The sequence below is a fragment of the Astatotilapia calliptera genome, chromosome 23 (genome assembly GCF_964374335.1).
Source record: "Astatotilapia calliptera chromosome 23, fAstCal68.1, whole genome shotgun sequence".
Lineage (NCBI taxonomy): Eukaryota > Metazoa > Chordata > Actinopteri > Cichliformes > Cichlidae > Astatotilapia > Astatotilapia calliptera.
The window spans coordinates 8,448,887-8,566,016 of NC_137443.1; the positions used below are offsets into that span (position 1 = coordinate 8,448,887).

Below are 117,130 nucleotides of genomic sequence, written 5' to 3' on the forward strand. Positions count from 1 at the left end.
GAAATAAATCAGGATGGGTGCAAGAAACAGATTTCCTCATCTTTCTGAAGCACTTTGCAAACCACACCAAGGTAAGCCATGATAAAAAGTAATGGAATTGCGATGCTGGTGAACAAATACATTTTTCCAGCTTCATTGTTATGTTCAAAATTGGTGCAAGAGTTGTAGGTTATAATGCCCACTGAGCCAATGAGGCCAAACTCAAGGAAGACCAACCAAAATTAATGAAATATTCAGTTGCAGAAAATTCCATAACTTGTCTTTTTTGGGGGGTTGGAATATGTTCAAAAGCTAGATTTCTGCATTCTGTCACACACACACACAGCTACATAAATGGCTCTAAGTGCATTCATGTGTTGAATAAACAAAGATTACATGTTAATGTTTTGTTAGTACCCTTATTTCATTGTGTTACATTTCACCCCAGGATATGTTACAACTAACCCAGACTATGGGGTTAATTGTAACATTTCACTCTTTGTGTTTGAGACCATACCATGCAATGGGTAATTGTGCTGTTTTTCAACGTTGGATACCCTTCCCATCGCACCACGGATGACGTCAGTGCGCACACTGTGTCTGAGGAGGATGTGCGGAGGTGCTTCAGGAAGGTGAACGCACGCAAAGCTACTGGTCCGGACGGGATTCCCGGCCGCGTCCTCAAGTCATGCGCGGCTCAGCTGGCTGGAGTGTTCACGCACATCTTCAACCTTTCCCTCTCTCTGTCTGTAGTCCCAGCCTGCTTCAAAATGGCCACCATCGTCCCTGTACCCAAATCCTCCACCATCTCCTCATTGAACGACTGGCGACCTGTAGCCCTGACTCCCATCGTAAGCAAATGCTTCGAGAAGCTGGTCAGGGACTTCATCTGCTCTGCACTACCCGACTCACTGGACCCTCTACAGTTCACATACCGCCACAACAGGTCCACTGATGATGCCATAGCCCTGACACTACACACTGCCCTGTCACACCTGGAGAAGAGAGACACGTATGTGAGAATGCTGTTTGTAGATTACAGCTCAGCATTCAATACCATCGTTCCCTCGAAGCTGGACAGGAAACTGCAGGATCTAGGACTGAGCAGCTCCCTCTGCAGCTGGATCCTTAGCTTCCTGTCTGACAGACGCCAAGTGGTCAGACTGGGCAGCATCACCTCATCCCCCGTCACACTGAACACTGGTGCTCCACAGGGGTGTGTACTGAGCCCTCTCCTGTACTCACTCTACACCTACGACTGCACAGCCACTAACAACTCCAACATCATTGTGAAGTTTGCGGACGACACTACAGTGGTGGGTCTTATCACCAACAGTGATGAGACGGCTTACAGGGAGGAGGTCAGCGCCCTGACCCACTGGTGTCAAGACAACCATCTCACCCTCAACGTCGCAAAGACAAAGGAGTTGATAGTGGACTTCCGGAGGTGCAGAGAAGTACACACCCCCATCACCATCAGCGGCGCTGCTGTGGAGAGAGTGAGCAGCTTCCGGTTCCTTGGCGTACACCTGGCTGAGGATCTTACGTGGTCAGTACACACAAACAAAACAGTGAAGAAGGCGCAGCAGCGCCTCTTCTTTCTCAGGAGACTGAAAAGATTCGGCATGAGCCCCCGCATCCTCAGGACCTTCTATCACTGTGCCATTGAGAGCATCCTCACTGGATGCATCACCACCTGGTATGGCAACAGCACCGCCTACAACTGCAAAGCTCTCCAGCGAGTAGTGCGGTGCTCTGAACGGATAATTGGAGGTGAGCTTCCCTCCCTCCAAGACATCTACAGGAAACGGTGCCTGAGGAAAGCGGGGAGGATCATCAAGGACTCCAGTCACCCCAGCCATCAACTGTTCAGACTACTTCCATCAGGAAGGAGGTTCTGCAGCATCCGGTCCCGTACCAGCAGACTGAGAGACAGCTTTTTCCATCAGGCCATCAGACTGCTGAACACTTCATAGACACCTCAGCTTCACTACTGGAACTTTAACATTATGCACTCCATACTGTACAGTAATGCCACTGTTTTGCACATGTCTCACTCTGTATATTTTATTTTATTTATTTTATATATTCTATTCATTGTTTACTCTATTTAATTTGTAAAATATGTGTACACACACACACACACACACACACACACACACACACACACACACACACACGTAGAAAAATATTTAGTATACACATCCAGAAATGCATATACTATTATATATTGTACATATATTTATTAGTTTCAGATGTACACTGCAAAAACTCAAAATCTTACCAAGTATATTTGTCTTATTTCTAGTCAAAATTATCTCATTACACTTAAAATAAGACACAATCAGCTACAGGGCAACATTTCAGTAAGCTAAAGGAACTTGTTTCAAGACAGTGAATCTTGAAACTAGAGAAAAACTAGAGATTTTTCACTTGTTCCATTGGCAGATTTTTTCACTTAATACAAGATATTTTAGCTTAAAATAAGTGAAAAAATCTGCCAATGGAACAAGTGAAAAATCTCTAGTTTTTCTCTAGTTTCAAGATTCACTGTCTTGAAACAAGTTCCTTTAGCTTACTGAAATGTTGCCCTGTAGCTGATTGTGTCTTATTTTAAGTGTAATGAGATAATTTTGACTAGAAATAAGACAAATATACTTGGTAAGATTTTGAGTTTTTGCAGTGTAGCCATTCTTGTATTTTGCTTGTTTACATTATTGTATTTTGCACAACTCTGTTGCTTGTGAAGCTCGCACACAAGAATTTCACTCACATGTGCTGTACCAATGTACCTGCACATGTGATGTGACAATAAAAGTGATTTGATTTGATTTGATTTAATAGAATCCCCAGGAGTCTTCTAAGGTGAATGTGTAAACCACTACACTATGAAGCCATGGATAATTTAGAAATACTGATGAAATGTTAAGATTCCAGTAAGTAAGGTAGCTACTGAGTCAAACGTCCTGATTTCATTTCTTTGAAATAATTATTGCACAATAAAGACTGTAATCTGTGTTTTGGCTTCAAGTAATGTGTGAATCATAGACAATAACCTTCTCTAAATACCTTTGGGTTTTAACTCCCAAAAAATATTTTACCCCAACATACGCAAATGCCAGTCAGCTTCATGACAACACAGAACTCGTTAAAGGTCGTGACATTTCAAGACTTCTCCAGAATGCTGGACCAAGGGGAGCTTTCATAAGCTCAGCAGGTGTTTCTGAAGTAACTTTAGCATCCATTTCACTTCAAAAGACCGTGAAAACTTGTGTTTATCTAACAAATATCAAAAAGCAAAGAACAATATAGCTTGTCATCCTGCTGTTATGCTTGCACCGTGACCTGCCCTGTTTGGTCTCCATTCACAATAAGGAAAAGTGGGAGATAAAGCATGGTTAGCGAGATTAGTGTAGGAGGATGACAAGGGTGGAGATGAGTGTGATGACTCCTTGAATTGCTCCATTATCAGCACACTCCATTTGTTTCTACTTGTGCCAGTAAGCAAACTCGCATCAGATTTCGAAGACAAAGCTGTGAGCAGATTACAGCCCTCTGTCGAGTGCATCTCTTGTTTCCGCAGCAAAAGTGACTTAAAAATGACCTTTAATCTTTTTACAGTGAATCAATATATATACATTTTATCTGGTGGCAGGTAATGAAAGTGGTAAATGAAAGCAGTATTTTAATTTCTCAAGTAGCTTTATATGTACATGTAAGTGGCAAAGGTGCTTTTCAAATCTTGAGACAATGAATCACATATTGCTGTGTGCACAAAGTCCTTATGGAGTATCTACATGACTCCAATAAATCTTCAGAATCTTTGTTGCAGCATCTGTTTCTCATTTGTGGTTCGTGTCATGCCTTCTTAGTCAATCAATCCAAGCCCCTGCTTGTAACAGTGAAGCCAATTACAGCCAAAATATACCCACCTTGCTTTGTAGTATCTCATTAATTCATCTTATATTCATATTGGGTTGAGATGAAGAAAACAGAACAGTGGCGATCATTATTTCCTTTTGTTACACTGTCTGGATCAAAATGAAATGTAGCGTTGCCAAGTGTGTCTGCTTTTACACACGCTGCTTCACACAAGGGCCAACAATTACCTGGTATTAGAAGAGATAATTCAGTAATGATCTGTAATGACTCATCCTAATAATGATGTACATTTAACTATACACGACTGCGTGAATGCATGAAAAGTTTAACAAAAGTTTGAAAAAAAAGAAGACATAATTCACTATACTATACATCATGCTCCATGCTTACAGTGAGGGAAATAATTATTTGATCCCTTGCTGAATTTGTAAGTTTGCTCACTTACAAAGAAACGAACAGTCTCCAAATTTTATAGTTGTTTCATTTTAATGGAGAGAGACCGAATATTAACCAAAAACCCAGAAAAAAACACATTAGATGAAATGTATAAATTTATTTGTATGTCATTGAAGGAAATACAGTGGGGCAAAAAAGTATTTAGTCAGCCACCGATTGTGCAAGTTCCCCCACCTAAAATGATGACAGAGGTCAGTAATTTGCACCAGAGGTACACTTCAACTGTGAGAGACAGAATGTGAAAAAAAAATCCATGAATTCACATGGTAGGATTTGTAAAGAATTTATTCGTAAATTAGGGTAGAAAATAAGTATTTGGTCACCTCAAACAAGGAAAATCTCTGGCTCTCACAGACCTGTAACGTCTTCTGTAAGAAGCTTTTCTGTCCCCCACTCGTTACCTGTATGAATGGCACCTGTTTGAACTCATCATCTGTATAAAAGACACCTGTCCACAGCCTCAAACAGTCAGACTCCAAACCCCGCCATGGCCAAGACCAAAGAGCTTTTGAAGGACACCAGGAAAAGTATTGTAGACCTGCACCAGACTGGGAAGAGTGAATCTACAATAGGCAAGCAGCTTGGTGTGAAAAAATCAACTGTGGGAGCAATCATCAGAAAATGGAAGACATACAAGACCACTGATAATCTCCCTCGATCTGGGGCTCCACGCAAGATCTCATCCTGTGGGGTCAAAATGATCATGAGAATGGTGAGCAAAGATCCCAGAACCACACGGGGGGACCTGGTGAATGACCTGCAGAGAGCTGGGACCAAAGTAACAAAGGTCACCATCAGTAACACACTACAACGGCAGGGAATCAAATCCCGCAGTGCCAGACGTGTTCCGCTGCTGAAGCCAGTGCATGTCCAGGAGTGGCTCCGTAAGAAGCATTTGAAAGTCCTGGAGTGGCCTAGCCAGTCTCCAGACCTCAACCCCATAGAAAATCTGTGGCGGGAGTTGAAAGTCCGTGTTGCTCGGCGACAGCCCCAAAACATCACTGCTCTCGAGAAGATCTGCATGGAGGAATGGGCCAAAATACCAGCTACTGTGTGTGCAAACCTGGTAAAGACCTATAGTAAACGTTTGACCTCTGTTATTGCCAACAAAGGTTATGTTACAAAGTATTGAGTTGTATTTTTGTTATTGACCAAATACTTATTTTCCACTCTGATTTAGGAATAAATTCTTTACAAATCCTACCATGTGGATTCATGGATTTTTTTTTTTTTTTTTTCACATTCTGTCTCTCACAGTTGAAGTGTACCTCTGGTGCAAATTACTGACCTCTGTCATCATTTTAGGTGGGGGAACTTGCACAATCGGTGGCTGACTAAATACTTTTTTGCCCCACTGTAAGTGTTTAAGCTACACGTAAAACATTACTAAGTACTTGGTGGAGAAACCCTTGTTGGCAAGGGGGATTTTGCCTCTCTCCTCTTTACAGAAACTCTATAATTCTTTTAGGTTTCTTGGCATCGCAAAGCTTCGGTTCCCTCCACAGGTTTTCTATATGATTGAGGTCTGGAAACTACCTACACTACTCCATGACCTTAATGTGTTTCTTCCTTAGCCAGTCCTTTGCTTCCTTATCGGTATGTTTTAGGTCATTGTCATGCTGGAAGACCCATCCATGACCCATCCTCAGTGTTCTAGCTGAGGGAAGGAGGTTCTTATCCAACTTGTTCCAGTACATGCCTCCATCTAAAGTACAGTCTCAAAGCATGATGTTTCCATCTCGGTTTTAAGGGTCGCAATGGTGCTCTTTGGGTTATACTCAGGATTTCTCTTCTTGCAAACATGGTGGATTGAGTTGATGCCAAAGAGCTGCACTTTGGTTTCTTCTGACCACAGCACTTTCCCCCCCAAGGCTTTACTGAATCATTTAGCTGTTCACTGGCAAACAGTTCTGTACATGTGCAGTCTTGAGCAGGGAGACGTTGCAGATGTTGTAAGATTAGTGCTTAGTGTTTTACCAGCGGTGTTCTTCTTGACTATGGTCCCAACTGCTTTCAGATCATTAACAAGCTCCTGTAATGTCGTTTTGGGCTGATCCACTATCTTCCTCATGATCATCCTCATCCCATGAGTCAAGATCTTGCATGGAGCTCAAGACTGATCTATAATTGATTGATTAAGTAACCGGTTGTAATATAATTTGTTTTTTCTGGATTTTTGCATATATTCTGTCTCTTTTCATTAAAATTAATAGCCATTGTTATTTTAGTTATCATTGGGCACAACAGTGTGTTGGATAACTAGCACCAGCACTAAATAATCCATGCTACAATATCATATTGCATTAGTGTTTACCACTGATTATTAGAGCGGGTCTCAAGCGTGAAATAACATTTTCCATCTCACAGGTGAGGTGATGTTTTGCTGATGACCACATAAAATGAAACCAGAACCAATTTCAAGCTTTAGGAACAAGGTGAAAAGTCATAAACAGTAACTGGGATATAGCTCTGCTTATGTCTTCCCAGCAAAGCTATGGTCTACACCAACTCTCAGTCCTTTCAACTTTTTGTTTTGATTATCCTGAGTGTGTGTGTGTGTGTGTTTTTTTTTACCCCTTTAAAACCTCTCTTATATCACTTACCATCTTTCTTGTTTTTTACTGGCACCTGTGTTCAAACACACGATGAAAGTGTGACTTAGCATAAAAATATGATTAAAAATAACTACAATCATGTGAAAAACCAAGTTTTCATAGGACTTAATGGTGCATAGCCCATGTTTTGGTAGTTTATAGAACAATCTTTAACAGCAATAATTTGAAGTTAAAATTTTCAGTATGACCTTATTGGTCTCTCACATCACTGTAAGGGAATTTTTGCTTAAAACATTGCTTCAGTCCATTGACCTCTCTAATGCACCTACCACAGGATTTCGTTTAGGTTGAGATCTGGACACTGAGCCATGACACGCATATTCTTGTATTTTTCAACCATTCTGTTGCAGATTTGCTCTCGTGCTTAGGATCATTGTCCTGTTGCATGACCCAATTTTAGTGAAGTATTGGCCATCTGGTGTTAGCTGTTTAACAATAGTTAGTTTAGAGGTTATAAACTGTGAGCTGAGTGTACAGGTCTGTGTCAAAATGTTTTTTTAGGATTTTCCTTTAAGAACATTTTACTTGTGGAAGAAATACAAACAAGTGCTTTGATGCACATTAATACATGCACAGTGGATATACAGATAACTAAAACAAAAACATGTTTGCTGTTAATATGAAGATCTTTTGTTTACTGGGTTTGACCTTATTGGGTTTGATTTATTTTGATTTCTTTGTGTTTTCTACTTCCTTCTGTCTCCCCTGGCTCCTTCATGGTGTTATGTTTAACTAATACTTTATTTTTCATAACATAGCCTTTGCCATAACGGGATGGGCACCTTACTAGTAATGTAACTACACAATGTGGCGGCATAGACGTCAGCAACCTTGATAAGTCTGTTTGGTGGCAATATGTAGTGTAAACATCATATATTGAATAGCACAAGGACACTACCTCAGTGAAACAAAATGTAAAAGATTGCAGTTAACATGCTCATTATGCTAATAAAATAGATTGTGTTTTGCCAGTGTGGACATGTGCAGTTTTTGTTGCTTGCGTAACTCTGCTCTGAAGTCAAATGATGACCTTGCCCACCATGGATTCAATACAGTACTATAAATCGCCCTTTAGTCTTTATGTGTAAATGTTAATGTTGTGTGTTTCTTGTGCTTTAGGTATATTGTTTCATTTATTTATTTATTTATTTTTGCCAAGGAAGGCTCAAATCTGTTGTTTACTTTAGCTGAACCTGAATCTTGTGACCTCTCTCCAAGACCACACCTGAAAAAGTTTGCATAGCATAAGTGATTTTAAAATAATACAATAACAACAAGCGTGCAAATTGATTATTATTAATGTAAAGACCGAATACTAACTTATTTTGGGAAAAATAAGTTATTAATGATATTAATAACAAAAAATAAATAAATAAAATCCACAGCTAGTGGAGAAAATTTCTCATGATTGTTATGATATAAATACTTTGTATACTTTACAATAATTCATGTGGGAATTTTTACAATTCTAAAAGAAGATAGGCACCGATCTGAAACTAGATATCAATTCAAAGACATGAGTAATACTGTAGCCTACTTTATCATATTCGTATTTTTCAAGTTCGAAACGAAAAAAAAAACATGTTTATCTTATTTATTGATTTATTTTCTGATGGACGTGATACAACTTTACTCACTTCCTGCTTTACATCCATCCTTCATCAGCCTGCCCGAAGCACCTCGTTCCGCCAACCTGTTGCGGCAATCAAACAACTTTTACGCGCGCCGAGCTCCAGTGACGCAGTCAAGTGTCAGCACGAGAGGCGGGTGTTTGACACGAGCCTTCATATTTCTCTGACGTGAGATACAAGCTGTCAGAAGAGCAAGAAGTCAAAAGACAAAAGACACCAAAGGCCAGCCAAAGAGAGAGATGAGAACCTTTCAGAGCCAAAGTCAGCGCGGAGCCTTCAGTACCCTGCACAGCCTCAGCAGCAGCGCCATGAGTCCACTCCGCACGGCCAGCATCACCTTCGCAGCCCTCCTCATCCTCACCATACCAGTCTGCCAAAGTAAGTCAGTCAGCTTATTTCCTTATAAGCAGGTTTATTCCTAATTAAAAAAGTTAAAGAATAACGTCTAAATCTATCTATCTATCTATCTATCTATCTATCTATCTATCTATCTATCTATCTATCTATCTATCTATCTATCTATCTATCTATCTATCTATCTATCTATCTATCTATCTATCTATCTATCTATCTATCTATCTATCTATCTATCTATCTATCCAAGTAAGCTAAGAAAGAACAAAATAAAAATGATTTGTGATAAAGAAATTTAAATCTTAACTTTAACATGAACTTCTTGTCTATCTTCTGTATCAATATTACCTGGATTTAGTTTCTGATATGATATCAAACTGTACAAGACAGTTTGGTGAAAGGAAAAAAAATCTTAAACCCCTGACTTTTTGCGTTTACTAGCTCACAGAAAGTAACAAATGACTGAGATGTACTTAGATGTAGATTGACAGTCAGTTCTCCAGCTGTCGGAGTAATCTGTGAGTTTGCGTGTAATCTTTTGGAGTCAGTGTCAGTGCTGGAAAATGTTGACTTATTGTCTTCTGCAAAAGTCATTCTCCAAGGTGAAGGAGTTTACAAAAGATTTTATTTTGTAGATCAAAAATAGACTTACATTTATATGTGTTGTGAGGAGTTGGGTTTGTTTTACCTTTATTGTAAGGGCAACATAAGAGGTAAAAAATAAATACAGAAATAATAAGCAAGCACTTACACAGTAAAATAATGCTGAGATAGTAATGAGCATAAAATTTGTCAAGTGAGGAAAAGTCAAATTGATTTTCATCATAAAAACATATTCAATTAATTTATAATTTCTTCAGAATATAGAAAAGTGTTCTCAGCTATTTGCCTAATGTGGTAAAACATTTTAAATGTCTTTTTTTTTTTAATTAAAATTTTATTTGATGGGGATAATACAGTTTAACATACTTCAGACACTGACTTGCTGTACAGAGAGTTTTTTATTACTCCTAGTTGAACATTTATATACATGTATTTGAATACATTTAAAGATTTTAGTCTCATAAATACAGTCTAAAGGTCTAACACATACATAATACATATCATTATTACTATTGTTAATAATAATAATAATAATAATAATAATAATAATAATAATAATATTAATAATAATAATAATAATAATAACAGTTCCTGTTCTTCCTTGGTTTTAGCTGACCCCTGAATCATAGAAATGACAAATTGGGCAAGGGAGAAAAACTGTAAATCGGTTGCGTCAGTTTCTGTATTAACTGTATATTGTATGTGTTTCTGTATGAAACAAAAAGGTGCTCCAGCAGATCTTCAGCAGGCAACAGCAGATCAGGGGCAGCTACTCAGAGAGGTAAAGCACACTGATTTATTCTTTTTAATCATTTCTGTTGCTGCACTCCTCCACCATTCTCTGTGTCGCTTTGCAGATTGATGCCATGTGCTCATCCTACCTCTCTGAAGACCTGAGGTTTTTGGTGAGTTATATATATCTATATCTATATCTATATATCTATATATCTATATGTGTGTGTGTGTGTGTGTGTGTGTGTGTGTGTGTGTGTGTGTGTGTGTGTGTGTGTGTGTGTGTGTGTGTGTGTGTATTTTAATAACTTGAAACATTTAAACAACTCTCTGGTCTCTTTCCAGGCATCTGATGTCTTAGGAGAACTCTGTGTGTTGATGCTGGTTCAGAAATCAAAGGTACCTCAGAGTTGTTTACTTGAAAAGTAACATGAAGCACTTTTGTTTTGCAGAATTTGGTACACAACATTAAAACATTAATTATGGCATTATGACAGAATTCACAAAGAACGACCAAACCATAACTCAGAGAATTCACAGTATGAAGACTTTGGACTAAGATACCCTGCTTTCCCTATCCAATACAAAACACTATGAAAACTATACGTGGAACTATAAAGACACAAATACTGTGCAACAGTCATAATTTTAAAAGGATCTATTTTGCTCTTTCTCCAGTCTGATGTCTTTAATCTTGGACTCTACAAGAGCAGCTTTGCATAATTCATAATTTAAAAGGATCTTATACTTGGATTTGGTGCCGGCTCACAAGCAGTTTCATATTCCACCGCCTTCCTGTTTATCGAGATCTTTCTGATTGGCTGCTCCTCGTAAGCAACATGTGAACAGCATGTGGGTGGAGCTTCAGTGCTCACAGCTACAAACGCATGAGATGACCCTCCCACTAACATCATACAATGTCAACAGTAAAAAAAAAAGACATGCAAAAGACCAAAGACTAATTTAGTTGTCAATATTTCATTGTGTGTTCAGGAGCTGAATGTGAGAGAAAATAGCAAAAGGGTAAGTAAATGTTTTCTCACACTTTAATGCTTTGCCTTATATGGCTATCATTATAGATTAAACATTGCATGTGTTGTGCTGGTTTTTGAGTGGGTTTGGTTGTTATTTTTGTTATTTTTATATATATATATATATTCCTGCCCTCTATGTGCAGTTTTTGTTTCATTACTCTAGACCACAAGGTTCTGTCTTGTCAAAGGGAGGGGTAAGTTAAAAGATTGAACTGGATTGCTGCAGAATGCTGCTTGACCTAAAAAACCCACCTCTTTTGTTTTACAACTGAATCTGCACTTCTTGTTGTGACGCCTCTTAATCGGCTGAATTTAGGCCTATCAGAGCTATTAACACCAGCAATTAAAAGTAACTGCACGTCATGCCCCTAACCACAAATGCATGCCAGACCAACACTTGGAAATGTAAACATGCACGGTCCTAATATATCTAAATATGTACATATGTATGATAAAATTTTGCTCTGTGTTTGCTCTGCATGTGAAATACCTATAGATCATAGATTAGTAGGAGGCTGTGCTTCATGATCGCACGAGAACCTGGATGTATTAGGGTTAGCGATCCTTCCTGTCTGCCCTTCATACCTGACACCTCACACAAATGTTGTGTCAAAAGCAAAGGGGATTGTGTCTGAAGTTGCAGATGATATTTTAGCGCACAATTTTATACTTAACTATAAGGAAAATATGTCATTATTTATTTGTTTGTTTTTGATGAAGATGAATCCTTGTTCATGTTGTTTCTGTATGCAAAAGACTTTCTGGCTGTTTACCACATAACAGAACTCAAGCTAGATGATGCAGGGAGCCTTTTTCTACAGCTAATATAAAATAGAATGATACGTTTACATCGTCAAATATTATACGCAGTGTGAAAAACAGATGTCATATTTACAAACATCATATTTTTTTCCTCGGTGTGGATTTATGGTTATTGAAGCCAGCACAGACAGGAAACATCCTTTAATGCACATGCAGCAACTTTTACTGAAATAACACAGCATTTTGCTTCGGTGACATATGATGCTGTTCGCTTTCTCACTCCACCATCTCTGTGATACAGAATGAGACACAGAATGTGATCTATTTATACAGGCAACACACTTTGCTGCAGTGAGGAAGCATTTGTACGTTTGTATTTCTGTGTAGCATGCGTTTATCTGTTGAGAGAAAAAAACTTGTTTTTCTCTTTGCCCTTGTACATTCCATAGTCTGTACTTTCTTTTTTGCTGTTATTCATGTGTGTGTATCTGCCTGTATCTATCTATGTGTCTGTATATGTGTATGTTTGTCAGTCCCCTCAGTTGCACCCTCTTCTGCGTCTAGTTTCCCAACTAAATACTAGAAGACAGAGAGGACTCACAATGCACGTATGTACCACTCACATCTGTTCTCCACAGCCACTGACTGATAAAACAAAGAGAAATACTTTGTTTTTTGAATGCAAAATGCAATCAGTGGCTCAAACTGTCATTAAATCCTGTGTTGTTTAATATCCCCCTACACTGTGGGACAGCTATTATGCAAAGTTACTTCTTAAACGTATATATTTGGATATCTCAAGAGCAACAGGATGGTATAGAAAGAGGTGATGAATAGATGATGATAATTGCAGCAGGCACGATGAAAGCAGCTCCACTTTTGTGCGCTTGCTGCAAATGTTTATAGTGAAATGTGTGTGCTCCATTCTGTAATTGTTTTCAGTGTGTTTATCCACATCCTGAGCGTCCACATCAATCATGCTGTTGCATATCTGAGAGCTCTCCTCACTCTGTGCAAACTCACTCTACATTAGTTGTTCTTTCCCAAGCTGAGAGTTATTATGGTCTATAATTGGTGTGGCAAGCCAGGTGAATTCCTCCCCCACTTACTATCAAAGCACTGACAAACACAAAGCGGACGCCGATAAAACGTGAGCAAGAAACGTGGAGAGTGTGTGTTTTCAAATCCAGATGTGAGTCTTTGAGTGGGTACATGTTGGTGGTGAAGAGGTGCTGTAGACAACACTAAGAGCAATTTTGCAGGTGGCTAAATTGTGTGTTTTTTAAATGTTTTTACAGGCCGACCTCCAGGGACCTGGAGGAATCCAGAGCAGAGGCTACTTTCTCTATCGGGTATGTTTACATTTGTGCCACTAAAAAGGAATTAAAAAGCCTACAAAATAGGCAGAATTTGAAATTAAATTAAAAATTGTGTTTACACTTACAGCCACGGAATGGGAGAAGATCCTTAGAGTATGAATGAACTAAAGGTAAAAATTTGGTTATAGTTTTTTTCCTGCCTTCATGTTATGTTTGAAAGATTAAGTAATTGTACATGAAATTTAGAGTAGAAGAAAAAGCTCTAGGAGTTTATTAATGATTATGTGACTGTGCTAAAATAAGCTAAAATATCAAAAACCCAAAGGCACTTTCATGCACAGTGCGTTTTGGCATATACGTCTTCAACAATTAAAAAACTATATCTATTCCATAAAGGCATTTTAATTTTACATGAAAAGAGAGTGCTTTGGAGTTTTTGTGATATTTATCCTCTTGACTTTTGTACTAGACTCGTAGGACCGCGTTTATATGCCGTTTATATGTCAAATGCATGTATCTGTATCTTCTACTCATACACATCCTGCATGTGTTTTAGAGTCTCCACCTCTGAAGCTTAGTGTACAGAGACAAAACAGACCCTGAGACCCAGGCTGCTGTACCGCCACTGAGTGATCCAGACATCAAACACATCCCTCTGCCTCTGCTTTATAGTGATGTTTGAATGTACACAATGGATATTAATTAAAACACTATTAATTTATCCATATTTTGTTTTGTGTTATTAAAACTGCTATCTGTGGCTGGGTGTAGTTGTGTAATTTTGTTTCAGTGTGATTAGTTCTATTTCAGTACATTTGAAAACAGTGTAAAATAGAGTGAAGGAGTGAAGGGGTGAATTAAGTTTTTACATAAAATAGTAAGAGTAATTTAAACATGAAAATGGCTTTGTTTGATGTACAGTTGTATAATGTGTAATTTTAATAATAATAAAGTTACAGATGGTAAAGTAAGTTCCTCCTACTGCAGAAGCCTCAGGTGTTGAGGCTCTGATACTAAACTAGCACTATATCTGCTTGGTTTTCTGGGGGGTTTGGCTGGGATATTTTCTTTGTTGTTCTCCACCTTTTGTGGTGACTTTTCATGTGTGTGACATCAGACAATTTATTAAGTACATCTGGAACTCCACCACCAGCCTGAACCACTGATAACAACGCAGGTTGGAACCATGCTTTCATGTTATTTACACCAAATTCTGACTCTACTCTCTGCATGTTCAGCAGAAATCAAGACTCATCAGACCAGACAATGGCTTTCCAATTTTTATTGTCCAGTTTTTGGCCACCTGTGTGATTGTAGATGACAGCAGTGACACCTGGTGTGGTCTTCTGTCGATATCACATGCTTCAATATTCAACATGTGAATTGAGAGATCTTCTTCTGCATTCCTTGGTTGGAATGAGTAGCCATTTGACTTAGTATTCATCGGGAAGGCGGTCTGGTCATTCTCCTCTAATCTCTGAAATCAATAAGGCATTTCAACCCAGAGAGTTGCTGATCATTGGATATTTTCTCTTTTACAGATAATCCTTGGTTTACAGAGGAAGTTGTGGTTAAAATCCCAGTGGATCAGCTGTTTATGAAATACTCAGTCCAGCCCATTTGGAAATAATAACCGTGCCACATTTAAAGTAACCTGAATTCCCCTTTATTCCCATTCTGATGCGCAACATAAACAAATAACACGACCATGTCTACGTTCCTAAATACATTGAGTTGCAATTGACTGATTAGATATTTGGTTATAAGGTATTAGATAATTACTGGCAGGATTTTATTTTATTACTTATTTGGTCAATTAAAAGTGCAAATTACCAACCACGGAACACGAATGTGTAATTACTACTATCAACAGTAGATGTCGCTATCATCAGCCAGTTAAAGCCTCTTTCTTTGTATTCTGTTTTCGATGCTGGTGTGTCGCTTTAAAGAGGAAGGAAATGTATATAATGATGTTTACGCGCTGTATAGATCTATAAATAAGTACATTCCGATTATTTCACAGAGAGTTACTCACCTTTACCGGTGAGATAAGTGAATGAATTTAAAAGTGTTCAAATTCCTTTAGTTCATCGTGAAATATTATTGTTATGGCCTATCTTTATCCAGGCAAGTCTCACTGAGATGAAAAAAAAACAACAACTCTTTTTCAAGAGTGACCTCACTATAATGATCGAGGGCAAACACTGTAATCAGTCTTTTGGGTATAAACAGTGACAGCACGATAAACAAGAATGTGTTTATCTTTAAGGCGTAATTAGTGTGCGAACCTAAAAAACAGAAAGAGCAGTTGTGTAAAATACCACAGGAGCTCTTGCCAAGTCAATAAAATAAAATCCAACTGCAGCATTTCACACAGGACACCAATCAATAACCTCCAGAAAGGCTATTTCTTCTGTGTACTCAGTGGGTTCCAGCCAGACTGAAGACTATCATCACATAACTGGAAAAACGAAAAACGTTTTTTGACCAAATTGCCCGTCTGCCATCCTTCCTTAGAGATGAGCACATGTGAGCAAGAAATCATATTATAGCCCTTTTAATTGTTTTTGTAGCTTTGAAATTGTAAATAAAGCTCTGTGGTGATTTTTCTTATTGCTGCCTCTGTATGTTTGCTTAAATTTAAGACGCTTGCAGGGGAGGCTTGAAGAAGACGCAGACTGTGATAAGGTGATAATGCTGTAATTTATAGGGTTTATAAATTACAGTATTGTTCTTTGTCCCTGGCTTTTCATAATTAATCTTAAAACCGTTTTAAAGATAATTTACTGTGTAAAATCTGTTTGTTTTATCCCGAATAGTTAAATTTCTAAACCATTAATACTTGTGGTCCAGGCCAAACTGAATGCTCTGTTATAGACTGAGTTTTAAATGTTATAATTTGTTTGGGGTTTGCAGTAGCCTAGGTATGACAAACTTAGGCGAAGTGTAAACTCTTTCTAATAAGTTTTGCAATTATTATTTTTTTCCTATTTAATTTAGAATCGTTTGGTGTACTACTCCATGTTTATTGCGTACAATTTCGGAAAGATTGGTTGTTTCTAATTCCTAAAGATCAGAAAAAACTGTAATATCTCCCTCAAAGTATCGGAAAAGCGCCACACATCCTTAACGTGGCCAAAGGTGGCATTGCAGGGTTTGCTACTTCCTGTTGTCATGGAGATGAGTAGGCTACCCCGGAGTTGGCCGATAAACATAAAGACACACGTCCAAAGGGCAGACAGAGATAATTTATCGACAAATAATCCTGTCTTCAAACAAACTTGACACAAAGAACAACAACGATAAATAAGATATAAAACAATGACATATAAAATTACAACAATAGCTTTTATTTTGTCCCCTGGCTGTGAATTACCGCAAAAGTAACACGTGAGTCTGCTTGAGAAAACTTAGAAAGCGTAGGCCAAATGCAAGCGGAATTTATATTCTTTAAACAAACAAACAAAAAACACTCCTATGCATGCAGATCTTCTTTGGACATCAAACTGAAGAAGGAAAATTATTCAAATGACTAGTTTTGAAGTATGCACAATCTGAGTTATTACTTTTATTAGTTTAGTCACAGTTTTTTTCCCCAAGTGTGGTCGTTTTAGTTTAGGTTTCATTGTTCCATAATGTGCTTTTTTAAGTTTCAGTTTCAATTTTAGTTTATAGTCTTAGTTGCAGCCAGCCAATGAGGGGTATGTGTCAAGTGCAAGATGTAAAACATTTAGTACTAACATTTTAAGGCCTTTGACTCATAGTAATAACACACACACACACACACACACACACACACACACACACACACACACACACACACACACACACACACACACACACACACACACACACACATATGTATATATATATATATATATAACACAATTCATTTTACTACCTATTTAAACTGATTATGTTTGATTAACTTGAACTGATTTGCATATTAAGTAAGCTTCACTTAAAAGTGTAGTTTCCCAGTTCTCATTTTTATTGTTTCAGGTTGAGTGTGAGGCCAACATTGTGATGTGAGTGATGGGAATGCATCAGTGTGAGAAAGGCTGCTAGTTGTTAGCTGAATACTGTGCATTTCTTTCTGTTTCTGTTAAACTGTGTCCACAGGTTTTGTTTTATTACCATCAGTCACGTCATGAATGTTGGCTGGTTGGTGCAGAGAGGAGTGACAAGGTATTGCATGCTTTATGTAAAAATAAAGCCGGATAGACGTCAAGCTCTTGACATTCAAATTTTGCAAAGCAAAAGTAATGCAGAGACCTGGTTTTGATTTTGTATAGGGTCACTCCATCTCAGCTCATCAAAAAAAAAAAAAAAAAGGGGGGGGGGGGGGGGGGACAGAAAATTCCCTACAAGTTTCCCTGAAAAATGACAAAAAGAATCCAGGGGAGAGGTTTTAGGGTTAGAGGAGGTGTTTATAGATGTCTTTCTAGCTCTGTGTAATATGGGCTTAGGCTATGTGTAATGAAGGCATATGAAAAATTCACAATGGGAAAATGAGAGTGATCATCAAATGGCAATTAACAGAAATTTGCTCTTCTTTCTAAAAAAGATGATTTGGAAGTGACAGGGTGTCGTACCTGGGGAATAACACTGAAGATAGATGAATTTCTTCTGCAAATCAAATAACAATTGTCTACACGCAGAATTACGATTGTCACAGACTTTCAAGTCTGCTGTCAGAGGCTGGACATCTTAAGGACTAATTAGCTTGAGCTAGAGAGTTGAGTCATCATAGTAACATTAAATCATGGTAACATATATTTACCCTAAAGCAATGGACCTATAACTTCATGTTTATTAGATAATGGAATTAAAGTGGCCCTGCTGTAAAAACAAACAAACTAAAAACAAAAATAGGAAGGACCGGAAACCTTGCAGTATTCCAAAGAAGTGTCGCTTACTCCTGGAATTTTTTCCCCGGTAAGTCTTAAAAGTTCAAGGTGGGAGGAATTTGATGGACTGAGAGGGAATAATTGCATAATGATCTAATTTCTTTAATCACATTCCTGCATATAAGCTCACTCCCTTCCAGTTTATGGTAGACTTAGTTTATTTTCATGTTTAATTAATTACTTACTTATTAGATGTCAAAAAAATCCACTAAAACATTTTTTTTCTTCTTAAAGGTTTAACAAATTCAGTATTTTACCTATTTTATGGCCAGTCTATTAAATATGCCATAATCAAGTAGACTTCAAAGTTAAAGACGCATTAAAATACTATTGTCAACTCATTATTTACACGTTATTTAAGTTTAAAGCTAGGAGAATGGCGACGGGAAAATAAATCAACGGAAAACATTTGACTTGTCCTTAAAGGCATTTTGAATACACAGTAATCAAAATACAGAGACGTTAATCAAAAATATTTGAAGCATGAAAAAAATTAATCTGCTGAGCTGGAGGATATAGTTACTTTCATTTTTGGGACTTCTCTATTAACTTTTTACGGGTAATGTAATGTAGGTAAATCTGGATTTGGATCAGGCCTCTCCAGCCAGGTGTAATTTATGTGTAAACAGTGGATCTGTAGGGAGGTAGGCTCTCTTGGCACCGTTTCCAGCTCCAGTGAGTCTGCCTGAGCGCTGCGCAGTCAACCGTCTGCAGCGCCACTGGCTGCAGGGATATCCCGATGAAAGAGGAGACTGCTCGGGGTAAGTGTCAACTCGCAACCGTTTGGTTCCGCTCCGTATTTGTGTCGCTTTTATCCGCAGCTTCTGTGTATACTATCGACAGACGTAAATGTGTAAACGGAACAGTTTTGCTTCGGCTTCTTTGGTGACAGAGACTGGCCAAAGGCCCGGTGACCCACATTCTTATCTAATGCTGCACGTTAGCTAGCTAGCTTCAGCTGAAAGTGGGTTGACACACATACAGTACATTGTTGCCGACGAGTCAAACGCGCTACCTTCTATTATAAAGTCGCGAGCCAGCGACGTACGATACAGACAGGTATGTTGTTTTATCTTCTTCTTCTTCTTTTTAAATCGGGTGTACATATATTCCCAGTGTGTGTCACACGTCTCGGGAAGTGTGTTAAAGTATATAGCTATTGGTTTGTTGCTGTAATTGGCGTTAGCGAAGCAAGCTAGGTGGCGTTAGCCTCCAGGCAATCAGTACCCGGTGTACCGGCCGGCATCACAGGCAGGAGGAGACGGAAGGAAACATGAGCTGTGCCTGTGTTTGTCGCGTCAAGGTTCAAGCTCAGTTGATTTTTACAAACGCTACCACCGTGAATACCTCATCGGCACATATTTCTATATTTACGCGTCTTTTTAAAATTTTTTTAATTTAGACGTATGTCTTTTATTCCCCCCTCTGTGTTAATCTTTGTGACTCTTGTCATTTCTCTCAGATTTCGAGCCCTATATCCGCCCCGGGTGCTCCTTATTCACCTGTCCTAAAATCGATCGCGTCTCATCTTCTGTCAGTCTGGTCCAGAAGTGTCTGGACACAGCTGGATCATAGCTTGTAGATGCTAATGAGAAACTGTATAGTCTCATACGGGTGTCAGCAAAGCTTTACTTGCTGCGTTGCTGACACTGCTGCCTGCAAACTGAACACAGTGGAGAGCTGTGGCAGCCCTATGATATAAAAAATAAAGCAAGATTTGTTTTTCTGTAATTAGAAATTGATTTTTACAGTAATTTATTCTGAGCAAGACACCAGTAACCACGCTGTATTTCTGAAATGGTCACTTCAAAGCTAAGGTTCTCTCTCAGACTTTTTGTTTTTCTTCCTTTTTTGTTGTCCCAGAATAAAGAGTATTTCTCCTTTTGACACTAATTGGATACACAGAAGACTTTCACTAATCAAAGTTATTTGATTCTGTTTAGTTAAGTTCAGATTTAATAAAACATGACATATCTGTTTTTATACAGTACATAAACTGGTGACTAACATGCCAACCTGGCGTCTTTATACAAACGGTATTGAAATGGTTTATACGCTTCACTTTGTGCACTCTGTTCATTTCGAGAACCACAACTGCAAATCAGTATTTATTATTTGTCACTGTCATAGCTTTTTAATTGTGGGCAAATGGCATAGACTTTAACTTAAGCCTGGAAGCTGAAAAATACCTTTAATTACAATGCTGTCTGTTGTGATTAAGAACAACTAGAACCACTCTTAAGGTTGTGTGTTTTTTTTTTTTCTTCCATGCTTACCCTTTATTTTTTTGCCTGTGGTGATGGGCAGTAAACGCAATAGTGAGGATTTGATTTCATTGTTAATCATTAAACTAATTAAACTATCAAGTTGGTATCTTCCTTTTTATCATCTTTCTATAGATATATACAAGTAACAGATATATCTATTTGGCATGATATTCATTGACTGATGAGTAACCGTGACTGTAGAGAAGTACTAACCTGAAGTAATTTGGGAGCAGTTTCCCTCTTCCTTTGTTTCTCTTACAACGGAAAATGTTCTAATAATGGTCGGAAAAAAGATGGATCAAAGGCATCTTAGTGTGTGCCTTTGATTACTTTAAATGTGTCTAAATGACTTGTTGTTTTCAGAATTTTTAAGTTAAAAAAAAGGGTCCAGTGTTGGTCAAGCTGTATTAACTGATAAATCTTTGGCAGCTGTGTTTACAGACGGTACAGTCTCTGTACTCCATTTTTACCCATAAATAGATGTTGAAGCTGTTAGCAGAGCATGGAAAAATACTTTGACACCTTTTTAGTTGCTGGCACTACATTGTGCTGCAGGTAAAAGGAGGAAGCAGAAATTTTCTCTTTCTCCACTTTCTCTCTGCTTTGGTAGATTAGATTTTACTTGTGTTATCTGTTTCTACTTGGCATCTTAATTTAAGCGTCACGTTTTTTCTACTTTATTCTAAAACCTCAACTGCACATTTACATTTACAGGGAATAAGTGTTTTGTGCGTTAGATGCTGTGGCTATTTGGAATAAAAAGCAGCAGTAGAGCATGGCAGATTTTCTTTAAACGGAGGAGGAGGGACTGGCAACACCGTGAGCTATGACGGAGGTAGAGGAACACATACAGATTATATTATTACCTGCTATGCCTAATAATGTAATTACTGAACGCCTGTCATATCAAGTTTTCCTGATAGAGAGGAGCCTGTGTTGATTCAGTGCAATGTTCTCTGGCAGCTTTCAGCTATTCAGAGGACAGATAAAAGGTAATGGCACTACTCGGGCTTTATATCTATAGTTGATACTGTTAGTCAGCAGATTGGAGTGCTGTGCTGAATTTTGGAAGTTGCATTAGTCAGTTCACATTACAGAGTTTGTGTTTTGCTCGAGTAATCATTGATGCCATGAACTTGGTGCATTTGTTTTGAATGTGAACTGCACACTGTGTCAAGGATGACTACTAGAGCATCGTGTCCTCAGGGTCATTTTCCTCTCAAAATCTGTGCTACAGCATCCATCTATAGAATTCAAGCACCAGATTTCCATTCAGAAGTCTTTCATCCAACCCTGTCTTAGTAATATTATGTTTCTTAAGTTCTTAACCATGTCTTTGCTGCATTTTGTCAGACAAACTAATTGCTTTGTTTTCAATCTCTGCCAGAGGATGACTTCTAAAGCCTTTTTCAGATGAATCTCTTGCTTGTTGCTTTTTTTTTTTTTTCTTTCAATTACTACAAATAATTATTGTATGAGAGTTTTGGCTGTTGATGGGTTTTACATCTGAAGTTGTTACTGAAAACAGGAGTTGATAAGTCAGCATTTAACTTGACCTAAAAACCTGAAAAAATTTGACAGGTATTTCCTCTTTTGATGTGAAATGCAATTTCACAATGACTCAGAGGTTTCAATTCTTTTGTAATGAGATAGATCAACTTATCATTACAGCCATTTATTATGCTGATTTCACTTGTGTCATTTGGATTGCATTGCCTGTTGAAGTTGTGTAAGATTTTGTTTCTGCTGAAATACAATATCCATCCATTAAGCTATCTATCCATGGATCCATTTTTCTGCAGTTTATCTGCAGAGGTTTCCCTCTTCCCAGCCAACTCCTTCAGCTAATCTGGGGAAACACAAAGTGTTCCCAGGCCAGCCGAGAGATGTAATCTCTCCAACTTGTCCCGGGTCTACCCTTGGCCCTCCTTGCAGTACGACATGCCCGGAACACCTCACCCAGGCAGCAAAGTCAGATGCCCAAACCACCTAAACTGGTTTCTTTCTCTGTGAAGGAATAGCAGCTCTACACTGATTCCCTCTTGTAAGAACTCCTTACCCTATCTCCAAGCCACCTTTCAAAGAAGACTCATTTCTTCCACTTGTATCTGCAGTCTCATTCCTTTAGTGACTACCCAAAGCTTATAGGGACATAGATAGACCACTAAATCGATAGCTTCAGTTTTACGCTTAGCTCTCGCTTCACCACGACAAACTGGTGCAATGCCACAGTCAGTCTTTTAATCTCCCGCTTCCCTCACTTTGAATAAGACTCCAGGATATTTGAATTTCTCCACTTGGGGCAACAACTTGTCCATAATCCACAGTAGGTTCCTGCCGAGAATGTTTTGGCCCCTAAGGCCTGGCCACTAGATGCTCTCTCTTGAGCTACCTCTCTTGGCTCCAAGGTTGGGCCCCAGTAACCACAGTAATTTCTTTTCACAGGGTACTCGGAATCGCTCTTCATTTGTCTCCCCACCCAGGGCCAGTTTGCCTTAGGAGACCCAACCAGGGCTAAAGCCCTTGACAGTATAGCCCCTGGGATCACAGGGACACAGAAACCCCTTCCACTAACATAAGAGCGATTTATCTTGGGGTGAAATAAAGTGGTATTTGTTTAAAAACAAACAAACATTTTAACTGCTAACATTTGATGTTTACACTTGATGAAGCCAGTTATTCAAAAGCTCACTAAGAAATCAGCTACTAGATTGTTTATGTTGACTGTAATGAAGTGATATGTCATGCTGTTCTAAAGCAGGCTACACTTTATTTTGTTTTTGATGGTAGTTAAAAAAGACTGGAGGTCAGTGGAATAATAACAGTCCACCTTTAATAAGAAGACCACATTATAAGATCTAAATAAATTTATCACTGTTTTTTGTAATAATGTATTATAATAAATATGATGTAAATATTCTCAAAATAATTTTCAGACATCAAGATGGTACACTGTTAAACAGTATTTTTTTCTTTTGAAGTTTTGTTGAAACCAACATATTAATTACCAAATTAATGAATTATGTGTTGGCTCATAATTAGTTTTTCACACAGAGCAGTGGCAAGTGAAATATTAACAAGCTCGTGAAGATTTCTCTTTGCTGTCCCCAAGCCTTTAGAGGACAATGATCTCTGACAGCAGCATTAGTTGCAGAGAAATCCTTTCACCACACAGGGTTGTTTGTGTCACACTGACCTTTCACTGAGAGCTGAGAGGATTTTTCCTCTTCATTCACAGACTTTGTCAGCAGTTGTTTCTTTGTGTGACCTAAACACTAGTTCCATTTCTTAGTAAACAATTTATCTCTTTGGCTCAGTATGCGCAGTGATATCGGAGTTATGGGAGCTGACGAGGTGCAGGCGGAGGCTTGTTTGATGTTGAACTTTTGAACTTGTAAAAATGTGTAAGGACTGAACTATATACTTATGTTTTTATTATACTCATTGTTTGTGCTTTACCAGAATGGATATTTAGTGAGTAGTAAAAATACAGTGCAGTCTTGCTTATGTTTCACCTTCTTTTTGCTGCTAGTAATCTGTTGGTTTAATTATGATATTATTGTAAGTTAAACATCATAAATTAAATTTAAATGCAGTAAAATCTTTAAATATACAATACAGAGCAAAGGTAACTTTTTTTGACAGCAAGTAATTCTTGTAAAAATAAAGAAGCTGATCTACATGGAGATTAGGTGGAATTGAAAACTGTCTTAGAATGATGCTACTATGATGAAGAAAAAAATAGGTCAAGTCTACTGGGGTTTCCCTTAAAAGTGACGTTAGTATACCAGCAACTTCACTAATGATTTTGTATTTCTGAAAATGACTCGTTATTTTTTTAGTAAAAGACAAAAGCACAGAGAAATGTGACAAAAACCAAATAGATGATTTGTAAAAAGTTTTTTTTTGTGTTGGAAAATGTGGAAGTTGATCAGTTGCGTCTTGTGCCAATGTTGCCTAAGCTGAACCCAAGTTTTTACATTGATGCTTCCAAGTCTGTACTTACACATATTTGTATGCTACTGTTTGTTTGAGGTTATGACTGTTTGCACCCTGTAGGCTGTAAAAGCATCATGATTCTATTTAATGATAAGAAGTCAGTTAAATATAGACGGTAACTAGAACATCCATCCATTATTGCTGAAACAATATTATTACCTGTGGAGTTTTTCCACGTATAAAGTAAATTAACATTTGTAATTACCAGCATTAAGTTGGGCGCCAAGCGAGATATTAAACAACTTTTGGCTGCAGCTTCACATTTTCTAGAATATTCTGTTTTGCTCAGTTTCTTTCTGTTTAATTAATGCATTTAAGATTTTTAATAGTTTTTTTTTTTTTTTTTTTTTACCAAGATATTGATTTAATTTCAGGCAAATGTGACATTTTTGTTGACGCTATTTTCTTTTTTTCTTAACTAATGAATTGGCAACTGAAAAATAAAAATAGTTAGTGGATACTTTTCTGTGGACGAGTCCGCACAGTTACAAGAAAATAGACATTCAGGCATAATATGTGACAATAATTATTGTAAGTAAGTAAAGTAAGTAAGTAAAATGTATTTATATAGTGCTTTTCACAGATAAAAATCACAAAGTGCTTTACAACACAAGAAATGGAAATATAAAACAATGTAACAGTAAATAAAACAACAATGTAAAACAATAAAAACAACATAAGAGGAAATTAATAAAATGCTTTTGTATTTAAAAGAATCAATGGAGTCCGTGCAGCGTAGAGACAGTGGAAGAGAATTCCACAGCCGTGGTGCCACTGCCTGAAAGTGCGCGGTACCACCAGCAGTCTCTGATATAATGACCTTAAAGCTTGAGAAGACGAATGTGGTTTCAGCAGGTCGATAAATATTGGGGAGCTTGACCATGTAGGGCCCCAAAGGTTAGAACTAAAATTTTAAAATGAAACCTAAAACTTACAGGCAACCAGTGAAGGGAGGCTAAAACTAGAGTAATATGAGATCTTCTCTTGATGCCTGTTAAGAGAGGTGCTGCAGTATTCTGCACAGTCTGAAGACGATTTAAGGCTGATTTGTTAAAACAAGTAAAAAGACCATTACAGTAGTCTAAACGGGAGGAAATCAAATCATAAGGGTCTAGGAAGCTGATATGCTGTCTAATTTCTGAGACCATGTGGCCTGGAGCAATAATTAGAGTTTCAGTTTTATCACAGTTTAGTTGGAACCGTGGTTAAATTGTCATTTAACCATGGCTGATTTCTGTCAGGCAATTACTTAAATTAAACAATTTCTAAAACTCAGAAATCCTGAAGGAACAGTATAGTTGAATGTCATCAGCATAGAGATGATAGGAGATATTTTTATAGCGCTTAATAATTTGGCCTAGGGGGAATATATAAAGTAGAAAGAAAACTGGACCCAGGACAGATCCTTGAGGTACCCCACATGGCAAAATTGTTGATTCTGACGTCACATAATTCATGCAAACAGTAAAAGATCTCTAAGACAAATATGACATAAACCATTTTTAAAACAGTAATCCCAAACAAGTTCTTGAGTCTGTTTATCATGCTACTGTGATCTACAGTATCAAAAGCAGAGCTGAGATCCAACAGAACCAGAACTGTGTACTCTCCAGAGAGTATCTATATAACTAGATACTCTAAGTAAGGCCGTTTCAGTGGAATACAATTTACGAGTGTGGTGCTGAAACACACACGCACACTCGCACACTCCTTCAGCATCACTTTTTCTTACGATTGCACAAACTAACATTCAGGTTAACATATTTTTTTATTTATGTTATCTGTAAAGAGACTATTTCAAAGCTGGTGAATGAAGTGTGTGTCATCTTATTTCTGCAGTGCTGTGGGAGGCTCGTGATGACCTAGATGTTTTAGCTCTGAGTCAGTGATGACTCTTTTCTCAAAGCCACCAATTTGTAATTTTAGCTTTTTTTGTTTCTGTTCAACAGGTGAATTCGGACAAGTTTTAACTACAAGTTTTAACTATATTGAGGTGGAGGAGTTGGCGAATTAAGCACCACTCAAAGACAAAAGGTAAGACTTTCTTGGAAATTAACCACTGAATTTAGCTCCGGGTTGCAGCAGTGGACTGTTTAGAGCTTGTGCATATTCGCCTGGGTTAATTAGGCTGTTTAAAGTCTAATTCATCAGAAGCTGTTACAGAGCTATTATTCGTCCATGTTTCAGTAGTGCTCTATTTTTGATTTGCAGTCTGTCATGAAAATGATGAATATGGAAATGAGAATGGTGCTGGCTGAGTCACCAGAGAATTTCAAATGAATTTGTCATGCGAAGATGCAAAGTAGTTCAGTTCTTTGACTACATCTTGCTATAACCTTGATTAACTTCAGACAAAAGCTCTATCACTACTGTTGTTATACACATGTTGTGTCTCGTTAAGCTCTCTAAAGGTATATTACAAGAGGCCTAGTCTGGATAAATGTAAATGTATAATCTATTGTATGTATTTATCTTTTCCTGCTTAATAGTTAAAACTAAACTGAATCTCTCTTTTTCATATTTTTAATCTGGATTCCCTGTGTTACTCTGTTAAATATTAATTAGATTAGGCTTAAAGTATAGGTTTAAGGTGGCCTTAACCCATAATAATTAGCTTTTGTTAAAGACGGCTATGTCCGTGGCTATAGACATAGCTGATTAGATGCCATACTGTTGGGTAAATCAGACCCAAGATGGGTTGTTTAAATAAAAATATCAAATATCCTTCTAGAAAAATCTAGAAGTCTAGGCATCTTGGAAATGCCTCCAGGCAGTTATTTGAAGCTCTTTTGTGAATCAGTAGGCGAGAGCCTGAGTATAATAATTTTAAAGGTCACTTTGACTTAAAAACTAAAAGTACAGAAACATCACTCAAATGAGATTGAGATTTTTATATTAAAAAACAACAAAAAATTGTTTTGGCCCAAATTAAGGTGCAAGTTATTCTTCTACAAGACGTGTCCATAGTTTTTGACAACATCATGGTTTTATTAACAACTTGATTCAGAGCTCAGTGTCTGTGGATCATCAGACTAGACTGTTATAGAATTGACTAATATATTTTTATTTTTTTGGATTTTGTATTCACCATATCACTTTATGACTCTGGTTATGCCAACGGTGACTGATATAACTTCAAGTACAAATGGGCTAGTAGCCTCTTTCTTTTCTAACTCGCTGTTCTTTTTAGTGTTTGCTGTAATTGTTTCATACATTATACACATTGAAAAAGACTTAATGTGGTGCAGTACATGAGGGAAAAATGTTTTATTTGCACACATCATTGACATTATTTGACTTTGTCCAGTAACGGCAAGTAAAAAATAATGTTTTATAATTATTTATTCAGTGCAGAAAGGCGTTGGATTTGGGGGTCTTTATAACAAGTGTTATTATTAGGGCTGAAATTCATAGAAATATCTAACACTATATGTGCTATCACAAGCCACGGTCATGGGATTATTAACTATTATTGCAATTTCCTCTTTAGTTTGTGTGGAGCGAAATTCTTTTATTTTTAAACTTTAAGTCACAACTGATTCTGCAATTATATGGGGAGACTTAAAATACAACTGCACACAGCTTAATAAAAATATGTATAATCGGTGCAATTCCCATTTCACGTAATGGCGTTAATGGCATATAAGCATTTCCCTTTATTATGGAAGTTTTGCTCAAACAAAAGTGGACAGTAGATGTTTTATAGTTTAGAAGCTGAGGGGTTGTTTAGTTTTAATCAAAATGACAATTTCTTGTTGTTCAAACATTACCTTTTTATGCTAACACTGTTTAATGAAAAATGGTAAAACGTGTAACATCTTCAGAATGATTATTTTCTGCCTGTAGTCAAAAGATAATATGGTTTAAAACTAAGACTGGATTTTTGTACATGCATTGCAGAAATGTCCTGTTACATTCAAAGGCTGAGCTAAAAGCAGATATGGCTATCTTTGGCTATCTCTGAAAAGTTCAGTCAATCAATAAATGTAGTCCAGCGTAGTTAATGCCAAAGAACACTGTAGATAGACATACCCACTGCATCCGGTTTACTTTATTTCTAATGATTAAACAATAGCTCAACTGACGTGTAAGGATGTTTGCTACATTGCATATCTACACAGGTCTTGTTAGACTTTTAGATCCCATGTCACTTGTTTGTGAGTTCTGCATGATGAATGATGTTTAATTTAAGCTTGTGTAGTGGCAGACAACGGAAGAGTGCACTCTTTATCTGAGATTAACTCCAGTCAATAAAGAGAGATTTTGGCCAGAGCAAAGTTGTTTGGGTGTGCCCTGATATATTAATCTGTGGAAAATAATGTTGCTAAGTCATCTGGAAAAGGACAAGCGCATAATCTCAGACAGAGCAGTCAAGTAATATCATTACTTGTGCAGGTTTTCTACTTGTTCAGTTTGCTCAGAGGGCTACTGCTTGTACGGTGGGAATGCAGTGTTGATTCTTATTTAAGTGGTTGTCTTCTTGTGGTCAAATGTTGGTCATATAGGGCTGCAAGTCCACGTTTAATTTTGATTGCTTTCCCCATGCTGCCAGTCGTCCTCCTGAACTCCAGTGACCCACTTGGCGTCAGGATTAGGCCCCTGGCTCAGGTCCTGCTCTTCTGGGAGAGGAGGGCAGCAGTAGTCAAGGGGCCCCTGCCAACTACTGCGGCTTGTGTCTCAAAGATTCCTGTCTGTGGATTAAAAATGCAAAACAAAGACTCCTTTTGTGCCGCTGGGCCTGAGGATGTGTGTGCAGTGAGTGGAAACACAGCTGGCTGCCCTGTGTTTAGTTTGGTTGGTATAACTGTGCAGCAGACTGGTGGGCAATGTTGACAAGCTTGTGCTGTGGATTTTATTGCTTACAGGCCAAATGAGTATGACATTATTAAAACCATCGAATCTTCCACTAGCCACAGGAAAGACTGCTCTGCCTGTAAACTGAGAGAATCGCATCATTAATTGCTGTGTGAATGCCACTAGGATGTGCAGACCTTGAAGCTGCCTCTCACAGGATGTGTGACTGAGTAATTTATTCACCAAAGTGTTGTTGTTGATTTGTGTGACCTGCTTGGCAGTGAGGCTGTTGCTGTTGCTGCTTGTTAAAACGGCATAATATTATCCTAGATATTTGCTATCACTTACAGCAGAATGAACACCCTCTCTTCCTTATGGCTTTCTAAACCCTGCATTGTGTCTGTTTTGCTGAAAATTGTGTGAGAATAAAGGGTGAGGCTTATAAGCACCACAGGTTTTTAAGTGGTTGACAGACTTTCAAGAAATCTTGTTAAAGCTGTGGTCTGTGCTCCCACACTTGGGATCAATGAGAGTTCACCCATCCCCTGTTCTCAGGTATCGGGGTTTTGACAGATGATGGGGAAAACACAAAGGTTGCTATGAAACCAGAGTTCATCTACTCATGTGATATAAGACCTGCTGGACAGTGTTATCTGTAGTTTGGGTTCAAAGTTTCACAAAATGTCCCTTTTTAAACTGTTTTGCCTTAACATTATTTAGGGCATTGCGTCATATTTTAGACTTGAGAAAAGCATCTAGAGCATAGGTGTCAAACTCTGGCCATACCAAATTACTATTAGAGCAGGCCTACTGGTATTATACAGCTAATGTATATATTGTTTAGTATTAAGCTTTGCTGTTCCATATTCAGTTTTTCAGCTAAACTTGTTTGAGTCCATAAGAAAAGATTTATTCTTATATCTAGAGGAAGATTTTTTTTTTCAATAAATATTAATGTTAGCCCGTGACTTTGTTCCATTTTGAATTTTGGCCTACTGTGTATTTGAGTTTGACACCCCTGATCTAGAGAGCCATTAAATTAGGTTTCTAACAGGCTGGAAGAATGTTCAAATGAATTGGACTTAAAGTATGAGGATTGTTTGCAAGACTGTCTGGTTTGGTGCACAGACAACTTCCTGAGTTAAATATTTAGTTATAAACTGACTGGTATGCAGAATCTTTTGAGATGAGATTTTTTGATACCGGGTTTTTTTCTGGTTTAAATTGATTTGATTTTAATTTTAGTCATAATTAAGGCATCTGTTTTTTTTTAGTCTAGTTTTAGTCAACTAAATATTGTAAGATTATAGCTGAGTTAAATATATAATGTGTAAATTTTGATAATAAAAGTGATTGATAATCAATCTAATAAAACCAGGAAGTCTTGGCCCAAATATTTGGTGTTAAAAGCGTCATATTCACAGGATAAGTCACTGAAAATAAGTGATGGGTTTTCTGATTGTCTTGTCTAGATTACTGATATATTTGTTTTTTATGAATGTAAAAGGCAAAAACTTTTCATTCGCATCTGCAAGCTGCGCATAACTGCAGTCTTCTTGACTTCTTTGAATGCTTCGAAGACAGAATACTGATGAATAACACCATAACAAAACGTCTTGTTTTAATAACATTGTGAGGGAGAAAACATTTTCATCCTGACATTTTCATTTTAAATAACCATGACAGGTGGAGCTGTCTGGGGCTTTATTGTGCATCTGTATTAGTAGCTGCTGCTCCAGCCTGCATATGAACAAATGGTTCCTGCTCTCATTAGAGTGGAATATAATCATTATACAGTTATTTAATACTGTCCAGTGTAAACTAGGGATATTCCCTGTGACTAATTTACCAGTTGTTTATTGCTATAGTCACATTAGGCATTCGGAAATTGCGGCATAACCAAAATTATTGCAAACAACCACAGAGACATGTCGCAGGCAATTTGTGCTCACCAGTGCAGACTGACTAAGATTGAGTGCAGCATTTTGGCAATGAATTGGATGAGAATTAATAATAAAACTTTCACCAGTCTGTCTGATAGTAATTCTAGTCATTCCATGTCACACTGCAATTGTTGTGATTGAGACAGGTTTCCCTCCACTTAGCGACCTTTGTAGTAGTTTTGTGATTGAAAGCGGTGCCGAGAGGTTGCTGCACGCTCAGAATCTCTGTGTAGTTGGTGGAAAATATTCAAAGCAATCACCACTGATGATGTTTATTTTATTTATTTAATTTTCTCTCTTGTAGGAGGTTGGTGGACTATTTTTACTCTAGTTTGGTTGAGCCATAAATGAGAGAGAATTATAGAATTTTGGGCTAAAAGCCAAAAAACAAACAAAACAAAATATCCAAACCCGAGGACAGTCTAATTTTTTTAAATCAAACAACATCTGTACAAATCATCAGTGTATTTAAGGACCTTAAGTAACATTCTTCAGTTATAAAAATGTGTGCTTTCCTCACTGTTAACATCAACAGACCAGTGCAGAAAGTTAATACAACCACATTACATGCACATAGGAAGAGGCTGTCAGTGATGTGGGGACCAGTGACTGCAGAATGTTAGTGAAATTCAAAGACTTTCAGCGACAGCAGGAACAGTAACTTTTAATGACTAGAAGCAGCAAGTTAAAATTTTCTCTGCTCTGAGGGGAAGTGATTGATTTGTTATCTTTCGTGACATGACCACGAAAGGTAACAAAGGATACCACTGACTAATGCATAGGTAACCTTGTAAATACATTACTGGGTTACCGACACAGCTGAAGGCATTAATGCATACTTGTGACCTACGGTTAGCATTGTGTTTATTGCTCTATATGTGGACAGGGCTTTAGAATAATTTAACTGAGTATTTCTGGTCAGACAAATTGTAGTAATCTAGCGTTTTGTTAATTTTTTTTTTGTTAATTTCCGAGCTTACTGAGTCATATGTGAAAGCTGCTTTTGCTGTATTCTATCTTCTATCCATTTTTGGATCTTTGGCTCTTTTTCTCTGCTTTCCACGACCCCCTTAACTGAGAAGTAAAAGTGCTCTGCCTCACAAGTAGAATCTGCTTTATTATAAGTTAGGGACAAAAAGTACTGTTTGAATTGGTGCGTAGCCATGTTCACTGCATGAAGACAACAGTGCAGTAATGTTTACAGAACACATGTGTTACTGCACTGCTGCACAGGTGGAACCTGCAGAGTGTTTCACATCCACAGACTCCAGTTCATGACAAAAGGAGTCGCTCGCGGTAGTCTAATAATTCTTAGTGTATGATGGAGAGAGTATCAGCTGCGGAGGAATTCGGCTGAGCTATTTTTACACTGCACGGTGAGGCCGGTTGCTATGGTGTTGCCCATTGGCACAGTTGCTGTGTTGGCATCTCAGCGCCGGGGTGTGGCGGAGTGCGTGACGAGCGGCGCCATAGATCCACTTCAGAGTGACTCATATCCTCAGAGCTCTGGTGCCCTACATCTGAATGCACACACCCACATACAGGCATTCAACAATGTTGTGTGAGCCACATAAAAATTATGATAAATGACTGTCGTCAGTCAGTGCTTTTTGAGATGTTTCGGTGTGAAAAATGCATATGTGAGTGAGGCTGTTTGGTTGATGTTGTTAAAGCCCGATGAAAATGCAGCACATCTTCATTGCTTTCTTCCTTGACGTTGGTCCCCGCTGAGGCTTAGGAAACACCAGGAAGCCTTTTCAAATCATGTGATTAAATGAGGAAACGTGAGATGCAGGCAGTTTGACTCCCTCTTCACACCTTTTGTGAAGTATACACGCTGTGGAATACTAAGGATTTGTGTTGACAGAGTGTAGTGTTATTAGTGAGAAGAGGAAGGTGTTGCTTGTGGAGCTGTGATTAAGTTAGATCGGAGGAGGAGGAAAGTAGGTCACTGGGCCAGCAGGTCAGTGAAGCACAGATGACATCACAGTTATACAACGCCTGTTCTCCCAGTTACACAACGTTCGCTCTGTGCCGAAAGCTACTGCTTCAACTACAATGTTTTCTTTCTGTCTTTCATTGTGCTCTAATATAGCCAATTTATTTATGAAATTGTCTTACATTCGATGGCCTCTGTTGCCTTTTCTTTTTTTCTTTTTTCCTTTTTTCCCCCCCAGTCTTAATTTGCAATCCAGTTTAGCTTGCCTGCTTTTAAGATGATGTACAGCCAAAAAGGAAAAGCTCTTTGTGTCTGTTGGTACAAAATCTTTAGACAATGCTCTTTACTACAACTCACCGCTCCCTTTTACAGTGCTGTGCCAATGTGTAGTTGGCCACTTGTGTTGACAAAGGTTTAATCTCAGTTAAGACATCCACTCTCTAATGTATTTGTGTGAAAAGCGTCACATGTAGGGTGCAGTAAAATAACACTGCATAGCTGAAAGTCAGTGGGCCATGACAGAACCTACTCCTCCCTCTTACCTTCATTTTTTCCACTGTCCCAACACTAAGGTGTAAACACTTCCAGTGCCAACTTCCTTCCTTATTTTGATTGACTTGACAGCAAGTTTATTCCAACCAATAGAAATCCTTTTTTTAAACCAGTATTGTCATTGCTGACTGAAGTTTCCATTACACACGTACTATACCTGCTAGTTCATATCTCAGTTATTTGTGTACTTTAATCAGTTTTAAGTAGACAGTGTTTGCATCTGTTTAAAAATGTTTCAGGCTTCTGAAGTTCTGGCATCACCATATATGATGGTGAAAATTGTTTTTATGTCATTATTTTTAGTCCCCCCCTTTTGACAAAAACCAAAAATCCTGTACATATAAATAAATAAGATCCATCCGCTTCTTCTTTTCAGTGTGGCGGGGGGGCGGGCTATCCCAGCTGTCATAGGGCGAGAGGCGGGGTACACCCTGGACAGGTCGCCAGTCTGTCGCAGGGCTAACACACAGAGCCAGACAATCATTCGCACTGACACTCACTCCCGCATTCACACCTATAGGCAATTTAGACTAATCAATTAACCTATCCCCACAAACTACATGTCTTTGGACTGTGGGAGGAAGCCGGAGTACCCGGAGGGAACCCACGCAAACACGGGGAGAACATGCAAACTCCACACAGAAAGACCCTGATGGTGGAATTGATCTCAGGACCTTCTTGCTGTGCGGCAACAGTGCTAACCACTGTGCTGCTAAACAAGATATAAACTTTAAATGAATGGAAAGAACAAATTACTGAATGAAAATGTGCACATTGAAGCTCTAGCTCATGATACTCTTTTTACAATGCATTTTCTGAATTGCAACATTTTGATGACTAGATTTCAATGGAATATGAAAAGTAAATAAGACAGAAATATTTTAAATCACATTAAAAAGAACTATATTTTAATTATGTGAGGTGGCTGATGTATATTTTTTGAAACGTACCATAAATATGCATATTGGATCCAGAGTTATGTTTATTATTATTGTTGTTTTTTAGCTTTAATTTTCAATACACTTTAGTTTTAGTTGATTTCAAGGGTGGGTTGATTGCTTGATTCAGTTTAAATATGTAATGCTACCTCTGTGGTGACTCCTTGTGAATAAGGCAACTGCTGAAAGTAGCTTTATTTTTATTGGTTTTTTCATTCATTTTCATTTTTTTATTTCAATTAACTGAAGAGCTTTGTTTACTCTAATAATACACCTACACTCACTCATTCTATCGGTGAGTGTAGGTGTAATTCTTCTTTTTGGCTTTACCAAATGTTAACAGGCCTAATTTAAACTCTTTAAATTATGTCTACCAAGATTCATGGGGAAAAACACTGAAGGGATTTTCTCACCAACACAAATAGGCCGTTATGTTGAGAAAGCCTCCCACATAGGTTGTGACGGTAACTGGTTCATGAAGTAAATGGGTCAAATATTTAGGCTAGAGACCCAGCGGGCTTTCTCATTTTAATTTGAAATCTAGTGTACCTGGGCAAAGAGAATAGATAGTAGAGATGGGTGGTAGAAAGAGTATTTCAGTTACTGATGGTTGCATTTGTGGCTTGTTTAAATCAAGACAGATTCTGGTATATCTGACACAGCAGCACACAAGCAGGCAAATATTTGGTAGTAAGTACCCTAATTTATTTTTTTTATTTTTTTATCGCTTTTAAAATTACTTCTGTCACCATTTTAATTTTTTTTTGGGATGTTGCACTCGAGCCAAACCCTACTAGCCAAGGTTTTTACAATGGCCTAAAAAAGTATGTTTGTAGTTAAACCATAATGTATTTGATTACAGTTATGACTATGACGATCAAACGTCAATTTAAGTAATTAATTCAAAAATTGTAATCCACAGGATTTTTTTTTTCTTTTTTTGTGCAACTGCACATCTATTAATATTTTTTTATTTTACTTTTTGTTTTTGTTGTTTGAGTTTGTTAGTATTTAGAGTCCACTTTTGCCACACTTACTTTAGATTGCTTGGGTGATTTGCAGTTAGCAATGGAGCATATAATCCAGTGTAATTTTATGTAATTGATAACAGCCTCACTGTTTACTGTTCACTCTCTGTGACAGAGCTGTTTGAGGTTACAGCTATTGCAAACCCAACACATTCTGCTGCTGTTTCATTGGCAAAACACACAAAGAATTGCCAAAGAAACTACGCAATGACTATTTGATGTAGTACAAAACTCCACTTGGTTTTATTAAAGTAAAGGGATGTATTACCACATTATACTATACAAAAAGAACAGTCTCATTGATGCTGACCCACTGCAAACACAAAAAAATAAATTGATGAGAACATCAGCACTCATAATTGTTTACTATATGTAATGGTTTTAATATTACATGGCAGCAGAAAGAAACTGACTCATTTCAGCCTTTGGCTTTCCTCGGCGTCTCTGTTGCACATGTAGGATGTGACCCCTATTAAAGCACCACCTTAATATAAGCTGTGGTGGATGCAGGTGATTATAGTCATACATTCAACAGCAACAGCAAAATTCACTGTGCTGATGTGAGTGCTGATATTGTGCTGCCACATTAAGAGTGAATAACAATTGCAGGTCGACAGTTCTATTCTTGAATTCAGGTAAAGCAGTTTTGCAGGATTCACAGTTCAAACTTAACCTTATCTTATACTGGACCTTGGTGTTGCCCATTAGTTCATCTGGTTCTGAAATAAGCTGTTTTAGCTCCCTTCCCATTTGAAACTGAGCTTTATCCTCTGTCACTGACATCATACAGAGCCAATAGTAATACAGTAGTATTAAAATAAACTGTAACCAATAACTCTTAACCTATATCTCACTTCCACACCTAGTGTTAAGAGTCAACTCTTAGAACCAGTGTTCTCACACAAACACGCAGTGCTATTAGCTGCCTAACTGCTAGCTCTTTATAGAGTGGAGAGGAGGCAAGGAGGTTAAGGGGTGGCTGTCCAGTCTGTACACAGCAGTTTCTTCAAACCAGCCAATCAGCAGTCTCGCCTGGTCTCAGCAGCAAACACACTCACCTACCTGCCTTGCAGAGAGGAGAGAGAGCTCCACACAGCTGCATATCTAAACAAACATGGGACATGATCGTTGATCATATTAGCATCCACCATTGTTATAATGTATTTATATTTATGAAAGAATAAGGAGTAATTTCAACCCTCAGGCATAAATGTAGGCAGAATTCTTATAAATGCTTGTTTTTTTTATTTTTACTTTTTTAAAATATAAATCAATCTCATATATCATGGTTCTCTAATCTTTCAATAACGGCCTCGGTTGTTGTGTCTTTTTGTCTCATAGACTCAGATGTTGCTGCCATGTGCCAGACTTACACCCTAAGCAGACGAAAGACACAGCACCCCGAGGAACTTTTAGCTATTTTCTGCAGCCTGGTAAGAGAGACTTTGAGAGAATATCCTCCAAGACTCATAAAAGCACACCCCTATCACAGAGTGTCCACCTGTACTCTACCTTCACCCAGCAGCACCTTCCTCATCCTCTCACAGAACTGGCTGTACTGTCAGTAAGGTGAAATGTCTTTACCATCTTTGCTCGTGTCTGAAGTTTTTTGATTCTTTGACACTCTGCCATTTTATGGGTGTTTTTTCTTCAAAGGTTTATTCACAAATGTCTACCTCACGATTAAAAGACCCCTCACCGACACTGCGACCCTGAACAGGATACAAAATGACCTCGAGCATTGACCAGTGAGTCAAACATTTGGCTAGTTTTTTTTTTTTATTGTTGATTTAAAAAAATAGTGGGACATGAAGAAAATCCAAAACACATTCAGCCCACAGTTCTCATGCATCTAATTAACAGTGATTTCATTTTTTCCTTTTTTTGAAGATTAAGATCAAAGTAATTTAGGGATTTACAGTGCCTGAGTTTGATGTCTTCATGTTTTCTAGGAGAGATTTTCTTATCAAAGAGCTCACTGTAAATGTTAAAGGATCTGATATAACTGTTGGTTTGTCCAATCTGCAGGGATGACAGTAGTATTTTTGATGGGTTAATGGAAGAAGATGAAAAGGACAAAGCAAAACGGTAAGATCTTGGGTTTGTTTTCATATCAAATGCATTCAGTGAAGTTACATCCTCCATAAAACTGCTATTGTAGTTGTTACAAGACTTGATTTTAGATATCGTTTTGAATTATTACAGCTACAGTGAACAAGATTTTGATAAGTGTTCCTAGTTAAGATGTCATCTAACTTTTACTAATATTTGTTCTTCTAAATAACCAGCGTGTCCCGTAACAAGTCTGAGAAGAAGCGCAGAGACCAGTTCAATGTCCTCATCAAGGAGTTGGGTACAATGCTGCCGGGCAACACCCGGAAGATGGACAAGTCCACTATTTTGCAGAAAAGTATCGACTTTCTGCACAAACACAAAGGTGAAAAACTCTAATAACCACTAGAATTAATTATAATGGTAGTGGGTTTATCCCTCAGTTCATCCTTAGTTTAAAATGAAATGTTTTAGCTCTTTCTCTTCAAGCCAACTTGCTTCTGTTTGACTGCCTCTTGCAAACAAATTCTGTGTGGACTCATATTAGGGCCACCATACACAGCCAAAAGTAGAACAAAAATGAGCTGAAACTGATTGCTTTGTGCATTCTGAAACATGAACATTTGGCTTACTGGGATTACATATACTGACCACTTTAATGGTCCATAAGGTAAAGCATAATGGGTGCCTTTTTAAATTCGCAGAGTTATAAGTTACATGCGTTATGTCTACTTTATCAGAAATCGCAGCTCAGTCAGAGTCAACTGAGATCAGACAAGACTGGAAACCTCCTTTTCTTAGTAATGAAGAGTTCACTCAGCTGATGTTGGAGGTAAGGCAGTTTCTTGCACTTATTTTTCTTGTGTTTCTATGCAAAAATATAGATGAAATATTATCTAACCTTTGTTTCTATTAGGCGTTAGATGGATTTTTCCTTGCAATTATGGCTGATGGGAATATAATCTATGTCTCTGAGAGTGTGACTTCCCTACTAGAACATTTACCAGTGAGTATAAGCTTTAAATAATAGATAAAGTCAGTAGTTCACTGATGAAACATTTGGTAATAAACATATTCATTGGTTTTGTTTTTCCCCAGTCTGATCTTGTTGATCAGAACTTGTTAAATTTCTTGCCTGTGGGGGAGCATTCAGAGGTGTACAAGGCTCTGTCCTCTCATGTCATGGAAGGAGAAACATTGACACCTGAGTATCTTAAAAGTAGGTTGGATATGTTATCTGTCTTCAGCTGCTGTTTTTGTTCTTCAATTCTTATGTTTAAGCTATTATTATTATTATTATTATTATTGTTGTTATAGCAAAAAATCAGCTAGAGTTCTGTTGCCACATGCTCCGAGGGACAATCGACCCCAAAGAGCCCCCCGTGTATGAATATGTAAAGTTTATTGGAAACTTCAAGTCCCTGAATAATGGTAAGTTACAGTACACGGAGTCAGAATGTAGAGCAGAGATGTTGTGTGAAAGGATTAACTTTGCTTTGTTCCCATTCTTTTTTACCAGTGCCTAACTGTACCCGAAATGGTTTCGATGGAGTGATCCAGCGATCACTTCACTCTGCCTTTGAAGACAGAGTGTGTCTCATAGCCACTGTGAGGCTAGCCAAGCCACAGTTTATCAAGGTGAGAATCTTTAACTGCTTCTCCTTTTATCTGGTTGACACACATTCGGTTTCTTGCTTTAGGGCTCTTAAGGTAGCTTTAATTAGGACAGGGCTCAGCAGTAATGGTCACCTGAGGAAAAATGATTTGGGCCCTTGTCATTTATCATGTGTAGTTCCCTCATGCCTCTGCTGGGAATAACTTTTTTACCTCATTTAAAAAATGGGGGAGGGGTTATGTTGACATATCGCTGTCGTAGAAACCTGGGCTGTTTTACTGGAGATGGCAGAACCTAAATGGATAAAATAAGTTGAAAATAAACCAGAACTTGTATTGCTGAACAAACAGGGATGATTGATCATGTAATTTGTCATACTGCACAAGTTTAAAAGGCTCTTTTTAAGACGATATACTGTGTGTAGTTTAGAGTTGTGTATGTGTATTTTTATGTCTTCTAAGTTCTGTTTTCTCCCCTTGCACCAATAGGAGATGTGCACAGTAGAAGAGCCTAATGAGGAATTTACATCCAGACATAGTTTAGAGTGGAAATTTCTCTTCCTGGACCACAGGTAATTCTTTTCCAATTTATCAGTGTAAATGCATAACTTAATTTTCAGTTTGTGCTACAATGGATCAGTATTTAGTGTTTATTCAAACCTAACCTACTTGATTTGGTGTGAAAGTTGCTGACCTATATTTATAAAGAATGACCTTTTTTTTTGGCTTTTTTGTTAAATCAGAATTGTTGATTTTTGTGAGAGACCAAATCGAAAAAACTCGTGTTTTGTAACACTTCTGTCATTATTTATTACACAGCAGGCTTGCTTTTATGAAGGCTTGTGGTCAGGAAACATAATTATTATTATAAAAGAAGAGTGAGGTCAACCTGGCCCGCTATCGGTCACCAGCATTTTTGCTTTATTTCCCACGGGGCTTCGACGTGGTGCTGATGACTCGGGGTGATATCACTAACACTATCCAAAACCTGTCAGTCACTCTAACTTCAGGATTGATATTTGTTTTTGTTGACTATGTACACAACTACATATTGTACAACATATTGTTTGTAAGCTCATGGATCTGGAATATTTATGTATATATTTTCTTACACAAATAGATGTTTGGGGGGGATAAGAGGATTTGAAAGTAAGCAAGCATTCACTTTTGTATGCCTCTGAAACCATGCACGTTTCAGTTGATATCCTAGGTTATGTTTCAGTGTAGCTAATTCTTTACCTTTATAAAAATAAAATGGAGTAACTTAATAATTTTATTATTTCAAAGATGTTTTTCATAATTAGTGCAGACATTCCTGAGTTTTGGCTGAAATCTCGTTTTGGTAGATCAGAGTGACCTTTGTCCAAAAAAAATGAGTACATTTTAATGAGTTCATCCTTAATTCAAAGTTAATATTTATCCCAGGTGGGACGACATTCCCTCCAGGCATTCCTGATATATTACGTGAATGGGATAGACAACCCAAAAGATCCGTTCTGGCCACAGCTGTCTCCAGCATGGAAGAATAATAATAAAAATCCTAATCAGTGTCGAAATAATGCCTGCATAATGATGCAATAAACAGTGTGACGTGCAAATGTCATTCAGTTAAGGTTGAATGATAGAAGTCCAAGGTTAAGGTGTGTAAGATAAGAATAGTAGGTAGTTCAGAAGTCAGATAGCCTGAGGGCTGAAGCTCCTCCTTCAAGCTTACACCACTTAATATGTTTAAAAAAAAAAAAAGTGTGAACATGAACTCAGAACAACGGCGTCGCGTGTGTTTTCCTTGGGACAGGCCAAATGAAATGAACTACAGGTATAACTGTAACCAGTAGCTAATTTAGACACAGATGTAGTTGGCTCTCATAGTTACAAAAGCTCAATGATCTTATTCAGGGATTAAAAAAAAAAAAAAAAAAGAAGCTTTATCAGCTTTATCAGTCTCATTAAACATTACAACAACAGCTCTTCTGGGCTGGTAGAAAGGTAAACTGTACACCTGAATACAGACATTTCATCCTGGTGAGTGGTGAGAGCTGGGAGTAGCAAATTATCCCAACTCTCATTACTGAAAATGTTTAGGCATGCTACCCTGAACCATTTAGAAAGACACTTGTTTTCCTTATGCTGTGAAAGCATCAGGTGAAGCTACATGCATACATACTCCTTTATTGCTTTATGTTGTCATTTAGGGGTAAATATGGCTGGATGTATGACTTAACGTAAGAACAAGACATTTCCTGATTGACTTCCAGTTAATCATTTCAATAACGTTTACTGTGTTTGTCCAGAGCTCCGCCCATCATAGGTTACCTCCCATTTGAGGTCCTGGGTACATCAGGATATGACTACTATCATGTAGATGACCTTGAGACACTAGCCAAGTGTCACGAACACTGTGAGTACACTTCTGTCAGCGATCACTGAAGCATGGTCAACTCCAGTTATCAACTTCCTCTCGAGCTTCCAAAGCAGAGCATTGAAATCTTCTCTTTGCTTCTGTGTAGTAATGCAATATGGGAAAGGAAAGTCCTGCTACTACAGATTCCTCACCAAAGGGCAGCAATGGATTTGGCTTCAGACCCATTACTACATTACTTATCACCAGTGGAACTCCAGGCCAGAGTTCATTGTCTGCACACACACGGTCGTAAGGTGCATGAAGATTTCCCTCTTGACCCTTTGATATGACATTGCTCACGAGCTAAAACATACAGTCCTCTGTAAAACCCTAGAGGTAGTATAATGACATGCTTTGCTTCCAGTGATGTGGTGTTTTTATTACTATGGAGTAGACAAAAGCTACTGGAAATATTTTTACATATTGAAATGTATAAGAGGCAGCCAAATGCAGCAATATATATATTATTATTAGTAGTAGTAGTATTACAATTGTATTAAACTTTATATTAAAAAAAAGTCATGATTTGTTAATTTTCCATATACTTCTGTTCAAACTTTGAAATCAGAAAGTCTGAACTTGAATTGTTTTAATTCAGGTGTATTCTGGTGATTTCCAGAGCCATAATTATGAAAGTTGTGTCCAACCCTAACTGTGTGTGTCATTAATTGTCTTTGCGCTGCAGTTATGCTGAAGTAAGAGCAGAACAGCGCAGAGAGCTGGGAATTGAAGAATCACCACCTCAAATCACCGCTGAGAAGGTCAGACCAACATGAGGTATGATTTGTAAAAATTAAAGAGTGGACAGCATAGTGACCTTGTGACAATGCATTGTTTGCAGCAATCCCAGGATTCAGGCTCTGAGTCCCAGCTCAACACTTTCAGCTTGAAAGAGGCCTTAGAGCGATTTGACCACAGTCGGACCCCATCGGCCTCGTCTCGCAGCTCACGTAAATCTTCCCACACGGCTGTGTCTGACCCAGCCTGTAAGTACAAGCATCTGTTCACTACTGAGCAAAGCTTGATGTATATTAACTATTTCTTTTTTTATTATTATTATCTGAGCATCATGTTTATATTTGCCCTTCAGCATCACAAATGAAGCTTCAGGGAGATAGGAGTACACCAGGTCGCCAGTCGGTCTCTGCTGTGGAGATGACATCACAACGGAGATCATCTATCAGCAGTCAGGTCAGTGGATGGACAAGCGCACACGCTCTGGTCTTAAATTTCACGATACCTGTATTCTGGGTCATGAGGGATTTCATTAGGACTTAGGACTTTTGTTTGGTGTCTTTAATTCCATCAGCAGTCGATGAGTTCCCAAAATACAGGACAGAACGTGGCGTCATCCATGGTTTCACAACAACAGCCGCAGCAGCCACAACAGCAGCAACAGCAACAACAACAGCAGCAACAGCAACAAGTTCCGACCAACAACCAAGTAAGATATTCACGTCATTTTTTTTTATTGTCTAATATTGCTGATTCTTAAGTATAACTAGCAGACAATGACTGCAGTGGACAGCGTTTTTTTGTTTGTTTGTTTTTTTTAATGCTCAGTTTCACTTCACTATAAAGAACTTCTTTATCCATCATGTCTTATGTCTTCTGTGTGGCACTTGATAAACTGAAGGTCCAACAGCACAATTATGAACAAGAGTAGCCTATGTGTCTGTTTGACACTGCCTTATGACATGGGACAGCCAATGAACATGGATCTGCAAAGCTCTGTATAGCTCCCACGCACTGACATGATGGGGCTGTTAACCCAGGAATGCCTATATTTATATATAAAACGTAGACGTAGTCCCTATGATGCCACCTATTGGTTTGTGGACTACTGTAGCCTGTAGTCTGACCGTCAGCATGTTGGATTTTTAAGTCTTTAAAAAATGTAGGTGAGTTAAATAAAAATATAGCCCCTGCACACAGTTGTCATGAACCGTCAGTTGGCTGTAGAGAACAAAGGAAAGTTTGCAGGCTGTAAATATGTTTATTTTTGCTTTAAAGCTGAGAATTTTATGGGTGTTCACAAATTCACTTGCTTTTATTGCCAACGTTAAGCAGATATTCTTGGAGCTGCAGTTTGAATTGGTTACATTTTTAAGCCAGTGGTCACTGTTGGTTAAAATGTGTTCTGTGGTCAGCATGCAAGAAGTTGTTTGTACTCAGAGAATGTGACCTGAGCCTTAACAATTTGTAAAATATACGTATGGAACATTTAAAATAAACTGCCATACTGTTATGTCTTTATTCTTTAACAGTCAATGGTCCAGTTCTCCAGCCAGTTAGAAGCCATGCAGCACCTGAAAGAGCAGCTGGAGCAGAGGACCAGAATGATCGAGGTCAACATTCAGCGGCAGCAGGATGAGCTGCGGCAGATCCAGGACGAGCTACAGAGGGTGCAGGGACAGAGTCTGCAGGTAGGACTGAAGAGCTGCGCACAAGTGTTGCAAATGAATGATTACATAGCCTAGTAAATATATGAAAGGTTTTCTTTTTAATTGTTTTATATTCAGCTTACATGATGGATGTGTTGCTGTTATAATTAGAGCTGGAGTTCGAATGTGTGATGTGTATCTCAGATGTTCCTGCAGAAAGGGCCTGGAGGACTAAATGTGAGCTCTGTACAGATGGCCCAGGGGAATGGTGGGCAGCAGGGGGGTACACTCAGCATGCAGGGCCAGGTGGTTTCTGCAGGATCTCTGCAAAACAGCATACAGCAACAACATGCTGTGCAGCCCCCATCCCAGCAGCAAACACTCCTACGGGAACAGAACACAGCACTCTCGCAGGTCAGACAGGCTAAACGGTTCTCATTTTGCCTCTCACTGACCCGCTGAATTCATAGCTTAGCTGTGTTTGTTATAGATTTTTCCATCCAGCATGCTCGTGTCATAGACTCCGGTTCTGTTTATTTCAGCCTCAGAGGTCGTCGCACACAGTGCAGCCTCAACAGAATCCACTGCCTGCATCTCTCTACAACACGATGATGATCCCTCAGCAAAGTCCTGCTAACGTGGTTCAGATTGCCACAAGCCTGGCGCAGAATACTGGACCCAACACTCCTGCTGTGGCAACATTTGCACAGGACCGTTCGGCTCAGATTAGGTGTGAATCTTCACATAAATCTATTTGTTATATTTCTTCATAATGAAAATGTTATTAAGTAGTGCTCGAGTTCATTGATGGCACCCTCTGTGGTGCATAATACTTCAATTTAATGTAGTACTAATTTAGGTACAGTGCACTTTTATAGTGAAAAAAGGTCATATATATTGACCTTATGTCAATTTGGGTTAATTAGACTTATCAGACCTGACTAACTTCCTGAACCTTACAGGTTTCCTGCAGGCCCCCAGCTGCTCACCAAGCTAGTGACAGGGCAGATGACATGTGGGGCAGTTATGGTCCCCACAACCATGTTTATGGGTCAAGTGGTGACGGCCTTTGCACCGCAGCAGGGCCAGACGCAGACAATTAGCATTTCCCAACAGGCTCCGCAGCAGCAACAGCAACAGGAGCAACAGATTCAACCGCAGTCTCAGGTCACAGCCATGCAGCAAGGGCAAGCTCCACTGACCCAGCAGCAAACACAGTTCCTACAGGTAACACTGACACAGTAACCACTTATCAGGTGAAGTTTTACTGTATGAAGTTGGCTCGCATACAGGCAGCTTGCTGTTTACGTGATTTAAAATATCCTAATGAATTTTATTTTATATAAATTGAAAATTCTTTGTATGCTCAAAGAACTTGACACAGGAGATGGAGTTGAATGTGAATATTTTTTTTCAGATCTGTTGACAGACGAGGACATTTTCAAAATGTGATTTTGATTAAAATACAATGTTGAAAGATGCAGCTTAGTTTAGATGAATTCCTGTTGACAACAACGATGTTTCAGTTCCATATCACTACTCACTGTTCAATCGGACTCTAACCACAACAAGAGGATGGTGGATGACAAATTAGATCTAGAAATTAAAGTTTAACTTAATGCCACAAGTTACTATTTTTTTAATATAATTAATATACGAGGAGGAACTGATATGCTTTGACTGATGGCCTCCAAAAGCCTGTTTTTTTTTGGTCGCACTACAATCATAAGGCTAAGTATGGTGAGACATAGCGGTCCAGATCTTTTGCTTGTTGTAGTCTATTACATTTCAATAATCTGTAATCTCTAAATAATGGTCTGCTTCAGATACTTTTAAATGGTTAGAAATCCTCTGGTTTAGCCAAGGGACCACCCTGAATAGAGCATGAAGAACGCAGCATGCGCACTCATGTCTCAGTGTCTGTGTATTGTTCAGCCATTACACAGACACTGATTTGCCTGCCTTTCTTGCTTTACAGTGAATCAGCAGAGTCCTAGTTACTGCAGCTTTAAGTTACATCTTGGCTCGTTAGGCTGTGCCGACTAAGCTAATGTAACTTTTTCACTTAAGGCTCCTCGACTCCTTCATGGAAACCAGTCCACCCAGCTGATCCTGCAGGCAGCGTTCCCTTTGCAGCAGCAGGGTACCTTCACTGCAGCAGCCCAACAGCAGCAGCAACAGCATCAAACACAGCAGAAGCAGTTACAACAAAAGCAGCAACAGCAGCTGGCTCCTCACAGAGCAGATAGTTTGTCTGACCGCTCAGCGACACAGCCGCAGTAACTAGCCCAAGCCTATCAGAAGTGCAGTTAACCAAACTCCGGTGTGGTTGATGGGAGTGTAAAGTGCAGTTCTGCTGAAAGTGCACCACTGAAACCTCAGAGGATGAGAAGTGGACACTCTGTTGCTCTGCTTCTCTCACGCGAATCTTGTGCTGTTTGCACTTCACTCCTGAGCCCAGAGTACACCAGAGAACCCGGGATGGGGCTTGCTGTGGCAGCAGGTTTGGCTGTGGAATGAAGCCTTCCCTCCAAGAAAACAGGGCCATACAAGGCCTGCAAAAGACTCCCCCCTACGCCTCCCCTTGTGTCGTGTGTGTCTGTGTTTGGGTGTGTGTGTGTGTGTGCAGGCGCGCATGTGTGCTCTAGTCACCCTCACAGGATTATTTCACAGTTCTCCCGTCAGTGCGGTGGAGAGCTTCACTTCGAGGACGTCCTACAAAACAACCAATTGTTTGTTTTGTATGTTTTTCTTGTAAAACTAATTATGGGTCAGAAAATATTTTTAAGAATGTGGTGTAGATTGAACTTTGACTGTACAGAATATCATGTGTAATATATACTGTAAATATACTGAAGAATAACTAATATTTTATATGATGCATGAAATGAAATGCATAGTCTGTTATTTGCAGCTTTGAATATGCTTTTTTTCTAATACTCAGAAAAAAAGACCTGAAAATGCTTAGTGGCTGATATTTTCACAGACTTCCTTTCTCCTAGGGGATGTTTGTTTGTGTGTCTGCATCAGACAGTGCCGATGCTGTTTGTTGTGTCACAGTTTGTTTAATCCTTGACGCCTATTTTCACACAACTTCACAAAATTATCGACAGAATGATAGAAAAATACTTTAGTTTTTTTAAAGATGTGCTCAAGCACTTAAGACTTGAAATCAATGTGTGAGATTTGTGAATAGAATGGAGGCAACATTAAGCTAAACATATGCAACAGTAAGATCTGCTAACATTATCCTTCATATCATCATTTCTTAATTTTTAGAACTTGAGATCCCTCCATTTCACAGCCATCCATATCGCCTGTGTTGGCACCCAAGGATGCTTTATTTCACCTGTAAACATTTATACTTTTAGATGTATGTAAATATAAAATACTAACCCATTAAATACTTTAGTAAGAGACATGATCTAGTTTTAAGGCATCTAACTGTTTTAGCTGGGCACGCAGAACAAAAAGCATCCACTCTCTCTAGGACTTTCTGGGAGACACCAGTCATCCTGTCAACCCGATACAAAGATCCCATCCTATTCCATTATACCCTTCTCTGAGCTCTGTGGATTATCGGGAGAAGCCAGTTGCTCTGCTTTTTGTAGCTGTGCTGAGTGGTCTGAGATTGTCTTGTGAGAACTGCAGTAACGTTATTTGGCCCCTTGATGGCAGTGACATGGATATATTATGGCTTTTTACATTTAGAAAACAAACGTATGAGTTACATTTGGGATTTCATTTGCAACCTCTCTTCCGCAGACGAGGTGCTGAGCCAGTTCTACCATTGTGCCTTTTGAGAACCAGCACACATTTTGGCAGAGAATCTAATATCATGAAGTGTTCCCAGTAGAAGTAGGTGTTGTTTCTGTGGGAGGAAAATTGAGGCTGTATCTGACAGTGTCTTGGTGTAGACACTTATGTCACTTTGGGTCCCAATTTAAGGGGGCCTTTTTTTTTTTTTTTTTTTGTAAAATGGTGGAAAAACATGTGAACCCAGCTCTACATCATGCACTGGTACCACCAAACCGTTGCTTTTCAGCTCCTTAACACTTGATGGTATTCAGCAGCTGGATGCTAACATCGTCTGCTGATTGATGCTTTGCAGGTAATATTTATTTTTCTAAACTGCAGTTATGGATCGTAAAACATTCAGAGTGAGGACAATGCAAAGCCAGTAATACTCTTTAGGTTCAGAACTGCAAGCACTTAAATATAAGCAGTCATGTGAGCAACTGTCATTGTAATAACACTGATTAAAGCTGCCTTAAGTTTAAAAAAAAAAGATTTTTCAGGACACACTTATATAATATTAGGCCAAATCCAGCAGTACCGGGAAGACGTTTTAATTACCCATTAAATATTTGACAAAAGCTAAAAAGAACCTTGGAGTTCTACAGTCACAATGGAAAGTTGGGGTAAGCCAGACTTTTAGTACACTCACCATAATTTGTATCACTGAGCTAAAGATGGCATTGAGGGGATCAGTGTTACTGTAGACGGAGACCATCACCAGGATCCCCAGCAGACTCAGCCCTACGTGTTCTGGCTTAGTAGGCTTGCTTTGCAGCCTCCTCACCATCTGATCTAATGCACTGCCAGATGGTATGAAGCTGACAGTCCAACCTCCTCTTCATCTGTGTGAAATGATGGGCTGAGCTCAACACATGGCCACAAAGTCAGTCTTTGACATCTGCTACAAGATATCTTGTAAAACCGTGCACTCTTATATCATCTTCCCAGTATTAGAGTGTAGTGTTCACAAAGGGGAAACCCTACCCGATAGCATACGTTTATTTAGAAAGTCAGTTTTGTTCTAGGCCACCTTGAATCCAGCCATTTTCAGAAGACGGAGTCAGTTGTACAGAGTGCTTCAAAGCACTGAAAAGTGAACATTTTATTCCACTGTTCCCAGTTTGTGCAGTACAGCATAGAAAACCCAAGCAAGCATCGAGTGTCAATAGAAAGCGCCTCTACTCTTATTTACTGTTTATTGCTCGAGGATAGAGGAGCCTATCATGATTTGGCACAAGCAGCAGCTTTTCTTAAAGGTTGATGCTGCTCAGGTTGGATTAGGCTGGGAGGAAAATCAACTGTCACATCAACAGCTACAGTTTCTACCACGATAATACCTCTGGGCACTTATGATTCTTCAGTCTAACTAGGCTGTTAATGTCTGAAAGTTCATTATTCAAAACTTCAAATACATTTGGCCTTTTTTCTTTGAATTATTTCTGTGACTTATCATTTATCATTGGCCACATGTAACTACCATTTTCATTAACCTTCATACTGCAGATGGGACCAGATGAAGAATATAGATTTGTATATTTGTCTTGACTTGGAGAAACAATGCTTCAAAGTATCTTCCTTATCTCACAAATCACCTTTTTTTTTTAAACTTAAAATGATAACGGAACAATAATTTTACAAGATTTATCTGTATCTGATTTAGTAAGTTCCCTAAATTACTGTCAAGTACAGAAAAGAGTGAAAGCGAACGTACAGAATGCACCTTTATGATCCCAGATCCCACAAATGATGACAGAACCATTCTGAGTTAATTATTCAATCTCTTTCTTCAGGACAACTCTAAATAAATAATAAAATCCAAATCCGGGACATTAAACTATTAGACATTCTCGCTTGCTAATCTCACCAGCCTCCTGTCAGTGCAAAAGAAAAAAACAAAGCAAAAAGCGCTTGTATAAACTGCCTCCTTGTTTTTAAAACCCACAAATTACATTTTCATTGAATCTCCAATACCTGCTTGCTCCACTGTGATGATTCTGTGCTGCATAAATTGGATTATAATTGGACCTCGTAGTCCTAATTTTCCACATGGCATTTCTCTCCCTCCTCCTTTAAAATCAGTGATCATACTACAACAGATCAGTGTTTGAGTAAGACAACCGCTATCTCCTGTTACGAATTTCTGTAGAGTGGACCTCGTCCTGTGCTGCATGCAAGCAGCACATGCCTACAAGAATGTATTCAGTGTCATTAACGTGGGGACTTCATTTTTCATGAGGAGGCGTATGCCTGTGGGAGGCTTTGCACATTGTAAGATAGGAAATACAGTAAATAAGAGAACTTAATTATTTTTCTATGTGTGGTATAAACTTTATGGAACTATATATATATATACATATATATATATATATATATATAATGAGAAATCAAATAATCTAACTTTTAATGTGCAAAAAAGACAATAATAGAGGTTTGATAAACATTTGAAGGATTTAAACTAACTGTGACATAGACACAAAGACCCCAGAAAGTGCTGGTTAACACTTGGAATCAAATTAAAAGTGTGTGTATATATATATCCATATATATACACATACTTTTATGTATATTTCTTTTCAGTCTTTATTCAGTGTTTATACTGAGTCTTTCCCTGCCAATTAAGCAATAGTGATTTTTAAAAAAAAAAAAAAAAAAAACCCCACAATGACCAATTTATATATATATATATGTATAAGGGCAACTTGGGCTTTTAAAGTTATCTGTGGGTCACTGGCAAGTCTCAAAAACAAGTGGGGGAAATGTTGTCCAGGGAAACCTCAGGACACAAACCCTAAATCAAAGAACACAGTGAATTATGTTCAGTGTTGTGTAGTTCTGATGAAACTCGGTGTTCTCTCTCTCTCTCTCTGCTTTCAGTTCATATTTTTGTGGCTTTTTTTTGGTGGTTTGGCTCAAGTAATTAACTGCTGCAATGCGCTCAATAGCAAAAAACAACATTAAATCTTTCATGACTACATCCCACACAATGTGGTCACACCCTGATTGATGACGGGAGCAGGACTTTTGAACTCCTGTAATGACGTCAGTAGTTCAGGTTTGACCAGAAGATCCAACTTCTGATTTAACTTTGGTAACACATTGAAATCTTTGGTTACATTTGAGATAAAAAAATACACCCTTTGTAAAGAGTTTTAAGTCATGTCTTTTTGAGTTGTTAATTAACCTCTCTCACTACATTATAGGCAAGTCTGATCACGTGGTTCTAGAAAAATGTGCAGATATGAATTAATATATTTAATCGTTATGTGAAGCTGAAAAACACATATGCATGGATTGTTTACTTCAAGCAGAATATTTGAGTTACAAATTGGCAAAACTAATATCTAACTCTAAAACAATCAACTCAATTCAGAGCAGTTAATCTCTTAATCATCAATAAATGCATCTATTACAACTTTATAACCACATAATAGAACCTATTCCAGTTTTCTTTCTAAAAAGCTTTAAGAGTTTGTAGTGAATGCTAAGGCTTCCAGTTTGTTCTTCTATGAAGCACAACTGGGAAATGTTGCACTAAGCATCCACTACTGACACCTGCTGTTTGTTATTAGGTTAAACACCTCAGCTCAACTTTAATTACTGATTATATCCAACATTTAGAAATTGTACACATTAGCATTTTATTGCACTCCAGTGTTATAAAGACACTTAAAGATGACCTATTGTGCTGATTTCCAGCTTCATTGTTTTTTGGTAAATTCTTTAACATTACCGTAGCTTTGCATGACTCAAAGTTCAAAATAATCCGTTTACATTTCATACTGGATGTTGGTGCAACCCCTCAGTACATCCACTGTCTGAAACCACTCATTGTAGCGCTCATCCCTCTGCTTTTCTGATTTGCTGCCCTTAGCAAACAAAGTTTGAACAGTGTGAGATGTGACGTGTTAAGAATGATTAATACTTATTCTCACTGACGACATAAAGGCATGAAAAAAAAATTTTTTTTTGCCATCCATAAATCATTAAGTTGGTATATGTATGTTTATTTCAAAGGGACAATGCATATTAATTAACATGAGCACTAAAATTAATCTTGTAAATAGCCAGATGGATTAATTTTCATCTGTAGTCCCTGCCAGGTTGATGGCATATTAAATGAATCAACAAAACCAAACCCCAAAGTTTGACTTATGGATGTCATTTTTCCACCCATGCAGTGTCTGAAATAAACTTCCATATACAGAGCAAAGTGGAAAAAATACTCTAAAATGAGCTTTAGTCACTGTATCAGTAAATAGATGACAGTAATATGATGAAAAGTATAATGGGTATCCTTTAAGGTGACTTGCATTAATTTCTTGAGCCAAATTATTCATGGACCTCAACATAACCCTTATGAGGCAAATATGTCAATCTTTTGCTCCCCTTGGATTCAAAAATAAATCTGTGTGAATCATCTTTGGTGCTGTTCCTATAATTGACTCTGTATTCCTCCTCACCACTCAACTCAAACACGGCACTAAATGTTAGTTTAGAAATCAGACAACACATGAAACTTTTATTGATCTTTTTTTTTTTTTTTTAAAGACTTATAGGCATTTCAAAGAACCTGTATTACAAACAGAAGTAGTTCACAGCCTGTCAAATATTGACAACACAGCTTTAGCCTATTCACTTAAAAAAATATTTCCATTGCTTGTACAGTAATATCATCCACCCTTTGTCAATACATATGCCTAGAAAGGAAAAAGAAAAGGAAGCTAAATAAATACGTACCATTTAAAAATGAAGGGTGAAATTTAGGTCTAAATTAAGTTAGGTCGAGCTGTCACCGCAGATCCAACACACCTAAGAGAAGTGGCTTCTACTGCAAGTCTTGTGTAGGATAAATAATTTTTGTACCTGATGTAGTCCTCTTTACAATCTGTCTCAGTAACTGAGGTTCATGCTGGAAATGGCTTTAATCGCAGAGGAAGACTGAACCTGTCAGGGTGACTCCTGGCCCTTTCTTCAACCTAATCCCACGCCTTGTTCACCGTTACCGTCTGATACCATTATGAGTAAATACGATTATCATTTCTGAAGAGGTTCACGTGAACTGTAGATAAACCCAGGATGCTGACATTCAAATACAGGTAAGTAGAGGTATTCTAGTGGTTCAGGTCTCTGTAAAGGACTGCTCTTATGTGAAACTAGAGGGAAAAAAAAATCTTGTATTTACAAAAGAAAAATAAAAAAAAAAATCTTAGTGTAAGTCAGATCACAGAAACTGTTGCTATAAATGTGCAGCTGGTTCTGGTTTTGGTGTTTTTCCCTCTGAAGTAAACAAGCTCTGTGACAATCCGCAGAACACCAGACGGGGATATGCTCTACAGCTGTCCCACATCTGACATGTAGCAGCAGTAAATAGTACTCGAGACATGCTCACACCGTTGGAAGTAATCTGTGTGGTAACCACAGGGGAGCTATCTGGATAGTGTGATGTTAGCTGTGCCATTTGCACACTGGTCCAATCTGACAGAGAATCTGAATGCACTGTCACATGCACCTCTGTAAGGTGTGCGTTTAAAAAAAACGAAGAAGCTAATAACAGATAGTGGAAACAACAGTAACACCAGCCTCAACTGCTGTACTTGGGAGGAAACTGGCGGCTCATATTCTGCCAAAAGTCACCTGACAGCAAAGGGGCTCATTCTTAACATTTAAAATAGACATTAAAAACGGAAAAGATTTTTTAAATGGACTAAGTTCCTTTGCTGAGATATTACTATGAGGAAAGTTGGCTTCAGTTTCTGAGCCACCTGTAGAACGTTATAGGGCAGCAATCTGCAACAATCTAGTTTTCTCTCACACACCGTGTGAAAAGAATACAAGTTTTAAAGAGTGTGACAAAGTCCTCCCTCCTTTCTAAGCTCGCACCTGTTAATCAGGCCTCTGTGATTCAGTCTTTCCTTCACTAGACGAGATGAAGATGAAACACACCTTGTAAGCAGTCAACAAACACATTTCCCATGAGGTTTGGATGCCACCTACAGGTTGTTAATTAACCTCTGAGAAATCCAACTGATTCACAGATCACAAAGGAACAGAGACGTTCAAGGAAAGGAAGACAGGACTCCGACTCTTTGTTGAGTCCTTTAGACTAAGAGGGTCGAAACTAAAATGCATCTACAGCAACTTGATCAAATGTTACGAGTATTTACAGAGTGAACCTGAAAGTCTTTTCTCCAATTTAAGGTCCAGTTTCTGGTGTGATGAACAGGGCAGACAAGGCAAATGCCAGAAAAACAATTCCTCCAATGATTGTAACTACAGAAACAAAACAAGAAAACAAATGTCAGTTAAGCAAAGATTTTCAGTTTAAACAAGGCAGATTTATTTGACGCTAAACTGGTTTCTTTATTTTTTTGATCTTTTAAATCTGATATAGCTATATGAACAAACTACTGAATCTTTCTGTGAAGCCCCATCATGGGTCATCTTGAGGTTTTTGTAGCAAATGTGAATTTACCAGTAATTTTCATGATGGTAAAACCAAATGATTACAGCATTGCATCACTAGGAAGGACTCCCAGGAGTCTCAGCATTCCTGCGAGGGAAGTTAGGGGAGGGCAAATGGTCCAATATCGTCACAGACCATGTCAAGAAAATTTTAAATGAATCATATTAGGTGGAGGCAGCAGACTGAAGTCTTAGAAATAGGAGTGTCAATGGTGCAGAATCCAAACTAAAAGTGACTTTGAAATAGGTCTGCAAATAAGGATTCATTTAGTAATTAAGTATTCTATTGATTATTCCATCGATTAACTGAGCAATCAGATAAGAACTTATTAATGAGCAATAATAAATATTCAAAAGAGGGGGAAACCCCCCCGCAACAGTTCTTTCAAAATATACTGCTCGTGGGTTTCCATTTTATATAATGGCATCTGTCAAAAAACACCTAAACCCTTTAATTAGTAATATTTTATCTTCTGGATGAGGTAGGTTTCATGTGTATGTGTTTGTCTGCATCTGTGTGTCTGCATGTTTGAGTGTGTTAGTGAATGAATGGGGTTGTATCTGTAAGCCTTTAAAGGACCATGCATTGGCTGAAGTTTGTCCTATGCTATTATGAAAAATTTTCGTGCTGCTGAAAACAAGACGTTATGATGGTGCAGATGTTAATAATGACATGTTAATAATAAGTCAGTGTCTGACTTAACAGCCACAGGTCAGCAAACTTTATATATATATATATATTTTAAAATATTAACATGTGTATTCATATTTAATTTCACTTTAAATCTGAAAGACAAATTTGTGAAAGCCTTGAAATATTGTCTAAACACCCCATGCCCTCCTTTAGACTCCCTCCTGCTTGTTTCAGGAATCATTATGATACAAAATGGGACGGTTTTCGTCAGGCTTCAGCCGGCTGCCTAATTTTAAACATGGTATCAGGCCAAGTTAACAGCTCATTTGGATATTTTAATGCAACTTCTGTAGCTTTACTATAGATTTTCACTGTATAAAACAAAAGCTTGGAGTTCATTGATTGGATGGTTTGATGAAGACTCCCATTAGCTTTTTCCCAGTAAAGGTTTTAATGGTGACCACAAGAACAGCGCTGCTGTTTTGGACACTAGAAAAACGTTTTCTTTCACTCTAACTGAGGTCACCATCTCAGTAACGACTCCCCCTCTTTGCTCTTCACCGTGCGTGTAGACAGACTCCATGTTAAACATCATCATCATCACTGCTGCTGTTGTGTTATTATACTCTTGTTGAAAAACATGGGCCTAATACTGACATATTTTATTCACATGCCTGCTCCTAGATACGTTTCTAATGAAAGTGTTAGTGGTGAAACGCTCATGTTTACATGGAGATGACTGAGCGCCACACAGCCGTGTGTTAAACAAAGGAGAAAATTTGTGTCGAAGATTTTCTTTAAATCGTCTGGTTATTTGAATTATTCAATGAGTCATTACAGCTCTACTTTGAAAGTTTTTACTTTACTTTTTATTTTTAGACTGCACTCTACAAATACCTACTTGATTTTTTAAAAATAAAAATGCATTTCAATCATTGTAAAACGTGGGCTGTAAATTGTGTGTGTACCATTTTTGGGCAAAATGACAATTAGTTTAACAGTAGATCGCTGTTTTCTCTCTCTGTTTTTAAATCTGATCCACCTAATCCATCAAACCTTAACAGGATTGTCTACAAATATTTTGATAATTATTGTGTGTAAACAGAGCTGCCTCCAGAGGAATTCTCCCAGGAGAATAGGAACCCACTTCTCCTACCCGTCTTTTTTTTTTTTTTTTAATTAAAAAAAAAAAAAAAATAATAATTTTTTATTTTATTTTATTACATTACACAATTTAGGCCATCTTACCTGTTCTAACCGATATCTTCTGGGCAATCATTCTCCCTCCTATCACAGCCAGACCTGTGCACAGACAGTGTCCAATGGTGCCGCCCACTGCGACTCCAAATGGATCCTAAGAATAAAAAACAAAAACAGTTTATATACCATATTTTTATTTATTTTTTTACTCTTTTCTTAAATATTACCAGTGTATTAATACAGCAGCAACTAAAAGAAACAAACAGCCAATCAAAGTGAAAATGTATGGCCTCTATTTATTGTAAAATATATTACAAAGCATTAAACAGCAGCTGTCTAACAGTGAAAGTCACAAACCTCCCGGGCAGCTAGAATAATTGTAGTTAGCTGCGATCGGTCCCCCCACTCTGCGAGGAAAGTGAGAGTGAGGGATTGGATGAAGATGGGTGAGATGAAGCTGTGCCACTTTCCCTGAGGAACAGCAGTCCCTGTTCCAGCCTCCACATCTGCAGTCCCATTAGCGAGCTTAGTCCGCTGGAGCTGCACAGACAACAAGGCATGAGGTTTGAAAGACAACCCAATAGAGTACTTTCACGGCTCAGTACCTGCAAGAGGCAGGGTTCACTTACAAGGGTGCTATACTTTGATCAAAATTTTGTCATGAGGTCCTCTGTGGATGGTCCAACTATATTCCTTATAACGGATTTGTTTTGATCAAGAGGATGTAGATTTATGTCCTCTACAAGTACACCTTAGAATGCAGATCTGCACGGGAATATAATTAAGCTTGACTTTGTATGACAAACTGTCACTATTGCTAAGAGGTTCAATCAGCCATCTGTTTTTTAAATTTTTTTTTTTATTTAGTCTACAGTACAGCACTTCGATTACAGCTCATAATGGTGCCATTCAATAAGACAGCCTCAGGCAACTTTAAAGTGTCCATGTGCTCATATAGCCTGATGATAAGATCAGAATTTCCACACAACAAAAACTCACATCAGCAGCAGCAAAATGTAACTAGGTCTTCTGGGTGATTAAGTAATATGAGCCATTTGCGAATCGCTAATTACTAAGCAAAATGGTGTCAGCAGTTAGTAACTGGACCCACTCAGGAGGCGTTTCTATTACTGAATATGTAAATTATGTATGTGGACTGGAGTTGTACTACTGGACATTAAAAAATGTTGTTTTTCTAGATAGTTTATAATCAAGTTAACTTGCCTCTTCGTCCTTCTTCTTGATCTCTGCCTGCACCTCCTCCAGCTCCTCCTGACCTTCATCTGGACTCATTTTTAGCCCCTCTCTAAGCATGCGAATACCGAAGATGGCAAACAGAGCAGTGGATACATAGTATGTGTAGATTCTTGGGATGATGGTAGTGGCATAGCCAAACAGTACTATGATGTGGGAAAGAAAAAACAACAACAACACGTATTTGTTATTTCTCAGGATCTGATCGAAGGGTAATGCCAAAAAAACAAAACAAAACAAAACAAAAAAACAGTCAAGGCCAAATCCAAAGTTTTACAAACCAGAAAGACAAGTCATGAATCCTAAGGCCAGCATAGCCCCGGCCAGCACGGTGAGGCGGTTGTAGCGCATGGCCATGATAGCAGCGATGAAAAAGGTCTTGTCTCCCAACTCAGAGACAATGATGACAGATAAAGAGGCAGCAAAGGCATGAATGAAGCCCAGGTTCCCTTTGGTGGAGACATCTTCAGAAACCACTGGGCCCGGTGGCTGGGGACTGGAGACTTTCTGCAAAGGAAATGCACACAGTGACTGTCAGCTGAGTTACACACAGTTTGTAATAAAAATCAGTATGAGGTATTCAAGTTTGCCCTTGTTGGCTGTAACACTTCGGCCACAATGTTTAAATAGGTAAACAAAACTGGCGGGGACATGACGACCTTCTCGTCGTGACACCCAAATGACTGTCACCTTAACTTTAAAGCAATTTCTTCACGATTAAAAAATTCAAGTGTAACTTTGTCCACTTCTGCTAACGTTACACCCGGAACTCTGCGAGACGTATCAGTTAGCACGAGCTCGGCTAGCCCGGGGCGCGAGGAAGAAGCGCGTCAAAGACCGCTTCCTATACATGACGATAAAACACTTAATTAGTGACAATGAAGCAAAACCTTTCACCTCTTGTGGGGGCTGTTCCGGGACAGCTTTTTGCTCCTCTTGAATAGCAGTAACACCGACCGACAAAAACAAAAACACGGCGGTGAGCGGAAACAAGACACACATCACATTTCTGCTAGCCCCACCATCTCTTCTGCCAGCCGCGCGAGGCATTATTACTTCTTCCGAAACACCGACACGACTCGATTTGCGCGCTAATTTCTCTCCCTCGTATCACTGCATGTTATCTGCAACAAAACCGTATAACTCCATATTTAGTAACCTATACAATTTGAGGTAACACACGTCACGATCAGAGAGACCGACCGGGCCAACTCAACTCATGGGGGAAGTAGAACCGTGCTGCCGCAAAGAGGAGCAACGCAGACAGATGATTGGACGTTCAAATGAATGACGTGGTTTGTAAGCTGACGCACACAGCGAAGTGCTCAGTGAATGGACAATCTCATTGTCGATCATAATGCTTTTTAAATATAGTTTCATTGTTTTCTTTCAATAGTTTTGCATTGAAAAAAAAAACTTGAAAAAGGACCTTCTGTTTATTAGTTACAAATTTTCTCTTTATATATTTTTATGTAACATTACTATTCTAATCCTAACAATAATGAGTGTTTGCCCCTCTAAATATCAGCCCATTTACTTTAAAAATATATTATTATTAGTAATAATATTATTTACTTTGAGCAGAAAATTTGCTTGGCAAATAATAAATTTGGGATAAGCAGAATAAACATTAAATAAAATTAAAGCGACTTTGAGGTCGCTGAGATTCCAACTCATCTGAGTTTTTAGTAGATGATGCTATGTTATCAATTTGAAAGTCCTATGTCGCCTTAACATTCACAAACTTTGGTGTCCAGCACGCCCGCCTGCCCAGTGGAATGAGGACAGTACTCCATCAGCCTTTTATAGGGATAAAAAGGAAATAAAGAACGTGACCAGAGGTGGCAAAAGCACAGATATTCTTTACTTAAATAGAAGTACTTATTAAAAGTCTTTACTCAAGTTAAAGTAAATACAACTTAACCTTGTTATATTATTGTGATATTAAAATAATATTAGTACATACAAATACAAACTTTATTTCAGTCCAAATTGTAATTCTAATAAAGTTACTCAGCTTTAATCAGTTAAGTAGAACAAGAGCAGAGAAAAAGATATATTTTTTATGTTCTTCTATGTTCTGTTGCCTACATTGTAGAGAGGGACTTTGCCTCAAAAAAGGAAAATGAGTAGGAAGAGGTTAAAATTGAATTTGGCAGGTGGGAGAACTGGAAGGATCCATCACAGCACAGCAAACTAGCCTGTTTATACAACATTAACCTGCAGCTTATTTTCATACAACCATTAGATAAGTTATTCTACCTCAGCTTCTTTTCCAGCAGGTTTCACAATATGAAAAACACAATGTCAAATGTACAGTGCCCAATATCTGATGTAGAAACATAAGAACTTACATTTCCAGTTCATAAATATCCCACTAAGCAGTCCTTGCCTTTACATATAACCTTTCTTTGTCCTCTCGTGTTCTTATGTTTCTCCATCTCTGAGTGAAGTTTGCTCTCTTACTTTTCTCTCCCCGTGAAATACAGCAGCACACAAACAGTTTGTGAGTTTGCTGATGTTTGTTAAGCTGACAGAAATGCTGCATTTGAAATTACCTGCCACAATATTACTCCCTTCATGCTCCTCGCTACTCTTTAGTAGTGCAAGCAATAAGTAATGCAATTTCATCCCCTGACTTTGGCGTAAGGTTTTGCCTCTTCCTTCTCTTTTTACCTGGTGATTAAGACACGAGTATGAATGTTTGAAGGTTAAAATAATAACTCTCCGCTGTGTAAGTAGTAGAAAATAGGGATATTTGTTTAATATTTGTTTTGTATGCGGTACTGAATCCGATACATATCTGATGTTTTAGAAAGCGACTGCTGTTTGAACGGTCATGTCGCATTAAATCCGTCTTTTACGACACTGACACAAGACAGACGCCAATTATTAGCGCCCAAGAAGACATCGCGAACGCTTTCGGGCCATCCAGTGTAGATGTTAGTGAACCTGTTGGGAAGACAGCGCTGGAGAAACGTAAACATTTTATTTGTACTGTATAATCTGCAGATTCTGACAGAAATTTCCAACTATCATTTGAAGAACCGCTCCTCTCTAAAAACAGAAATAAGGATCATTATTAGGCCAGTTGTAAATAACACAATAACGTTACAACTTAAAGCAAAATTGGGAAACGTAAAGTCCGAAACAAGTCTTTATATTAAGGGCCATCAGTCAAACAATACTGTTTGATCTGGGTCTAAACAGAGCGCGTTGTGTGTGACGTCTTCTTTTGTGCATGCGGGCCGCTTTGAGGGTTCACACTAGAGCGCGTTTGCTGTCACATTTTATTTGTAGTGTGAACAAGCAGACAAAACAATCGGATTTGATCAAAAAAATCGGAATTGAGCATTAAGACCTGCAGTGTGAACGTAGTAAGTGGAGTTCTTGTGAATGAATCAGGGGCAATTTGTGGTTCAGTATCTAAAGGATAATGAATACATCATGCAAACTAGTGTACCTGGGGATTGAACCACCACACCCCTGATTGGTTTATGACTTGATTTCCCTCCTGAAAGTAACGTCCCCATGTTTGTGCCTCTTTAAACAACAATAATACTTTTTGTTGAATAAAGTTTCTTTATTCATTACAACATGTCCATGTCATGTTACTTTTCGTTTTAAAGTAAAACTCCTTGTCGTTCCGGTATTAATACAATACATTCTGTTTTGCTATAAAAGAAAAATATTCAACACCACAGTGTTTTGCAGGTTTCTTTTTCACATAAACATTTAGAGATTACAATACCAGTTATAACTCGAGAGGTTGGCATACTGTAAAAGGAAGAAAAAGATTTTTAAGTACTTAATCGTAAGAAAAACAAGTTCTTAATGTAATGAACAAATGAATTCCAGCAATGTTCCTCACAGTGTCTTCACATCAGTCGGAGAAAGTTCTCACCTCTAGAGTCTTCTGCCAGAAATCAAACACAGTGTTGGCCTCTTAGCTGTCAAGCCGATTAGTTAAATTTGGAGGTTTGAAAGAACGTTTAGAAAAAGATGGCTTTTGCTCCTAAGGTTTCTGCTCCTCCGACATCTCTGGCAGTTTTCTTTACAGTTCCCATTTATCACCACAAAAAGACCAATACAGTGTCTGAGTATTCATAGCACAAAGGGTATAAATGCTCTTCTATGCCTTGGGTATGACTTGTATTTGCTAATGTAAAGGTCATGACAAAGCTGTCCTGCCAGTGCTTGGTTGAAGAGCACATACAGTACCACAAGCCACCAGGTGAAAGAGAGGCCTCTGAAAACAAAGCTCAACGAGATGTAGATCAGCAGCTCAGCAAAGTAATGGGGACAAGAAACCAGCTCAAACCAACCTCCCTTTGGCACTCTGTGAGTCAGCGTTTCCACTGTTCCTGCATGACATGACAAAAAACAAGAAAAAGTGACATCAGCAACTTTCAACGTTTACATAGACTGGTTTACCATTTCCAGTGTGTATCAGGTTAAAGCTGTGCTAATTAACAACTGATCAAATTACTGTCTGTTGTGAAATGTCTCACTCACGGCGCCAAACCCACAGAGAATTATCTCGCAGCTCTGCAGTTCCACTCAGCTCTCTGCAGTTTTTTAGCCTCCTTTAGCTAATGTTTTTTTAAATATTCATGCTTAAACATGGCCTCGGTTTTCAAAGAGCAAAGATAAAAAAATCAAATAAAAAATGCTGAAAGTGGGTCAATTGGCCATTTTTCAAAAATATATGTTTTGAAAAGTATTTGATACATAAATCTAAAATTTAACAAAAATCATTACATGTACAACATGTACAACTTTGGACCATACGTTCTTTAGGAAAATACAAGCTGGTTGAGCTAAAGGCAATTTGGAGATGGGATGACCCATGTGCTTTATGGTTAACACATAAACAGAAAAACAGACAGCAGAGGAAGTTAACTTCAAGCTGTTAGTTCCTTGATCATTAATATGCAAATTCTCAGTGATAGCAATAATGCTGGAGGCAGCAAAGAAAAAACAAAGAAAGAAACAAAGAAATAAAAAAACAAAACAGAAAGACAGAGAGTTTCCTAGGTTTACCTGACTTTCCAGTGCGAAGTCTGGCCAGCAGGACCATAGACTGATGCTGCAGCCACGAGGCCCAAATGAAGAGTAAAAACCCAGCAACAAGCAGCCAGTCCAGCTGAGAGAGGAGGGAGCTTCTCTCTAAAAGAAATGGTGGAAGCATCAGTACCACAAAGCAGATGAACCAGGGAATTGTGCACATAGAAGCACACAGAAAGCACCAACTCAAACCTTTTTCCATACGATCACAGCAGAGGATCGTCAACCCTAACATGATGTAATACCCCAGGCCGAACATATATTGTACCAAGTGCATCGCCCCATCAGAGAAAACGCTGACAAACAGGCACTCCAGCAGCCTCCTGAGGGAGTGGACCCACAGCAGCAGCTGCACCAGGACGGTGGAAAGCTGTGGGACTACAGCCAACACTAACATCAGACACAAAAATGAATTAAACAGAAAAACAACCATTTTTTTCTTTAGCTTACCTTGACTGTCACTGCTGTGTGCGCCAGTCAAAATGTCTAAAAAGTCGCTCAACCACAAAGGGTATGACTGATGCTGAAATATAAAGCTGAGGTACAAGACCAGAAGAAGACCATTCCAGCCAACAGAGACTGCATAGAAGTGCCAGAACCACCTGGAAGGCGAAAAGCACGTTTAAATATTTAAAAAGTAAATAATGATTCAAAACCACCTAAATGTTCGGTTAGATATAGTAGGATATAAAATACATTACAGTAAAGTTCTGTCATTCACTGTCACCTTTTTGGGACGTCAAAAACCCGCAGCCATTCGTCTCGCTTTAAGCTCTGTTTAGTTTTTCCGTAACGAATAAGGTCCTGAAATAAAACGTAAGCGGGACACGTGTCAAATATTCCCGGCAACAGTCGCGACACTTTGTGAGCACAAAAAGCAACGAGGAAGCACAAAGCCAGAGAAGACCACACAACGTTAATCACACTCAACCCTACTGAGCTCCACATCGTTTTGAAGCTGTGCGGGTCCGCAGTTATTGTTTTGTGCAACACGGAAAAGAAGCCGCCGGTAAAACCTATCGTTCCGGAATAGCAACCGGTTATTTTTTTATAGCACATTAAATGTATGTATTGATTTAATTAATCAATTTAATTATTTAAACATCTATATATTTATTTAATTGCAAAGTATTTTTGCATTTATTTTATTCGGCACGCACGGCTTTGAAGTGAGCATTACGACCCATTTAACGTTCGCACAGCAGAGGGCAGCATTTGAATCTTTCCCCATACACCACCCGAAAATAGAGGTCTAGCCATGTAAACGGAGTCCAAAAATGTTTATGTTTGTGTAAGGGGAAGTTTTATTTTGAACAGGAAATGTTTAGTAATGTGCTAAGCAGGTATTTGGGGCAAAGATTTCATCATTTTATTTTTTTGATTGACTGACTGATAAATAAACATCAACGCTAATACAGAAGTTGTCTATATAAAAATAAAGAACAAACTCAATTAGAAAAAAAAAGAAAACCCAACCCTGTAAAAATGTGAATAAAAACAGAAAACAATGATTTTCAAATCTTACAAACCCATATTTTATTTACAATAGAACACAGAAAAGATCAAATGTTTGAACTGAGAAAATTTACAATTTCAAGAAAAATGTTGCAACATGTTTGCAACTGATTTTGGTAACTTGCAATATCTCAGTAACATGACTGAGTATAAAAAGAGCACCTCAGAACAGATGGGCAGTGGTTTGCCTTTCTGCAAAAAGCTGAATCTGAAAATTGTGGAATATTTTGAGAATAATCTTTTTCAATATAAAATTGTGAAGACTGTGAATATCTCATCACCTACAGTACATAATATCAAACAATTCCCAGAATTTGAAGAAATGTGTTTGCATAAGAGACAAGGCCAAAAATCAATATTCGATGCCTATGATTTTCAGGCCCACAGAAAAATTGACATTTTCAATTGTTTTAGCCAAACAAATAACACCACGTCCTCCAGACAAAAGAGGAGATGGACAATCTGGCTTGTTATTAGAGCTCAGTTGAAAAGCCTGCATCTCAGATAATATGGTGGTGCACCAATGCCTGGAACTGGCAGCTTGCACATCCAAAAGGGCATCAAAGCTGAAAGGTATATACAGGTTTTAGAAAAACAAATGCTCCCACCTGAATGTTGTTTTTGTTGCATATTTCAGCAAAACAATACTAAAGAGCTTACTGCATCTATTACAGCAACATAGGTTTGTTGTAAAAAATTCTGGGTGTTGAATTGGCCTGACTGCAATTCTGATTTTTCACCAACCGAGAACATTTGAAATATCATCAAACAAAAAAATCTTAGATGTTGAGCAGCTAGAATCCTGTATCAAGGTATATATAGCAACATGCCTCCTCAGTTCCCAGACAGACTGTTGTTAAGAGAACAAGCATTACACAGCACTAAAAATGATCCTGTCCCAAGTTTTTGAGACATGTTGCTACTCTGAAATTCCAAATGAGCTAAAATTTTCTTAAAATGGTACATTTTCTCCAGTTTAAACACTTGATCTCCTTTTCCGTGTTCTATAGCGAATAATATATGCATTGAAGACGTGTGCATTATGTTCTTTTACTTACATTTTACACAGCACACAACAACTTGGAACTGAATTTGTATAAAATAGATTAAACCTACAAATCTGGCCAAAATAAGTATAGATTGGTTTTGCTGTTTTGTATACTATATTGTACCAGGGAAACAAATACATTGGAATTCTAAAAAACAAACAAACAAAAAAAAAAACAGTTTCAAAGATCTTTATTGCACGATTTATAAACAATCCAAAATTAATTTGACAAAACACATGCACAGCAGCCCCTCCTGATGAATATCAGTATATTTTATCTTATTTGTATATGAATATCAGTTAGGGAGTAGTTTGAATGTCCTATTGCCAAACTAAGTTAGTTTTTTAAACCTGTTGCCATTTGAGAAACCATGAAGCACTTTTTAACTAGTTCTGTGAAACATTTAGTGGATACACTGCAAAAACTCAAAATCTTACCAAGTATATTTGTCTTATTTCTAGTCAAAATTATCTCATTACACTTAAAATAAGACACAATCAGCTACAGGGCAACATTTCAGTAAGCTAAAGGAACTTGTTTCAAGACAGTGAATCTTGAAACTAGAGAAAAACTAGAGATTTTTCACTTGTTCCATTGGCAGATTTTTTCACTTAATACAAGATATTTTAGCTTAAAATAAGTGAAAAAATCTGCCAATGGAACAAGTGAAAAATCTCTAGTTTTTCTCTAGTTTCAAGATTCACTGTCTTGAAACAAGTTCCTTTAGCTTACTGAAATGTTGCCCTGTAGCTGATTGTGTCTTATTTTAAGTGTAATGAGATAATTTTGACTAGAAATAAGACAAATATACTTGGTAAGATTTTGAGTTTTTGCAGTGTAAGAAGTATTGCATAAAATCGAATGTGTATTAAGCAGAGGTTCCCAAAGTGAGGGGGCGCAGAGCCATTGCAGGGGGGTCCTGGTATGAAAAGAAGAAAAAAAAAGAACACTTGGACACTGCTAACATAATGAACAGGTTTTTGACGGGGCTTCCACACAAAGGCATAGCAGGAGATGAAGCATCGCCAAATATGTTTCCAAAACAGCTTCCTTCCAAGCCAAAGACAAGAAAATCTGGTGAAGCATATCTTCCCTTTGGCTTCACCTGCACAAGTGCCAATGTAGGTCTCTGCGACAGCATTAGTTTCCCCTGCATTGGGAGCACGCGCTGGACTTTCCAAATCAGGGACAAACAGTATCCCACATTCTTGATTTTTAGTTCACAAACACTTCTTGTAATGATTAACTACTCCCGACATTTTGGGGATGTTAAGTCTTTATACAGTAAAGTTACAGCAGGATACAAATAATATCAGGCTGATCCTGCCACAATTTGTTCCCCCTCTCCAAATCACGGACTAACAGTATCCCACAGTTGTTTATGTTTTTGAACCCATTTTGCACAGAGACATTTTTTGAAAAATGTATTGGTAGTAATGTTGAATATTATTACAGAGGAAAAAAACACAACTACACGTAAAATAATCACATCGTGATGCCTCTGCCTTTCTAAATGGAGGGACAGTAACTGCGTGTGTGTATGTAAGCGGGTAAAACCTGAAGATAGTAAGATTAACAGTATTTTGACTCTATCTGCCATTCTGCAATTCATCTCATGTAAACAATAATGTGGCGCACAGCATGACGTGAAAAAAGGCACATACCAGAACATTTTTCTTCTAAAACAAAGGGGGGGGCAGCAAAGAAAGTTTGGGAACCACTGGTATAAAGTATTACATTCATGCTTTAGGTGGTAGGAGTTCTCACCCAAAGCAGTTTTTTTCCATAAACTGCACAGTTTCATAACACATGATTTTAAGGGCATGACTGAAGACGTTTAACTGACCTTGCAGCTTCAGTTCTTGATGCAGAGCAGGAAAAGTAAGTGTTTGTATGAAAGACTTGCCGAGGTCTTTGAGGCATTAGATTCCAGGATGCCTCTTAGAGGAGCACAGTATCCTGCCCGAGGAAGTGTGGACAGTTTCCTGCCTCCCTCCCTTCTCTGTCCTCAGTGTCCTTGTCTTTTTTTTTTCCTGTGCCAAGAGCTGGATCTCCATTAGGCCCCAAAAGATTGCATAAATATCTCGCCAAGCTGGGGTTGCTTTCATAAATACCCTGTGAGCACATTTTGAAAGCATTAAAGGAGGAAGAAAAACTGAAATTTTCCGGTTCAGAGACAAAAGTCAGAAATCTTGTAATGACAAAGTTTTTCATGTTGTTCTTATGTCGTTGATCTTCACTAATGATTTAGTAATTTTATTGTCTTGTTACAAATATAAAATGATTAAAATAATAAAAGACTAATTTTCTTTACTGTATCTGGACTGATCAAGTTGTGTCACCCCATTCATAGCCTGGAAAAAAGCCCTCAAAGAAATCCAAAATATCAGACATTGTACAAATGAGCGTGATACAGAAACACATGTAACTGACTATGCTCTTCTCCTTTCTTTATTCCACTCAAGCATATAAAAGACTATATCGACGTGTGTATGTTAAGTGGTAGGCTTGTACAGGGAATTCTGTCACAGTCTGGCTGCGAAGCAGACTGTGTGGGGTGAGGAGGTGGAACCAAGAGTTTTGTCATGCGAAGAGACAAAATAAAACTTGAGAGTGACAAAAACCAGCTGTTTGTTAAGGCTGGCAAAATAGTACAGAACAAAAGGCAAAGCTGAAACTAAACAATAACCTAAACTGGGTGAACTAAGACTAAAACATGAAAAAACCTGGCACATGGGCACAGCAGACAACCTGACCACAACTGAATGAAAACACACAGACTAAATGCACACAGGAGGTGATCAGGGGAAGTGGAAACACATGGGGAAACAGCTGACACAAATGAACATAATGATGGTACAATGGAAGCGTAAAACTAAACACATTGAACATAGGAACACAAGATCTCTTCAAAATAAAACAGGAAACATAATGAGAGGCAGACATGAAACACGAACTTGACAACATAAGCCACGCAGACATGACACACAAAGGCAGAGGGAGATTTAAACACAGGGGTAGGAGACACAAGGGGAATCTTAAACCATAAACCATAAACATCAAAATAAGCTAAAACTCAAAATGCTGGGTCAAATGACCCAGGATCGTGACAAAGTACATCCTGGCAACAGTTATGAGAAAACTGATCAAAATTTCATTCATCACCAAGTGTGACCATTTCTATAACAAAAAAAAGTTTTTTGATCTGGAGCATCCAGATGTGTCTTAACACAGTGGCACAATCATTCCAGGACTGGACGTCTCCACAAATTCACCCCAATTCCAGACCGTGTGATTCTCGGAGAAACAAAAAACCAAAGGGCCCCATCTCAGACTCTGCGGGCTTCACTTAACATTTTAAAGTCAAAGTTCATGACAGCATTGTTGGAAAAATGCTGAAAAAGTATGGCTTGCTTGGACAGTTTGCAATTGCAGTTCAGGTTAGTTCAGTTACATCTATATAAACCACAAGACTTCTGGAACAGTGTCTTTTGATGAGATGAGACCAACATGAAGACGGACCTGGGCACCTTGCAGTCATTAGGGCAACTGTGAACTCCTGTGTTTACCAAAATATTCTAGAATCAAAATGAAACAGTAAAACATGACCTTAAGAGAGCTGTGCAAAAACGAATGCACACAAACCTGAACTGAAACAACATGTAACAACTGATTTAATCTTTTTTGTGTGTTTATTTTGGTTTAGTGCATAATGTTTGATATATTAATTTAATTAAAATCAAGTAGAATTTCTCCCTTTTTATAGTGAGGTTGGAGAGCAGAGACGGGAGAGTGTGAGACATCTGGGAAGCTGGTGGACATATGTGCCAAACCAGGAGAACAGTATAAGAGTGTGAAATCAATAAAAACCATTAAGCAACACGGGAACAGTGTGTCAGGTCACAGTTCTTTCTACAATTACAATTAGAATGGACAGGACCAGAGGACAGGAAAGAGAAAGACGAAGGAAAGAGAAGTTGGGAAGAGACTTAACAGAAGGAGAGGGAAAGGAAAATAGAGGAGAAGATGGTCACCTGCTGAAATAAAAACAAGCAAAGAAAACAACATTGTAGGGAAACCAGAGCAACGACCAACATAAGCACAAGTAACAGTAAATAATAAATACTGAATGTTACTGAGCAGCATTCAGTACTAATAATGCATGATAGGTTTAGAGCCAGAAGCCAACCAAGATAATGTGTGTCTGTGAGTATCTGTTGTACACTGGTTTGAACATTTGTGTGTGTGAGCGCGTTTGTATTCATAAGGTTTTTCTATGTGAGTGTCTAATAGTGGATGTGATTATTTAAAGTTAATCCTATTATTAATAGCTCTATAAACTGGTGAATCATTTGGTGAACTTGTCATATCACAGGACTCTTGTGAAAACTTTCTTTTGTAACGTCACCGATGTAATTCAAGTCAGTAATGCCATATGGGAAAATTAAGAATTAAACATAGTGATCCGTTAGTAGGACTGAGCAGTGTGATACTGTTACAAAATGTAATCATGTACTTTATTGTTGGTAAGAAAGAATACTTTTACTTATCATGTCAAATTGTCCTTTAATTAACCTAACCCGCTAGATGTTTGTAGTCTCTCCGTGCGTTGCCATTCTCCCTCTTCTTTTTGTCTCGTTTTGTCTGTTAACCATTTTCTATCATCTTCTATATCGGATACAAAGATTAAAAGTACCTGTTCCAACCACATTTACAACACCTGTAAAACTATGAAAAAAAGTTTTGTTGACAGATGATGTTTTTCAGATTATAAATCTTTGAAAATTAGCATTTACATCACACTGGAAGACCAAAACTGCCCTAGGGAGAATATCTATGTTTTTAGAGCTGCTGAGATACAGCAGTTTAAACTACTTAGAGAACAAAATAACAGGGTATTGTACATGCAGTATAGAAATAGGAAATAATATACAAAAAAGGCCTCATGCCAACAAAAAGTGACTGGTTTGAAAGCCACTTGTTCACAAGTCAACATTTCCTGAAGGTTGGTGCAGTGCGCACACTGAGCGTTGCCTGCTCTTTTATAGATTTTACACATGACCTGTGTGTAATTCTGTCCCTGATGCCATCAGTGTGCAGATTGTTTTCTGCAGCAAGCAACAATGCATAATGAACACACATACGCGCTCGTTCTCTCTCTCTCTCTCTGCACGTTTGTGCTGTGGACATTTTGTTCGGTATTGAATTGTGGGACACTGACCTTTAAAATCCCTGCTGTGCCTTCAGACCACAGGGCAAAAACTCAAATGCTGCCTAAACAATTTAGAGCTTTTCACTAAGAAAAATAAAAGAAAACACAAAACAGCATACGGGATAGAAACAATTACAGCAGTATGTTTTTTTGTTCATAGAAGGTTTAAAAAATTTATTTTATTCATTGTTTATTAATGTTGTATTCTATTTTATGAAATTTTAGTGACAGTTTTAGTTGGGATATATATATAATGTGCTATATAAATACATTTGACCTTGACTTTTTTCTTTTTTTAAAAACTGTTTTTTTCCTTCATGTTTTTTTTCTTTGTTTTGATGTTTAATTGTTTGAAAGCTTGCAAATTTTATCCTGTTCATGGCACACACATTATCCTACATACCATACAGTTGAATACCATACATAGGCTTATTTCAAAAGAAAGTATTAGGGCCATATTTATGTTAAATAATCCAAAGGCATATTCCAATGTAAATGTTTAATTTACAGTCATTCATTTAAAATTTTTGCAATGGTTATTTCAGTACATGATTGTTGTGGATGTGTGATATAGTTATATTGTGTGTGAACTTATGGAAGTAAACAAACATGGGGACACGGATGACAGGACATAGAAATGAAACATACATAGATAGACTGGACACAAAGGGGGAACTAACATCATTAAACAAGAAATCAGCTATAATCAACTCAAAGGCACAAGAAGATAACATACTTAAGAAATAAAACATCATTTATCTTGTACTTTCAAAGAAATCAACAAAAAATCCAGAACAAAACTCAAAATACTGGGTCAATGGCCCAGAACCATGACAGCCATACAGAAGCAGCCATGCACCTGTGATGTGAGGTTTTGTAATATTTTGTCCAGGAAAGACAAAAACCTGAACACAGGATACAGGTTCAAAGTATAGATTCATTACACCTTACTAGGTGGTCCTCCTTTTACCTTCAGCACTCCCTTTTTTTTTGGGATAGATTCAACAAAGTGCTAGAAACATTCCTTAGAGATTTGGGTCCATACTGACATGATAGCATCACATAGTTATTGCAGCTGCCATTTGATGTTGGCAATCTCCTGGTTCAATACATATCAAAGAGCTACTGGAGTTAGATCTGGTGACTGTTGAGGCAGTTTCAGTACACTGTCATTGTCACGTTTACAAAACCAGTTTGATTTCATCTGACTTTTGTGAGATTGTGCTGGAAGCAGCCATCAAGAGCCATCAACAAAATTCTCACGTGTGGGACTAATAAAGGTTATCATATCTTATCTTAAGATAGTTCACTGTGATCATAAGGGAATGGACATTGTTATGGCCCCTGGCCTTGGAAGAAGTGAACCAGCCTTCCTTCAAGCAAATTCAACCGTGACAACACCCACAGACGATTGGCTGTCTGGGAACCCGTGTCAGCCTTCCTGCATGTAAATTTGAATTTGACAATCCTCTCAGACAATTGCCTGCCTGAGGACCTGTGGTTTGCACCTCCAGGGAGAGAGACCAATCTGCAACCAATTGTGCACACCTGTGCCTTCAAATGGGCTGAAGAACTTTCATTCAGGGGCTGCTGCTTTGAACTGAATGTGCAGTTTTCCCCACATGCTTCTGTCTGTGAGCCTAGCTTGTGAAACCCTGTTTAAGGTGTGGAATTTGTTTGAATAGCGTTTATTCGTGTTACTGCCCATGAGGCTAGCTTTAATTTCTACTTGTACGTGAGCAAGTTATATTTGTATTGGTTATTTGCCAAGTAATTTGTAGTAAATGTCGCTATCGGTTTTCAGTTCTGAGTTTCTTTCTGTAAATGAAACTTTGTCTTAACTGATCTCCCTCGTGAGGGTCTCGTTTATGCTATCTTCCCTGTCCCCTAGCAAAACTGGGTCATAACAGACATGTTCAGCAACAATTCTCAGGAAGGTTATGGTGCTTAAATGATGTTCAGTAAGTGCTAAGGAGCTCAGAGTGTTTCATGAAAATATCCCCCATGCCATTACATCACTCCAACCAGCCTGAATCATAAATGCATTTAGATCAAATTCTGACCCTACCGTCAAAATATGGCAGCAGAAATCAACCAGGCAACATTTTTCAAATCTCTTGTTGTCCGATTTTGAGCCCTTGTTAGCCCTTCAGTTTCCCGTTTCCTGTCCTAGCTGACAGGACTGCCACACATTGTGGTCTTCTGCTGTTGTGGTCCATCTCATTCAAAATTCAACATATTGTGCATAAAGATATGCTCTTCTGCATACTGAAATACACAGACCAGCCTCTCTTATTCACAAACAACCAAAGTCACTTAAATCAGCTTTCTGTCACATTCTGATGCTCAGTTTGAACTTCAGTAGGCTGTCTTGAACATGTTTAAATGTCTGAGTACAATGGGCTGCTTCCATGTGATTGATTAGATATTCACTTGAACGAACGGTTGGACAGCTGTGCCTAATTAAGTCACAGCTTACAACAGCTGAAAGTCTTATACCATTAAGCTCACATTTTATCCATATATCTCTTTTGTAGATTTTAGTACAACAGTTTAATGGTGGACAAATTAGCAGTCACTACTACTACTACTACTACTACTACTAATAATAATTATTATATTGTAATTTTTCAGGAAAATTGCAAAATACAGTAAAATATTTTCTTTCACACAACCACACATACCTCATTCTTTCCTCTCCTTTGCTGAAATGCTTTAAACTATGAAAACATTTCTCTTTGTCTGTGAGTGGGCCAGAGTTCAAAGCAATCACCTCTCTTTGGATTTAGAAAAATAAACAGAGATAGAAAAATGGAAAAATGTTTCTGATTCCAGCTTTTCCAGAAAGGAATTCAGTGTAGACTGTCCTCCAGGAAATGATGGTTACAAGGCAGCTAGGCAGTTTAGTATTCAGAGAGTCCCAGTAGAAGTGACCAGGCCAGGAAACATGTGGATGCAGTGCATAACACACAGCCCTCAATCATCTCCCTCAACCCTCCTGAATCCATGCCAGCATCAAAACACAGCCTCCTCCCTCCTCATCAAATGAAGCACTACATTCATCACACGTTTGAAGTTCTGGAAAAATACAAAAATGGGACACAATCTGATGTTAATCAGTTCCAGGTATTACCTTTATCCCTTTCCTCTTTTCAAGGCAGCAGTCCTAATGTAAATGTCAGTTGGGTTTGGTATAAGCTGCGCCCTGCTTTCCTGACATGTTTTTGGCACTGTCCCAGATTATCTGTTTCTTTTTCCAAACCTTAACAGATATCTTTGGGTAGGTAATGGAACCCGATCCACTGATATATTTGACCCTGTAAAAAGGCCCAGTCTGTGTCACTAAAGCTTAATACTTTGATTATTTTACAGCTGTAATTTATTTCCAATTATTAAGAAGCTACCCGATCAGCATTGGAGGGACATTAGTCATTAGTTAGGTTTAGTCAGTCATACTGCATTTCACCATTAATGCTCCATTTTCAGCCTGTTCCAGGAACTGTAAACTTACATGAAAAAGCCTAAATATTTTTTTCTTTTTTTTGTGAATAATCATGATGACTAAAATGCCGAATTGTAACACAGTTGTTACATTACTTAATGTCTGTATTCAGTAATCAAGAGATCCTGTAAATTTGCAGGTTATTAAGGTGACATTAATTACAGAATTACATTAATTAATTAACCGGTTAATTAATTGTTCTATGAATATCTTAATATTGTTTTATTTGATTATAAAATATCAAATTTTTTTTAATGCATCTTCAAATTCATGATATGGTAAAATGGTAAATGGCCTGTATTTATATAGCGCTTTACTTGCCCAAGGACACAACGACCAAGACTGTCCAAGCCTGGGCTCGAACCGGCAACCTTCCGATTACAAGGCGAACTCCCAACTCTTGAGCCACGATCAGTGCAGTCTTTTGTTACACAGTTAGACAACACCATACTGTATTTGTAAAGAGGGGGACTTCATATAGAAACTAGAAAAATTTGCATTTCCTGCGAAAATGCTGTGTGGATGCCTTAATGCTGAAGATGTCGGCTGAAAAAAGCTGAAAAAGTTGAAAACCCCCCCCAAAAAAACATTGCCCTGAGCAGAATTCGAACCTGGCCCTTCTGGTCTCAAGGCGGCAACGCATCTCACCTCGCCAAACTCATTCTCACAAAGAAGAGGTGGAGAGACTGACAATTCTGGTGAAATTAGCAGAAGCTGCTTAGAATTGTGTTGATAAGAGGTGAAAAGGCTAAAAATTTTGCAGAAAAGAGGTGAATCAGAAGAATTTCTGCTGAAAAGAGGTAAAGAAGCAAAAAGATGAGCTGAAAAGAGATGAATCAGCAGAATTTCTGCTCAAAAGAGTTTTTTCTGAAAACAGCTGAGATTTGTGCTAATAAGAGGTGAAAAGGCTGAAACATTTCAGAAGAGGTGAATAAGCAGAATTTGGGCATAAAAGAGGTGAAAATTCTGCTGAAAAGAGTTCAATCAGCAGAATTTCTGCTGAAAAGAGTTCAATCAGCAGAATTTCTGCTGAAAAGAGGTTTTTGCTGAAAACAGCTGAAAAAGCTGGTATTTGTGCTGAAAAGTGGTGAAAAAACTGAAAATTGTGTTGAAAAGAGTTAAAAATGTTTAAGTGTTAACTGAAAGAAATTTTGCCCTCTGAGGGCATCTACACAATTACATTAAAATCATATTTAACCAACATCCTTGATATCCATTGTCTTTGTTTTAAGTTCACAAGCTGCAGCACACACAAACAACATGTTTAAATATGTTTTTACTCGTCGAAGAATACATTTTTAACTGCGTCTGTAATATAGCGATTTCAGCGCATTTATTAATTAAACGTATTGTGCTTTCCACTATTTCTTGTATTTACAAGTTTACACTGAAAACGCTGCACCCAGATGAAAAGAATCAACTTTCCGGTTATGCACCAAAACTACATGCAGTAAGTTTCTGTCACGTGTTTGGCTGATTGAAGATTTACGTTAAGGAACAATTTAAAAGTTTTCCTTAACAAAGTGGCTGTTAAGCACAAGTAGCCGGTTTGTTTTGTTGATTGAGAATCACGCAAAGCAACTCCAGCAGGATACACGTGAGGAGCACTGTGATTGTATGGAAGTGCGTAGGGTCTGTTCGCTGGGAGATGTACGCCTCTTTACGGCGCTGGAATAAAGTATGATCAACATGAACTTTCATGTGGCGTTGTAACTGTGTGTTCTAGAAGAAGCGTAAAAAAATAAAGTTATTCTCATTCAACCATAGTAACCTGCTTTTTTAAAGTTGGTTGTAGCAATAGTGAATCTACAAGGAAACAAGGATTTAGTTATTATTAGGCCTCATGACTCTGGTTCTGTGACCTACGGCCTACTGTTTTTTTCGTTCTCATCGGTTTCTATTTTGACAGCACTTGGCATTTATTTAAAACTCTTGCGAAAAGGATCCGAAAGCACATTTCCTTCAGCAGATGGCAATCAAGGCAAAAATGGATCTTGGTGTTGGTTTCATATTGGTGAGACCTGAATGCTAATGTTGCTTTAGGTCACATGGAGGAGAGAATAAGCAACTCTTGGGCTTCTTTCTACTTTTATGCAGGAGGGAAAACAGGTCCTTAACCCTAACTTATAAACACACGTTTTCTTAATGCTTTTGGTAATGGGATTTTCCTTTTAATAAATGTATAATTTTTATGATTATCACTCTAGGAGTCAAAGTTATGGTGTAAACAGTTTTACGACTCCTCAGTAGGGGGTTATGCATCCTGGCTGTCACTAGTTCTTAAGTCTCCCAAGTTTCTCTCAAAGTTCAGTAAGTCCTCCCATCAACTGGGCAATAAGCCCAGAAGTTTATTGCAGGCTGCATTCGCCTTGGTAATTTTACAGAGAGTCAGAGAGAGAGACTCCTCCCCTGCAGGCACGCTGCTCAGCCGAGGCGCGTCTCTCCATCCTCAACCGCAAAAGCTCCATGGGGACACGCACAGTCACACTTTAGCCACTGCTGATCACCATCCACTGCAGGCTGTTTTTATGACTTTCAAACTTTCTCTGGGGTGGAATATGAAACAGCTTTTTTTTTTTTTTTAATGGATTGGTAATGAGGCAGTAGGATTATCATTATTTCTACGGTAACGTTATTAATTGGACTTTGATGAGGACTTTGTCCTTGTCTTTTGTCGGATGATGGCACAGACACTGTCCGTCATTCCACTACTGGGCATTATTCTGGAAATCACTTGTTTTGCTGGTAAGATAATAATATTATCCCCATTTAATCGTCTATCTTAATAACGGATTAAGCTGAGAAACATGAAATATATTAGATTATGATCTCTGTCTGATCTTTTCTTTTTAAAAAAAAAATCTGTCAACTCAAAGTCACCCTCCAGCTCTATAAAAGCTTTTGCCGCTTTTCTAAGACATTTCAAACACTTTGTCCTCAGTTGTTCTATAGTTTTTGTCTTTGCTGATATCACTTTAGAACTGCAGTCCAGTTTGAGGAAACATTTAAGGAAAAGCGTTTGAACTGTGGCCTGATTACTTGTTCTTATGTTGTAAAATGTAAATGACAAAAGTACCCAGTTTCTGCTAATGTGCTACGTTGTTCAACAGTTTAAACTTCTTTTTTCTTCTGAGATCATTAAGGTCCACTTCATCAGCTCAGCTCAACACTTAGTTTTTTTTTTTTTCCATACAATGTATTATGTCCTTTAGGGCCTCACAGGGAGGTGGTGGGCAGGCTGTATCCTCAGAAACAGGAACCCCACCTAAGGCACACTGTGCTAGACTATTGAGCCTGACCCGGCCCATCTTCTCCTGCTTCCTGTTTTCACACAGCTCCGCCATTTGCTGCAGCAATGGAAAAAGGGCCCTATGTAGCCAGAGACTCAGATACAAAGCACATCTTATAATGGAGACTGTTTTTTTCCTGTGCTCTACTTTCAGTTTTTACCTTGTGCCGTTTGATTTAATCTTAATCTTATGTGCATTTATTTAAAACAGCAGGGCCATGATCTCTGAAACCTTCATTTAATCATTGTTTGTAGAGACTTATGTCATCACCCTGATTGTGTTAAAAGTAAGTCATTGCTGTGACCGATTTGTACTGTTAATCTCTCCAGCAGCGGAACTGCGGTTTATATCTGATCCACCGACACTAAATATCTATGGCATCCATAGGATGAACAAATCTGACAACCTTGAACTAACATGCAGGTATGTAAGGCTATGCATACACCTTACAGACGCTAGTGTTGGGGAAACTGGTTTTACAAACTTTTTACTTCACACCAAAAGATTTGCCAAACAGCAAAACTACCCTAGAACTTATTCATGCCCCCATCACATGCAACAAACGTGTGCGTGTCATTGTCTCTGTTCAAAAGGTGCCTGCACAGTATGTGTTCTCAAGAACTCCTTATATAAACAACATGAACATCTGACTGGCGTAATTGTTTTTTACAGGAAGACCAAGTCAATAAATGAATAACATTTAAGTAAAAACATGGCCATTTGATAACATTTTGTAAAAGTTAGATGTTTTTGGTGTTGGTAGTTTTTGGCAGCTGTTCACTGGCAGGCTTGAAAACGAAGACCTGGTTTTAGGCTTATTATTACAATTAAGGTAAAGTAAGGATTAGACATATACAGATGTGTCCAGGAGTTTACATTCATCCTGGAGATGAAGGTCATGCTACGTTTTGGCTATTAATGATTACACAGCATTCGTTTTTAATGATTAAAACAAAACAAGGATAAGGTGCACAATTTTTCCACTTTATTTAGTCTTTTCTTTAATCCACAGTCAAAAGTAAGAACATGGATGCTAAAATATATACATTGAGTTAAATCCTTTAATAAGAGGTGCTGAAGGTTCTACAATGTCTTTTAACTTTACATGTCCAAGGCCTATTAACTTGTAATCATGATTGACTACAACTGGTAGTTTCGCTAGGCTCGCATAAAAGAGATTTATTTGACAACACTCATTGGACTGACCAATACTCAGACCAGTGGTAAAGCCCAACTTGTGTAGATTTACACAAGTTTGGAAGGTATCTTGGAGTCATTTTAAAAATCTGCAGTTTCCAAGATCATCAGTTCCTACAACTGTACATAAACACAAGTTATTAGGATGTGTCACCACTTTGAGAGGAAATTGGTTAGGATTTTCAAGAACAACCCAGGGAAACCACTAAGGCTCAAACCTGCCATAAAATGGGAACTGCTGGAACAACAGTGTCATTGTCTCCAATGAAGTGAGCTGTACATCAGCCTGGTGGTCGGGTGCTGATCAAGAAAGAAGCCCCTGCTCTTAAATCAATACCTTCAAGCTTGACTGAAATTTGCAGCTGCCCACATGAACAAGCAAGAAGCCTTTTGGAGAAAACTTTTATGGTCAGACAAGAGAAAGATTGAGTAATTTGGCCACAATGACAAGAAGTATTGTTGGAACAGTAAATATGAGACTTTCAAATCTAAGGGCGCTGTACCATCTGTCAAGCAAGTTGGTGGTAGCATCATGCTCTGAGGGTGTTTTGCTGCCAGTGGTACTCTTACATTGTACAAAGTGGATGGAATATTGATGAAACACTATCTCTAAATTGTTCAGCATCACTAATAGTGGACAATGATTCTTGGAACGGGTAAAGTAGGCTAACATTAATCTTCTAGAATGGCCCTCCCAAAGCCCTGACCTCAGCCCTATTAAAGATTTATGAACTATTCTTAAAAGCCAGATCTGTGCAAGGAAACCAACCAGGTTAAATAAAATTTACCAATTCTGCCAGGAAGAGTGGTCAAATATTAACCCAGAATTATGCCAGAAGCTTGTTGATGGATACCAAAAACATTTGGTCCAGGTGCAACTTGCTAAGGGACATTTCCCCAAATATTAGTGGAAATGTATGAATATATATGAGCCTCTATGTATAACTTAGACCCTGTGTGGATTATAAAAATCCCAAGTAAATTCAAACTTTTGTACCCAATCTTGTTTTTAAAGTCATTAAAGGTATACAGTTTCAAGAGTTCATTAAAACCCCCCAAATACCATGGCATTCTTGCCTATTTTGAGTGTATATAAACCTTTGACCATAGCCTATGCTATATAGTGTGATCTTCCCAGAACTATAACTACACTTTTCGCCAATAGAAACCTCAGAAACTGTCTATATATAGGAAAATGTGGACTAAACACAGTATTGATCGCACAAGGACAGTACCGTCACTAAACAAAGTGTAATAGGTTATTACCGTATAGTTGACTAATTTTGCTAATGCAGTAACTAGCGTTCTTCCAGTGTAAACATTCAGCTTTTTCTATTGTCATAGCTCTGAAAGTAAGTGTATAGTTTCAGAGTTGTTTATGACATCATCTCTCCTTCCTGTGTTTCAGTAAAAGTAAGTATGACTCAAAGTTTATTAGCTTCATGCCTATATGAACAGCTCCGTTTCACTCTTAATTGTAGAGCAAACTTTCTCCGCAATCCTCAATATAGCCCTTTAAGTTCCACTTTACTTTTAATCATAGACTGTGGATATAAAACGGACGCAGTTGTAGATTCTCAAATATGAACGTAATGTGAATGCGCCTTAAACTTGCATTCTCTCTGATGGTCAGCAGGGGGCAGCTACATTAGTTGCAAAAACAACCATGCAACTATATTTAGGAAAATTACAGTCTGCTCACTTGATCTCTCCCCTTAGTAAAAAATCATGAAGAAAATAAAATGGAACTTTTTATAGGCAGATATTACAACACTGGAACAATAAAAGTAATTAGTAAATACTATAATTTAATATACTTTCTTTTGCTTAAAATTTAATGTAGTAATAATAATGGATTGGATTTATATAGCGCTTTTCAAGGCACCCAAAGCGCTTTACAATGCCACTATTCATTCACTCTCACATTCATACACTGGTGGAGGCAAGCTACAGCTGTAGCCACAGCTGCCCTGGGGCAGACTGACAGAAGCAAGGCTGCCATATCGGCCATCGGCCCCTCTGGCCAACACCAGTAGGCAAGTAGGGTAAAGTGTCTTGCCCAGGGACACAACGACCAGGACAGAGAGGCCGGGGATCGAACCGGCGACCTTCCGGTTACAGATGCGATTCCCAATCCCCTGAACCACGGTTGCCCGCAAGAGTTATACCTACCTAGTAGTGTTAGTAGTTGACTACTTGAGTCAAAATGTAAATAAAAAATTTGCTAAATGGCAAACTACCTCAAAATGCAGATAAACTACTAGATTAGAGAAATGTTGTTTACTGCTCCCCATCACTGGCTAAATTCACCGACTCGGTCATGTAGCATGTGCAGTATAATTCTCTTGTTTCTTCTCCTGCAGAGGTCGGCAGAATTTGAGGTGGACCACACCTGCTATAAGCACTCGTTACTCTATCAGTGACTGCAGCGGATCAGGACTGTTCTGCAAAAGGCTCACAATCATCAATTCAACTGTCAATGAAACTGGACAGTATCAGTGTTTCTACATAGGCCTGAAAGCTGAAGATGGTAAAACCTCAGCAGCAGTTTATGTGTTTGTTCAAGGTATAACTCTTTTTAAGTTTATACTTGTTTTTTTGTTCTTGTTGTTGTATTTTTTTTTCAAGCATCCATTTATATGAAGGAAAATATGGGATTTATCAACTTCACACACTGAAATACATCTACTATTGTGATTTGTTTGTTAATTTTTAGATTATAAGGTGCCATTTGTGCCATCTGAAAAGGAATATGAGGTGGTGTTTATCCGTGAAGGGGAGCGAGTGGTAATACCATGCCGGGGCTCGGTGGAGAATCTCAATGTCACACTAAACATCGTAAGAAGCTGTTTCTGGTCTTTGCTTCTTGTCAGTAAAGCAGTTTTATGAAGATGTAGGTTGGTAAACAGTTGTGTTTACCAGATGTGGTGTTTTATTTACACGCTGTGCTCATGTGTAAAGCAATTGGTGTGAAATTCTTTAAACATTTCTGTTTGGAATCATGAAATTTGTGTGTTTGTCAGAAGTATCCAGTAAAGGAGTTTCATCCGGATGGGAAGGATTCTGTGTGGGATGCCAGGACGGGCTTCACTGTTCCCACTCATCTGATCAGCTACGCTGGTGTTGTGTCCTGCCAAACTCATATTGGAAACGAGACATTTAAGTCCCCGCTCTACATTGTGGCTGTTGTTGGTAAGATGGAAAAAGATACAAAGAGAAGTTATCAGTTGTCAATGCTATGGCTGTAAAAACACCTATATGTGACTTTTTCGAGCTGAATAACACCGAAACTTACCAGGAATTCTAATTTTGACTTTGTAAGGTGAAAGACTCTCTGCACTAACACTCTGTTGCTCAGAGTGTTGGTGCAGAGAGAGTCTGTAGTCTCAGGAGAACAATAGTGTGTCGATTTACTATCTTCCCTCCTTTTTCCGCAGGATACAAGATTTATGACCTCACCCTGACCCCCAACAATGTAAGGCTGTCTGTGGGGGAGCAGCTCATACTGAGATGCACTGCATTCACAGAGCTGAACGTGGGCATCGAATTCAACTGGACGCACTCTGGTGGGGCTCTGGTCAGTACCCCACACTCTTCTGTTCTCATTATCGTTGTAAACCTGTAATGAACTTATGTAACAGTCTTAAAGAAAAGTTATATTGCTCATGTCAAGAAAGTACTAGCTGTGGATTATTTACAAATACAAACTACAGAAAAATAATTATGAGCACCGGTGAAGCTCCTCAGTTTATCCATTGTCTGAAAAAAGAGACATGTCAGACAACTTTCATAGTTTTGGATCCCCCTGAGAAACAAAAAACTTGAACTTATTTTGGGCCTAAGATGCAAGTATCAAAATTATTAGAGGATATCTGCTCTCAGAGGCATCGTAAATATCTAAAGAGTACAAAAATGGTCTGAAATTGATTATTTATAGCAGTCTTAAGCCTGAACTTTTGTCTCACAAGAATTGTTTTTGTATATACACTGATCTCATTATTTGGAGCTTATTTGGAACATAAAATTTGAGCATTCTCCATTGTAACAGTATAAACATGACAGAAAATAAGGAAAAGCGTAACAGTCCACCTTTAGGTTGGCCTCTTTGACTTACTGATGAGAAGAGACTGAGATACCAGAAGTGCTGTATCTCTCTTCCTGCTGTCTTTGCACAAATTCATTACTTCCTGCTTTCAGGAATCCATCAGCCTTCATCTTGTACCACCAAAGTGCAAAGGTGACCAGATGTGTTTTTGATGTTCTGACTGCTTACATTACTGGGAACAATAAGCTGTCTGGACTGAGGCAACACTTGATCTTTAATTTCTGTAAAACTAGAAAAAAAAACCCTCCCACATTCTGTTATCACAGCCATTATGAGTGTCACGTGAGTTTAAAAACTGTGTGTTTATACATTATGTCTTCCCTCTGTCAGACTTCGGTCAATGGTTCAAGGCCGCCCCACACAATTCCCCACAAGAAGAAGCTGTGGAACTCTCTGGAGCTGTCAAACACGCTGATCGTGGAGAATGTGACGGTAGCTCACGGAGGAGAATTCATCTGCTCTGCTTCGAGTGGGCAGATGGAGAAAAGCGCTTCAGCATTTCTTACAGTTTATGGTGGGTGCTCTGAAAACAAAACACCTGTTATGTTGGCTGAAAACTTTCAAAAAGTTCCAAGTCAAGCAATAATTCAGCATTCACAAAAAATATGTATGTAGTTGTTAAGCTCGAAGACAGCTGAAGATTGTACTGTGTTAAATATTCAGAGTAGGTTTTAACTGAAACAAATTATTTAGTTTATGTTATTTGATTACTGGCGTTTTATGCATTAGAAAAAAATATCCTACAGTATGCTGTATGCTGACATAACACTTAAGCAATATCAAAGATGCTTCTATATTGTTGCTGCAGAGCCTTCTGGTTGAGCCAAGTTCAGCCTTTACTAGTTTGTGATGTTTCCAGTTAGGATGCTTTCTGTTCCTACTTGGTAAAACTTAACATTAAGTTATTCATGGGAATTTAACATCATTGGTTTCCTGAGGAACTACAGATGTTACTGAGATGGTGTTGACTGTAGTACTTTGGATTGGGAACCTAAATTGTTAGCTAAGGCAGATGCCACATCTTTAATCTTTGTCTCTGTTAGAGTTAGGGATGGGTATCGAAAACCGGTTCTTGTTGAGAACCGGTTCCCACTGTTTCAATTCCTTGGAATCGTTTGCCATTTTTGCAAACGATTCCCTTATCGATTCCAGTCGCCCCGAATGACGTCACCACGTTGCGGAGCGTCATTTACCTGGCAGGAAACATGGCGCCTAAGCGGCTCAAACGCTCAAAAGTTTGATTATACTTTATGAGAACCGATGACAACAGGGCAACTTGCAAAGTAGATATTTCATTTAAGGGAGGAAACACTACGAATATGCAAAAGCATTTGCTCACAAAACACGCGATGACACGCGTTTTTAATTCCGCTCCGGACTCGTGACTCTCAACCCAGCAGCAGCGCTAACGTTTGCACGTCCTCTCCCGTTAATGCGGCAGGTAAATAATCAACTAACAGTGCATATTATGTTAGCGCAATCTGCCTTATTACAAGACCTGCCATTACTGTACATGTAGGTGACCATGATGAGAGAGACAGACAGAGTCTGGCTGGCGCTCGCTGGTAGTTCTCGCTGCAGTCTACCGGTAGCGTCTCCTTTCAGGCCAGGATAGACTAATGTCACAGAGCAGTGTCTAAGTTTGTGGTAAAAGTCTTGCACCCATTTGCCACAGCAGATGCCCCCGATTTTTGGTAAGTGAATGTGTTTAATTGTGGGCAGGGACATTACTGGATATTCTTGTGTAATTGCCACAGAACAATTTATGTTATACTTTGTTATTGCTACAGAAGAATGTTGCAGCTTTAAGGCAGGGATGACTCCTGGAGTTGCTTTCTCACTGCATATGCTTTATTTCACAATCAGATCGATTCGATAACAAAAACATACAGCAGCTCCTCTCCTACTCCTAGCCCTTCGCTGCGGTGGAAAAAAGAACGACTTCAATCCCCTTCAAGGAACATACGTACAAAATAGTTTTCCTGATACACCAATGGGGCGTTCAATGCCATCTTGTAAATATGAGTACTCTGGCAGAGTAACAGTTCAAATGAAAAATACACCAGAACAAACAAGCAAACAAAAAAAGAAGTGTGGGGTACCTTTGAACCAATGAACAAAGTATAACAATTTATACTTTTTAACATAACCCGACCCCGTCAATATGTGATATGTCTCACAAGAATATTTATTTTATTATTTTACATTTACAATTTTTTTTCCTGGGGACCCTGTGACACCCCATTGAAGAGCCGTAGGCTGGATCTCTCAAGATCTCACTGTTGGGTTTGTAAGGCCATGTTACTCCTAAATTTCTATCTTGTTCAAAGAGAAGATATAAAACAAAGCTCTGAGCTAATCGACCTTAGTGTTCTCCTTTTTAAAAAAAAAAAAAAGAATCGATAAGAGAATCGATAAAGAATCGAATCGTTAAACAGAATCGAAAATGGAATCGGAATCGTTAAAATCTTATCAATACCCATCCCTAGTTAGAGTGGCTTTGCCTGATTTACAGTTCAAAGTATTCCTTATAGACAAGTTGTTTTAGCTCCTCCATCTTTTGACTGCCCTTTGCAAACACAATGTTTGAGCAGCAGGTGGGTTGGGCTTTGTGCTTGGAGAGATGTGTCTGAGATGTCTCTCCTCACTGACATCAAACAGATCCTAATAATTAAAACCCTAATTCAGCCCTCTTTGAAACCCCAGAATTTCTGCTAATATTTTTTTTAACATTAATAATATTTTTCATCTTTATAAACTTGTTTGTGTTATTTTCTCAGATTTTTAAAAAGAATACTTTTCCTTTCATTTTCTCATCTTTTTTGCACAAATTTAATCTCTCACAACATGCTGTTTATTATTTGTGCATTTATCTTGATGACAGTGATACAGGACAATTAATTTTAAGTATCACACCGATGCAGTTGAATTGTAATATTATTATTAGTAATAATAATACTTGTTCTTGTTCTTATTCCTATTATTGCAATCAGTTATGCTTTTAAGCCATCTAATAAATTTTAATACCACTTTCAAGGATTTGGAAATTGTCTAAATTGAAAATCTCTAACTTCCCTTTCCTAAAATTACATTTGTTCAGCATCAGGAGAAAATTACATGTGAAGTTTGAGATAGATTTTCCTAGAAACAATTGCAAAATCATAGAATCAAATGAATCATTTTGTATGGTTTTGTATGGTCTCAGATAGTTTTGGGGTTTTTGCTTCATTTGAAGCCAAAATAATAATTGTAAGAAAGTCATTAAAAAATTGATCTTTTCTCTGTTTTTGTGATTTTTGTATTTCCAGAAAAACCTTTTATTGATATGGAAGAGCCCTGGACAAAGGTGTGGGAGGTAAATGTGGGAGAACCATCTACATACATCCCCGTGAAGTACTCAGCTTACCCTGAACCCATCATTAAATGGTGTGTTCACAGCAATATTTGCTTTATGCATAGGAGTTTCCATGCATTAAAGCTACAGTTTCAGAACTGGATGGATTTTGTAACTTTACTCTTACTTTGTGTTCCCAGGTTTAAAAATGACCTCCCATTGAATGACTACCGAATAAAACAGAAGAGTGATGCCCTCGTCATACGTGAAGTTAAAGAAACAGACGCTGGCATTTACACAGTTATCCTGACCAATAAAATTACAAAAGAGGAACAGAGGCGCTCTTTCCAGCTGCTGGTCAATGGTGTGTTTTTTTTTCCTCTTCTTTTCCTTTTACATTCATTTTCGGCTGCCTGTTGTGGATATGACTCTACTTCTTCTTTTGCAGTTCCTCCTTGTATCATAGAGAAGGAGATGGCAGTGGACATTGATGTGTACCTGTACGGCAGCAGCACGACTCTGAGCTGCACCGCTCGTGGATTTCCCGTACCTACACACATCCAGTGGGAGTGGATGTCCAAAGAGGACTGCCCAGAGGCTTTCATGCAAGTCAACTCTTCAGTGTGAGTGTAAAAGAGAAACAAAGAGGCTATTTTCACACATAAATGTTAAAGTTGGGACTTTTTCACATGTGGCACAGTTAGACAGGTTCAGGGCAGAAAGATACATTCGGTTCGGGACTTTTTTTTGTGTATGCATGGAGTAGTCACATGACTTTGAGTCACTCATTGTCAACAGGTTGTTGATATAGAAGAGGAATAGCTGCTTTCGTGATGTTGACCAAAACAAGAGGGGAGACAATGAGAGCACACTGTGACCTGATGCAAATCAGCGGATGTGATTCATTCTCTTCACAATGTCCATTTTTAGAACCATGTCAGTTATTCAGACTTAGAATGTGCTCACTAATTTTGGACGACTTGTACTGACCTAGTGTTTGTGCTCACTCGATCAGCTGTTTAAGATAACAGCCCTGCCGATGCAATATTCAGCCGGTTACACAACAACCTCACGAAAGACTCCTGTTGTGATTTCACAGTGTTGATAGAAAGGAGGATGGTGTGTGTGTGTGTGTGTGAGGGACCAGACAACACCAGCAGCAGATTCCTTATCATCTTTCTACACATCTGAGCACTTCCTCTGTCCTGCACTACGTTTCCTGTTGTTCCTGTCATGTTCTTTTTCAAAAAAGAGGTTCTTCCTGCTAAAGCTAAACCTCTTCTTATTACTTACTTACTTTCTTTCCCTGTTTACTAAATTTTATGGTGTTTCTCGCTGTATTTGGGTGTATTAGCAGTTAAAAATGAGAATAACAATTAAACTAGTAGGATTGGTAAATAGAAAAAAAGTGGAAAAACAAGTACTTAGCCGTCATTCTGAAAGACCTGCCAGCTTCTTTTCATCTTCTTTTTGTGTACCATTTGTCAGTGCTAATTCGGTGTATCAGAGTGAAAGAGGAAACTGCTGTGCAGCTATTTACACAGCTGGTGTTTTTGCATTTAATAAAAATTTAAAAAAAGATCAGAGCTGGATATTTGTGTTTTATGATTCTTCTGTTCACTTTTGTCCATCAGGTCAAGACTTGTTAGGTCTGAATCACAGCTGAAGGAGTGCACAAATTGGAGAGATGTCAGCAACAGAACTGGTCACAACCACGTACAACCAATTAGAACTGACACTGATCAAGCTCAAAAGGTAACAAAAAGTCTGTGATTACACCATATTTTCCCTTTTGCTCCAAGAATTTTACGATATCTGAACGATACGGTATTTGGAGTTTAGCTAAATAATAGTAACTAACAGATGAAATGTATTTCTCTAGAAAATCACGAGCTCTTTAAAGATTCAGAAAGCTGAGGCTCACGCCCTCTACAGATGCACGGCTGTGAACAAAGTAGGCAAGGATTCACGTGTCATCTTTTTCCATGTAACACGTAAGTTCCATCCTTTTTTTCTCCTCTTAAAAAGCATCTTGTTGTAATCGTTTTGTGTCTGATGGTGTGACTTCTGTCATCATATAAACAGCCTTTTCAGTATTCTTCTTTTTCTTATATCCTTACTCATTCTTTACCCATGTGTTTCCATCCCTAGGTGGCCTCGAGGTGACTATGTCTCCCTCTAACAGGCCTTTGGAGGAGGATCACGTCATTCTGCGGTGTAAGGCAGACTCGCTGATCTACGGCAACCTCACCTGGTTTCGGGTGACCAACGTTTCCAAGTCAGAGCAGGGAACATTGGCGCAGCCTTGTCGCTCACTGACTCTGCAGCCTACTCCACTGTCGCATGCTGTCCTGACCCCCCAGCCTGGCACCAATGTGACTCTGGAGCTGTCACTTCGCAATGCGTCCCATCAGGACGAGGGCCTGTACGCCTGTCAGGTGGTAAACATCATCACTGGGGAGAAAACCTGCCTGCTACACAGTGTTTCTCTCAGAGGTGAGATGTACTCACAGCATTTTCTTTTTGTAAGGAATAGGTCAGGGTTTGTTAAGTGAATCATACATTTGTTTCAAAATAATCTTTATAATTTTGATGTTTAGACCTCGAGGCTCCAAGGATCCTTAATAACTTCACTGACCAAAAGGTTAGAGTAAGTTCGACAGTCACTCTCCGCTGTATGGCTGCTGGGACGCCAAACCCGATTGTTGCCTGGACCAAAAACAACCACACTGTTGTGGAGAGCTCAGGTGAGACATTCGCAGCGTTTCACTGAAAACTGATTTACTTCATGAGTTACAAGAGCTGCAAAACAAAACATCTGGTTGCCTTTCAGGTGTTACTCTTAATCAGCAAAACCGTAGTCTGACAATTCAGCGTGTGACGAAGGAGGACAGTGGTCTGTACACCTGCACTGTATGTAACAGCCTTGGGTGTGACACAGCACAGGCCTCTTTGAGTACTGAAGGTCAGTCACTAAGTAAGATGATGCCTTTTATTGTAACTCATGTCTGCTTCTTGCAGATGCTTTTTAATGTGTTTTTTTTTCTCTCATTGGGGTTGTGTTTTGTCTTGTTTTTTGTCCACCTGCAGATGTTTTTTTTTAAAATCTTTGTGGTTATTTCTTGCAGTTTCTCTGCATGTTGCATGTCATTGTCATTGACTCAGGGTCTCCCTGACCTTCTGGGCCCTTGGGCCTGTCCCGGGTGTCTTGTGTTGTTTGTAATACATTCTCAGCTTAAAATCAGGAATATCTTATTGTCTGTGTGAAAGGTTTTGGCCTAAACCCTTTGGCAATTCCACCAATACTAAAAAGACTGTATGGTTATATCTGGCTTCAAGGTTTCACAAATTCACATCGCACATAGTTTTACTTTTTATATGTCAAAGATCTAAATAAAAATAGCCTTGCTTCCTCATGACAGGAAGCTACCCCAGTTAACGCACATCCTCCTGGGAGTATCTAAATCTAAAACAATTAAGAGACGGCAGGACAAAGGGAAAGGCCAGCCCTGCCTGAGCTCCAGCCTCTGCTCTCTTGTCCACAGTCTTTTTGTACCAAACACAGGGACACAGCGAAAAACAAACAAATGAACTGACTAGACGCAGAGCCTACGTGACCGTCTCCCCGCCAGCAGAATGTGCACCCAGTTACAGTAGCTCACAATTCTGCTCAGGCGCCAGCTCTGTTAAAAGAGGGGGTAGAGGGACAGACCTTCTCACAACAAAAGCCCTGTGTATGAGGGTGGGGGGAGGCAAGCAATTGCACGTCACTTTAATAACATTTTTTGATTTTTACATATTACAAAAAAGTAATACTCACACATTTGACCAGCTTTTAACTAAAAAAAGGAATACCTAACCAGTAAAAATGGAGAGCTTCTATTACAAATATACCGTAGCGTAATGATGTAAATGGCCAACAAATAATATAGCCAGAGAGTAAGTGAAACTAGCACAGGTGTCTGTGGGGGTGTGCTGTTAACGAAAAATTTGTGATCAGAAATCTGACTGTCCATCATGTCTGTCATATTCACAAAGGGATGAGAAAAATCCCTGCAAACAACCCTTCAGTGTAACCTTCCCATTTTCTGACCCCATCTGCCCCCCAAATAATTCAAGCTCAATAGCAGTGGAACGAAAGGGCCCATTACAGCACGCAGCGACACACTACAATGGCTCTGATAGACCTTTTCCAAGTTGTCTTTGGCAGTAGTTATTCATTCTGACTCCTGACCATTTGTTATGACTAGATAAAATATCAGTTTGCTTACAGTCCAGATTCCAACAGTCTCCTTTCTCCAACCTAAACACAGACATACACATGTGAACAGGCCAAAAACAATGATAAACCTGTCTGAACTTTAGGAAATGCTGCCAAGGCACCTCACTGAAATTATAACCAACATTCCACTGCGACTGTTTTTTCCTCAAACACGGGCCTCAAATTTGTCATGCATGTAGTAAAATCTGTTCTGTGATACCATTACACATTTTATGTCATGTACCTTTAAATTCTTATTTTAAAAGTATTCTTTGTGTATATCTAAGGTGCAGAAGAGAAGACTAATGTGGAGCTGATTGTTCCTATTGGGTCAGTGGTCATCGCTATGTTTTTCTGGTTACTGATCGTCTTCGTCATCCGCGGGAGAAAGAGAGTAAGAACTTCCTCATCCTCTTTTTCCTGTACTTTTCCTTCCCCTTTCCCCTCCAGTTACGCACACGGATGATGTCCATTAAAAAAAATTACAAACACGGTAAAACTGACGAGTACAATGACATGCACTGTAAGGCATTTACGGCTGATTGGAAGTGACTGCTCTGGCCCTCAGTAGCTGCTCTCTTTTGTATCCAGGAACAACAGGGAGTCTCTCTGTTCCCCTAAGTCACGTAGGCCCACCACACTGAGTAGGCCCCTTTTATTGAATGGCCACGGGAGTCACTGGCAAACTGTTGTACACTTTGATTGTGGTGAAAAGGAATAACTGAGAGAAATGGCAGCTCATTAATTTACATGTTACATCTCTGTTTGTCTTTAAAATTTGCCACTGCATCACTGTTTCAGCCAAATGGAGTGGATCTGAAGACCGGCTACCTCTCCATGATCCTTGACTCAGAGGATATGCCAATGGATGAGCAGTGTGAGAGGCTCACCTACGATGCTAGCAAATGGGAATTCCCCCGGGACAGGCTGAAACTTGGTGAGACATGATTATCATTCAAACAATCTTTGAGAAGACTTGTTAAAACAAACATCTGCGCTGCTACCAACCAGTGCCTACCTTATGAAAGAGTTTATAAAACATTACATGAAGTTACAGCCCACATTTGATTTAAACTTTCAGTGTTTTGATCACTGGCCAGCCAGAGGCAAAAATAGGCAATCATGAGATTCTAAATATTGTTTTTAAGCCCATAGACCAACAAGCCAGTCAATCAAGACTTGCACCATATACATCAAATACAACAGAAAGTTCAAGATCAGTGCTGTGATTTGAAACACTTGTTTTTGATACTTCCTGTCACAATGGCTGATAAGATGCTTGAGATGGTCAAAGCAGACACTTTGACATCCCCCCCCCCACAAACAAACAAAAAACAAAACAAAACCTGATGAATTTTTGTCTGTTGCCATTTTGGCGTTTTGAAACTGTGCCAATATTTGGATAGGAGAATGATATTAAATGGCTAATGCTAGCACTACCTACTTCTGAGTTCTGAGCTGCTATTTGAACTGGGCTGATAAGTCTAGCTCAGGGGTGCCCAATCCCGGTCCTCGAGAGCTACCGTCCTGCAGCTTTTAGATGCATCCTTGTTCCCACACACCCGAATCAAATGAACGGCTTGTTATCAGGCCTTTGCCAAACATGATGGCATGCTGAAGAGGTAATCAAACCATTTGATTCAGCTGTGTTGGAGTGGGGATGCATCTAAAAGCTGCAGGATAGTAGCTCTCGAGGACTGGGATTGGGCAGCCCTGGTCTAGCTGATTAAAGTGAAGTGGTAATAAGTTCCAAAGAAAAACTGCATCACATCTGAAGGTTCTGGTAGCCATCATGTTAAGTTTGAAACGAGGAGCAGTCAATAGAGCTGCTGAGTGTAGGGCAGCACAGGGAAAGGGTATAAGGATGAAGGAGGTATGATAGATATGGGGTACCATGTAACTGAAAGCTTTAAAGTGAGAAGCAGAATCTTTATTGGATATGTTAGCAAATGGGGAGCTAATGAAGGTGTGATATTGTCAGTAGACTCTTGCTGTAGAATTCTGTATCATTTGGAGTATCTCAGAGACCTTTACACTTACCTACAAGTGTAGAAAGATCAGGGAACAGCTCAGCTAACATAAATGGCCCTATAGCATAGTGGGTTACACATTTGCCTAACATGTGAAAAGTCCCTTTAGTGTTTTGTCACGAAGGCCATCTGAGCTATCTGCTGTGGTGACCCTTTGTGAATAAGGGAGCAGCTGAAAGAGGCTTCTCTTTCATGTTCAGCATGCTAACAACCATCATACCTGCCAGAAGCTTTTTTTTACCACCTTAGTTTGGCATTTTAAAATTTCTAGCACTGTCCTCACTAGTTGCAATATTTCTATTAAAAACTAGTTGTTTTAAAATCATAAGTACTAAAAGTATTTTTTTTTAGGGATTTTGGTCATGACAAACATTTTACTTTAAAGGTGACCCACTGGGACGAGGGGCATTTGGCCAGGTGGTAGAAGCAGCTGCATTCGGCATTGAGAAAGCGACCACATGCACCACAGTTGCAGTCAAGATGCTTAAGGGTTTGTATTTTGTCCTCCTTTTATTACACACAGCGAGCAAACACAATAAAAACCTTCAAACATGCAGAACTAATGTTATCTCTACGTGCAGAGGGAGCCACAGCAAGTGAGTACCGCGCCTTGATGTCAGAGCTGAAAATTCTCATCCACATTGGACATTATCTTAATGTGGTCAACCTGCTGGGAGCCTGCACGAAACCTGGGGGTCAGTCAAACCAAGTGCATTATTTACTTTAGCTGACTAAGCATGTCCTGTATATGCAACTTTTCTTCACATGAATTTGAATCTTATAATCTTTATAAATCAACATCAGTGTGCCATCTGTTGTCCTTTAATGTGTTAATGTTCATTCTTCCTCTGATAATTAAACTTCTTTCTCTTCCTTCTGCTTGCAGGACCGCTGATGGTTATTGTTGAATACTGTAAACATGGAAATCTATCCAGCTACCTTAAGAGCAAGCGCGGAGAGTACAGCCCCTACAAGGTAAATTATGTGTAACCCACATGCACCCAGTAAACCACAGTCAGTCCACTGATGTGGTTTACAATCCAGATGGTTGCACACAATCAAATAGACTGACCGATCATTAAGTAGTAGTGCAGTTCTGTACTGTCCACAGATTGTATCTAACATGAACCATATTGCAAGCAATACAAACAATTCCTGCATGAAATGTTGGGATTTTTTCATTAGTTTAACTGTTCTGTGGTGAACAGAGGAAGCGAGTAAATAGCCAGAGGTGGGTGTCTGCAGAGGAGGATGTGACTGAAGGGGATCTGGGTCTGGGGAAGATTGCCCAGCTGGACATCTGCACAGGAACAGCGGTCTGTTCTACCACTTCAGACAGGGCTTCAGGCAGCAACATGGACATTCAGAAAGGTTCTGAAGACAACTTAGAATAACATTACTGTGGTGCCACTCAGGCTTCGTATTTATTCCTGTGAAATCCCGTTATTACAGAGAGTTCAGATGATGACCATCTAACCATGGAAGACCTGATAAGCTACAGTTTCCAGGTGGCCAAAGGAATGGAGTTTCTGTCTTCTCGCAAGGTGAAATCACAAGTGTCTGAATTTTTTGGTGCACAAATCTGCATTGAAATTGGAGATATTACTTAATTCTTCCATGCTTTGAATATAAATGTCTCTGTTTGGTCGATAGTGCATTCACAGAGATCTGGCGGCCAGAAACATCCTTCTTTCAGAAAACAATGTGGTGAAGATTTGTGACTTTGGTCTCGCTAGAGATGTCTACAAAGACCCGGACTATGTCCGCAAAGGAGACGTGAGTCCTCTTAACCGATACTCCACCAGTGTGTCCCTTCATTAGAAGCACTAATCTAATAGCGCTTGGGCTGCCCTCATGCTGTAAATCAGTTCTGACCCATTGAAGCTGAGACTCAAGTTATCCTATCACACCATTCACCAACACATTACCTGAAGTTCATTTTAGTCAATGTTAGTGCCAAATAGGATCCTGTCTTGCCTTCTTCAAAAAGTTCATCCTGTTGCTTTCTCCTCCCTAGTTAAATGATCCTTGTGCACCCAGGTGTTCATATGATTGAAAAGACAGTGAAAGTCACCAAAGCTATCTGCCATTCTTCCATAGTCAGCTTCTGATGCTCTTGTGCCCATTGTAGGTAGACCTGGGTCAGCATGGGCATTCTGACCTGTCTGATATCTTTGTATCATGTTCACCTGCTATCCACTATATCCATGCACATTACCAGATACCACTGTATTAGGATAGTAAACGTTATTCACTTTATTACATACTCATTTACACAAATAAAGCATAAGAAGGAATAATTTGCTGTTTTATTGTTACCACAGGCACGTCTCCCTCTAAAGTGGATGGCTCCTGAGACCATATTTGACCGCGTATACACCACGCAAAGTGATGTTTGGTCCTTTGGCGTCCTTCTCTGGGAGATCTTTTCCTTGGGTAAGGGTTAAGTTTAGAAGTAATCACATAACACTGCTTAATGACCACTTTATATCTGCAATGAAACTTCTGTAATGTCTTCTTCAGGGGCTTCTCCTTATCCGGGTGTTTGCATTGATGAATCATTCTGCAGGAGGCTTAAGGAAGGTACCAGGATGAGACCACCCGAATATGCCACCACTGAGATGTAAGTAGACAGTGACGGTTGAACGATTTACAGAAATGTAACTTGAATCATTTGCTCTTATTGCGATCCTCATTGTCCATATTCTCAGATACCAGACCATGTTGGACTGCTGGCTGAATCGTCCCACAGACAGGCCAACATTTACCGAACTGGTTGAACACCTGGGAAACCTGCTACAGGCTAGTGCCCAGCAGGTCAGTTCCGGCCTAAACAAAAAGGCAGCAGTGTTCATAAGTAATAGGATATTTAAAATTCCTTTGTGCTTCAGCAACACTTAAATATTGTCAGCTACAAAGAAGCTTCCTTAGTTTCATCTCTTTCTCTGTGCTATTGTTACATCTGTGCAGCATACCCTGAATGCCTTTTATGGGAGCTTTGGCAAGTTTTTTAGGTGAAACAAAATCAAAAAGCAAATGACAGCAAATATGAAAATATCACATATATTTGAAATGGATTTATAATGTGGCTTATGTATTAGATTTTTAAAGGTTATATCTCTAATTGTTTATGTATAATTATTTAATTCAGTGTGTATTTGAGCCAGTAACGTACTCTGTATCTCCAGGATGGGAAGGACTATATACCTTTGACAGTAGGTGAAGCAGAAGAATGCCAAGCAGCCCCTGACCCCAGGAGACCATATAGCAGGCCTCAAAGTGGCGAAATTCTTGAAGCCCGGCTTAACTATGACAACCCATCATCCCTTGGGTCAGCGTCATGCTCTTACCTCCTTCTGTCCACTGCTTCTCTCATTTTGTTAATGCTAGAGCACTCAGTTGTGGTTTTATTGACACATCCTCTTTGTACAGGTTGTCCCAACAGAATGAGAGGTGCAGTCGTCCCCTCAGTGTGAAGACATTTGAAGATGTCCCTGTGGCGCACAGCAGTGTCATGGTTAGTGTAAAACTACACATTTAACAACCACCTCATTCATAAAACAAGAGCACAGTTAATCTACTTAGTACAAAAAGTCTTCAAAAAGTCTACAAAGAGCAATCAGCACCTTTAGAAGGAACAAGATTTTATGTGTCCTGAGTTGTAGCTCTCCTTTGAAATGTTGAATTGTTGAAACGCTCAGAAGCATTTCCAGTTTTACTGGACTTTACACTTTTGTGTTGTCTTGTGTTTAAAGGTTTTCTTAGAGTTTAGTTAAAACAACAGGATCACTGATATGGGAAATAAAGATTATTTGTTAGCCAGAGAGGACACTTAATGGATGTGACATTTTAGCAAAATCCCTGACTGACATTTTGGAGAATACAAGAATGCAAAAAATCTTTTGAACTAGGACAATAACTTTCAGACGAACAAAAAAAAAAAAAATCTAATTTGTATTAAGCAAAACTTTTTGTGCAATAGAGAAAAAACCCCTCAAATATCTATTAATGAATTTTCTTAATTGCTTAATATTTTTTTACAAATACAGCTAATTGATAATTAAATAATCATTCAATTCCCATTTCATAAAACAACAAAGTGGGCACTAACAAATGTGATTGAAAGTTAATACCTTCCCGCCATGCAGCAACCACTTAAGTTCATTTAAGTGCTGTCTTCTTGGCAGGAGGGTCACACAGACAGTGGCATGGACTTCTCACCAGAGGAGATGAAGGGTCTGAATCAACATCTACCAACCACACCCAACTTAAGGTGGGGACTAAGCCTTTGCATGCTTTCTTTGAGTGGTTTATTTCATATTGTTTTTTTACCCTGTGAATCTGTTTTAAATATGTCCTCGTCTTGCTTTGACTCTTTAGCCAACTGTTGCGGTGCAAGAGTAAAGAGTCTCTGGGTTCGGAGTCATCCAATCAGACGAGTGGATATCAGTCAGGGTACCACTCTGACGACGCAGACACCCCAATATATGCCAACGAGGAAATCATCATGAAGCACAAAATGCTGAAGAAGCCTCCTCTTCCCAAGACGCCGGACAAATTCAACATGGAGATCCGCTACAGCACGCCACCAGTCTGACCCCATTTTTTCCCCGCAGTTGTTTCACTGTACAGTATTCATTTACTCTCTGCGGGTATTTCACACAAGGAACGATACAAGTAATAGAACTTCACGTGTTCACTGTGGAGCTGAGATATTTTCACAAGCAATAATGTAATTATTCAGCAGAGAAAAATGAAGGTTGTATGATAAGTTTGTAAGTGCAGCTCTCTTTGGACAGCCGGAGAAATGCTATCGTGTTTACTCAGCGAATAAAAAACCCCAAAATGTCTAAGGTGCCCAAATGTGAAGGAATGCCTACTTCCTGAGGCACAATCCACCCACTTCCTTTACTACAGGAAATGGCATCTGGAATTTTTAGATAATTGAACCAGCAAATATTTTCTTTCACTCTTTTATCCTTTTTTATTGGTGGCACATTGAATGGCTGATAAGGAGGCAGTTCTCTGATATCGATATTTTTAGAGTATTATTTGTACAGTTTCTTTATTCATATTACTTGCATTATTTTATTGAAAAAACATTAGTAAAATGGCATTAAATGTAAGTAGTTTCATAAAATAAAAATAATCATAGATGAAAGCTCTTCTCGTGTGTTGTTATTTGTTTCCTTTAAATCACTTATCACTTATTGTTCATCCCACTATGATAATTCGTGAGTGTGTTTGTCTGTTTCTTTGTGTCATACATGTCATTTCCTTTCTGCGTCAAAGCAAACAATGTTTTCCCAGCCTTGGTCATTTATTGTTCATGTGTGTGGGTGTGCTATCGGAACAATGCCCTTCTGCCTTGGTTATTTTCTTTGGTGTATTCAGGTCTCGGTGCCCATAATAACAACCAAGGTCACTGTGGCCACAAACACATTTAAAGTGCATATTATTAAAGCAGGTTTGCAGGCTAATGGCAACGGTTGTATTCCACACTTTACTCCGAATGTTATCATCTTCCTGGGTTGTTGTATGTATTTTTAAATAGCTAATGTTTTTAAGCCTTGTTGCTGCAGTTACTGAGGTGGGGTTTAAAAGCTGAGTGGGTGATGAATGAATGGGATGCATGACAACAAAACATATTTTGTCTACAATCAAGGACAACAAGCCCAGCTAATTATAGCATAGACTGGAGGAAACGATACTGTCTCCATGGAGTTGTTTCCAAACTTTAAAGCGGTTATATTGTAGTTAAATTTAGAATGTCCTCCCAAGTGCTGCCAGAGGAGGCCAGAGGATAGTCCAATGCAGATTTACTGAAAACGACAAATTAGAATTTTTAAACCTAATTTGTGTAATGCATATTCTAACTGAGATCTGATCAAAGGCACCAATAAAGCAAACCTTATTCATATTAAAGAAAAGTATTGACTGTATAGGAATTAAGCACAAGTTGCATTAACCTCATTCTATTAACTATAAGTGAGCAACAGCGCCCTCTGTTGTGGAAATGATATAGCTACACCCCCCCTCTCAAAAAAAATACAGTAGATTAGATACACCACCAATTAATTATATGAAAAAGAACGTTGCTGGAACATTTAAAAGACTGAACAAAATTTATATCTGCAACAAATAAATGACAGCTGTCCACTGCAGGAATTTGGAGCAGTTTCCTCAGGAATGGATAAGCAGGCCAAAGACAGAGCTCTGCACGGGCAGGAAATACCTTGGCATCCACAAACAGACTGCTTGTGAACATCATCTCGTGTTACACCCCCAACAAACCAGACTGCCAGCTCACCAAATGTACCCAGACATAAAAGAAAACACATGCAGACAGACATCCTTCCCCAGCATTAATGCTTGAATTATGCTGTAATAAAGTTACAGGAAGAGTGCAGATGTGAAATGGCTAAAGATGGTATTCTGAAACATAGACAGAGTCTGTAAGGTGTAGCCAATGTGGAAGTGCTGTAAACCTGCATTCTTTTATGGCCAACAGAAAGATGTGGGAAGAATGATCTCTGACTTCTATAAACATTCCTCTAGGGAGTTTATCATTGTAAACACTAGTTTCAAGAGTTCTTTGCAATATGATATTCATTTGATCAAAACAAAAAAAGAAAAACTTAATACATTTTTTTAAAGTAGCTTGTCTGATGGCCCTCCACTCCTCAGTGGTTCTTTGCGCTTCTCTCATCTGTCCTCTTTTTGCTTTCTCTCTCTCAGTATGTTTGTGTGAGTGTGTTTGAGTGTGTGTATCTAACCACACCCTTTTCTTGCAGGGGCAGAATAGCTTTTGGTTTCCTGCCGTTTTTTCTACACACCTGAGGCTAATAAGCTCTCCTGTTTGTCATCAGGTGATTGTCTCACCACTATTTTGATTGAGGAACGCCTTCTGTTGTTGACTGAGTTTTAAGCTATGTTAGTAAAACTGGCTCCTCATGTGGTAAGTATGATCTGGTTTTGCACCTTGCCTGCAACTTACCAGTTTTCTCCTCTGCATAGAACACCTGGTTTTGCCCTTGTGAGAGAGAAAATTCTGGTAAAGTATCTGTGGAGGAGATTTCTGACTTGGACCTGAAGCCAAGTGGAGCCTGGACCTTTACTGTTGGAATCACCTCTCAATGTTGTAAATTAAGTTGCTGAAACTGATCTCTCAGAGTCCTGTGTTTGGGTCCAGTCTGCACATTGGTTATGACAGAGTGTGCTTACCATTGGACTGACAAGTTTCTAGGCATGTATGCAGTGTTGCACATCGTGGACACACAGGCATCTTGTTTTAATGACACAAAACAATAATTTTTTTAATGATTATTTTAGGTGTGTTACGTGTCTGCAGGCTGCATGTTTTCTTTCCCTCTCCTTTTGTTTGCCGTTCCCTTAGGTCGCAGACTGATGTCAATCTGGGGACGTCCAACTAATTAGAGGACAATCCAGGCCCTGATTGGACAATCCAGGAGTGCACACCTTGATAAGGAGACTCACTTGTGGCTGGGTGTGGCTCTCTTCCCTCCTTTGAATTGTTTGGTACATGTGTGAGCTTTCTCTGCTGTCCTGCTTTTGTTTGATGATTGTGGTGGGAGTAAAGTGGACTAGGTAAGTTTGGGGACCCCATACACTTACTCACGTGGAGTCTTTTTGTTAGAAACACTAGGTAAGTAGGTTGGTAATGTAATTTTGAGCTTGTTTTGAGTTGAGGTTTAGGGTCTTTCCCTCTTGTTTTTGCTATTCTAGGATAATAGCTCAGCTAAGTTTTGGTTTTGTCTTTTTGGTGTGGGTTTTTTTTTTTTTTTTTTTTTTTGGCACAACCTAACTGTCCCTTTCTCCCCCACATTTGTTGTTTGAATCTGGGTTATTTAATCTGTGAGAGCGCTGCCATTAAACCTTTTTCATAACACCTGTACAGAGTTTCCAGAGTTGTTGTGTTATCCCCTCCTGCCCTCGAGGAGACTTAACAAGGTGGTTTAAAAATGATCTGCTTTAGGTTTCAAAAAATAAACCTTTTCCAATGGTAGACAGCTTGGAAACTATAAAAGTCCAGTTTCTATTTCATTTTAAAAAGGACAAATAGCATTTGTAGAATTAAATTTGATATAAAGTACATGAAATCTGAGCTCTTGTGCTAGTAGCAGAATTCTTCTCATTTGTCTGTTGGGGTACATCTATTATACTGTTGTGCTATAAATATAGCAAACAAAAGTTATCACCACTTAAACTATAAAACAAGAATTCTCATTCAGGGACTTTGATCTATCATTTACACCACTGAGGGGCAGTAATGTTCTAACATCCAGTCTAAGATCACAAAGAGCCAAAGGGCTCTTGATAGGTGACTGCACCTCAATTTTGGAACCCCAAGGTCCTGATGGTATGCAACATCAAGTACGAGCATGAAAACAAAAGAGGGTAGCAGCACCATTCTGGATCATACAGGCGATCTACCTTGCTCTTTCACTCATCTAATCATATTTGAAAAGATTAGCTGAAACATTTGTGCACACACACAAAGTCTGGAGTTGACAGAATGCCTTGTTAAACTGTCAGACTGGGTTAGTGCGTCACTCACAGATAACAAACTGTGAGGTCTTATGACCAGGATGTCATTAGTCTGTCAGTGTCTAAATGCCTGCATAGATCGAAAAAAGAGTGAGTCAGAGAACTTTTAACAAAGAGGCTTAGGTGCACGCACCGCCTCACTTGCAACCCCCATCAATCTATCTTTGTCTATATATGTGCATACACACTTATTTACAGTTTCACTCATGCTTGTTTGACTGACACCTTTATCTGAAATGCCTGTCATTTGCCCTAAGCGTTCAGAGGCTGGCTGTCAAGATTGCTTTCCATGATACACAAGTATTTAGCAGCAAATTAACTCCTGTGGCATTTATCAGAAGAGGTAACCTGGAAGCAAAATGTTATGAAATTTTCTAAGAAAAAACATGGGAAATGGATTGAATTACAACATAATTAACAAATTAAATCAACCACAGCAAAGAAAATATCATGTACTGTGCAGGGAGTGTGCAGGGAGACCATGGGATTTAAGCTACACTGTCGACTGTGCCTAGAAGGAGAGCTGAGGTCTGATAGGAGTGGGAGGTGATATGGAGTACTGTTGGAGCCTCTGGGCTTGGATTGGAAGCAATGTTTCTATCAGTCTGTCAGTCTGACCTGCCAGCCTGTGGGATATGCTGCTCAGTCATAAGGAAGATCTCCCTCCAATATGCAATATGTGTAACTGACTGAGACCTGCCAACTAAGCTGCTGATGCAGTGCTGACTTAAGTCATACCTGTGGTTTGCAAACTTTCCAATGTAATCAAATGCATTTCCGTTGCAGGGATAATTATTATTAAATGGTGAAAAAACCGCTTTACTTTTATTCATTCATTGTTGATTTAATGTTTATTTATTTAACTGATGTGCCACCCATCCACTAGTCAAACCCAAGATTCCTCTTTAATGAAAAGGAGACATCAGAATTATGGACAGGTACTAGCACACACACTGACTATAATTTGCCAACACATGTTTGAGCTCAAGTCACAACATAATCCTCAACTGCCAGAAATCCAGACCCACCAGGTATAAATGTAAATGAGCGGTGTGATTGTAAAGACTGATTTTATTCTCGTAAACACTATACTAGCGTTTATTCTCATAAACACTAGTGTTTACGAGAATAAACGCTAGTATAGTGTTTACGAGATTAAATATCATGGGTGATATCAGGAACTGTTTACAAAAGCAGAAACATACTTGTATGGCTTTGATGTGTCAATTATTCACGACACGCCACAACGTTGTAGGAAACTGTCAGACATTTGTGAGCAGAGACCTGTATTAAATGGTGCTTGGAATCATACATATTAACAAGCTGGAAATTGAATCAGATTAATATCCCAGACAGCAATATGAAAAACTGTCATAAATTACATTACAGAAGCTTTCAGAAAGAGATAACATCTATAATTTGAATACAATAAGATTAAAGTATTTTTTTAAGCAAGAGGTTCTTTTGTCTGCGAGAAAACATGGATGTAATAAAGTTGTTTTATCACGTCAGATGGCTTGGGATAACGACATTTCAGAGACACATCACATGAATAATGCATGCTGAAGAAACAGGCAGGACGATATTTGAATGTACGTTTATTTAATGACACCAAGCCTCAGATTTCCCATGGTACTTTTTAGTCACATCGCTTTGTTTTCAAAAGGGAGCATGAATAAAATGGCCCAGCTCCAGCCCAACATTGTTAGTGCAATACTGCTATCTGCAGCTGGTATCAGGTTATAAACTGAATGATTCCTTCACAACTGTGCTGTATATTCACAACAATTGATTGCACAATTATCCATTATGTATTGAGCAGAGCAGGATGTGCTGCCACACTGTTATTGTGTGTCTTCCTACAAGGGGGTTGAAATCTGCAAAGCCAGATAAGAGTGCCGGCCGGACTGTCCATTCACAAATTTCTCATGAGGTCACTCAACTGTTGGATATTAAAAGCCAGTGGGGAGGCTGTGGTAGTGCTGGTAGAGGAGGGGCAGTAAAACAGTAATAACCCAGAGGATGTTTTTCTCACTGTCATGATAACACTGCTAGTTCCTTCCTTAGAAAAAGGAATGTCCAGGTACTGTAAATACACTTCATATCAAGGAAAAGAAGACTATCGGTGTCACAATTACCTCTTTAGGTTTGTGAGTGTGCGCACGTGTCTTTGGTGAGTAATCGCTGAGAAGTGTTTTTGTGCCGGTCAAACACAGCTGTACAGGAAGGAGAACCTCTTAGGTTATCACTGCTCTCACTGGACGCTCACGTCATTGCCCAGCTCCGCTGCAGATGTGTTTTTCTGTGCCCCAGGAGGGAAAACACGGCAGGAAAACTATAGTGGTGACAGGGACATTGCACAGAATGACAGTTGCACAATTCCTAAGCACAAAGTGATAGTCAAAAGATCATAATTCATAACTGTTGCATTACATTCCTGTTAAACTGTATGTTCATGTATTTTGTCTTTCGCAAGAGATAAGCAGTACTGTCAAAACACTGTTTGATGTGGGGACCACATGCCTGTAGCTGCTGTGTTTATGCTAATTCCAAACCAGCAAAGCATGACTTTGTAAAGAAGAATTTTGCAACAAAATTCCTAAATGTGAATGTTCTTGTTTTGCTATTTAAAGTGACTTTTTAATGAAGTGAAACAAGATGAAACTATCAAAATCATTATGGTAACAATTGTGTTTTTTTTTAAAAATGCAAGTGTGTTGTGGGTTACATAAAGGGTGATGATGAGTTTAATAGCCCAATTACTGGAGAAATCCCATAATTGGAGAGCAGATTGTGCTTTTTATGCTGCACTACTTCCCTTCTTCCCTTTCCACATTTTTTTAATCTTCACAAGATTGATTTTGTATCTGGTATTTGCTAATAGTGCGTTTTATCATCTAATCTTGAATACTTTTTAATGCCACACAGATACCTGGCAATGTTAATCTGTTCTTTATTTTGAAATGCACAGCCCCTGCTAACATTTTCTTTCACCAAACGAAAATGAGAAAAATCCTGCACTTGGTTGTTGCAACGACAGATGTTCAAAAGCTAAACAGCAGAGCATGACATTTAACAGGTGATTTGGTGTTTTGCAATATTGTACTGGTGAAAAGGTGTTGACTTACTTTAGCCTCCCCCCCCCCCCACACACACACACACATCTCACAAGAAAAAGCAACAAACCCTCAAACATCTTAAATTAGCACCGTAGTCTGAAAATGCAGTGTTGGGTATATTTTTAATTCAAACTGAGTACATTAATGGAGTTAATTTAATCTAAACATAAAATACAGATTTTGTTACCATGCAGGTTATTGGTTGAAGAGTAAGTTCTTTGGTTGACTAATAAGCCAGAAAGCTTTACTTTGGTAAGAAACACTTGTATTTGTTTACTTAATTCATGTGAATATACCTCCTGCCTCAATAGACAACACGCATTAGGAGGCAGTCTTATTGTTTCAAAGTAGGCTCTCTCATCCTGAACCTCTGGGGCCAATGTGGTATCCATATGTGCAAATCTATCATGTTTACCAATAACTCATTCCTGCACAGGAATGACATATATAGTCATATGTGAACTGGCCTGTTAGTGCACTGACACTCTGACAGTCTCCACATGTTTTAACTTATTCTGTATTTCTTGAGATTGTGAGGTTTTGATCAGATTCTTCACTGCTTGTCCATCACTTTTCCTGTTTTTCCAGCCTTGGTAAAAGAAATAGGGCAGGTAGCAGGAGCCATGGAAGAGTGGGAGACACTCTGTCAAGGATGGCACAAGATTAATTTCCTAATCTGCTACAAGCATTTTCTTGTCCCCTCTTGTTCGTTTTCCCTTTAAAAAAGGTTCACTTGGCACCAATATTTATGTATGCTGTAAAGTATTCTCCCTTCACTTCTTCGTTGTTATAATTGAATATGATCTTTATCTCTGTGGGACCTAAAATACTGGGAAGTACCTCTATGTTTACGTGTCTGAAAAGACCCGTGTGAAAGAAACATCTCTATGATTATATGTGTCCATTCACTAGTGTAATGGAAAACATGTTGACATACATGCAGTTTAGTTCAAGTATGAATTTTCTATCCAGTAACTTGAACTCCTTTATTTTCTGCAGTTGTGATAGAATGAACATGAAAGAAAGGGACTTGGAGCAAAAGTATATGCAAGAGTCACCTGGCTATGCATTGTTATGAGCATAAATAGGATCGATGAACTACAGCACTTGGACAGAAGATCTCACTCACTGGCAGATCAGAGTTTTAAAAACTTTAAATCAGGAAAAAGAAAAGAAGACAATTGTTAATGTTGTACACCAACCCCAACTTGACTCAAACCAGATGACTCAACAATGTGCTTATTGGCTCTGAAATTTTACTTCATTACTACGACAGTTTCCTCACATTGTAACAACTTAAAAGTATTCCTGTGGTTGGCTCAGCTGACAATTTGACATGTTTAATCAGGAAAGGCACAGGTGTCAGCAATCATACTGATGATGACTGATCTGCATTTGAGTTCCCTGTGCATTGTGCCAAATTACCCACTAGCTAGCCATATTAAAGCACCTAATAAAGTAGACTGGGTTTTAATTTTGTTAGTTAAGACACGCTTTTATAAGTCCAAGTGTTTGCTTGTATTTGTAAGTTGCTAAGAAGAAGATCTTAATTTAGTTTATTTAGTTAACTTACAGTAGCCAGGTGTCATACAACTACAGTGGTCCACACATTCAGCAGGTCGCTTATGGCACTTACAAGAAAGCGGTCTAAAGTTAATGGAGTAGTTGAACATATTAAGACATGCTTGCTCTCTCTTAGATGGAGCTTGGTTTTAATTGTTCTTTTTTGAACTTGTCTGAGGAGGGTGGAATGACATTAAGTTAAACATCACACACAAACTCATCAATGTAGGATTGGAGGATGCGTGCATGCGTGTGCATGGATATTTATTTAGTCGTAAACAGCTCAGATAGGAGGGGAAGGAAGACCGATATCCTAACACTGAAAATAAAGAAAGCAGAAACAGGATGTTTGGTGTGCACAAGGGAAGATAACGCCATTGTGTCCAGCATGGTCAGTATGACAGCTGCAAATGCTGTGCCTCCAGTCAAGTCATTTAATCCATCTAATTCTATTTGTGATAAAGAATTTTATTGGTAATAATAATATTGATAATAAAAATTGTTATTATTATAATGCAATTCCTCCAATTTTTGAACTGTCAAACAACAGATTAATTTCATCATGTCATCCATGCATCTCTTAACCACTAATCCAGTTAAGGGGCTTTGAGGCGGCTGGCGCCTATCCCAAATATCATGGTCATGGAGTGAGATTTGTTAATCATTACTTTCCATAATCTTATTTTATTGAATTTGTCTTGCATAAACAATGTTTGATTAAAAAAAACATTCAATAAAGTATTTTTTTCTTTTTAGGTCAGTTACCTCCAAACCAATCATGGATTCCTGAAATGACATTGAATGTTATCTGGACAGTCGGCCTTCTAGGAATCCAATAATGTTCAGTTATAATAATTCTATAGATGATCCAAAAACGTTCACTAATGCATTCAAAAACATCACAGTTTAACATGTCTGGCAAAGAGTAAAAGGAGAGACCAGGTCAAATACTGAATATATGATGAGACACAGGTGAGAACAGCTGAAAACAATGAAAATCAGGTGAAAAAATGAGAGAGGGGCAGACAGGAAATAAGACACAGGTGGAAAATATCAGCGGGAGGAAAAAAGACAGGGTGTAAAAGCATAAGAGAAGAACAAAGAAAATAATTTACCTGAATATACCATGGGGGCGACAGCACAAACACATAGACAAGACAGGGGATGGAAAAGACAGAGGACATCTGAAATAACAAAATCAAAACAGGAACCAAAGCTCAATAGCATCATAAAAGCAGAACAATAACAAAGGGAGTCCTTCCCTTCCATTTCCCACAGACAAGGGTTGGAGGGGTGAGGCTGCGATTAATGTGGTCTCGAGTCACATCCAGGTTTTTCCTTCCCACTGTCGCCAAAGTGCTTGCTCATAGGGAGTCATATGATTGTTGGGCTTTTCTCTGTATCTACTGTACAATATAAAGCACCTTGAGGCGACTTTTGTTGTGATTTAAAGTATGAAAGTGATGTTTTTCATTGAAAAATAAGAGCAATTATAATTAGAAAAATAATTAGAATGATGACCTATCATGCTTATTTCTAGCTCCACATATGTGTTGTTGGACTCTAGATTAGCTTAGAGTCCAAGCTAACCTGTCTGCCCCTCCCTCATTAGCTTAGTATGATTCATATTCAAACAGTTCCTGACAATGAAGGGCAGAGCAGTCTGATGACGGAGCTTTTTGCTGAACCCATTATCTGAAACTTTAGCACTAAGCGTCCACCCTTGTAACTAATACACATGTAACAACTAGTCATTATATATATTGTGTGGAGCAGGGAAATTATTTTACTGCTATTGGTAAATAATCATCATTACCATTGCATTAATAATATAATTTACAGTATTGATATTGTATTCAGAGGTTTAAACAGTGTGTGTGTCTTTCAGAATGACTAAGTTGCAGGAGTTGACAGGAAGTTGCAGAGGCTTTGCAGAACTGAAACCGAAACCATTCAGCTTTTATGCTCCTTATATCTGGAACAAACTCCCAGAAAGCCTCAGATCAGCTGAAACACTCAGTTTATTTAAATCCAGGTTGAAGACTCACCTGCTCTCAGCTGCATTTAAATAAAGCACCAAATCCACACTGTTAAGCTTAAATTTCAAAACTAACATTTTAACTACTGATTTTATCTATTTCTGATTTTATCTGTTTTGATTTTATATACTGTTTTGTTTGTTTGTTTGTTTGTTTGTTAATTAGTTAGTTTGTTTGTTTGATTGTTTTAATCAATTTTAAATCATGCTTTTTATTTGTTTTTGTTTCTAATGTCTCTGTAAAGCACATTGAATCACCTTGTTGCTGAATTGTGCTATACAAATAAACTTGCCTTGCCTTGCCTATATTTCACCACACTTGCACATCACTTCTATGTAGAAATAAGTCTTCAACAGTGACTATTCATCTTTATTTATTTAGCAGAGCAGTCTTCACATGAATCAAAGCTACAATAAATGACATGTTTATGTCATTCTGGAACGCTAACCTTGTTATTTGTTGTCTGTAGTGCAGAATAGATTGGATTTTAACCTGTCATGACAAAAGTTGGTACTTGTCAGCATCTTCTTAGATACCACTTGAGAATGGAAAACAGCCTCAGGTCTTCTTTTAATCTAAGCAAATATCTAGATATGCCTCACTTAAATGTTCTTCAGAGGTAAAAAAAAAAAAAAAGATTTGTCATCTTTGACATAAAACAAGCATGACATCACATACACAACATAATTTAAACTGTCGCAAACGACACCGCTTTAAGGTGTCAGTATCATTACTGTGCCAAGTTTTTTCCTCAGGATATTTTTCAGTCAACTACTTGCCTGAGAACTGGAGCCTCTCCCTGTCATTGGGCTAGAGGCAGCACGCATCCTGGACAGTTAGCCATCTAATCACAGGGCTAACACAGAGAGAACGAAAAGAACATTCATACCTACAACCAATTTAAAATCACCACGTAACCTAAAAAGCACGTGCTTGGACTGTGGGAAGAAGCCAGAGCACCTGGAAGGAATGTACACTCCACACAGAAAGTTGTGAGCCCGGTTTCAGACACACACAGCTCTTTTTGCTGTGAGGCGGCAATGCTAACCATTGTACTGTTGCACTATTTGCATAATGTTGCACTGTTGCATAATATTACTAAACTAAAAAGATGATTCTTTGCCCTCATAAAGATGAAACAATAATTTTGAGTAAAATGCAACTGAAATATATAAAATCAAAGGTTTATTTATGCAACTGATTAATCATTACGGTAAAGTACTTGCGGAATGTACGCCAATCAAATGAATTTCATTTGATCAGAATCTGTTAAATTTAAACGTTTACAAAAATAACAGAAACACAAACATGAAAATATAAGAACAGCGGTGAACAAATAAATGATAAGGAAACATTTAGGATAATGAAATTAATTAAAGTATTTTTTGAGTGTGGAGACAAACAAGGTCTCGTTTTAAAAATGCAGTCTGTGTTTGTGTGTTCCTTACTAGGTACTAGTGAAACAGTGAAATACAAATCAGGAAGTGATGTTCAAGTGATTCATGTTTGAAACAGAATATTGTTCAGACATACAAGACACTGCACAGTGGTTTGTGCTGGGGTTTTTCAGCCCTGGAAGGTGTATATTCTGCAGTTAGGATTACAAGGTAACAAATAATAGTCTGTCAACCTTCGACAAATACTTTCAGAAGTTTACTGTACAGCAGAGTCAGGTTTGGGTCAGGGAGCTGCTCACGTCTCATCTAATTGATGGCATTCTCACTCCAGTTTATTTCCTTTGGTCACGCGTGCTCCCACAGCTTTCCTCTCACATTTAGACCATATGTGAAGGGGATTAGAGGCTCTGACAAGCTGGGCCCTGCAACTGTGAAAAGTCATTTCACAGTCCTGTGCGTTCATCACCTGACCTGAGGAACTACATATTACATGCTTTACAATAATTCTCAGTAAACAAGAATATTGCTTCAAAAGTAGAATACATGCTTTACGTAATCAAGTATAAGTATCAGTAACACCAGCTTTTACAGATAGAGTAACCCTAACCCTTTACCCCTGGTTTAGAGATAATTTAAATTATTATTATTTGTAGTAGTACTAATAATACTAAAATAGCTTTGATGAAATGTATTTATTTGCTTGGTCTCTTATTCCCAAACTGTGTTTGGCGTTACTTACAAAGAGAGAGAGTATCTGAGCTGCTCTAGAAGAATTTATCTTTAAGCTTCATAGATGAATTTCATGTAATATATCTGCCATCTAATTATAAAATAGGCCATTAAACTTTCTAGGAGAGAGAACAATTAAACATAAAATATTATCACTGTGAGTTTACTGTGACCACAGTGGAATCAAGACAAGTCAATGTTAGACAAAACAGTGGATCGAGCAAAGTTAAAGTTTAAATGGCATGTTTGGCAAACTGAACTCCGGGTGAACGTCATGAGCTGTGTGCAGTTTTCAATGAAACTGGAGATTAAAATGAAATGAACACCTTGCTTTAGTCAGCCTTGAAACACAAACTAAATGTTTAATGAGCAGACAGGTGATACCTGCACATACCAGTGGAATGTTCCAATGAACAAAAAGGCTTAAAAACATGTCACAGAAGAAAACACCGAACATCGAAAATGTATTTCCTGATAAGATAAACTGATAACCTCTATAGGTATAATTATTTCAAATACATGAAACTATGAGGCCTGTTGACAATTTATAGGTTTAATGTGAGGGAACCAGATGTTTCCATGACTCACACTGGAGAGTGAGAACTGTTTTGGAGAAACTTTGGCTCACCTTTATAGAGATGTTGCCTGGGTCCAGGAAAACGATGTTTAACAAAGTGGCAATTCTGTTTGATATCAGGCACAGAAATGTTAGCTAGCATAGTTGCCATGCTGTGCCGTGAGCTGGCACCAACAATGTGGCATCAGGTTAATGAATACCTGAACTGCACAAGGATGTTGACCTTTGAGAAAGATAAACACAATGCAGGAGAGTTTTTCAACTACCCCTCTTTATAACACTGATTATAAATTTCCAGTTTGCTTTTTGGATTAATTTTAGCCTTTTATAAGTAAACAGAAGTAAAAGGAGGACCTGAACAAAAAAAACCAAACAAACAAACAAAAAGAAAAAACCCATGACAAATACAAATGTTTCCACTCAGGTGCACTGCATACTGCAATATAATGTCCGTAGTTAATTGCTTTTTTGACTCTAACTTAATTTCTATTACATTTTTAAATATATAGATTGTGCTTCAAGTATTGTAGGGTCTTTGAAATATAAAGCACTTTGAGATGATATATATGTAAATAAAATTGGAGTGAAAATTGAATTGAAGTACTTATGTTGAGTTACTGAGTTGTACTATCTGCCCCCATACTGAAGAGTATAGCTGTGCATTCTTCTGCAATGGTAATTGTAAAGATTCATGGTCCTGTTAATGTTCAAATCCTTTATATAGTATTGTTGTCAACTTATGTTATGGTCAGATTTAGATTCTTGTGAATTGCTTTGTGGTTTCCATGGTATGTGTAGTCCAGAACAGTGTAAAGGTTTAGCTGGAAGTGAAGAGCTACAACCACTATGTGGTTATTTTTAATATGTAAGCCTTTACAAATTTTTAATACATTGTCATTTAAAAAGCAGCCTCATTAAATTCTAATTTTTAACATATCAGGACATAATAAAAATAATTAAAATATTCTGAAAATGAGGTGAAAACAACCTCAGATGGACTACAACACATGACATATTACACTGTATCATTGTTTATTCCACAAATATTAAGCCAAAATGCAGAAGTACTTTATGAAAAACTAGGTACACTCTTGGTGCTTCCATAGGAAATAAAAGGGTAGAGAAGTTAATCAGTTGCATTTGGTTATCATGAGCAAGGTGTGAGCACCTCCATAAAAGCAGAAGTTTTGACTGATCTGGAACATGCAGGTGTGCTTTAACAAAATGCCACAGAGGAAAGATACCCATTAATCTGAGGAAGGTTATAAGGCCATTTCTCAACAATTTGAAGTCCATTATTCTGCAGGGAGAAAGATTATTAAGTGGGGAACATTCAAAACTGCTGCCAATCCTTCTAAGAGTGGATGTCCTCAGCAAATTCAGCCCAAGTTCAAAGACACAACAACAATCCCAGTGCTACATGCCAGACCGTACAGGCCTCACTGAGCATGTTAAATGTCAACTAAAAAAAGACTGAACAAGTATGGCTTGCTTGGCAGGGTTCTCTTCTCGTAAATGCTAAACTGCATCTAAACAAACTGCGAGACGTACAGAACAATGGCCTTTAGACAGTTGAGACCAGCATTCATGAAGAAAAGAAAACAATCTAAGTTTTCCACGGACTTTCTGCAGTTTGATTTTCTTTGTGCTAAATAAACAATGACATGATGTAAAAAATTGGCTCAAAGGTTAAAATCTGAAGTTACCATCCACCAAATTCGTGAACTTACTTTACTGTATGCCTGCTAGATATCAGGATTTAACCTCTGTGAGCATGGTAATCTACTGACATATGCTTTTAATTTGTAGAAACACTGAATATAAGTACAGCTTCAGTCCTGTTTAAACCAAGCAATGTGAACAGGTTTTAGTTTTTTTCTGCAGTAGTGATTTATGTTTGTGGTTCTGTTAAAAGCACATCCCATCGTGTCATAAATTAGTGTCATAAATCTCTTATGAAATCCAATGGTAGGATCCAAAGCAGGATGTGAAATTTTGTGAGGTTTGTCAGGTTATATAAGTGAAAACTATACTTTGATTGAATGACACAAAGAAAAAGCAAGTATTTCCTTTTGTAATTAAGTAGAAAGATATGGTCTCGTATATAGTAAACAAGATCTACCATGACCATCACATCATGGCCCCGGGAAGACAACAGTGTGGCATTAAATCTCCTATAAAACCACAAAGTGTATTTTTTGGAAGAATTAAGCAAATAAAGCATAACATGTTCATTAGTTAGGTCTTCTGACTTTATAAGGTAGAATAGATCTCCTCATGTTTACACACTGAATCAATTTAATTAAGTAATTGTATATCTGTTATAAGAAAAACTCTATAAAATACTGCAACTTAAACAAAGTCGGCCTTGAAGTTTGCTCACTGTTTTTGTATTTACAACAGAGTGATGGAAGCCATCTGCTGGGGCCCTGAGCCCTTCTGCCTGAGAGTTGCCTGTTAATGAACTGATACACAGTTATAGGAACAGAAGGTTCACTCTTAACACAAGAGGAAGTGCAGTGTACCTTAGATAAAAAATTTTTTTACCATACCCACACACCCACACACACATGCAATACACACACTCCTCCTCACCCACCCAAATCTGCCCACTCCCTCTGCGGTCTGTGTATCTCAGAGCTTCTGGCAGGCAGGCCACAGGAGCACCCCTCTTCAGCCCTGACAGGGTGCACAGAGGGGTGCATGTTTCCTGAGCAGCTTGAGCAAATATGGGAAGTGGTGGTGACCCAAAAAATTACCCATATGCTACGCTCCTTTCCATTTTCAACCCGACACATCCGTTAACTGCTAAATATGTGCAATAAAAACAATTTGGAGGCTTCTAGTGTTATTCAATTTGTGCAATTTAGTTTGAGAGGTATCTTTTTCTGAGAAAGACCTTCTTGTCATGTTATTACTAATGAAGTAGTAAGCTCCTGACTCAAGTCATGGGGGTCTTGTGGGTATGGGAATGTGTTTTGGTGTACATCAAGACAACCCTTTTTTTTCTGAGTAAAGACTCGATGTTATCTCTGTTACATATTCGCTCGCTGGAGAAAGACAGAGCTCGCGCATCACATGGTAATGCATGAAGCATCACATGATGCTGAGTAAAGACACTGTGGTCAAGGAGGTCATTTAATAGAGGCCCTGGAGGGATATTGCTGAATGTTTCTTTCTGGAAATACAATTATGATTAGTCAACTTCACAGATACTGGAGGCAATTGTGTTACCGGGTATTGCAACAATATTTTACTTTCTGGAAATCTGAAAAAGAACAGACTGTTATCATTGTTTATCTCCTGAGAAAAGTCTTTGTAATGGCCACAATCCACTAGTTTTTCTGTTTCCTTCTTACCATGAGCTTAGAAACACACCGGAGGTTTTCGTATTAAACCGCCAGATTTACCATGAACAGCGTCCAAAGGAAAGTGACATGCTTATCAAATTTACAGCCACAGCAAGGAACCGCAATGCGTTGAGCAATTGCAGACACAAAATATTGACAGGGACGTTTTTGCACACAACACATGGGTTACAAAGACATGCTTTGATGTTTTTATTTCTATTTCTTTCTACTTTATGATGAAACATATCATTTGTGTCAGTTTTGTCTGAGCAAAACAGAGGATTATTAGAACATTTTTTGATACTGATTTTTGTTTAGGAAGAAAAGCTGCATTCAATGTCATTGTAAGGGATTATTAAAGTATTCCGATTCTGATTGATTCTGATTCTGATTAATAATGGTGTGATATGCTTTGGCAAACGTTTTTGCTGTCGTAGTAATAGTTTTCAAAAGAGTGCAAACCTGTTAATCCTAGAAGAAATGCGTAAGCCTAGAAGTCAGTATATCTATACACTTGCATAAGTTATGCAAAGAGAAAACCAGTTTTGTGACTGTTGTTTCCATTAAAATGCAAAACACTAGCCAATCCTGAGGGTAAGATAAATGTACTGTGGGATTAGTTATATGTGTGAATTTAAAATGTCTTGTTTTATGCTGTGGGAAATCTGCTAAAGATCTATATTTCTACCAGTGTCCTAATTACAGATTCATCTTAACCTTTCTTTCTAAAACTTCCTAAAGTCTGACTAACAAACATCTTTGCCTCAATGATGGGATTTCCTGGCAGTCTCTTATCAGCTAGATCCTGAAACAATGGACTCTGCCCCCGCAACTTTCTGCACCGGGTCTTTCTGAGGGGCTGCTTCAAGTGCTGCTGTCCTCCTCGTGGCTTTCCCCTCATGAACAGATGTCCTTTTCTGGGTTCAAGCCAAAGGATTTAAAATACAGCAGGAAGAATGGCAAAAAAAATATCAGATAGTGTATCATCTGTAACTTTATTTGGCAAAACTGAGATCCAGTTAACCTCAATTTTCTGGTAATGTAGAGCTTATCAAAATCAAATCAAATCAAATCAAATCACTTTTTATTGTCACATCACATGTGCAGGCACACTGGCACAGCACATGCGAGTGAAATTCTTGTGTGCGAGCCCCACAAGCAATAGAGATGTGCAAACACAACAACACAAACGAGCAAAATACAAGAATGGCCAACCTGAAACTAATAAATATATGTACAATATATAATAGTGTATGCATTTCTGGATGAATCACTTGTGACAGCGGCCTGAGGGCAAAAACCTGCAGTGAAGATTCATCCCCATCCAGGTGGCAGAGAAACATATAAGGACATGTGTTCCTCAGCCTAGAAACCTAAGGATTTCCTTTACACTAAGCCATCATGTGTTCTCTTTATTCTAATGACTTAGTATAAAGAGAGTTAAAATTGCCAGAGCTATACAGTAAGTTGAATTGTGGGAGCAAAGATGTAAAATAAGGACCAAAAGGTTTGATTGGGAATTCAATATACACAAATTTTATTTACACTGACACGTGTAATAACAACACATCAAATTTACAGAATAACTCTAAAGCTTTTAATAAATATTCAGCAAAATGCAACCAAAAGCTCTTAAATGAGAGGAGGGAAATGCAGTTACAACTGATCTCTCTATTATTCTGAGACATCTTCTTCCTGGTTGTAGAATTGTATTGACTTTGTGATGATCACACATGACCATAAGGAGCAGTTCAGCTTTGGCAGTTACCAAGTGAACTGGCAAAACTGGCTGAGATAATGAATTAGCTAAAATTAGCCAGAGTGAAAAGTTGCAGTGGCAACACAGACAAAAGCAATTTCTCAAGTTGAATCTACAGTAGGAAGTTTGTGCGCACATAAAACACACCATAATAAAATTCTGTACCATATCCTCAATAAGATAAACATCTTCAAAAGCAATGTTACTTTAAAATATATGCACATTTATATTTACAAAAAGACAGAGCAGTAAGACTGTGGGGTTTTTGAAGCCTAAATGACTTGATGACTCTTTAGTAGTGGCACCTCTTGACAGTAATCATACAGACACATGCAGACACACACACACATGCACGCACACACACACACACAAACACACATACACACACACAAGCATAGAACAAAGCACACATGTTCATACACTCAAACAGGACACTTTCTGGGTGCTCCTCATAACATCCACCACAAGGAAGAGGGGGTTTCATAAAGGTCTGGACTGATACAGACTACTGGCTGAGAGGTGCTGAAAGTCCCGCTTCTGGTGGAGGAAACAGCTGGATACAAAGAAGAGAGGTACTGCTGGGAAACCAGCTACTGGCCGGAGAACAATGAGATGACCGACACGCTGAATTCTGTACCCAGTGTCAATATCTGAAGTTAGAGCCTGGAAGACCCTGTGTTTTCCTCTTGCTTGTCACCTCAGGGAATACTGCAGTCCACTTAATGGCATTTCATATGACTTTAACCACTGTACTGCAATACAGAAGTACAGCGTTAGCATGGGGTGAAAACAACTGCCTTTCTGTTTCCTTGTCCTTTGTGAAGGGATAGAAGGTGAAATACAGAGAAAACACAGCGCAGAAATGGCAGTACCTGTCTCATGCTTGTAAACAAATATCATACACTGGATGTGGCAGGAGAGGAACTATATCAACCTTAACAGCTATTTACACCCTTAACAGGAGAACTCCAGCAATGCATCTGTCAAAAACGACCTGCTTGTCTAAGAAAACTAAAATGAAGACTTAAAGGCTTCAGGAATCGTCTCTGTTGTAAAGAATGATCTAACATCTCATCGTAAAGCATTATTACCTATACCTATATACAGTTAAGCAGTTAAAAGTCGAATAAATGAAAAGCTAGCGTACCATCTCTCTGAAGACAACTGTGTGTAAAGAATAAGTGCCACCCCAAGTCATGGTAATGTGGTAATATGGTTCAGCAAAGACAGGTGTTTAGTGTCTAGGAAATGACCTCCAGCATACAAAAAAGCAGAAATACGTTCTAACTAACATGAAGCACTTACGGACTCTAAGCATGGCATAACATGCTGTCTAATAGCTTATACACCAGAATCTTATCATCTCATTTTCAATTGGCCCCTGAAAAGTAGCTCCTTCATGTAAAATAGATCTAAACAGATGGGTATAATACTGATGATAACAGAACAGGATATCAAAAAAAAGTAAAAGCTGCATTAGTTAGTATGTGGAATGATGTGAAGTTCAAGTGCCTTGAGTGCTTTTTCCTCCAACAACTGCAACAGCAAACCACAGTAAAAATAAAAATGCTACATACATTTTCATGAAAGGAAACAACAAACAATAACAGAACACATAAATGCAAAAAGTATATATATATGTATATCTTAGTGCTGTCAGTGTTAATCTCGTTAAAATGACATTAACGGCATAACTGCATTAATTAAATCTCCGTTAGCGAGTTAGCGCAGATCGGCCCATGCGTGGGTCTGGACAACACTAACGCGTTAACAAGCAAACCACGCTAACGAGCTAACTGCGCTAAAGCATTGATGCTGCGCAGCCCCACGCTAACTCGCTAACGGAGATTTGCCACGTTAATGCGGGTTATGCCGTTAATGCAAGATTAATGCTGACAGCACTACTATATATATATATATATATATATATA

At 38.4% G+C, this 117,130-nt stretch overlaps 5 protein-coding genes across 11 annotated transcripts; 3 read left to right on the plus strand and 2 right to left on the minus strand.

Moving 5' to 3' along the window:
* The first annotated feature begins 8,639 nt into the window (after positions 1-8,639).
* nmu (neuromedin U) lies at positions 8,640-14,127 on the plus strand. Of its 2 annotated transcripts, XM_026159344.2 has the most exons (10): positions 8,671-8,941; positions 10,246-10,301; positions 10,378-10,425; positions 10,598-10,651; positions 11,246-11,275; positions 11,430-11,480; positions 12,582-12,656; positions 13,347-13,400; positions 13,495-13,537; positions 13,924-14,127. In XM_026159344.2, exons 1-9 carry the CDS (start codon positions 8,803-8,805, stop codon positions 13,528-13,530), a joined length of 543 nt encoding a protein of 180 aa, XP_026015129.1. In that variant the 5' UTR covers positions 8,671-8,802; the 3' UTR covers positions 13,531-13,537; positions 13,924-14,127. The 2 variants fall into 2 exon arrangements, with proteins under 2 accessions (XP_026015131.1, XP_026015129.1); XM_026159346.2 differs by lacking the exon at positions 11,430-11,480 and having other exon boundaries at positions 8,640-8,941.
* Positions 14,128-18,905: 4,778 nt separating this feature from the next.
* clocka (clock circadian regulator a) lies at positions 18,906-47,095 on the plus strand. 3 transcript variants are annotated; one of them, XM_026157729.2, is made up of 23 exons: positions 18,906-19,038; positions 26,493-26,577; positions 37,079-37,306; positions 37,394-37,485; positions 37,766-37,825; positions 38,026-38,174; positions 38,530-38,621; positions 38,706-38,795; positions 38,888-39,008; positions 39,107-39,220; positions 39,309-39,427; positions 39,893-39,975; positions 41,695-41,801; positions 41,911-42,058; positions 42,490-42,565; positions 42,646-42,790; positions 42,895-42,995; positions 43,114-43,248; positions 44,072-44,230; positions 44,393-44,602; positions 44,731-44,918; positions 45,151-45,415; positions 46,259-47,095. In XM_026157729.2, the coding sequence occupies exons 4-23, from the start codon at positions 37,466-37,468 to the stop codon at positions 46,469-46,471; spliced, it is 2,595 nt and encodes an 864-aa protein (XP_026013514.1). In that variant the 5' UTR covers positions 18,906-19,038; positions 26,493-26,577; positions 37,079-37,306; positions 37,394-37,465; the 3' UTR covers positions 46,472-47,095. The 3 variants fall into 3 exon arrangements, with proteins under 3 accessions (XP_026013514.1, XP_026013515.1, XP_080154035.1); XM_026157730.2 differs by having other exon boundaries at positions 44,441-44,602; XM_080297909.1 differs by having other exon boundaries at positions 43,117-43,248.
* Positions 47,096-52,473: 5,378 nt separating this feature from the next.
* tmem165 (transmembrane protein 165) lies at positions 52,474-58,785 on the minus strand. The gene is made up of 6 exons (XM_026159406.2): positions 58,434-58,785; positions 57,818-58,043; positions 57,507-57,682; positions 56,640-56,822; positions 56,331-56,436; positions 52,474-54,256 (listed from the first exon to the last, which is right to left on the minus strand). Exons 1-6 carry the CDS (start codon positions 58,584-58,586, stop codon positions 54,180-54,182), a joined length of 921 nt encoding a protein of 306 aa, XP_026015191.1. The 5' UTR covers positions 58,587-58,785; the 3' UTR covers positions 52,474-54,179.
* A 2,313-nt stretch (positions 58,786-61,098) lies between these two features.
* On the minus strand, positions 61,099-63,602 carry srd5a3 (steroid 5 alpha-reductase 3). Of its 2 annotated transcripts, XM_026159059.2 has the most exons (5): positions 63,331-63,600; positions 63,054-63,205; positions 62,796-62,981; positions 62,580-62,705; positions 61,099-61,900 (listed from the first exon to the last, which is right to left on the minus strand). In XM_026159059.2, exons 1-5 carry the CDS (start codon positions 63,549-63,551, stop codon positions 61,641-61,643), a joined length of 945 nt encoding a protein of 314 aa, XP_026014844.2. In that variant the 5' UTR covers positions 63,552-63,600; the 3' UTR covers positions 61,099-61,640. The 2 variants fall into 2 exon arrangements, with proteins under 2 accessions (XP_026014844.2, XP_080153448.1); XM_080297322.1 differs by having other exon boundaries at positions 62,580-62,981; positions 63,331-63,602.
* Positions 63,603-76,336: 12,734 nt separating this feature from the next.
* kdr (kinase insert domain receptor (a type III receptor tyrosine kinase)) lies at positions 76,337-97,259 on the plus strand. 3 transcript variants are annotated; one of them, XM_026158858.2, is made up of 30 exons: positions 76,337-76,626; positions 77,501-77,594; positions 80,732-80,934; positions 81,085-81,206; positions 81,392-81,560; positions 81,806-81,945; positions 82,804-82,987; positions 85,782-85,899; positions 86,008-86,171; positions 86,256-86,430; positions 87,442-87,562; positions 87,690-87,801; positions 87,959-88,303; positions 88,408-88,554; positions 88,641-88,772; positions 90,356-90,462; positions 90,870-91,005; positions 92,484-92,588; positions 92,680-92,793; positions 92,985-93,073; positions 93,307-93,469; positions 93,551-93,642; positions 93,752-93,874; positions 94,423-94,534; positions 94,622-94,721; positions 94,810-94,915; positions 95,287-95,429; positions 95,531-95,615; positions 96,286-96,371; positions 96,479-97,259. In XM_026158858.2, exons 1-30 carry the CDS (start codon positions 76,560-76,562, stop codon positions 96,693-96,695), a joined length of 4,071 nt encoding a protein of 1,356 aa, XP_026014643.2. In that variant the 5' UTR covers positions 76,337-76,559; the 3' UTR covers positions 96,696-97,259. The 3 variants fall into 3 exon arrangements, with proteins under 3 accessions (XP_026014643.2, XP_026014644.2, XP_080154036.1); XM_026158859.2 differs by having other exon boundaries at positions 81,395-81,560; XM_080297910.1 differs by having other exon boundaries at positions 76,418-76,626; positions 77,504-77,594.
* Positions 97,260-117,130: the final 19,871 nt, after the last annotated feature.

What these genes read in the sequence shown, in the direction of transcription:
- nmu (XM_026159344.2), top strand. Translation starts at nt 8,803, where the DNA reads ATGAGAACCTTTCAGAGCCAAAGTCAGCGCGGAGCCTTCAGTACCCTG. An exon ending in AGGGGCAGCTACTCAGAGAG is followed by an intron (nt 10,302 to 10,377) that starts GTAAAGCACACT and finishes GTCGCTTTGCAG; the next exon opens with ATTGATGCCATGTGCTCATC. An exon ending in TGCTGGTTCAGAAATCAAAG is followed by an intron (nt 10,652 to 11,245) that starts GTACCTCAGAGT and finishes TTGTGTGTTCAG; the next exon opens with GAGCTGAATGTGAGAGAAAA.
- clocka (XM_026157729.2), top strand. Translation starts at nt 37,466, where the DNA reads ATGACCTCGAGCATTGACCA. An exon ending in ATGACCTCGAGCATTGACCA is followed by an intron (nt 37,486 to 37,765) that starts GTGAGTCAAACA and finishes TCCAATCTGCAG; the next exon opens with GGATGACAGTAGTATTTTTG. An exon ending in GGCTGTGTCTGACCCAGCCT is followed by an intron (nt 42,791 to 42,894) that starts GTAAGTACAAGC and finishes TTTGCCCTTCAG; the next exon opens with CATCACAAATGAAGCTTCAG.
- tmem165 (XM_026159406.2), bottom strand. Translation starts at nt 58,586, where the DNA reads ATGCCTCGCGCGGCTGGCAGAAGAGATGGTGGGGCTAGCAGAAATGTG. An exon ending in CGGAACAGCCCCCACAAGAG is followed by an intron (nt 58,044 to 58,433) that starts GTGAAAGGTTTT and finishes TTTCCTTTGCAG; the next exon opens with AAAGTCTCCAGTCCCCAGCC. An exon ending in GAAGATATCGGTTAGAACAG is followed by an intron (nt 54,257 to 56,330) that starts GTAAGATGGCCT and finishes TTGTTTCTGTAG; the next exon opens with TTACAATCATTGGAGGAATT.
- srd5a3 (XM_080297322.1), bottom strand. Translation starts at nt 63,551, where the DNA reads ATGTGGAGCTCAGTAGGGTTGAGTGTGATTAACGTTGTGTGGTCTTCT. An exon ending in GTTTTTGACGTCCCAAAAAG is followed by an intron (nt 63,206 to 63,330) that starts GTGACAGTGAAT and finishes TTCGCCTTCCAG; the next exon opens with GTGGTTCTGGCACTTCTATG. An exon ending in ACACAGCAGTGACAGTCAAG is followed by an intron (nt 62,982 to 63,053) that starts GTAAGCTAAAGA and finishes TGTTGGCTGTAG; the next exon opens with TCCCACAGCTTTCCACCGTC.
- kdr (XM_026158858.2), top strand. Translation starts at nt 76,560, where the DNA reads ATGATGGCACAGACACTGTCCGTCATTCCACTACTGGGCATTATTCTG. An exon ending in TGCAGTCAAGATGCTTAAGG is followed by an intron (nt 92,589 to 92,679) that starts GTTTGTATTTTG and finishes CTCTACGTGCAG; the next exon opens with AGGGAGCCACAGCAAGTGAG. An exon ending in CCAACCACACCCAACTTAAG is followed by an intron (nt 96,372 to 96,478) that starts GTGGGGACTAAG and finishes TTGACTCTTTAG; the next exon opens with CCAACTGTTGCGGTGCAAGA.